This window comes from Saimiri boliviensis, chromosome 5, assembly GCF_048565385.1.
Source record: "Saimiri boliviensis isolate mSaiBol1 chromosome 5, mSaiBol1.pri, whole genome shotgun sequence".
In the NCBI taxonomy this organism is placed as follows: domain Eukaryota; kingdom Metazoa; phylum Chordata; class Mammalia; order Primates; family Cebidae; genus Saimiri; species Saimiri boliviensis.
Genome location: NC_133453.1, coordinates 49846360 through 49968255, shown reverse-complemented (window position 1 = coordinate 49968255; position 121896 = coordinate 49846360). Strand labels below are relative to the sequence as shown.

The 121896-nt window shown below is 39.4% G+C and overlaps 1 protein-coding gene and 1 pseudogene across 4 annotated transcripts; one reads left to right on the top strand and one right to left on the bottom strand.

Moving 5' to 3' along the window:
• The first annotated feature begins 12455 nt into the window (after window positions 1-12455).
• On the top strand, window positions 12456-58363 carry NAB1 (NGFI-A binding protein 1). 4 transcript variants are annotated; one of them, XM_074399351.1, is made up of 8 exons: window positions 12456-12544; window positions 24735-25572; window positions 36608-36741; window positions 39066-39117; window positions 51311-51400; window positions 53059-53215; window positions 55460-55576; window positions 57886-58363. In XM_074399351.1, the coding sequence occupies exons 1-8, from the start codon at window positions 12471-12473 to the stop codon at window positions 57972-57974; spliced, it is 1551 nt and encodes a 516-aa protein (XP_074255452.1). In that variant the 5' UTR covers window positions 12456-12470; the 3' UTR covers window positions 57975-58363. The 4 variants fall into 4 exon arrangements, with proteins under 4 accessions (XP_074255452.1, XP_074255451.1, XP_003940864.1 ...); XM_074399350.1 differs by having other exon boundaries at window positions 12457-12544; window positions 53056-53215; XM_003940815.4 differs by lacking the exon at window positions 12456-12544 and adding an exon at window positions 14831-14989 and having other exon boundaries at window positions 53056-53215.
• Window positions 58364-77702: 19339 nt separating this feature from the next.
• Window positions 77703-79153, bottom strand: LOC101044472 (keratin, type II cytoskeletal 8 pseudogene; annotated as a pseudogene).
• Between the last annotated feature and the right edge of the window lie 42743 nt (window positions 79154-121896).

The following is a 121896-nucleotide window of genomic DNA, read 5'->3' as shown; positions in this document are numbered from 1 at the left end:
AAATGAACATAATTAGAAAGAGATTCAAAGAACAATAAACACCTAATAGTCATGATACATGAGGCCCTGAATCACCCAATTTTCATGAAGCACTGAAGCTACTTAAGGCAGATGAGGCATTCGGTATTCAAAAGGTTTTAATTTGGTCAACCATTGGCTCCTCACACCCTCTGCAAAAGAAATATGAATAAAAATCCGTAGCTGTTCATCAGGCTCATTGACGAGCTATTGCTGTCAGCCAGACCCACTTTGCCCCCAAGACTGTAGAGCAAGTGTGTGTTTTGATCCCAAGCACCCTCTGTCTGTTGGGCTGCTTTGCTTAAATCTCAACTCTGGTCTTTGCAAGCAAACCCTTCGTTAGGAAGGCTGACGTGGCAGAGAGAGACAGAACTGAGCATTCAGGTGTTATCATCCTTCCACCCTGCCTCCTATAACACATCTTAAATGTGTTAGCCTACTCCATCTCTTTCGCCTAGCTTCTTATGGTGTGTTTTAAATGGATTTAATAAGCCACATGATTTGCAGATTTTGTTTTGGTCCACGAGCCTTTCTTGTTCTGCAATCCCTTGAATAGCTTGCCTGTTAGTGTACTTACAGGCTACCATTGCAGCAAGGTAATTTCCCACACAGCAATAGCATTTGCAAGTTTTTAACCTGGATAGAAATATATTCTTCATATTCATCTGCAGTTTTTTTTAAGAGACAGGATCTTGCTCTGTCACCAAGAATGGAGTGCATTGGTGCAATCATAGCTCACTACAGCCTACAACTCTTGGGCTCAAGGAATCCTCCCACCTCAGCCTCCTGAGTAGCCAGGACCACGGGCATGTGCCACCAACTCTGGCTAATTTTATTTTTTGTAGAGCAGGGCCTTGCTACGTTGCCCAGGCTGTTCCCAAACTCCTAGCCTCAATAAGTCTTCCTGCCTCGGCCTCCCAAACTGCTCCCAATTTACAGGGATGAGCCACTGTATCTTGTCTTGCAAACTGATTTTTGATCAGCTTGATCAACATCTTGTTTGTGAGAGTCTTCCATGGGAGATTCGCATATCTATCTCATTGATTTTCACAGCTATATCCGTTGACTATTTCACAATTTACCCATAAATTCTTCTGTTGATCTAATGTACGTCATTTCCATTTTTTTCTATGCTACTGTGAATATTCTTGTATGTATCTCCTTGGGCACAGTTAAGACAGTGTCTCACAGAATATACCTAGGAGTGCAATTTCTGGGTCACAGGGTATGCACACCTTTAACTTGACTAAATATTGCCAAATCGTTCTCCAAAGTGTTTGTACCAATTTCTACTCTTACCAGTTCCTATGTTGTTTGTTTTTAGAGACAGGCTCTTGCTCTGTTGCCCAGCCTGGAGTGCACTGGCATGATTATAGCTCATGGCAGCCTTGGACTCCAGGCTTAAGCAATCTTCCCACTCCAGCCTCCCGAGGAGGTGGAATCACAGATGTGTGCCATCATGCCACTAAGTTTTTAGTTTTTAGTTTTTGTGGAGATGGGGTCTCACTATGTTGCTTAGGCTAGTCACGAACTCCTGGACTCACATGATCCTCCTGCCTTAGCCTCCCAAAGTGCTGGGATTAGGGGCCGTTCTTATGTTCTTAATCCTAGCCAACACTTTGTGTTGTAAGGCTTTAACATTTTTACTGATCTGATGAATGGATGAGCTCTGCCACAAAGAATCATCTTATGGCATTTCCTCAGTACTTTAATTATGAGGAAAAAAAAGTCTGCAAATTTTGTGTCAGATTTTTGGATTTTCTCATTCTCTGTTTAAGGCCAAATAAGGTTTCCTCTTTCTATTTCCATCACTGTCAGCACCAAAGGAAAAACTTTGCAACAAAACTTGTTATTTTTTTTTCAGAAGGATTAAAGTTTGGAAGAATACCATATTGGAGGCTTTAAGTCTCAAAAATATCCCTCTGATTATACAGGGGCATAAGAAAATGAATTTAACTGCATCCATGCAAATTAATCATCACTAAGTGTATGTCGTAATGATGGTAGGTCAGTAGTGGAACAACTATGACTCATAGGCTGAGAATGCCCTCATTTAAGAAATCCTACAAAGTTGCTCCCTACCCCAGAATATCTACCCCAGGGGCTTGTTCCATGCCTCAAATTCAACTACTAAAGTACTGAAGTCCAAAATTTTCATATTTAAAAAAACTCCAAAAGAAAACACATCTAAAAAAACATGTATTTAGTACTTTAGCCGGGATTGGTGGCTCACGCCTGTAATCCCAGCACTTTGGGAGGCCAAGGTGGGCAGATCACGAGGTCAGGAGTTTGAGACCAGCCTGACCAACATGGTGAAACCCTGTCTCTACTAAAAATACAAAAAATTAGCCCGGTGTGGTGGCATGTGCTTGTAATCCCAGCTACTCAGGAGGCTGAGACAGAAGAATCGCTTGAACCCAGGAGACGGAGGTTGCAGTGAGCCGAGATTGCGCCATTGCATTCCAGCCTTGGTGACAGAGCAACACTCCGTCTAAAAATAAAATGTATTTAGTACTTATAAGTCATTAGCACCTTATTTGTCACATCACTTTTAAAAACACAAAAGGTATGGGACACAGCACCCACAAGTGCTAATAGGGCATAAGATGGAGGCCACCCTCACCTTCTTCCTCTCCCTTTATCCACAACATTCAGATAGACAAATCTCTGTTCTTAGCATTCTGCTTACATCTTTTGAGTGGCTCCCCAAGAGGGCTGGCAGTGTTCTCAGGGCTAGCAGTGTTCTCAAAGTGTGGTCTAGTGGTCCCTTATAACTTCAGTTCCAGTAAGGTAATCATTTAAAATACACAGATTTCCCGAGCGCCGGCCCAGGCCTACTCAATCAGTATATCTGACAGGGAAATCCCAGAATCTGTGTTTTCAATAAATAACCCAGCTGGATTTTCTTAAAAAAATTTTTTTTCACAATTGAGAAGTAGAGTGTACAAGTACAGAAAGCATAATGTACAGTTCAATGATTACAAAGTGAACATCCACGTGGTCCAGAACAAGAAAGAGCCTTGCTGCACAGCACTTCAGAAGACCCCTTGTTCCCCGTTCAATCATTTCTCTCTTCCCTTCGTTGTATCTGTTAACCTCATGCCTGACATTTGCAGCTTGATTCTTGCACTCACTGATGGTGAGAACTACAGTTACGAGATGAAGTCCAAGAGGAGGCTCCTGCATAATTTGGTCTCTACAACTTCATCTTCTGGCTCTGGCCTCTTCACATCTAATTCTCAAGTCATTTGGACTCCGTTATGTTTCATTTGACAGTAACTTCCCTAAGTTATTGCTCACGCTGCTTCACTGCTTCTGTGCTTCTGTACTTGCTGGGGATGCCTGAACTTCCGGAGTCTTTCTATTAATTGCATCCTTCCAGACCTGTCCAATTGTTGCTTGCTTACAAGGCCTACTTACTTTCACCCCCCTGCCCTACCCAATAGAGAACCATCACTTTTTCTTTGTATGACTAAAAACATAATGTGTGTACGTGCTCATTTACATGTGTATTCACCTTTCTAGACTAGGAATTAGGGCAGAGATTTTTTAATTTTCTTGTGCATATAGGCTTAGTGTGAATCCCTCAGTCAGTGTTTAATTGTTGAACAAGCAAATAGTCTCTAGGTATAAACATCTTTGGAAAAGTAGCACACTGCAACCTTAATACCTCTAGGTATATTTGGATCAGATCATGTTCTTCCTTGTCAGGAAACAAATTCAGACATCAGTAGCACACTGAATGCCTGAGAGGGAGGTGAAAACAAGTGAAGAAAGAGCGATGAAACACTGCAGGAGCAGAAGCTGGGGACTCAGTGTGTTGCCTGAAGAGCTGCCAGAGCCTGCAGTGCCAGGAGCAATCAGGGTGCTCCTGGCAGCACTGAGCTTTCCGTCCTTTCTCAGGGAGCACTACCGGTTGTCAGACCACTGTCCTGCATGGGGAGCCTGGAGGGTTCCAAATTCTTTACATCTTCTCCTGCCTCTGATTGTCCTCACACTGTCCATTTTCTTTTCTTAGTATCCATTCTTGCTTATAAAATGCCACCTTCTAAGTAAGTAACCTGCCTATTTTTTGACCTTAGCATCAAAACTCCTACCCATCCATAGTATGTGAGTGGGAGTAGAAGGCGACAATAAGCCATACAGAGGGGCCTTGTGTAACTGCCTGGTGCTCAGAGGATCTGGACAGAAGCATCTGGGCAGCCTGCCATGGAAAACTTCACAGCAATGTCAATAGTCCTGATGAAAACGAACCTTGATGTTGGGCAAACTGAGAGGTTGGAAGGACAGGAATGAGCATGGCTTGAAATCTACTGATGCTGGAAAAGGTACTGTAAAGCAAAATTTAAAATCAAAAAGTAGTTAACAAATTTAGGCCTCTTCTACTACATGGGTCTGAAAGAGCGCCATCATTGGTGGCTTGATACCTGGGAGAGGGGGAAAGGAAGGGGTGAAAAAGCAGCTTTGAGTCGAGATGATCAAGGTGGGTCTGGCGCCCACAATTGGGAGATGGTTGCCTCTGCAAAATGAAGAAAGAACTGCAGTGTTGGAGAAAGTGGACTCTGCTGCCCTCCCCTAAGGAACCACAGCAGCAGATGGATCTCAAGCAGCACAGGACCAGTTCTGCACCTGGTGGGCCAGTTTTCTGCAGCTAAACAGGGAGGGCATTAGAGGTGGCCCAGATGCCAGTTCTGTCATTGGGTGTGGAAGCCCACCGAACATCACATTTTGAACTGCAAAAGCTCTGGGACTGCATAGGTCCCTGGAACAGGAGGATCCTCAAGAAGATACATGCTTGAAGGATTAATCAGAAAAAAAGAGACTATTTGTGACATCAGATTAAAGCAGTTCAAGCCAGTGCTATATATAAAAATAAATACTTATTATATATATTATATATGTTACATGTATAATATATATAATCAGTATTAATACTTTCCATTTTTTTGTAGCTAGTTGGATGATAAGGCAACTCAGGATGATATCTGAATCAACATGGTGAAAGTATTTGGTGTGGTGGGGTATCTATGCCTTGAGGGTCTATCATGTGTCAGATGTATTATCTGTAGTTATACAGGACAGATGACATACTAAGTACCCAACACATATTTCTTAGCTCCAGGTTTTTGTTGACCTCCTGGTTTTTGTTGCTCTCTGCAAACAAGTGGATAAACACGTACAATTTTATTTTCATTTTTATGTGTAAACTGCTTTTGAAGCAGGATCCTAGTCAAATAACATTTAATTTTTTCCTGATTTTCAAAGTTAAGCATGTTTATTGTTGAAATTTTTAAAAATTGAAAAAAGCATAAAGAAGAAAATAAAAATTATCTATAATACCATCACCCAGAGATAATTACTGCTAACATTTAGTAAATTTCCTTCCATGCGTATTCTGTTAGAGAGGTTACAGACTGTTTTTCTCTGCTCTATTTTTACCCATAACATTATGAGTATTTCCCAATATTATTAAATACTAATTGAATATATTCCATCATATAGATGTGATATAACTTATTTAACCAATACATTATTTTGGATGTTTTTTTCAATTTTATAAATAATGCTGTAATAAAAATATATAAACTTAAATGTGTATATACTTAGTATAATTATCTTAGAAGTGAATTTGTTGGCTGAAATCATATGGACATGTTGAAACTCTTGGTTCAACTTGACAAACTGCTGTTCTAAAGGCTGTTTTTTTTTTTTTTTTTTTTTTTTAACCAGCAATGATGAGCCCCTAACCTCTGCAACACTGCGATGATTTGGAACAGTTTATTTAAAGAATATATTTTATAGTTGGAAAAAAACCCTTCCTCTGCCACTGTGAGAAACTGTTCAGTAAGAAATGAAAAAATACAGTAATTGATAGAAAAGTCTTTAAAGTTTTTGACTGCCACATGTTATTGCCAGTCCTAGGTAAGCTGAGTCATGATGTAGAAGTCTGGGTACATAACAATATAATTCCAACTGTAAAGATGTAGCTTTGCAATTATATGCAAACAGAATTATGTTTATCTTTATCTCAGTAGTTAAAAAGTCTCTCATTGTAGGATACCTGCATTGTGCATTGTCCTTTCAAAGTACCTGCTCCTAGAAGGCAGTGTTGAGTAATCTGTTGTGACAAGTAGCCAACTCATCAATATTAACACGTTCAATATTTTTTTTGTAGCTAGTTGAGTGATAAGGCAACTCAGGATATCTGAATCAGCATGGCAAAGTACTTGGTATGGTGGGATAGTTTTTGAACCCATTCTGCTTTTCTTTCCTTTTCCTGACAATTACCTTTTCCAATCCAAGCAAAGAGAGAAGACGGGCTGCTGCTTCTCTGCCCCTCTCCCTGCAGATTTGCCCCAGGTACTCCATCCCATCACTCCCATCAGTCCTGGGTCAAGAACACAAATCTGTGGCTGGTGTAGAGGAGTTTATGTGAGGATGATCTCTTCTTTGCCCCGTCTGCCTTTTCTTTCCATTTTTTTTCAGGGGAGCCCTGTACTTCGTACTTTTTCATTGGCTTTTCACTTCTCTCAAAACAGTTAGTTCTGCTTTAGTCACTTCTCATAAGTGCAAACATATCTTTCATCTCCATCCTCTTCCACTACTTTCTTCCAATTCTTGCCCATTCACTTCGAGAAGGGCTCTCTCCCTTGACATGCTCTCTTCCTATTTCTTGGCTCCTTTCATGAAAAAGCCCACAACTTGGCTGACAAATCACACACCTTTGTCAAGGAAAGAAATAAAATCCTCCATCTACCCTCCTGTGGAGTGCTTCGCAGGGGTACTTCAGCTGCTGGGTCCTTTGCCTGCAGTGTAGACCTAGAGGAAGAGAGAAGCCCAGAGACTGAGCTGGGAGAGTCAGCACAGCTCGACATTCATCTCGGTAAATTAGGTGGAGAAGGGCAAAGCCAGACATGGGACTGTGAGGAACGAGGCGGCAAAGAATGCAGATTGCAAATGGAAGACGGTTTGAACACATTCCAGAGATGGTGAGCAGAGCACTTTTTCTGAGATGGAGCTTCCCTCTTGTCATCCAGGCTGGAGTGCAGTGGCGTGATCTTGATTCACTGTGACCTCCGCCTCCCAGATTCAAGCGATTCCCCTGCCTCACTCAGCCTTCTGGTAGCTGGGACTACTGGCGTGCATCACCACGCTCAGCTAATTTTTTGTATTTTAGTAGAGAGGATTTCACCACGTTGGCCAGGATGGTCTCGATCTCCTGACCTAGTGATCTACCCACCTCAGCCTCCCAAAGTGTTGGGATTACAAACATGAGCCACCATGCCTGGCCTAAGCAGAGCACTCTTTCAACCTACTCTTTACCCTGGCTTGTGTTGTTAACAATTATGAATGGCCAGGAATGAGAGGACAGCAGCCAGTGTGGCTGACACCTAAGACAGTGTTACAGATGAGTTAACCACAGAAGTCCTTCGCAGTGGATGCTGGGAGAAGAGGGAAGGAGTGGGAAGAGAAGAGGGAAGGAGTGGGAAGAGTGAGGAGTTTTAACCACGATTGCCAAAGATAGGGGATAGAGGAGAAAGAAAAACAAGGGTCTAATCCTTAAAAATTTTCCCAAAATTCTCTTAAGAAAGTCTTTTCAAAAGTTTCCATTTACATTCTCTTCTGTCTTAAACACAAAATTTAACCATAATTACTATTCAGTCAATTAAATGTTTGGTTGTACTTACTACCTAATATTATATTTTTCTGCTTTTTATATAAGCAATGTGAAGTATAAATTTCCTTATCTGTAGAAGTCAATTGGATTAGGTGATTTCTAAGAACCCACCTAATCCCCCCAAAGTTTAAAATACAGTATTTTCATCTACTTTATAAGCGCTGGTAGCCCATCCTGGGAATCTGACCATCTCATTTTTTTTGTTTTTTGTTTTCTTACAACAGAGATTGCATTATAAGTTCAAAACAACCAACTTAAAAAGAAATAAACAATTGGAAACTAAACTAGTTGTATCTTGAATTTCTGCAAGGTATTTGAATATATTTTGAATATGCAGAAGAGGATGAACTAGGTGAACTTTATAATGTTTTTTATCTTAAAATTCTACAGTATCTTGCTATAAAATACAGTGCATGAAGATTTGCTTATTTTTTAGCAAATCTTTTTAGCAGCTATTTTTTAAGTCGTGGCTTTTGAAATTATGAGTTATGATATATTCCTATTAACTTGTCTTTTAAAAACTTGTTTATAATCTCCATATATTTAAAAATATTCAAATTTCCATGCATTTAAAAGTTCACTTAGTCTATAATACACTTCCAAAGCTTTGAATTTCATATTGCAAAATAAGAAAAATTTTAATTCTATTTCTGGTAATATGAATATTGTACGTGACTCAGTTAATTGTAGGGCTACCACCACACAGGATGGAAAATTTGTTAAGTATAGAATTGTTCTGAGGCAATAATAAGGGAGAATTATATTGTATCTTAGATCTTGTAGGTCATAAGCCATAATGTTATTCTTCCTCTCCGCTAAGAACATTTTAAATCTATTCTTTTGTTTGGAATTACTGGAGCACTCTAAAGTACAAAATCTTTCTGAAAGTAATAAATTAATGCTCTTTCAGTGAAATTTTCACTCAGTTGTCAAAATCACTACAAACTTTCTACAGTTTTTTTTCGCTGAAAACTTTTTTTTGTTTCACAACATGGAAATGGTTTGGGTTTTATTTTTTGTCCAAAGAATCCCCTATTTTTTCAAATGCTAAAATAATGTTAAAGCAGTTTTAATAATAATTTCTTTAAAACCCTTTTAAACATATATTTACTGAATTCCAGAGAAGTATGAGACATAGTTGCTGTTTCCAAGGGGGCTTACTGTACACTTACAATGAACATAAATTAAGTCACTAAAGATGCATATATAACTATAAGCCTTCCATGTAGTATCAAAGATAAGTGGAATGGGAACTAAGGAAAGCAGAGGCTACTGAGGGATGTGGAGGTCACGGTGATCTTCAAGGAAGTTAAGCTGGGCCTTTAAAGATGGGAGAAACACTTGAGTGTTTCTGAAACCTTGGGCACTGACTTCGCTACTTAGGGCTATTTGTTTAATGGTCCAGACATGGGCTCTGGGACAGAGTTCTTGGCCTCAAAGCCTGGGTCTCCCATGTTACCTTAAATAGGTTATTTTAGTACCCCACATTTCAGTTTCCTCAGTTCTACAAGAGAATGAAGTGAATAATACTGCATATTTTCTAGTGCTGTTGCAAGCATACTGATAAAATCCTACAGCACTTATTAGATACTCAATAAATGTTAGCTATTATTTTCTTGCAGCCATAAAATAGTATTTACCTTGAGAGATGGGCTTGAGCCGGGAGCTCAAAACCAGTCTGGCCAACACAGTAAAACCCCGTTTCTATAAAAAATACAAAAATTAGCCAGGTGTGGAGGCACGCCTATAGTCTCAGCTACTTAGTAGACAGAGGTAGTAGGATCACCGGAGCCTGGGAGGTCAAGGTTGCAGTGGGAGCCGTGATACTGTACTCCAGCCTGGGGGACAGAGAGAGACCCTGTCTCAAAAAATAAATACATAAATAAATAAATAAATAAAGGAATTAATTTAATATCTTTTTATTTTAAAATTAAGGGGTTTTGCTCAAGGAAATCTATTTAAAAGATATTTTGAGATCATTATTCCAAATGCATAATGAATCTCATTTGCCTCAATAGAAGATCATCATAAAAACAAAAACAAGGAAAACAGTGCTATTAAATTCCAGTTATATACTGAGGCCTGCCAAAGGCTCCGAGCTGAAGCCTATTTCCTCACTGTAAAAAAAAAAAAAAAAAAAAAAAAAAAAAAAAAAACAGAATTCAGCAAGTATTACAGGGATCAGCGACACACTGGCACCAATTTAAATATCCTCTTTCAAAGGACTGAAAGAGAATTGAAAAGGGAATAGCTTGTTCAGTATGTGATTTGCTGCTCTTTAATGCCAACATGCATCTTCCATCTTGAATCATCTCAGCATGCTTCTACACTTTGACAGAGCCATCAGAAGACAAAAGTAAAGGAGCAGTGTTCATTTACCATTGACTGGTCTTGTGTTCAAACGTGTGTCAAATATACTGATTGTATATTTTCAGTTGCATACATTATATTCTATTTTCCATGAAGTTCACCTTCCATTCAGAATCAGAAAAAAAAATATTTTTCTCTAATTTTTAAACTTGAGAGCAGCCATGAAAAAGAACAAGATCATGTCTTTTATGAGAACACGGAGGGAGATGAAGGCTGTTAGCCTTAGCAAACTAACACAAGAACAGAAAACCAAATACCTCATGTTTTCACTTATAAGTGGGAGCTAAATGATAAGAACTTACAAACACAAAGAATGAAACTGTAACAGACACTGGGGTCTACTGTGGAGGGTGGGAGGAGGGATAGGAACAAACACAAAAAGAACTATTGAGTAATGTGCTTAATACCTGGGTGATGAAATAATTTGTACAATAAACCCCCGTGACACAAGTTTACCTATGTAACAAACCACATGGGCCTCTGAATCTAAAATAAAAGTTAAAAAAAAAAACTTGAGAGGCAAAATCTGGTTTTCTGAGAGGGGAAATACATCTGGTGATTTGGCTATACACTGTGACGCACTCCATAGTATGGATTAAAATTATGAATAGGCTTGTAAAGTAAGCTTCTTCCAAATCTACTGCTAACAGGTAAAAACAAAAACTAAGCCAACAATTTGAAAGAAGGCTTTCAAATTTTTTAAAAAGTGTTTTCAAAACTTAAAACTGTACAAGTAATATTTATTTAAGCCATCAGAAGTAGCTCTGTCTTGCCCTTACTTTTATAATACGGAATAAGCCTGGGATGATATTTGCAAGTGATAGAGTTAAGAATAAACATATGAATAATAGATTGAAAAAAACCATAATTTGATATATTTCTCAGGCCACTTTTCAAATAGTGTTAAAATACAGAATTTTGTGTATTTATTAACCTTTTATAATTTATTTAAAAAGAAATTTTGTGCCTGAAAATCTAATATGAATTACTTTAGGAACATTCTAAAATTACTTCACAATTTACACGCTGCTTCAAAACACATTCTTACTCTAAATATTTTATTGAAAATGTTATATACTTAATCAGAAGTAGGTATCATGTATTTTAGATACATTAGGAAATACAATTCATACTAAGAACATCTACAAAACACAAAAACTCTGTTAGTTCATATTTTCCATTTCATTTATTCAACAAATATTTATTAAGTGACTAGTATACATCAGCCAATGTTCTAGCCAGTGAATATACAAAAGTTAATAAAAGACCATAGTTAATAAAACTTTTGCCCTCTTGGAAATTACATTGGTGTCCTTTAGGCTCTAATTGAAAGGTAACAAGAAATGTAATGTTCCCATTTTTAAGAAAATTTTTATTTTACTGTGATTTGCAGTCAAAGGAGTATTACAAAAATAATATAGTCTCATTTCTTAGTAGTTTGTATATTAATCTTTTAGAGTGTATGAAAAGACAATAAAACCTGTAAACAGAGACAAAACATTTTCCTTTGTCTTTTAGACTTCCTTCTGTTCTTATTTTCACTGTTTTATAGCAAAGCCCTAGGGGCAGGGACCCATCCATGACTTACTCGTCTTTGTGTTCCAAGCATCCGGCCCTACACCTGGCACATTCTTGGTGCTCAACAAGCTGTACTGAATAAACCAATAACTTCAGTATATAGGTACTTATAGTAAAATCACACCAGGAGAAACCAAAACTATACACAGACGTTTAACAAAAGGTATCCAAAGTGGTCTGAATGGGAACTATTTGTGTTACCACATTCTTACACCTATCTGGGATGCCTCCAAGAACGCTCTAAAGCCTTGAAACTGTTTGATCTCTTCCAGAGGGCCTTCAGAGGATAATCAGACAACCATAATTGTTACCTTCCAGGACGGAATGTGCATCTCTTTGCTTTCCCCTAACAAATCCTCAGGCATGGAAGTGGGAGAACACTGTGTGTGTATGCTGGAGTCGGGAGGTGGTATTAGGGATGGCATGAGCGACAACAAGTGGTAAGGTGGAAAAACAGAATCCATGCTTCTTCATCCAACTTGTCTCAGATACAGGTGAATCCCTCAGTTCTTTTTGAGCTACCTTGTTGACTACAGTGTTGTCATATAGACATACAGAATTGGATGCTTAAAAGCTTAAAATTTTATCTTTCCTTCATTTTCCTTTCTCCCACCACTTCGCCCAGCACCATAGGGCGTTTAAGGCAAAGTAAACTGGGTCAGAAGTGCCATTCTTAATGTGGGAAGAATACACTATCTAAATGTGCCCAGAAAAAAAACAAGGATAGATTTCACTGTTTAACTGTAGAAATCAGTTACAAATCAGATGAAACAGTATCTGCCCTGACACATTTCCTTTTCAGCGTCATGTTCAGCCAGACACAGACATGCTTGGGAAGAGGATTTCATATTGTTTCTTCGAACTCTGGAAACAATTCCACTTGAAGGCTCAATGGTTCAGGTAAGACTACTAATTTCGTGACTCATGAATCAGTGATTATATATCTTTATGGAAAAAAAGTTCTTTGTCTCTAGCTGTTCAGGACCAAGTGTCTGCAAAACATCAGGATTCCAAAAAGGAATTAGAGGAGAATTTTGCAGATTTCGTTGCCTGAACATTACTTTGCCCACCAGCCAAGAAATTCCCTAGTCTTTAACATAACCATCTAACTTCCTCTCTAGCAGAACAGGATCCACAGCTGCAAAAACCGTGACAATTAGAGGGGCTAAGAGAAGCTTCCAGCAGTGATTTCTGCAGTTGAAGAATTTGAGGAATTATGCAGACTTACTCATTTAAAATATCAACTCAACTACTCCAGACAAAACCTGTCACTAATACTGAAGAAAAAGATTTAACTTTAATTATATGTATTCCATTGTGGCATTACCCATTTCTATAACATGTTTTCACAAAAAGAAAAAAAGGTTCTGTACGTGATTAAAGTATTTTGCTTTCAGTATCATCACCATCCTATCCATTGCTGCAACATAAAGAATTTCCCATCTCAAAGAATGCCTTGTATCCCGATCAGCGAAGTAGGCACACTCTGGGAGGCCAGCCAGGATGTGGGAATGGCCTCCTATAAAACTAGATTTTTGTGTGTATGTTAAAATGGGATTCTACCTGTCTTGTAGTTTTATATTAATAAATGTTCTTTAACGTTCAAGAACACGATGATAAAATTACTTTTTGCAAAGAACGGAAACATAGATTTAAAAAATAGACTTCCAAAATTTACTTGGCAATAGCTTAAGTACTTTTTTTTGTTGTTGTTGAGAGAAGTTTCATTCTTGTTGCCCAAGCTGGAGTGCAATAGCTCGACTCAACTCACTACAACCTCCGCCTCCTGGGTTTAAGTGATTCTCCTGCCTCAGCCTCCCGAGTAGCTGGGATTACAGGCGCACGCCACCACGCCTGGCTGATTTTTTTTTTTTTTTGTATTTTTAGTAGAAAAGAGGTTTCACCATGTTAGCCAGGCTGGTGTCGAACTCCTGACCTCAGGTGATCCGCCCGCCTCAGCCTCCCGAAGTGCTGGAATTACAGGGGTAAGACACCGCACCTGGCCAGCTTGTACATTTTTAAAGATGCTTTAATATGTTGGTTAGCAAAGTTTATGCAAACCAAAAAATTCTGTATTGTGCCTTGGGAATTCTAATTTGACATATACAAGCACTAGACTAACGCCGTCGTTTTTCTACACCATGTACACAGAAAACATTAAACAGTAAAATAAAAGGCAGATTTTCAGGAGATTAAAAAGGTTGGAATTAAGTTACCCGGTCAGCGCGACAGTTGTCAAAACTGCACTTCGGCCTCCGGGGTTCCCATTGTTTTCCTCCTCCTCCTCCAGTCCCTACGCCAGGCGGAGGTGGGGAGGGGGCAAGATGAGCAAGGCAGAGATGATCTCCCAGCCGCCGGTTTTTCCAGCGCCGCGCACCTGCTGCCCCTTCCTCCGTGCGGTCGCTGCCGCCTTCCCGCCGGACGCCTCGGCCCCCGGGCAGGGGCGCACCTGGCCCACCTGCCTCCCCGCCTCCGCCCCGAGCCTGCGGGGGCGAGGGGAGCCAGGCGCGCTACGATTTTTTTTTTTTTTTTTTTAAGTCAGTCTCTCGGGGAATGTTGGATTTGGCGGGTGTGCGCTTTGAAATACTATATCGGGAACCTCACACATAATTCTGTTTTTTTTAAATTGCAAACCTTCCCAGTTCACTCTGCAGCTGGAGAGCAGGCCCGAGGCGGCGTCCCCCGCCCGCCTCCCTCCCGGTCGTCCCCTCCCCGCGCCCGGACTCACGGGAGCCGCCCACTCCCAGCGCCCACTTGGTTCCTCCCAGCTGCCGTGTGAATGGGCCGCCCTCCGGATTCCGCGGAGGGGGTGGCTGGAAGGGGCCGAACCCCGGCCCCGGAGGCCGCCCCCGCCCCCGCCCGGCGGCGGCCCACGCCGGGATCTGCGTCACTCGGCCGCGCGTGGGCGGGAGCCGGAGCCGCGAATGTAGCAAGAGCGGAATCTCCCAATGTGACAGCGCGGGGGGGTGGGGGTGGAGGCGGCGGAGGCGGGAGGGGGAGGGGGAGGAGGGTGCAGCGCGCGCGGGGAAGGCAGGGGAGGGGAGGGCAGGGCGCGGCGGGGGAGGCGCTGCCGCCGCCGCCCGCGCGCCGCAGCCCGGAGGAGCCGCCGCCGCCGCGGCCAAGCGAGCGCCGTCGGGGCGGGCGGGCGGGAAGCAGCGGCGGGCCCGAGCTGGGGGGGGAACAGGGAGTGCGCGCCCACCACCTTCCCTTCCCCGCTCCATGGGAGCGGGGGCGTCCCGGCTCCCGCAGCCGCCAGAGGAGGGAGAGCCGGGGGCCGTCGCTTTGGAGTTGGGGCTGAGCAGTCCTCGGGGAGAGCGCGCCAAGACCGCTGCAGCCGCTGGCTGAGTAGGTACCGGGGCGGACGGCCGCCACTCTCGGTCCGCCAAGTGCGGGACGCTTTCGCGCCGGAGCGGCCGCGGGCGAACTTGGGGCGGCGGAGTCGCGGGGCCGCGCGGGCACTTTGGGGGCGGTGTCCGGGGGAGAGGGCTCCGCGCGGCCGGCGCCGGAAGGAGAGGGCGGCCCTGGGCTCGTGTGGGCGATTCCCGGAGACATTCTGTGTGCCGGGGCCGCGGAGAGCGCGGCCCTGACTCGTGCATTGTGCATTTTCCCTCCGAGAAAGCCTGGGATGCCGAGTCCATTCTGCTAACCCGGCTGGGGGCGTCACGCGGCGCTCGGAGGGACCGCGGGGCGTTGTGGGGGTGTGCGTTGTGCGCGCTGGCCCCAGACTTTTGCAGCCACCTTCGTCAAGGCAGGCTTTTTGTTTGTTTACTTTATAAAAGTGCTGCACTTAACCGTCTCGGTTTTCTTCTTGGGTGCCCTCCCCTTGCGAATGTAGTTTTCTTTTTAAAAGCGGAAGGAGAGTTTTGCATGGAAGTGGCTTACAGAAACTTGGCACTGAGGTGCAGGGAAGCGAGAGACTCTTTGTGCTTCTAAGGCCGACGAGGAATTTGCAAACACATGTGGGACATGTAAGCCTTGGATGCAGAGGTGTGTGACCTTATCATGGAGAAACATTGAAAAATACTATCAAATCTTTGTGGTCTGCAAGCTTAAGAGTTTCCAAAGCTTGAGATAGGAAACGACCCTTCTGATAAGCCTGAATGTTGCAGGATCTTGGGGAAAGGGATGGTTGAAATTGAATATCCATTCGTAGATTCTGCAGACCAAGTTTTGCAGCAAGTGATCGGGAGGACTTGCGTGTACTTACCCCTCGCTCCCTGAGATTCGGGAGGCACGGAAAATTTGGGGATGGATGTTAATTTAAAATTTCATCTGAAAGAGTCGATTTGGAGTAACTTGTCACTACCAGTTGGTTTGCCAGTGACGTGTCTGCCAACTCAAGGAGTGCAAAGATCAGAAACTGAGAGAGGAATTCTCAGATCTTGTTTAAAAATATTTTGGCAGTTTTAATAGATAATATGAGATTGCATAGGAACAGAGGAGCCGAATTTAAAATAGACTAGTCACGTAGGAAATGCTTAGCTGTTGTTAGAGTGTGCACGCAATGACTTACCTTCCTAGGTTTTTACTCTTTTGAAAATTTTTTCCCTGAACAACATACTCAATTACGCTATTTTGTAATTTGTGTGTGGGTTATAAGAAGTATGAGAAGAGAGAATGCATAGGATTTGCTGTTTTGGATGGAGATTGAGCTTTTTCTGAAAGAGCTGCTTCTGATCTAATCTGTATGCCAGTAAAAGTGGCTCTTAGATGCAAGGCTGTCTTTTTCTCCTCCATATTTGTGTCATTGAAGACATTTAATATTGTCATTTCATTCAATTTAAAAGATTATATTTTGTCCTTATGGGTATTAACATGCAAGTAAGGATTTTCTTGAGACTTTGTAAGTGGCTGGCTAGGTCAGCCTTTTTTATCCCTGTTTGGGGTATTGAGTATTGGAACATTAGATCTTGAAAGAAAATTATGTAAAGGAACTTCTGGAAGAAACTTTTTGTTTCAATTTTTTTACCATTTTGCAATAAAGTTAATATGCCATTCCCATATTAGAAATGTTTTCTTTCTCTGGCTCTGATGGTCTCTTGTTAATCGTGAAGTTATCAGTAATAATAGTAATAAAAACATTGAGGCACGGTGGATTTTTATTTTATTCTACCTTCTAATTATGGATGTAATTCAAATTACAGAAATTCTTAGGATTACTGTGCTGTTACAAGGACATTGAGTAAGCTTATACGTCTAGTAAATAACTTGATCTAATAAATTATCTCATCTTATTTCAAAATTATTAATTCAGTTGAGTAATCAGTTTTTTGTAACTGGAAAATAATACCCACTGTCATATGGGAAAGTTAATAGATTTTTATTCTCCTATTAGAGAATCAGTTAAAGCATTAGGTATTTTCTTTTCATCACAATACAGCTAATGGTTTATTATTGAAGATTTTGAGGGTTGCTCTGTGGATGCTTCTTTGAAAGAACAAATTATAAAGTGGGAGATATCTTTGAAGAATTTGTTAATGAACTTTAAATATTTAAAGTAACAGCTGGGTGAAAACAGAAGTATGCCAGTTCCTAAAAAAATATAAACATGGGGTGTCCCTGTGTTGCCCAGGTTGACCTCAAACTCCTGGGGTCAAGGGATTATCCCACCTTAGTCCCCCAGGTTATGTCAAGTTTTTGTATCTGTTGGCCTAAGACTTAGGACTCATTTATTCCATTTTAACAAGCCTGGAGCTGTTTTTTATGTGCGTTTTTGGAAATGAAATCTCCGTAAAATTTACCTTTAAATGCAAAGCTGTATTTTAGATGGAAGTAACCATTTTATAATATGATTTGAACAGTTAAGATCATGTTAATGTGTAATTACCCCATTTATGCATATTTCATTGTGGAATTTGCCAAACATTTTATACAATAAATAATACCCACTTGAGCATAATAGAAGGTTGCTAGCCCCTTTGCTTTGGATTTATTTTTATCTTACCTGCTGCTTTTATCCTTTTGAACAGTAGTTTGAAGAATAGCACAATAATTATATTAAATGCAAATTCCCTTTCTGATCTGACATGTTCAATAACTCATACAATAGTAGAATATACTCCTTAAACTTAATAATGGAACAAGTGGGAAATTTGAGAAGTTGACGCTTGAGAAAAATAGTAATCCTCATCTTGGGAGAATTCACACAGCTAGAACATACCGTTAAGCTTTCAAAGAGTTTGTCATTTCTCCTTACATTGTATTTAGGGGTGTCCCATTCGTTTGCATATTAATTTATTAATTTAATGATTTTTACAGAGAAACTTCTGAAAAGGTGAAAAAAACTTATAAATATTGCCTGCATAGTCAGTACTCAGAGGCTACTTAATGTTTGGTGAATGAGTTGATGGTTGGTTGATTGGTTGGTTGGTTGAATTTCCAGCCATTAAATGAAATGCTTGTATTTGCCTATTGTAATTATAACAAAATTAACGCATAGTTATTTAGCAAAATGTGATTTAGTTTTTTATAATTTTGGCAAGTAAATTTAACCTTACACTGAATATTTTTATTAAAATTTTAAGATGTCTCTAAAATTTTTTTTACAGCTTCATTCAGAATTTAGAAACAACAAGAGAAGGCAGTTTAAATTTACCAAATTACCCTCAACTCATTGGAAGGGATATATTTAATTCACAGCTCAGATCCAAAAGTATTTTGACTTATATAATCCACCACTGAATGCTTAGTAATATGCATGCCTAGGTAAATCATTTGGAATTTGAAACACCTGCATGGGAGTTAGTACCTAGGGCAGCTCTGCAATCTTAAGTAACCCATAAAGTTTAATCATTTTAGCTTGAGTTCTGGGTTCTAGAATGAGGATAAAAGCAAAAATAATTAATTGCATCGAGCAAGCTTTTCCATCCCAAGGCCTGTGGTTGCATGCAGCCCAAGATGGCTTTGAATGCAGCCCAACACAAATGTGTAAACTTTCTTAAAACGTTATGAGATTTTTGTGTGTGTGTAATTTTTTTTTTTAAGCTCATCAGCTCTTGTTAGTGAATTTTTTGTGTGGTGTAAGACAATTCTTCTGGTGTGGCTCAGGAAAGCCAAAAGATTGGACATACCTGACATAGAAGCTCATCCTTCCCTAAGTCAAATTCCTGCTTTTTATAAACCTTTTCAGTTTCAGCCTGTCACGTACCCATTTCACCCTTCTCCCAGGCCCCTGTACCTTCAAGCTATATTCTCCTAAAGTTGCAATACTTCAGAGGCTTTAAGTGTAGTCTGTCCTCAGATCTCCTATTTTCATCATTTCCATTTCTCATCTCAATCTTTCATTAATGTGCATCAGGTCTTGTCTAGATGTTAAGAGGAAAACAATCTGGTGAAACTAATTTACCTTAATCTGTAAATGACTCATGAGCTCTTAGCTCTTTCCAAGGTTTTTCACATTTTTTGTAAGTCTGTAAGAGGTTGCTATTAACTCAGATAATTTTAAAGTAAAACTTGCAGGCTGTGTTGGGGGAAGGAATTTCTAGTCTTCTGCATAAATAAGTCAGGCCTTACTAGGATTTTCCCTTGGTTTCTTCCCACTCCTGGAAGTGTGTGAATATGTGTATTGCTGTATATGTTTGTGTTATGTGTATATAACAATGATTCCCATAGCACAAGGGAAGAAGATGCCAGAATAGTGATTATAAATCCCTTTGAGTATGTGGATCATTTAGGAGATAGATAATTTGGCGATAAGTTACACCATGTTTATAGGAACAGAGAAGAAAAAGAACTAGGATCTCATGACTGAACTTGAATTCTTAAAAGGCAGGTTTTGGGGCCAGACTCGATGTGTAATGGGTAACACTAACCACTTGTAGTTCCTGTATGGGGAGAGCATCTTTCGCTTTCTTGGGAGAATAGCCATGTTATAGGAGTGCACCGTATAGCCTTTTAAGAAAGAGAAAGTAATGAGGATGAGAGAATGAAAAGGACTGTAGGTAAAGTAACAGGACGCCCTGTTATTGGATTGAAAGTTCATTGAGATACTGGTTTACACGGAAGGCCTCCCTTTTGGAATATGAAAGGTTGCTGATCAGATTCCAACTCAAGACATTGGGTTTCATTGCACAGCGACCTTTCCAGAGATGTTATTTAACATAGAACACCTTGCTGAGAATAACAGGGGATAAAAGATTAATAAAACCTATTTTCTACCCTTGGGGTGCATGTAACCTAACAGTGGTTTGTTCTGCAGAGCCAGGCAGGTGCCTGCCTTGTGCCATGACTCCTTCACAGCTGCACAGCGTTTACCACAGTGTTTAAGTCTCTGCTGCTTGTCTTTCTCTTGATTTCTCCATGAAGGATTGTCTTACCTATGTTTCCCAGAAAACCGGCTTAGTGCTTGATGTATTTGAATAAGTTCAAAATATGAGAGCAAGAGAGTGTTTCAGGGTTCAGAGAAGGGAGAGGACAGCTGCAGCCAGGGGTAGTGGAAAAGACATTTTGGGAAAGGCTGTGGAGTTTGGAGGGAGAGAGGATGCCTGGCACAGGGGCAGAGAATTGAAAGGCATATTTGAGGAATGTCCAGTGTATCTGCTTGTCACAAGTATGTGGGCATGCTAAGAAACAGAGAGAAGGGTGGAAAGATAGGCTTGGGTCCGGGCTGCCCATATGAGTCGTTTGGATTTCTTTCTCTACGAGGTGGTGGTGAAGTTTGCCAGTTTGTAAACTTGGCATTGCAGTGCAGGATCTATTGAAGGTGAAGGAGCGTTTTTCAAAGTTGAGGCAAGAAGCAATGAGCACTAGAATTTGGTGCTTTTGAGGCAGAGAAAGACGTGGTGGTGTAGCCTAAGGATATGTAGACTGGAAGAAAAAAGAGCAAAAAGCAAAAATGGAATCCAAACTTACTTAAATCCAGGAAACTGAAAGACTAGTGTGGTGCAACTGAAACAGCTAAGAGAGTTGGAATGAGTAGAACTAGGAATCTGGAAGAAGAGAAGAAAATGAGATAATGTATTTGCTTTTAGGCTCATCAAATTTGAGGTTTTGACAATGCCCAGGTGGAATGCCAAATTACAGTTCAGAAGAACAATTTGGGCTGATACATAGTTCTGAACTTTTCAGGTGTGAGGATAGCGTTTCAAATAAAAAAATTGCAAATATTCATGACTACTTTTAGTATTTGTTTTTTGAGAATACATATAAAGACAAAAACAAAAATCCAATTATGCTTTTAAGTGAGTTCGTATGTTACTAAATAACAGAAGTGTCTACCTTCATTTCCAAAGTAGATGTGTGTGAGAGGCATCTTTTTCACTCATTGGTCAGTATTTTGTGTGCATTTGGATTTGAGAACGCTTGGAGTAACGCCATGACCCTGGTCCAAGCTACAAATACAGATTTGAAGGGCATCTGCCTATAGTGATCGTTAAAGCCTGGGAATAGGTGAGATTGTCAAAAGAAAGTTATGGACACATAATAGAAAAGAAGACGTAATATAAAAATTTGGAGAATTCTTGCACTTAGAATCAAATAAGGAAAGGTAGGGAAAACAAGTGATACAACATTACCAAAGTTAAGTGAAGAGCATCTCAAGGAGTGATAGATACCATGTAGCAAAGAGATTAATGAGAGAGAGGCCCAGAGTTTTGATAGAATGGTGAGGCCAGAAAACAAGCTGGCCTGAGGCAGGTTTGAAGGAGTGGTGCTGCTTTTTGCTAGTGACAATTAAAGCCCTCTGTGCTATCAAAATATCCTCACATCCCAGCTTGGAGACTGGCAGGAAAACTGTTTTCCATAGGGAAACAGGAGTTGACCAGTAGTTTTGTTGACCAAACTAGCTCCTTACTTCACTTAGCACAGTTGGAATCTGGCAGGTGACTGCTGCTACCCTGTAAGAAGACAAAGTGAGTTTTTAAAAAATTAGTTTTGGAACAAATCATTACCGTTTAAAAGATCAGTGAATAACAAACAACAACAAATGATCTTAAATTAATGCTTTTTTTGTGTAATCCCGCTTCCCCTAACATCATTGGGATTCTTTTTATTGGACTGAGCAGGGTGAGGAACAATTAAGGTAGTGGAAGTGAAAGTTGGCTGTACATTGGCAGCCAGGTCTCAGGGTTAGCTTTTAAATGCAATTAACTAGTTTCTCTTAACTGTGGAGTTCATTGAAACGTCAGACTCGGTGTGGTCGTTCCAGGATATCTTGAAAAGGCCAGGTAACAGTAGTTTTCAGCTGAGTGGATTTGCAATACTATAAGCTACCTGTAATATAACATGTTAAGGACCCATTTTATATTTACTTCATCTTGAAGAGATGGAGGTAGAAGCTTTCTTTTGACTTATTTGACCTTCATGTTGAATCATTAATGGTTATAGATTTTATGAAAACAGAAAATCTCAAAAAAGTTTTCTTTCAAATCACATCAAGTTAATATATGAAGGGGTGGGTGTTTAAATGATCACAGCAGGCTTTGGAGAGAAACTGACACATTCTCTTAAAGCGAAAGCTTAGGAGGAAAACTCCTTTCCAGTAGTAAGTGTGGGCCTCTAGAAAGCCTCCAGGGACCCAATCAGTTAGTTCTCTTCCATCTTTTATCTTGGCTTTGGAGAGGTACACCTGGTCCTATCAGTCTTTATGGAGATACCATATTCATAACTACTTTCTTACTCATACAGAGGACTTTCCCTTAAGAACTAGAGGGTTTCATTTTTTTTAAATAGGTAAGAGAGTATAAAACTTGAAAATTATTTTCTAAAATCATTGCCTTATCTCAGAAGAATAAAATAGAAGCTTGGTTCTTTTAGTTCTTTTTCTTAAGTTTCTCTTTTGTATTTGTCTAACCTATGTATATATTTTTTTATTGCTCATAAAAAGATTAAAAACTATTTTTCCAGATTTCCTCATTTAATCTCGCCTCTATCTCATATTGTGAGGAGTACATATGATGAGTTAATCGATCGCTCCATGACCCTTGCAGAGTTCCAGTTCTCTTAGTGTATGTACTACTGGGAAACCCCATGTCCTGTTTTGATCATGTGTACATATATACACATGTATACATGTACTTTTTTTGGTATTGTATTGAAAGCCTATGGAGGAGTTGTGTGACGTGTATGATGGGAAAGTAAATTTCCTTTCTTCCACCTCTGACGCTTTCTAGGCCTTCTATTTGCATGGTGTACTATAATATAGCCGTAAACTTGGGTTTGTAACTCCTGACAGCTGTTTTTGTGAGTTGGTGTCCAGGCGGATGATAGACTCTCACTGGAGTGGGAGGACATGCAGAGCCTCCTTCAGGTGATATAGAAGATGCAAGAACGTTTTCATCCAGAGGACTGAGGTGGCATGAATGTGAAGGTTGACCTAAAGAATTACCTGGATCATCACAGGACCTGTAGCAGTTTGTGGTGCCCAGAGGATTTATTAAGTAGGAATCTTGTGTAGTCTGTCAGATTTGCCTAATCATGGGAGTCTCCTGAGATGCATCTCAGGCTCCTGGGAAGCTATTTTTCAAAAGCACCCCAGGCGATTTCCTGGGTGTTAGCAGAAGCTACTGGGCCCTAATTCAGTCTCTGTTGTCCCTTGGGAAGTCATCAGGTCACCTGGTTATGCCCATACTAGCCCTTGCAAATAAAGAGGCATAAAATTTGAGGAAGTCGCTAGTTGATCAAAACAGATTGTGGATGACACACAAGTTCCAGGAGGTGGGAAGTAGTCAGTGCTTAGAGTGGTAGGGACACCCATTCTCCTGGCTTCAAGTGACGGAGACTAGAATTTTGTGTAGCCTTCTGATAGATGGCATAAAACAAGTCCCAAGTTCTGTGACTTCTTGGCTTTCTGGGAAAAGCCTAGTTAACTATTACCAGTTAACTATTGTCCCAGTTAACTATTACTATATATTGTTAGAGTTGAGAGTGGGTCTTCCATTTTTCCCTGATGCACATTTTTTTTTTTTTTTTGTTATTTTCTCCGTAGAGGGCTCCGGGGTACTTTTAATCCTAGGAGTGCATTTGATTACAAGAAGTTTGTTTGTTTCTCTTAAATGGAAGTACTTGGCCAACTCTTCTTTGTATGTGGGAGGTCTCCCAGCAACTGTGAACAACTTTTAAAGGCTGCTAAGAGGTCAAGAAGTACTTTGCTGAGTCTTGTTCTGTCTCTTTAAAAACAGACTTCTTTGTCTTGCTTGGCCTTAAAAATTATGTTTCTTCCTTGGCTCTGTCTTAGGCCTTCTCTCGCTGCTTTGGAGGGATCACCCCCCCCCCCCTTATCCTACAGCTCTCTCCCTGATACACGCAGGGCAGTTCTCCGTAAGCATTCTACCCTGTGCCATGTGCAAGTGCTGTGTGTTTGAAAGGGATCCCATCGTCCTTATTTTTCTGTGTCCCCAATCCTGAACTCTCAGATGTAATCTCATTGTCACTTGTAACTCTTTTCTTAAACCACTGAGTGTCAGTAAACAGTAACTATTTCCTTCATCAATAAATGTCAGTAAACAGTAACTTTGTTCATCACTTAGATCTAAGCGATCACCAAATCTTGCCACTTACTTGTGGACTTTTCTCTACCTCTTCTTTCCTGATTCCTAAACAAACCACCTTCTATTTTCTCACCTCCAATTCATACTGAAATCTATCTTCCTTTGCCTGCCAGACTCATCTTGCTCATTTTTTTCTCTGTAAAATGGTAATAACTGTACCTGTGTCACAAGGCTGTTGTGAGAATCAGACATACGTAAAGTGTTTATTGTATTGCCTGGCACACAAGAAGTATTCAGCAAATGGTAGCATACTCTGCTTCTTACCTCCTGCTAAATTTGGTAATTTTTAACTCCAGCTGCGTCCATTCCTGTATATAGTCAAAAATGTGGGATGTGGAACCCTTGGTTTGAGCCTTGGTTGGAACCTCTAGATTCCTGCTTAACAGTTATTCTCTTTTGGGAGAATAGTTCAGTTTAGTTACTGACCTATAAGGTTGTTAGGAGTGCAGAATGAGATAAAGTGGGTAGAGAGAATGCTTCCTTCACAGACAGTCACTGTGCAGATGCTGCTTGTTTTTGTTTTTAAAACCTGTAGTCTAACCTATTTGATGTAAGAGGTTTGAAACAAGTATGATGAATTTTTACTTTTTTTTTTTTTTTGGCAGGTTGAACCCATCTACAGTAATGGCTACGGCCTTACCCAGGACCCTGGGCGAGTTGCAGCTGTACAGAATATTACAAAAAGCCAACCTACTTTCTTATTTTGATGCCTTTATCCAACAAGGTGGTGATGATGTCCAGCAGCTCTGTGAAGCAGGAGAAGAGGAGTTTTTGGAAATCATGGCACTTGTGGGCATGGCTAGTAAACCCCTTCATGTTAGAAGGCTGCAGAAGGCTTTGAGAGACTGGGTCACAAACCCTGGGCTTTTCAATCAGCCGCTGACTTCCCTTCCTGTCAGTAGCATACCCATCTATAAATTACCAGAGGGATCACCGACATGGCTGGGAATATCCTGCAGTAGTTATGAAAGGAGTAGCAATGCCCGGGAACCTCATCTAAAAATCCCCAAATGTGCTGCCACCACCTGTGTGCAGAGCTTGGGACAGGGGAAGTCAGATGTGGTCGGGAGTCTAGCGCTGCAGAGTGTTGGTGATTCCAGACTCTGGCAAGGCCACCACGCCACTGAGAGCGAGCACAGCCTCTCCCCAGCAGACCTGGGCTCCCCTGCGTCCCCAAAGGAGAGCAGCGAGGCGCTGGATGCCGCTGCTGCGCTCTCTGTGGCCGAGTGTGTGGAGCGGATGGCCCCTACGCTGCCGAAAAGTGACTTGAACGAAGTAAAAGAGCTGCTAAAAACCAACAAGAAGTTGGCCAAAATGATTGGTCACATCTTTGAGATGAACGATGATGATCCACACAAAGAGGAGGAAATTCGGAAATACAGTGCAATATATGGCAGATTTGATTCAAAGAGGAAGGATGGGAAACATCTCACACTTCATGAGGTACAAAGCCTGCGTTATTCTTTGTGTGTATGCAGCATGTTGCTAGTCGTTAGAGATAAGTTTGGTAATAGTTTGCAGCCAATGTGATACAATCCCTGAAAGCAGTATTAAAAACATCAAGGTGTTAGCAACATGTAGCTCTTTTGTGAAAATAGACCATTTTTTTGTGTTGGGGGGTGTGTGTGTGTGTAATTTTTTTTTTTTTTTTTTTTTTTTTTTTGAGACGGAGTCTCACACTGTCACCCAGGCTGTAGTGCAGTGGTGCGATCTCAGCTCACTGCAATCTCTGCCTCCTGGGTTCAAGCAATTCTGCTGCCTCAGCCTCCTGAATAGCTGGGGCTATAGGTGTGCACCACCACACCTAGCTAATTTTTTTGTATTTTTAGTAGAGACGGGTTTCACCATGTTGGCCAGAATGGTCTCAATCTCCTGACCTCGTGATCCACCTGCCTCAGTCTCCCAAAGTGCTGGGATTAAACAGGCGTGAGCCACCATGCGCAGCTGTGTTGGGGTATATTTTTATTGAACTTGAACATGTTTGAGCTTTGGAACTACGGTATGTGGTGACTTTTAGAAAAATGTCAGAATTTAAGCAGTGAAAGCATAAGGTCTTTGCATTTGTAAGGCAGTTTCTTTTTTAATTGAGAAATAAAACTAGGTTTTAAATATAACTTTTCATTCAAAAAACATTTTTGTAGTAATTATAGCTTTGAACATTGTTTTGGTTTGATGTTTGGCATTAACCATTTTTATTTTATCTTTATAGCACTCTAGACATAGTCTGCCTAAGTTTGTATGTGTGTATGTGCGTGTGTATAGATACAAAATTTTGTATGTATAACATATTACACTTTATGTGTGTATATCAACTTAGATATTTATTTCTTGTCTTCTCATCTATCTGGTCAACACATCATCTTTAAAATTCAGCCCAGAATAAGCTTAAGTGTTTTCTGTTATCTTTTCCTTCAAGTAGAATGACCTTTCCTTTTCATTTTTATCCCTGCATATACTTCTGTCACAATAACTTCAACTGCTTATTGTACTTATTTTTGTATACTGGTCTGTGCTTCACAGTATGCTCTAGGTTTCTTCAAGGCAGAGATAATGTTTCATTCATTGTTACATCCCTAGAGTCTAATGTACTCAGTAAGTGCTTGGAAAGTAAATGCGTTTACAAGAGTTAAAAAGACTGCTTCAAAGCTTTGCTTTATTATTATTATTATTATTTTTTTTTTGAGACAAGGCTGGAGGGGTCTCGCTTTATCACCCAGGCTGGAGTGCAGTGGGTGCAGCCTCGACCTCCTGGTCTTAAGCAATCCTCCCCACTCAGCCTCTCCAGTGGCTTGGACAACAGGTGTGTGCCACGACAGCCAGTTAATTTATTTTTTTTAAGTTTTTTATAGAGATGGGAGTCTCTCCATGTTGCCCAGGCTGGTCTCAAACTCCTGGGCTCAAGTGATATGTCTGCCTTGGCCTCCCAGTGTTGGAATTACAGGTATGAGCCATTGTACCCAGCCAGGTCTTTTTAAATAAATGACTTTAGACATGAATGTTGGAGCTTGAGATCAGATAAGTGGTTGGCAGAATGACTTAAGTCATGGCCAGTCTGTAACTTGATCTATCTTTGAACCAGTGGGAGGGATCCACTTAAAAGGCTATGTGGCTGTCATTAGTAGAAAAACAAAAGGCAAAATGTGTTGGCAATTTTAGCTTCATACTTTAATCTAGTTTTCTTATAATTTTTAAAACATAGCAGATGAAACAAAGTTGAGTCAAAATACCTATATTTTTATCAAAGAAAAATTATTTCTAAAAGATTAATAAACCTAGTTAACCTGACTTTAAAAAAAATCATACCCTACTTTAAAAAAAATCCAAAAAGAATTATTTTACACTTCGCTTTTGCTAAGGAGCTCTTTGCCTCTTTAGATAAGTAGGTACAGATGGTATTTAAGTAATGAGACTGTGGGTTTCCCAAAATAAGGAAATACTCAAAATGAATGCCAGTAGGCTGAAATGTGGGGGTGGGGGCTTTGGAAGTTGTGGCTTGTGTTTTAGAAGCTTCACTTAGGCCTGCTTGTTACTTGTAATTCCAATATGTGAATCTGATTTAATAATATAGTTTAGGATAAATGTTTGTGAATCAGGAAGCTTTCTTAAAACTAGTAACTATCTAAGATCTTGGAAGAAATTATAAAATCTGGAGGGAATTGAAAGAAAGTAATATTAGGTATACCTTTTAGGTATTATGAGAATTTTGCAGTTTTTTTCTCCTGATTATTTAAAATCAGGGGTTTTTTTAGTTATTCTATGTTCCTGAGATTAAAGAATGTTGCTAGTTTCTACTCAATTTCCACATAAGGAATATATATCTTATTCTTAATTCATCGTTGGCTTAATCTCAGTGTTCTGAGGGTTTTCTTCATATAATTGTGTGGATACTGTTCTTAATCTTTCAAGACATAGAGCTGTATGTAGGTCACTAGTGGATGAAGTTCAAGCTATCTATACCTGTTTTTTCAACTGTTCAAGTACATAAAATTCTTTTTCTTGTAAGAAGAAAATATTTGTTTATGTGTTTATAATAACATATTTGTTTCCAAGTGTAGACTGTGAAGAACTATGGAATGACTTATTGTTAAGCCTGTCTTTTTTTTTTTTTTTTTAATGCTAAAGAATCAGTGATAATCCTACAACCTGGCTAAGTATGGTCTGTTTTATAGGCATCAGATTGTGGAGAGAGTGAGCGCTGAGGCTTAGAACCACACATTGCTGGTGTCAGGCACGTGCTAAGGGACAAACTCAGAGCAATATCAGATAAAAGCCAGCAGGCAGACAGTGTTGCATCTATTATAAGGGGCATTAACAGACAGTAGATGATAAACTAGGCAAGCAGTGTGCCCCCAATCTTAAATCAGTGAATGGATGAGGAGAGAGCAACTAAAATTTGGGAACAGCAAGGCAGTCGAGTATTACAAGTAGAGTATTACAAGTTTCTACTTCTAATACTCATAAATGTAAATAGGTAGACAATTTGGCATTACAGAATATTTGTCAGCAGATAGCAGTTTCCAGCCAAAGAGCTCTAGAAAGATAGAAAGGAGAAGAGGAAAATGTAGTCAACAGGTCACTGTATACTGAGCAGAAGAAATTCTGGAGGAATTGAGGTGTTAAGCAGGTTACCAAGATAAGGACCCAGGCCTATAGAATAAACAGTGATGCCACGCTTAGCTTAGTTCAGTTTTCATTGTCGTGCTGAGAAGTCAAGGCTGAGGGTTTCAGAGAATGCCAGGAATTTCACCTTTCAGAGAGGAGGAATGCTGAACCTGGGAATTCACAAACCTGGACACATTATTAAGTTAGCTTGTTTTATTCTGAACTCCCAATCTCAGAATTGATAGATTTCAGCATCTAACACTTGAAAGAAAATGTTGAACTTTTCCTTCTGATGATTTTAAAAAATGAATTACGGTAGTCTATTTCTTGAGTCAATTTTGGTAAGCTACATTTTTCTACAGATACGTCCATTTTGTCTAAGTTTTCAAACTTACTGCTGTAAAGTTATTTATAGTTTTTTAAGACCTAATATTGACCTAAGTCCAGGAATGGTGGCTCATGCCTGTAATCCAAGCATTTTGGGAGGCTGAGGCAGGCGGATCATGAGGTGAAGAGATCAAGACCATCCTGGCCAACACGGTGAAACCTTGTCTTTTCTAAAAATACAAAAATTAGCTGGGCATGCTGGTGCACACCTCCTCACTTGAACCAAGGAGGCGGAGGTTGCAGTGAGCTGAGATTACACCATTGCACTTCAGCCTGGCAACAGAGCGAAACTTAGTCTCAAAAGAAAAAAATACACACACACACACACACACACACACACACCCCTAATATTGATTGTACACTTAATCTCCTTTGCCAGGATCAACCTTGCCAAAGATTTGCCAGTTTTATTCTTTTTCAGAGATCTGCAAGCGAGGGTCTGTGGGCCCAGTCTCACTTATCTCCTGTTTTTTAAATAAACTTTTATTGGCACACAGCTGGGCCTATTTGTTTATGTACTGTTGGTGGCTGATTTTGAACGACAGTGGTGAGTCGAGTAGTTGTGCCACAGGCTGTTTGGCCCATAAAGCCTAAAATATTTACTCTCTGGCCTTTTACAGAAAAAGCTTGCCAACCCCTGATCTTTTTGAAGAAGGCACTTGGTCTTAGTTGATATTCTTGCTTGTGCTGTGTATATATTTGTCTCCTTTCTTACAGTTATTTTATTGTTGTCCTCTAACTTTATTTGGGTGCTTAGTTCATTAATTTTTAGTCATTCTTTTTCTAATATGAGCAATTGAAGTATAAGTTCTCACTAAGTATTGATTCATTGTTACTCCCAAAGTTTTGATATGAGGTTATTATTTTTCAACTTTGATTATGTTTATGATTTATTTTCTGACCATGAGTTATTTAAAAGTGTTTCTTCATTTCCAAATATGAGTGACTTTTTTTCCCTTAGTTATGTTTTCTATGATTTCTGACTGAATTACATTGAGGGCAAGAGAACATGGTTTGTGTAATGCCAACCCTTTAAAATTTGTTGGGAGTTTAGTTATGGTTTAGTTTGTGGTCACTGTTTTTTTATGTTTGGAAATGATATCTTAAGCAGTTGTTGGTAGAGTGTTTGTTCTGTATGTGTCTGTTCTAACAAGGTTATGAACTGTTACTCAAATCTTTTATATTCTTAACTATTTTGTCTACTTGCTCTATCCGTAAAAAGAGTTGTGTGCTAAAATTTTACTGTGATTGTAGTATCATCTGTTTCTCTTTGTATTGTGTAGTAATCTTATTAACCTTTAATAATGCATTTTACTTTAAAAAGCTATTTTTTAAATATTCGTGTAAATACATGCGCTCTCTTTTTACTAGTAATTGCCTTTTACATCTTTATATCATTTTTTGAGACAGGGTTTATTCTGTCACCCAAGCTGGAGTGCAGTGGTGAGATCACGACTCACTGTAGCCTGACCTTCCAGGCTTAGGTGGTTTTCCCACTCAGCCTCCTGGGCAGCTGAGACCACAGGCTTGTGGTCCAAAGAAAGAAAACTAATTTTTTTCTTTTTTTTCCTTTTTTGTAGGGACAGTATTTTCATGTTGCTCAGGCTCATCTCTAACTCCTGGGCTCAAGTGATTTATCTGCTTCAGCCTTTCAAAGTGTTGGGATTACAGGAATGAGCCACCGCACATGGCCTATAGCTTGTTATGTCTTTATATCATCCTTTTATTTTCAGTCTTTTGGAATCCATGTTATATATATATATATCTTTTACATAAAATTAAATATAAAATTTATATAAGATTTTAAAGAACCCGGTCAGACATTCTTTGTTTTTCAACTGGAACATTTGGTCCATTTACATTTATTATAGTTACTAATATTTTGGATTTTTTCCATTATTTTATTTGTATCTCCCCTCTAGCCCTAATACACTTTATTTCTGCATTTATCATCTGGGATTAATTTCCTTTTAGGATTTTCTTAATGAAGGCCTGGTGGCAAACTTCATCCTTCACCACCTACTAGGAAATAACTTTATTTTCCTCTCATTTTTAATTACTATTTATTTGGGGTGTTCAATTCTGTAATGTTAGTGGTTTTCCCTTAGTAATTAAAGATACCATTTTGTTGGCTTTTGGCTTTCATTGTTCTGTTTAGAAGTTAGTGCTTATTCTGTTACTTACTGTTTGCTTTTTAAATCTTGTTTGTTTCTGCCGCAGTTTCTTCCTCCTCTCCTGATTCTCACCTTTTCTTGGTTATTTTTACTATGTTGCTTTTCATTCATATTTTCAAATCCCTTTATTTCTTCAAATGAAGTCTTTAAAGGTCTGATTTTGCTGTCTGTTTCTATGAGTTTTCACTTTTGTTCTCTTGTTTCTTTGGATGTTTTATGATTTCTGTGAATTTATATTTCTTGGAACTTTAACTGCGAGAATGTTTTAGAGGCCTGGGAAGAAAGTGAATTCCCTAGAGGTTATTTGCTTTTTCTTTTTACCGGGCATCTGAGGACATTGCAAATCTGAGACCCTGTGAAAATAAATTCTCAGTCCATTTAGTGTGAATTATGGCTGATTTGGGAGTCATGAAATCTCAAAAGAGTGCCTTTTGTTCTCTCCCAGTCATTACCAGCATTCAAGACAGATAAATTTCTTTGCATTCTCCTGGGGGTACAGATGTATTTCTAATTCAGCCTTACATTGGGCATGTGTGTTGAGATTTCAGCTTTATGGAGGCAGTGTCTTAGACTCCTCACTTTCGGTCGGCTGTGGGCTTTGCCTCTTGTTTCCTTCCCATTCTCTCCAATCCCATGAGGCCATGAAGATCGAATCTCAAACTTACCAAGTATAGCAACTGTGCTTAACTTAAACTCCCTCGAGGTACTGTATTTATTAATTTTGGCCTCAGTATCTTTATTCTCATCAGCTCATTGAGTATTTAGATGATCCCTTCCCCATTTTACTTAATAGTTTTGGTTGTTTTTTTCTGAGAGGGGCCAATAATGGTACCTAGCCCTCCCAGTGCTGGAGATGAAAGTCCTGAGCCTCCCTATCACACTGTGGTCACAGTGTTTTTATGCCAACAGTGCTTAAAGTCACAATCATTTGATTGTTGGAGATTACAATTTCAACAACCCATAAAGAAAGATTTGTTTAGAAATCAATAAACCACTCTTTTTGAGGATAAAGATAACTGTAATGAGTTTAATTTTTAAGTCCAGTTATAAGAGATAGAAAGCTAATTTCAGGAGGCCGGGTGTGGTGGCTCACAGTTGTAATCCCAGCACTTTGGGTGGTCAGGGCGGGCAGATCACTTGAGGTCAGGAGTCCGAGACCAGCCTGGTCAACATGATGAAACCCTGTCTGTACTAAAAATACAAAAAAATTTAGCCGGGTGTGGTGGCACACACCTGTAGTCCCAGCAACTTGGGAGGCTGAGACAAGAGAACCACTTGAACCTGGGAGGCAGAGGTCATGCCACCATATTCCAGCCTGGGTGACCAAATGAGACTCATGTCTCAAAAACAAAACAAAACAAAAAAAAAGGAAGCCAACTTGAAGAAATCTTTCACATAAAGATATAAGTGGAATTTTGGTATTTTGGGCTACAAAAAAAGGAAATGGAGGAACTAAGTGAACCAGTAAGGTTTACTTATTTGTTACTTTATCCTTTTAACAAAATTAGAATATTGACATTCAGAAAAAGCTAACAGTGCTACAGCAAGTGATGAACCGTTTGGGAATATTTTCATTTTTCTTTTGTAAGTATATCATAATAGTTATTGATTTGTTAATTATTAGCAACTGGGGGCATGAAATCTAGGTAACTCTGACAAAATACATGTTTTTAAGGGAGAGGCTTCATGAGTCAGCTTTTTATTACAATAACGGGGTGAGCAGAGTTACTTCTCCAGCCTCAGTTTTCTCCCAGGTTCCCTGAGGGACTGCGGAGTTTAGTCTACTACTTTAGTTTGTCGGAGCTCAGTGACAGTGAGTGACAAACTCAGTGACAGTGAATGCATTATGTTTGTTTTCCTTGGTTTCTGGTAAGGTGATGGAAGGAATATTAGAATATTGTTTTCAGTTTATGTTGAAAAGTGATTTTCTGTGGTTGTACATAAGCTAGTACCTCTGAAATGTTGTCAATTTAAACATCTTACTGAAAATCAGAGGTTTTTATAGTAATTTAAATTTATGAGTATGAAAACAAAATCACTACATAAAAAGCTACTTGAGAATGCTCTTCAAGGTCATGTAGCTACTGTCGTTCCAAAACTGAAGTTGATTTATTTTGGAAATCATTATTTAAAGTGCACATTTCACTTTTAACTCCAATAACATTCAAAGGCACTTAGGGAAGGAATTAATCTATTGATGACTCTTTAGGAGGAGGGGAGAAAGCTGAAAATAAATTTTTCCTTCAGTTATGCTTTCATATTCAGCTATGGATTTAAAATAGGAGACTTGGGTTTATTATTATAACCTTTTGCTGTCAGTAGCCAAATTAATTTTCTCAGAACAAATCAATATAAATCACAGTTGTAAATTTGGGGAGGAGGATATCAGATACCTGTATCATACCAGTGTACCGTAACACACCCCAGGTGGTTTAAATACTTAGATGGGAAAAGTAAAAGGATTAGACTAAATTATGGTACATTTATATATTGTTAGGGTGGGAAGAGTGTTTCTGTGCCTGGCACCCAACGCAAAGAAACTGTGTGGCTAATGACAAACTTAAAAAAGAAAAATCCCATTATATGTGATGAAGAGTTAATACTGTTAATAAAGAATTCCTGAAGTTCTAAGAAACATTGTAATGAGTCAAAAACATAAGAAACATTGTAATGAGTCAAAAACATAAGAAAAAACTAGTTTCATAGTCAAAGAGATGCAAATTATAACCAAATGCTTTTAGAAATAGAAAACAAGTAAAGTTTTAAAAAGGTAATAACGAGTTTTGGTCAAGATGGTAGGAAATGGACTCCTCATATAATCATTGACAGCATTACGATTTAGAACAACGTTTCTGAGGGTAGTTTGGTGGAATGTATAAATTTGTTAAAATTTAGTATACCCTGTGACGTGACAGATGTATTTGTAGGAATTTATTCCAAAGAAATAATTGGATTTGTTTGCAAAGTTGCACATTTAAGAATTTCTTATGCAGCTTTTTTTAAACAATACATGGAAAACTGGAGATATGTTCAGAGTGAAGGTGGTTTAAATAATATATTGTTCTTTTCTACAATGGAATATTGTATGTGTAGGTAGTAAAAGTGATATTATAAAGGATTTTTCAGTTCATTCATCAGTCAACAGATATATATTGAACTTCCAACCCATGCCAGATGCTAATGTAAACAAGTCTCTTACTTAATACATTGGTGGAAATAAAAAACACATCATACATAACTAAAAAAAGTAGATTACAAATCTGTATGTATGTTTGTACTTACATTTTATATATACACTGAAATATTGGAATAATGTATATTAGAATATTGTCATTCTGGATGGAATGGTTGTGTGCTATTTATTTAGTTTTTAAAAATTGTAAGAAAAATTATTCTAAATAAAGATGAAATGTCTGGGTAGGGAGAAAGGGTGGCTACAGTAGTCCCCTCTTATCTGTGAGGGACACATTCCAAGATCCCCAGTTGGATGCCTGAAACTGCAAATGGTACCAAACCTTATATACATTGTTTGTCCATATACATGCATACCTACAATAAAGTTTAACTTATAAATTAGACACAGCAAGAGATGAGCAACAGTAACTATTAATAATAATAAAATAGGACAATTAGAACAGTATGCCAGCATTATCACTCTTGCTCTTTGGGGCCATTGTCGAGTCAAACAAGGGTAACTGGAACATGAGCACTGTGATACCAGAAGACTCCATCTGATGGCTTAGATGGCCACCAAGTGACTGACGGGCAGGAATGTAGACAGTATAGGTACATTGGACCAAGGAATGATTCATCACTCGGACAGGGCAGAGTGAGATGGCACATAGTTTAGAACTTATGAATTGTTTATTTTTAGAATTTTTCATTTAATATTTTTGGACCACAGTTGACCACAGTTAACTGAAACCTCAGAAAACAAAACTGTGGGTAAGAAGGTACTGCTGTACCTGATTTCTTATGAAAAGAAAACAAGAACTAACACTAACAACAACCTTGTGCGAGGTGTGTCTCCTCATCTGCTTCTTGTTAGAGCCTTTTCGGGTAGTGATATTATGCCATTTTGCCTCTCAGAATATTAAATACCAAGTCTCAAAAGTTGTGCATGTCCAGAGTCACAGCTGATAAATGATGGAGCAGGAGAGATATCAGGTCTGTCTGCCATCATGTCCCATTTTCTTTTTGCTAATCATCATGCCTTGGTTAAGTAAATCTTTTACATATTAAAAAAGCTTGATATAACTCTTGACAATTTCCTGTATCTATTTATATTGACAAAATTATGTGAAAATTTTTCTAGTTAAACAATTACAGGTTTTGAGTTTAGGGTAACAAAATTTTAGTACAAAGTGTTTGGTCAACTAGCAACTCTATATTGGCAGTATTTAGTAATTATTGAATTACGAACGGGCAGTAGAATTAGATGGATCATAGAGATTAGTCCAAGACCTTGATATTCCAATATAGCCCTAGTATGTGATCACTTTTTTATTTTTTTATCTTTTTTTTTTTTTTTGAGACAGAGTCTCACTTTGGTGCCCAGGCTGGAGTGCAGTGGCTTGATCTCTGCTCACTGCAACCTCCAGCTCCCAGGTTCAAGCAGTTCTCTGCCTCAGCCTCCTGAGTAGCTCGGATTACAGGCACCTGCCACCACACCCAGCTAATTTTTGTGTTTTTAGCAGAGATGGGGTGTCACCATCTTGGCCAGGCTAGTCTTGAACTCCTCACCTCATGATCTGCCCGCCTCCAACTCCCAAAGTGCTGGGATTATAGGCATGACCCACCATGCCCAGCCACTCTTATTTTTTATTAAGCGACTTGATAAATGTTTAAAATCATTTGGTCTTGATTCCTTTTTAAGAATTTTCATGTCAGCCCACATTTTAAAAAATCCGTCAGACCATGTACATTCATTTTTGGTTAGAGATAGTATCAGCAAATCCTGTATCCTAATATGTTGGGTTTTTTTTTTATAAGCAAGATGCAGAATATGTTTTACTCTTTATTTTCCTTGTTGTCTATAAACTCTCCTACCTAACCAAAAATAAGCAAGCATATGAATAAATGAAATCAAGATGACTATTATGATTCATTTGGGCTCTGTGAAATGGGAGATGAGTTGATTTTCTTCAGAAATTTGGTATTAGAAATAATTCGGAATAAATACCATTCTGATTTTTATGAATTATGATGATTTCATTATATAATGCTATGACATTCCTATATATTAAATGAAACCTTTTGCATTTTGATGAAATCAAAATGTTCATAATTTTTAAAACTCTGTTTTGAATATCCAGCTCACTGTTAATGAAGCAGCTGCTCAACTCTGTGTGAAGGATAATGCCCTGCTGACAAGAAGAGATGAGCTCTTTGCCTTGGCTAGGCAGATTTCTCGAGAAGTCACCTATAAATATACGTACAGAACCACCAAGTAAGTGTTTAACAATTGACAGTATTTCCGCATTGCTTGATAGAAGTAGAGTTTGAAGCATCATTTGTTGATAGAATATAAGCGTAAACATTTCTGAAAAAGCAGTATGATTATTGTTCTATGAAACTAAACAATGCAGTGACTTTTGAAAACATTGCTCAGTTGATTTTTGTTGTTTAATTATCCTCTTTCTTTTCTGAAAGGCATCATTCACTAATTACTGTAGCATTGGTCTGGTAGTGGTTAGTTTAGATACTCTTCTCTCACACGCACTCTTTGGTTTTGAGTGTGATGAGGGGATTTAGACAGCATTTATAGATATATTTGTACACCCCCTAACCACATGAACTTGTTGAACTCTGATGAAACAGAGTGGTTCTTTTTGCAAAGTGTTTGCAATCTGATGAGATTAGCTGAGTATGTAAAACGTCTCTCTTGAACAGTATCTGCGGGAAAATTGAAAGACAATTCTATTACTAGCAAATGGGTTATGGAACAAGAGTTTGAAATAAAAAATATGATGTTAAAAAGCAATGGTGGTTTCAAAATTTAATGTAAACACAGCATATTCTTCTTCACCTTATCCTTACTTGAGCCGTAAGCATTGTCTGCAGGATAGGACCATTTGATTTTGTTCACTTGATTCCACACAGACCCTGATTTCCAGCCCACATAGTGTTGTGCCTGCCACTGCTTCTCTGAGTGGATGCAGATGACCACTGCATTCAAGTAACTAAGTTTTTGTTGGTAATTTCACATTCTCAGCACCCTCTCCAGCCCTAATAAATCACATTCTTTTGGGATGGAACCCTGGAATATGAACTTTCACAAGCATCCCAGAGCATTCTTGTACATCCTCAAGTTTGAAAACCAGCAATAGGCATTTGCCCTCATTACCATTATTTTTCCTAACTCACAACAGTTTCATTTCCTGCCCTATGTCAGTACCTACATATTTACAACTGACAATTAAAATCATGACTAAATGAATAGGGTAAGAATATGCAGCGACCTTCTCTGGGATTATTTATAAGGGTTTTTTTTTTTTTTTTTTTTTGGAGTTAGATAATCAAGAGCTGATTCGCTGGTTTTTTATTTTCTTTGTTACCTTATACACCATTTTCTTTCTGAGTACTTTATTTAAATAATTCTATTTAATCAAAGTGATGCATGTCCACGATTTAAGAAGTCATGCAATACATAAGGCTTATAATGAAATTCAGTGGTTCCCGTGCTCTGCCTTCCCACTTCTCAGTTTCATGTTCCAGAGTCAACTGCCTTAAATGATTTTTAGCTGTTTCCTCTAGTCTTTACCTTCACCTTTCCTTTTAAAGTTAAATGTACTTTAAAATATATTAACACTTTTATATGACTTAGAAGCCACCTCAGACTCCTAAGGCGCCCTCATTATTTTTTATGGCTGCATGGTATTGAATTGTGTAGATGTGCTGTAATTCATTTAGTCCCATTCCCTACTGATGGCTACTGGGGTTGTTTCTAGTCTTTTCTTACTATAAATAATACTACAGTAAATAACATCATACATATTTTGTTGATTCTGAGATGTATGTTTTCACATTTTAACAACTTTTATATTGAAGTATAACTTGTATTTGATGGCTTTTCATAGTTTAATTAATTTCATAGTGGTACATGAAATAATTATGTATTGGCGGAGCACCATTTTATATATGTGTAGATACCTCTGGGATTGCTTTTCCCAGCAGAAAAATTGTTGGGTCGGGGTAAATAATCTGTAATTTCTATAGATAGACAAAATGCATTTTAATCTCACATAGCCAAAAATGTCCATCTTAAATGGTCATTTTAGTCATTTTATCCTAAATTATTCCTATTGAACCATAAAGGAATATCCTCCTTCTTGCTTTTTTCTTTTTTATTATGTGATGATTATTAAATATTTATTGAGTGCTAGGCAGGGCACAGTGGCTCACGCCTGTAATCCCAGCACTTTGAGAGGCTGAGATGGGAGGATCCCTTTGAGCCCAGGAGTTTGTGACTAGCCTGGGTAACATAGCAAGACCCTGTCTTAAAAAAAAAAAATTCTTGAGTGCTTTTTCTGTAGGGAGTTCTTAGGTAGTGGGCTTTTAAAATTTGTAATTGTATCTATATGTTCCCTAATGTTACTTGGAAATGAGGAAAGAGCTTTTCTTCATTATTTTAATGTTCGTTATGAGTATGTCATTTCTGGTGTTGGAGTTTCAGGGTATATATTTTGGCAGAAGGTTGTAGGCTGAGATGCCTTTGGAATAAAATCAGTTATTTTCTCAAGTTTTTTTTTTTTCCTCTCCCGTTTCCTTTAGGTCAAAATGTGGAGAAAGAGATGAATTATCCCCGAAGAGAATTAAAGTGGAGGTATGGCCATATGTTACATTTTCTTATTCTGATAATGTTTGCTTTTGTTTTAAGATCAAGCAAAATCTTAACTAGTTCAGACAAAAAAAAAAAAAAAAGATGGTCCCATAAGCTAGTGAAAATTGACTTTCAATAAATCTTTAAAAATTACAGAATTTTGTTACTTTCTAATACAATAGTTATGGTAATTTGAATTAGCAGACCAAGGAAAAATTTTAAAGACTTTTTTCTTGTAGAGACATGGTCTCGCTATGCTGGCCAGGCTGGTCTTGGACTCAAACTCTTGTGCTCAACTGGTCCTCCCTCCTTGGCTTCCCAAAGTTCTGGGACTACAGGTGTGAACTACCATGCCTGGTCCAAGGAAATTCTTAGAAAACCATGGTGACTAGTTCAGTGAGTTTATCAAACACCAGTTTGCAATTGGTGTTTCTTATAGATTTAGGAGACTTTACTGGTTAAACCAGGCGTCCCCAGACTTTTTACACAGGGGGCCAGTTCACTGTCCCTCAGACTGTTGGAGGGCCGCCACATACTGTACTCCTCTCACTGACCACCAATGAAAGAGGTGCCCCTTCCTGAAGTGCGACGGGGGGCCGGATAAATGGCGTCAGGGGGCCGCATGCGGCCCGCGGGCCGTAGTTTGGGGATGCCTGGGTTAAACCATTCTTTTTATAGTCTTATTTGCATCATTAGTCATCAAATACATTGAGAGGAGCTAACTTTGCTTTCTTTATATTAACTAAGGGAAATGATAATTTAGTAGCTGTAAATTACAGAGACTTTACTGTAACTAAAGCCTCTTGTAGAGGTCACTGTTGAGGCTGCTCTTTTTATTTAAATTTGCAAGTGGTAAGTGGGAATTAAGAAAAAGATACTTTTCTTAGGACTCTCGGAACTGTAGGATGGTTTCACAACTATTTTTTCTTACGAATATTTTTTAAAAAGTCTAGTTTGCAGCAGAGTGGAAATCTGATCAGGCAGTTCCATCATTTCTTTTTTTTTCTTTTAGGCAGGGGATGGAGGTCGATGTACTCTTAGCCATCCTATTATTTTATTTCAAGTTAAAGCAAATAAGCTATGCTTGACTGCCCTAAATTAATACGTCATCAAATTATATTTATAGAGTATCTATTTGTATGGCAGTAATCCTTTATTCATACCAAGGCCAAGGCCAGAGTTATTTTATAAAAACATAAATCCCTTTCTTTCTTAAATCTTTTCAGTGGCTTTCCACTGTACCTGGAATAAAATCTAAGCTTTTTTTTTTTTAAAGCATCTTTAAGACTTCACATGATCTGATTGTAGCTTGTATCTCCTGCCTTGTCTGCTGCTACCTCTTTATTCTCACTGTATTCCAGCCACACCGGCTGACTTTCTGTTCTTGGAACATGCCAAACTCATTTATGCCTCAGCACTCACTGTTTTCCCTCTACCTAGAGTTATATTTCTTTAGATGGCTTCAAGTCACAGCCGAGTGTCCCCTGACTTCCCTGCCTCCCTTTCTACAGGGGCACCCTTGCCCCAGAATCACACTCAGGTTATTCTCCTAGTTTGTTTTGTTTTCATAGCATTTGCCAGTATTTAAAACTATTAGCTATTTGTTTTAAATCTATTATCAGTCTACCCCACTAGATGAGAACAGGTCTCTTATCTGTGTATCTGCTGCTGTATAATTAAGAGTTTATAATTGCCTTGCACCTAATAGACACTTAATAAAATCTGTAGGATGAAATAATGAATGGCTTCAGGTAAGCATCTTTGCCTTACAAACACTTTATTCTAAAGCAGTGCTTCTCAAGGAAGAGAAGTGTTTTGTCAAAAACAAAAAACCACATTAAAAAAAAAATTGTGAACTGAGTGTGGTGGCTCATGTCTATAATCCCAACACTTTAGGAGGCCAAGACAACAGGATTGCTTGAGCTCAGGAGGTTGAGACCAGGGAACATGGGGAGACTCTGTCTCTACGAAAAAAAAAAAAGTGCTTCTATTTGTAACCTACCTCACTGTTAGCTCTGGAATAATGTTTAACATGGTTGACTCAGAAAATCTGTTGAAATTATCCGAAAGGCTACATTGAAAGATGGTCTAACCAGTGAGATGTTTTACCTGTTACTCCCCCAGATAACAGGTAACAGAGGGTCCTTGTGGATTTAGCTGTTAGTGACTCACTTCCGCTGAAAAGAAAGGCAAGGTGAACATAGAAACTGCTAAGAAGGCATGTGCCACCGGAGGGTTGGAAGGAAAGAAAGCACAGAACCTACAGGGGGGCTGGGAAAATAGTCAACTGCTAGGCTGGAAGTACATCCATATCTGTTTTTCACCATTGACACTAAGTGTGGTCATGATTCAAGCTGCTTCCATTTAAGCCAAACTTGTCTGTCTTCAGAGGTCACTGTTGCATATTGAAATTTGTGATCATGAATCTCATGGTCTGTTTGAGCTGCAGTTGTTTCTTGATAGGCTTTGTTGGTAATTCTTTCTGACCCTCTCAGAGGCCTTGTATTTCATTACTGTGCTTTCAGATTCTTATTAGAAGCCCAGATGTTGGGCTGTAACATTAGATGTGACTCTTCTGTTCCTTTAAATATATTCCACTAGAGATACTTGAATTATTGTTCTATATGATTAGTTTATTGGTTTGCTCTAGTTCACAAAGCCCCTTAAACAGCTCTGGATTCAGAATTAAGATAATTAGTGTTTCTTTTTCCTGTGAATAACTGTTCTAACCTTTCCTAAATAAGACAAGTGACAAGTGGCCCCAAGCTGCTTTAAATACTTTTATAGACACTAGACTCTTGATTTTGTTACTCAGAAATAAATAGTAACTATAGCTTTGAATTTAGGACAATGGCTCACTTTTTTGTTGTTGGTTTGTTTTTAATTTTGTTTCTCTCTAGTGTTTTGTTTTTATACTTAAAGTTCTGGGATACATATGCAGAACATGCAGGTTTGTTACATAGGTATGCATGTGCCATGGTGGTTTGCTGCACCCATCAACCTATCATCTACATTAGGTATTTCTTCTAATGCTATCCCTCTCCTAGCCCCCCACCTCCGACAGGCCCTGGTGTGTGATGTGTTCATGTGTTCTCATTGTTCAGCTCCGGCTTATGAGTGAGAACATGCAGTGTTTGGTTTTCTGTTCTTGTGTTAGTTTGCTGAGAGTGATGGTTTCCAGCTTCATCCATGTCCCTGCAAAGGACATGAACTCATGCTTTTTTATGGCTGCATAGTATTTCGTGATGTATATGTGCCACATTTTCTTTATCCGGTCTGTCATTGATGGGCATTTCGGTTGATTCCAAGTCTTTGCTATTGTGAACAGTGCTGCAATAAACATGTATGTGCATGTATCTTTACAGTAGAATGATTTATAATCCTTTGGGTATATATCCAGTAATGGGATTGCTGGGTCAAATGGTATTTTGTGTTCTAGATCCTTGAGGAATCACCACAGTGACTTCCACAATGATTGAACTAATTTACACTCCCACCAAGAGTGTAAAAGTGTTCCTCTTTCTCCACATTCTCTACAGCATCTGTTGTTTCATGATTTTTTTAAGATTGCCATTCTAATTGGCATGAGATGGTATCTCATTGTGGTTTTGATTTGCATTTTTCTAATGACCAGTGATGATGAGCTTTTTTTTTTTTCATGTGTGTTGACTGTGTAAGTGTCGTCTTTTGAGACGTGTGTATTCATATTGTTCACCCACTTTTTGATTTTTTTTTTCCCTCTTCACCCTCATGTGGAAAGAGCAGCGGGGACTGTGGCAAGCACCACAGAGTGGAAGGGAGAGCAGGGGGAGAGAGAAGGCCTCATCCCTCTATTTATACAGAACCCTGGGGAAGACACAGAGACTCGCACTCGTGCTGCTCATGCTGCTGCTGCCTCTGGACCTTCCCAGTACACACGTGGTCTCTTTACCACTGCCCTCGAGTTCTGTGTCTCTTTCCCCTGCCTCCAATTGCTGTCTTGGCTGCTCTCCCATAGTTGGTTATTTTTTATTTGGGACAGTGGGCATGTATGGGGAGGGAAGGGGGTTCTTCCCAGCCTCAGGTCCCAGCTTTTAGCATTGTTTATTCTGCATCCCCTTCGATAAAACAAGCCAGTTGGGCGTGGTTTAAAAAAAAACCCTCTCTAGTTTATTAAAAAGCACTTGTGTATTGCAGATCATCAGTATCTCTCAACGTGTGTGTCTTGTGTGTATGGATACCTACACGTGTAGATTGTGTAATTCTTTGCCAAATATATAGTATTGGTATGAATCCTTGTCTGTGCTGTACTATAAGTCAAATTTGAGATACCGGAACTATTTATGGAAGCTGTTACGAGGTAGATAGTACTGACTGTATAAAGTTACTACTCCCTTAAAACTTTTCACCAAGTACTAGTGCTTTATGTCTACCTTCTTTGTGGCTACTGGGGAGGGAGAACTTCTGGTATAAGAAGAGATTAGTGGAAACTATTGGGAAGGTGTAATTTGAGCTGGGTTTTTAAAAGGGGTAGAATTTTAGAAGATAGGGATATGGGGAGGGTATTGAGATAGCATTATAAAGATAGACTAACATGGGCAAAGACAGATAAGAAAATACTAAGCATACTGAGAGAACAATAGGTTTGTTTAGGAAATGTTATTGACACAGAGGACCTCATGAATAAAACTACAAAGAACGTAGAATGATTTTAACATACTTTTTATTTCATTTGAGCATTTCTCTTGTGAGTCTCAGCTTATTAATTTCTATGTAAAGAAAGTAATATATAAGGCTGGGCATGGTGGCTCATGGCTATAATCCCAGCACTTTGGGAGGCCAAGGCAGGTGGATTGCTTGAGTCCAGGAGTTCAAGACCAGCTTGGGCAACATGGCAAAACCCCGTCTTCACAAAAAATACAAAAATTAGCCAAGCATGGTGCTGCGCGCCTATGGTCCCAGCTACTCAGGTGGTTGAGGTGGATCACTTGAGCTAGGGAGGTTGAGCCTTTATTGTGCCGCTGCACTCCAGCCCTAGCAACAGAGCCCAACCCTGTCTTAAGCAAAGAAACTAAAGTTTTAAGTGATTTACAAATAAACTTAAGCTTAGCCCATTTTAAAGTGTGAGTGGTTTTTAATTACAAGGCCCAAACTAATGAGACAAGTTTTTATCTTCTTTTAAAATCTTTAAGTGTTCTAAAATCTGTTGTTGCTGGCTTTTTCCGTCTTAGAAATATAATTTTTACAGTGAACAAAAATGTAATGTTGAGCAGATAAAATAAAAATGACTTCAAAATAATTTGACATGTAAAGGAAAGAGAAACATTTTCTTGCTTGTCGTTATCAATGCATTAGGGTATACTAATAAAAGTAGTGCTTTGTTCAAGCTCAGTTAAGAGCTTTTGTTGCTAAATACTATATTTTCCTGATCTAAACATGAAGGCTTGGGTAGAGTGAAGTTCTAACTCATTCACTTGTCTGATTTTTGTATCTGGGAAGCTCTTATTTATGTAGTAGGTTGTTCCCGCTTAAAGGATAGTTACTTATTTGATTTTTTTTTTTAAATAGCAGTATATGCATTGCATAGAAGTACGCAAGATAATCTGCTTTCCTTAAATAGTGTTCCTTCTTACAGGGTATGTTAAACATTAAAAAACACCTTGAACTCTAATTCCTAGAATATATGAGATAGACATGGAGAAAGATTGCCCGCTAGCTTAGGTATGCCTTAGGGAACCCACCATTTGGAATGAAATATCTAGGTAAACACGCCTTCATGCTAGTTAGTAAGTGAGGTTGGGAGTCCTTCTGCTTGACCTGTATGAATAACTTGTCCACTGGAACGCAGCCCTCTGTGATCCACTTTTAGCTGAAATGAAAATAGATTTTGTTTATTCTTTCTTATCTTTTTAATTAGATCTTCTAATTAAATCTTCTAGTTCTGGGGCAGTTGTAAAAATAGCTACTTTGCGGTGCTTTTATTATGTGTCAGTCCCTACTAGGCATTTGGAATTCATTACCACAAACATTCTTGTCTAACCTATGTGGAGGCTTTATGATTTCCATTTTGCAGCCAAGTAGAGACCCAGATCATCTCCGTATCTTGCCCATGTTGCCAAATTGCTATCCAGCAGCAAAGCCAGGGCTTCCAATCCATGTCTGATTCCCGAATGTGAAAGCAATAGCACCTTCCTAGGTGCTAATGATCATTCACAAAGCATCTTCCCCGCGGAAAAACGCTATTGGGATTGTACCTTTCCTCCTACTGGTACCGTGTGAAGGGTGAAATGTGTGCAGGACTGGTAGTCTTCGAAAAGGGTGGACAGTGGCAATTACTATTTTCTAATCCATGAAATTTTATTTAGTAAACAATCACAAGTTTTGAATAGAAAATTTAATGATGTAAATTATAAAATACTTAAGTATAAGAAGTTATCATTCGATGCTGATTGTTTACAATGAGTAAAAACCTTGTGTTGGGAGGATAAACAGAGTAAATCAGAAAAATTAGTTTGATTTCCTATGTCCTACCTATGACGGAATGTATTTAAGGTGGCTTGACAGCTCATTCAAGGAGATGGAAAATCAAGAGCCAAAGTCCCTGGCTCTCTTGTCTTCTCTTAAATTTCTTTAAATTTTAGTTAAAAGTGGATTAAATTGGTAACTTTTCTTTTTCCTTAAGAACACATTGAGTTCCATGAACAAACTTGTCATTAACTCCAGGGTTACAAGTAACATCTTAGAAGGGAGGAAAGATATATAAAGCTACAGTCTCAGGGCTGGTGGGGGCAGCTGACTAACTGGACGAAGTGCTATATCTCATCTGAGTGTTCTTCATTCGCTTAAATTGCAAGAGACTGGGCAGAGATGAGAAATGACAGCATTCTTGACCCTGTGGGAGTCAGAGGTGCAAAGCATTCAGAGATGAGTGGATGAAAGAAATGAGGTTTGTTAAGAGAGCCCAGGAAGTCAGAGAATTGGGGCTTGAAGAAGAAAGACCTAAAGGAAACATCTGCTAGCAGGTCCAGCAGGGTGGGGGTGGGAAAGTGAGGAAGGTGGAGGAAAGAGGGTCAGAACATCCACCTACGCTGCTACTAAGCTTGTTGAAAAGAAAGCTGGTCTAATTTGCCATAGACTCTTCCCCCTCTGGATCAGAAAAACAGAAGCATTACAATATGCTATTCATACAGAAAGTGTGATTAGAAAAAAGGAAAATGCACGTGTGGGGTTGAGAACATCTGCTGTAACAAGTCATCTAGAGACAGCTAAGCAGTGGCTTTAAAGCGGCTTGCTAGTGTTCAGCAGGAAGGATGAGGAGGAATGAGGACGGAGACCAATGGGATGAGAGTACTTAGGTCGTGCCCCAGCCTCCGTCCTATTTCTTTTATTTTCTCAGTGCTCAGACCCAGAGTCTTGTCAGCAAGGGAACGCTGTGATTAATGGCATCAGCCAAAAATATGGCATGGAGATAGATCACTCATAGCATGCTGCAGCTGGTGCCTGGGAAGCAAGCTTACTAGACACGTAGCAAAAGTGATGCACCAAACATAATGTGAAAGGGAACAGTTTCTTGGGAATATTCTCACTTTTATTTCTAAGTCATATATTTTGGGACCTTAAATGCACTTTATATGACATGCAGTGATAGCTGCTCGATTTTGTAGTTTTTCCATCCACAGTGAACTGTCAAGACAGTGGGAGAAAATGATGACTCATGTACCCAGTTGCAGAGAGATCACTGATTACTTTGTATATTGTTATTTGTTACTTGTTTTAGGCTTTTATTTATCTTTATTAATGATGGAATAGTGTCCATTTTCCAGCAACTTTCTCATGCAGAGTTTGAGGCTCCCCATCCAGCTTTTTCAGTATTCTCATGGTGGAATAATCCTGACAATGGGACCACCATATATTTGTATGGCAATGTATACTTTTCCAAGGCTCACTTATTTGTGTTACTTTATTTAATCCCCACAAACTTCCAGTGGGCAGATACACAGGTGGCGTAATCCTAATTTAAAAATTTGGATCACTCGGAATAATGAGGTTTACTTTTTTGCTTGAGATCATGCAGCTAGTTCCTAACGTGAAATGACTAGATCATACCTTTCTCCTTAAAGCTCTTCCAGAAACAGTATTGAGGCATTGGGGCTCATGGGGATTCTGGTTGATACACCCCACCCAGAGTCTGCTGATGAACTGATAACCCTCTAAACTGGGTCTCCAGCCGTGATTTTACAACAAGCTCCAAACTCACTGCTCCTGTTTACCTGGCTTATCTACACACAGAGGTCTGACCAGCAGATGAGCTCAACTGAATTCATCAGTTTTCTGGCCCCTCCCAGATCTTGTGGTCTTGAATTCCTTATTCTAGTGAATGTCACAACCAAACTCTCAGTTGCCTTATTTCTGCAGCACCTGCCGCTGTCCAGGGCTGCGCCCTATCTTCACCAACAACCCTCTAACCCGTGTCCCTGTCACTACTCTGAACTCCCCTCCTCCGCACACGTTCTCCATCACATTCACATGCGATGGGCTTTCGGAAATGCAAATCCAATCTGTCTCTTCCCTGAGACTTTCAATGGCTTCTCTTTGTATTTAAGATAAAATCTAAAATTCTTAACATAGCTTACAAGGCCTTACAGAATCTGGCCCTATGTTTCCAACTTCCCTCACCGCTCCCTCTTTCTCAGTGTATATGGAATATTTTCCGGCTTCCCAGAGTATGCCCTGCTCTTTTTGCCTCCAGACCTCTGTACCAGCTGTTTTCTTTTGGAACTCAGCCTAGACGCCCTGGCCTCTGGGACGCTGCTCTGCCACAGCGCCCTCTGCTGTGCTCTGGGTCTCCATCCATTTCCCTCCCTGGACTGTTGTCTGGAGCGCCGAGGCAGGCCATCTCGTTTGCCATTGTATCTTGTGCTGTCCCTATATTGAGTACAGTGTATGAATCAGCTGGGTGAACACGACATTTTTGTTAAACACATAAACACATGTTTCTAGGTTTCCAGTGTTCTTTTCACTGAGATCGTTCCCCAACAATGTACTCAATAGTCTCTGGTTGATTTTAGTATTAAATGTTTAGTTCTTCCTTCTCTAAGACGTCTATACTCTGTAATTGTCCGTAAAATTTCTCTTTTTCTCCTGGATCATGCTTTACTGATTAAATCTGGTGGCTTTTTAGATGAACTTAACAGATATCCATAATAAACATTTATCAAGTAATTACTATGTGTCAGACACTGTATTAAGTATTTTTCATGAATTTTCTGCTTCCTTAAAATGATTCTGTAAGGTAAGTACTATTGTTGTCCCCATTTTATAGATGAGGAAACAGACAAAGACAGATGAAATAATCTACCCAGTGTCACAGCAAATAAGTAGAAGAGTTGGGTTTTGAACTCGGTGCAAGTCATACAGTCCATTCAGCTTATGAAAAACTGAGCTATAATTTCTGTTTATAGAAATGCCTGTGTTCTTAGGAGTTTCATATAGGTAGTAACTCTATGAATTTATGGATTGAAAATAGGCTTTGAAGCTAGTGTTGTAGCTGTAAAAAAAGGAAACCCAATCTTGTCTGTGAGGAAGATTAGATGACATAATGAATGTAAAATATAGAACATAGGGACTGGTACATTGTTGACTCCGAGAAAATGATAACTGCTCATTTAGAAGTTGTTCTAACTCTTCTACTAGCTTGCCTCACTGAACTTGAGAACTGAAGTAGTTCCAGTGGGGTGGGAGTTTGCTAAAGAGAAAGTTGGATTTTTCGGTCTAAATAAATTCTTATAAGAAAACTGGAATGGCTAAGAAAAAGTGAACTTTGGATTTAGCTTGGACTGTGTAGACTTGTATGAAGTTCATTCTAGCTTACTTTATGATTATGTTCCATACATATCTGTAAGCCAACACAGAGACCTAGAGGAGTGGCTATTTTCAACACTTCAAAAGTGCTGATTACATACTGGCCCACGATAAAGCTACATAAGACCATCTTAAGATGTTAAGTTCATTAGCTCTTGGCCCTATGTTATTTCATGTCTTTGAATTTTAAAAATAGCAAATTAGTTACTACTTAGGGAATGAATTTTGGTAGATAAAATATTAGAAAATGTGGACTCTGCAGTGGAGAAATAGTTTATTGAAAAGACCCTGATGGGGGAAAATTTTTGAACCACTATCCCAAATAAGGTAAAATATTTTGTTATTATTACATCTTTTCCTGCTGTATATTGTAAGAACTTTGGTTTTTATGGATTTGCCTTCTGCTGCAAATATGTAACTTATCAAAGAAGGGGAGAAATAATGTTTTGGAGTTTAATTGTTAATGCTAATTTCTATGAGGAATCCCTTAGGAGGTTTCACCAAAGTTACTAAAACCATGCTGTCATGATATTTTTTAGTTACAAAGTTCATGAGCAATAAACAGGCAAAAAAAAAAAACCTTGAGAAAAGTAGTATGTGGAATACAGTGTATAAAATGGAAGTAATTTAAGTTGAAGTATTGTCCAGTGTCTCCAGAGAGGCCCTATTTACTATGGAATTTAGTATGTATTGATACACCTATTTAGTAGTTATTAGAACTGAAGGCATTATTTCACTTTATCTCATTTGGTCCTCACAACAATCCTGATAGGTACATTCTCCTATCCTCATTTTTTCTATGAGGAAACTGAAGTTCAGGAAGGTTAAGTTACTCACCCGGGGTCACACAGCTAGTAAGTGGTGGAATTGGAACACGAATACAGGCCTTTCGATTTCCAAAGCCCCGTTTCCTGTCAAAGGATATGATAAAGGAGAAATCACAAGCCTACATGAAGGAATCTTTGAGCTATTCAGGGTGGGATTATTGGTTAACACTTTAAAGAAAATTTAGTTTGGATCATTAACCACATTTTATGTAACAAAATTAAAATTTCAGATGGGTAAGAGGGTTAAATTTAAAAAACAAAACAAAGTTGTAGAAAAATTAGACGGTGGATCTGAATACATACCAAATTTCTGAGGCAGAATTTCCGGAAGCAGAATTTCTCTAAAATTTACAGTAGTAGATGAAATCACAAAATGAAAGTATATACAACTATAGCATAGAAAAATTAGAGGGTAGATCTGAATACTTACCAACTTTCTGGAGCAGAATTTCCTGAGGCAGAATTTCTCTGAATTTTATAGCAGCAGATGAAATCACAAAATGAAAGTATGTACAACTATAGCATATAAGAATTTAAAAACTTTTGCATGTCGAAAGTATAGATAAATTGGCAGAAATTAAGAAACTGGAATACTTAGTGCTGGCAAGGAAATTGTCATATATTGCTTGTGGTATGATAAACTAGTGAAGACCCTCTGTGGGTTTAGCAAAAGTATATTAGGCATCAAAATATCATTTCCGCAGTAATTCTGCATCTGGGAATCTTTTGTAATGGATAATCTAAGCTGTCAAAAATGCTGTCTCCATGAAAATATTTTTGCAGTGTTTTTCATAAAACCAAAAATTAGGAAAAGAATAAAAAATGTCTAATGAGAGGATATGGCTAGTCAAACCCCTCACTAGATTAAATGCTTTTTGTTCTGTGTTTTTCTGTTCTTGTTGTTTTGTTGCTGTTTTGTTGTTGTTGTTGTTGTTGTTGTTTGAGACAGTCTCCCTTTGTCACCCAGGCTGGAGTGCAGTGGTGCAGTCTCGGCTCACTTCAGCCTCCACCTCGGGTTCAAGCGATTCTTGTGCCTCGGCCTCCCAAGTAGCTGCACAGCCTTCTGAATAGCTAGCATTTCTGTCACGTTCTACCACTCCCAGCTAATTTTTGTGTTTTTTATTTTAGTAAAGACAGGGTTTCACCATGTTGAACAGGCTAGTCTCGAACTCCTGACCTAAGGAGATCTGCCTACCTTGGCCTCCAAAAGTGCTGGGATTACATGTGTGAGTCACCTTTCCTGGCCTAGGTGAAATGTTATATAACCATTATAATCAATGATCATAAAGTCTGCTTTCTAATGTAAAACAATGGGGATGGTGATATTTTTCATCTTATTTATGTTTCTACTGAGGTTACAGTTGTAGAAAATAAGGTGTGTTTCATAAAAGACTGAAATGAAATATTGTACGTTAAAATCTTAATCATGATTAAGAGTTTTCTTTGCTTTATTTTCCAAGTTTTTGATAATATTGTTATTTTATTATTTACAAACTCCAAATATAAAGGACTTCTTATTTGACCCACAGGATGGGTTTCCAGATTTCCAGGATTCTGTGCAAACGCTCTTCCAGCAGGCTAGAGCTAAGAGTGAAGAACTCACAGCTCTTACTTCACAGGTAACATAAACTACCAGTTACTATTTCATAATAGTAGTATCTGTAGGTTAAAAAATAAATAACTACTTCAACTAGCTTTGCTTTAAGTGTCTGAAGACTGACTTTTTATTTCTGGTTGTTTTTTAAAACGTCATCTGAGCCACAGCTGTATCAACATGAGAGCAATAACAACTTGGTTTGATTCAGTTTGTGAAAGGAATCTGATATGGTGCTACTTACTTATTCTTGTAGTTTTGTAGGCAGTGAGACAGATTCTCTACTCAAGAAAACTTAAAAGAAACAGTTTGATGACTGGGAAAACCAGCCATGTTGACCATGGCTGTATGTAATACAACTCTGAGATAAAATAGCACTAGTTCTCAATAAAATATTAATAGTCAACATTGTAATTGTTAACTCTTTTAAATTCATATTTATTGAAAAATTGTTAAATGAATATGGGGCTTCAAGTGCTTTTGCCATTAAATTATTTGTGTCTGTATACTGAAATTAATTTTAAAATTCTTTCTACTAACATCATCTTTTAGAAAGCACTGTAAGCTTTTATTCCTGTTGAACAGCTTCTTTGTAATAACTTGCTTTTGGTCAAATTTAATACTGTTAAGTTTTGTTTTTTCATGTTAAGATGAAAAATACATTTTTTTTTTAACCTCAGGTATGCTTATTGAAATTTTATCAACTAATTAGTAACAAGTTCAAATAAAATGCAGTGGTTACTCTTGATTTGATTTATGTGCATTCAGAAAAATAGTGTAAATGTTTATCGTGTTTATTCTGTGAATTAGTATGTTTTATCTATTGATTTTTACATTGTGAATCAGAGCTTTTTGAAACCAATTTTATATAGCAGCTTTCTTGTCCTACTCTTTTATATAGCATGTAGTGATTCATATCTGTGCATTTTGACTATTACCTCCTTGGCAAAATAAAACAAATACACTGCTCTGAATATCACATGTAAGTAATCTAGAGCAGTGCATTGAAAAGGAACTTATAAAACACAGGCAGAGATAAATTTATATGTCAGTTGATTAATTGCATATTTAGAATATGCCTTTTTGTGATTGGTTGGGAAATTCTGCAGTTTCATTTCCTGATGAAGGTGAAGATGCTTATTGGCACTGGGGGTTTTTTTTTGCATAATTTACATTGTTTAATTTTAGTGGGAGGTCTGTTTGTCTTGTTCTTCTAGACAGCTGTTTTACACCTTCTCTCCCCTAAACATATTGTCATCATATCAGAGTCTGTGTATTGCCAGATCCGAAAATAAAAATGCCAAGATTTCGCCCTAAGTGTTAGAAGTAGTTTATAGCAGATGTTGCTGTTGCTTTTAGGTTTCTTTTTTAAAAAATCCTTTAAAGGACTTTTAGTACCTTGGAAAACAAAGCTAAGGTTATGTTGCTATTGAGCTGACATGGAGTTATCTTGAAAGGATTGAGAAGAAAGCTTTAATCTTTTGTGCAACATCCAGCGTTTTATATTTTAACAGGATATAGACATCTATGCATACTTACGGAATTTGTATACCACATGAAGTATGAACTCATTTTAATGAATACTAAATATATTTGCTGGAGTCCGAAATTGATATCTTTAAACCATTAAAAAATCTAGAATGTTTCAATTACTGGTTTTATTTTTGCTTTACTTACTAGCAGCCTGAGAAGGTAATGGCAAAGCAGATGGAGTTCCTTTGCAACCAAGCTGGCTATGAAAGACTGCATGTCGAGAGGAGGTTGTCTACAGGGCTTTACAGGCAGAACTCAGAAGAGCACAGTCCTAACGGCTTGACTTCTGATAACTCAGATGGACAAGGTACATATGTTAGAATATTCTACACCTTTAGGGCCGCTCCATGCATTTCGAAGAGAAACAGAAGAAAACAGCTGATTTTTAAATGATGGTATTTTACAGAGATTGTTTTATAGGTCCTCTTTTCAAAATTAAATTCTCCATGTTCTAAATAGGAAATAATTTATTTTGCAAATTTTAATTTGTAAATTTTTAAAACTTTATTATTTCTAAACATTAGTTGGCACATGAGATCCACATGTATTCTTTTGTAAGGGGTTGGTGGAAATGTGAGAATGACCACAGCACAGACTATTTTCCCCAAAGCAGCAGATTCTAGGAGAGATGTTTATCCTTTTTAAGTGACCAAAACCTCCTATTTTTTAGACATTGAAAACAAGTTTGTGAAATTGTCACCATTGGGTTTTTAAGAGAATATGGTAACTACTTTTAAAGTGTTACGACAGAGTACAGCTCAGGTTTAGAAAGCCATGGGATTCGTGAGTATTTTTACCATTCTAAAAAGTACTTCATTCTTTTCACATCCTCACATAAAGAAAATCCCAAGTCATTGTTATTTCAGTCATTCAATGGCATTTTATTTTTTAGTATTTTCTATGTGCCAGGCACGCTTGTAGGCACTGAAGATGTGGCAGGGAACAAGTCCCTGCTTACTGCCTCCACTTACACTCTAGTGGAGGGAGATGTACAGGTTATAAGTATATAAGTGTATCCTCTAGTTTCAAATAGTAATAAGCGTTTGAAGAAAAACAATAATTTTGTAGTGCCTACTTTTTATATGTTATTATTATACTTTCCTAGAGAGTAGTTATTATTGTCAAAAAAAATTGCATTTGTAAGTAAGAATACCATCTTAAGCATTCTCCAGCCATGGAGTAAAATATTACGTGTCTCAACAGATCAGAGTACTGGAAGAGAAGAAAGCTCTTCCTTTTGTTTGTTATTTATTTATTTATTTGTTTTTTGAGATGGAGTTTCGCTCTTGTAACCCAGGCTGGAGTGCAATGGCGCGATCTCGGCTCACCGCAACCTCCGCCTCCTGGGTTCAGGCAATTCTCCTGCCTCAGCCTCCTGAGTAGCTGGGATTACAGGCACGCTCCACCATGCCCAACTGATTTTTTGTATTTTTAGTAGAGACGGGGTTTCACCATGTTGGCCAGGATGGTCTCAATCTCCTGACCTCGTGATCCACCCGCCTCAGCCTCCCAAAGTGCTGGGATTACAGGCATGAGCCACCGCGCCCACATGGTAAATTATTTTTTATGTTGTGTTTATTTTATTTTATTTTTTTGAAACAAGAGTCTTGCTCTGTCACCAGGCGCCAGACTGGAGTGCAGTGGTGTCATCTCAGCTCACTGCAACCTCCGCCTCCCAGGTTCAAGCAATTCTTCTGCTTCAGCCTCCCAAGTAGCTGGGACTACAGGTGCGCGCCACCGCGCCCAGCTAACTTTTGTATTTTTTAGTAGAGACGGGTTTCACCATGGTCTCGATCTCTTGACCTCGTGATCTGCCCGCCTACGCCTCCCAAAGTGCTGGGATTACAGGCATGAGCCACCATGCCCGGCCTCCTTTTAAAAATATTATAGGAACCTTTGAGTTGAGGTCTTGTTTAACTGCTCCAGTTATCCTTAACCGTTAAGAAGCAAAGGCAATTATTAAAGATTTTATGACTCTAATTTGTGACACCAGGATAATTGAGTATGGGGAGACAATTTGCTAAGGTGATGCATTTCAGTACATGACAACATGATTGGGTATCTAATTTTTCCCCATATTTGTGCTAAATCTGTTTTCTCAATGGATTTTGCTGTATTTTTTTTTAAATAATCTGTAATTGGCTTGAAGCCTTCTCTGTCTAGTACTTGTTATTACGTGATTAATGACATGCCATGGCAGAATGGTGGCACTAGTAAGAAAACGCCTCATGGAGGAGATGTATTATATGCCAAAACTGGAATGCTTACTGGAATTCTCAGTCTTTTGTTTAGCTCTTAAAACTATCCTGGCAGAATTGTAAACTTTGGGACTAGCATGAAATGACTTGCCATTTTCTTCTTAAATTATCATTTAAAATGTTTTTTCCAACTGTTACTTAAATTCTTCAGTGTCCACTGACTTTCCTCACTTTTTTCCTAAGGAGTGTTTAGGCAATTTTTGAAAACTTATTTTTAAGAAAATCCATGATGTGTTTTTAATATTTTGCATATTTCTTTTTTGTTTTTTTTGTTTTTTTGTTTTTTTCATTAGGAGAAAGACCTTTGAATCTCCGCATGCCTAATTTACAGAACAGACAACCCCATCATTTTGTGGTGGATGGGGAGCTGAGCAGACTTTACCCCAGTGAGGCAAAGTCCCACTCATCAGGTGAGAATGAGCTATATGATGAGAGGGTAACACTTGAATAAAAGCATCTTCAAATTCTGTTCTCCTGTTCCCAATGTCCCTCCCCCACCAAAAAATGTTATTACTGACAGTGTTCCTACAGATTGAGTATCCCTAGTTGGAAAATTTGGAATGGTCCCAGGCATTTTGGATAAGGGATGCTCACTTGTCAGTTTTTCTCCCCTTGGAAGTAATAATTGCCGTAACACTGGCTGCTCTTGCTAGTCATTTTGCAAACTTAGTATTCTGAACAATGAAGAGAAAACTCATGAAAGTTGAGTTTACTTTCACTAGCCATTATATGAATGGTGATGTTTATATGAAAGTTTTATAATAAATAGCTGGTTTAAGTTGTGTTACTAATATGAAATTGATGGACTACATGTTTGCTTTGACAAAGAGAAAACCTTGTGTATCAAAATCTAAACTTCTCATGCAGATGCATTTTAGAGGTGATACTCATATTTCAGAAGTAAACTGAATTCCATAAAAGGATGAGTAGTTCCTTATCATAGTTAGATATTCACATATTTTTACCCAAGTGAAGTGAGTTAGACCTAGTTAAAGCTTTATAGACCAGCACCATTTGAAAGAATCTGGTATCATTCAGTCTTCGAAATAAAGTAACTTTAGGAGTCACTGATGAAAGTCACTGATTTTATAGATGAAGTAACTGAAGCCAAATAAATAGCTCCAAATTTGCATTGTAAGTCAGTGAGAAGTGTATTTCTACAAGCATTAGGATTAAACCTGACTTTACATCTGTTACCTAGATAGAATGAATTACATATTTACTAGAAAAAAATGTTATCAAGAGCCTTTATGTCTCTCAGTTTCAGATCATGCTCTTAGTAGCAGATGCTAAAAAGGAAAGTCCTAAATAATGTTCTGGTGCTGTGACTTTAGCATGCGATTGCATACTTGATTGTAGCCAGCTTAATAATGTCAAAGGGAGGTTGAGAAATTGAAACTATCCTAAAAAGATGACATCCTGGTCTGTTTTCCACAACACAAAAAGTGATCTATAAAGTTTTTTTAAAAAATGAACAAAATCCCACTTTTGACTAATTTGTATTTCTTTGAAGACTCTATACAACAGGAATACTCCAGTCACATTGATCATGTGTCTCATCATGGGGCACATTTATATTTTACATAGAGATATAATTGAGCTAGGGTTTTATGTAGAACCAAATGAAGAAATGCCTGAAAAAGCCTTTTTTAAAATTTTTAAATGAATAGAAATAACACAGGTTTCATATAGTGCAAGCCTGGGTCTAGATCTTAGCACCAATGCTTGACTGAGTGACCCTAACTGAGTTACTTAAGTACCCTGTCCTTCAGTTGCTTCACCTGTAAAAGAGAAATAATTTCTACCTTGTAGGATGGTTAGGAGGATTAAACAAGATAGTATACCTGCGTCCTACACTGTCTATTTCAGCCAGCAGGAATTCAGTGAATAGTAGCTACTATTTTTATTACTCTTATGAAGAATTTAAAATCCCCTTCTGTTTAGATAGAGAGGATTGATAAATTGAGCTATTTAATTTTGGATAAGCTATTAGTATCGATTACTTTGTAGAATCCTCTGAAGGCGTAAGTATATGTGTATGGACATTTGCCATGTATATGTGTGTGTACATATCTCCCAGTGTTTGTACTTTATATAAAGGTTACATTTGATTATTATTCTGTAGTGTTTGTGGTTGAAATAACTATATACATAGAACTCCATGGAATGATTTCTCATGAAAATACAGTTCATTATTTTATCCCTAGTTCTGCCACCTTAATATGTCATTGTCAGGAGAACTTTAAAAAATAATTCCAAGGTTATGAAGATATTTTTCAGTCTGATTACTTCATTGGTGATAAATATTTTAACCAATAACAGTTATATATTAATCAGTTTTATATATTTATCATGTTGGATCAAGCATTAAAAATTAATATGTTCTATATGCTAAATGAAATAATGTGTATTTCATTATTTAACTTTCATGCCACTTTATGTAAATACTATTCCCATTGTATAGATAAGGACACTAAGGCTTAGGGAGGTGTATAACTTGCCCAGACATATATACAGCTAGTAATTGGCAGAGTTGAAATTTAAATCCAGAATCCAAGTTCTTAACAGTTCTATGAACAAAAATTTTATATAGAATTGCAGAATCATGAATAGTTGATACTGTTTGGTATGGAGTGTGGAGGTTTGTTTTATAGCTTTGTTTCATTTTTGTAGTCCATTGATTTAAAATATTAACTCACTTTGTTTCCATTTTATGTAGAGAGCCTTGGGATTTTAAAAGACTACCCTCACTCAGCTTTTACCTTAGAAAAAAAAGTCATCAAAACAGAGCCTGAAGATTCAAGATAGCTGTGATTCTCTCACTGTTCTCTGGAAATGGCATCAGATTTAAGGATAATACTCCATCATAGAAATAAGCCTTAATAACCAGTGTTGCCTCATTCAGCTCAAACAGATTTCATAGCCAAAGCAAAAGGACTGGTACGGTAGTCTGCAGAAACCAGGAAGATAAAACAACAGCCACAAAAGAGAAAAGAGTGTTACAATCTATACCAGTAATATTGATTCATTCACATTCCTATGTTAAGTCATTTTATATGGAAAAGCTTGCAAATCAATATTGTAAGCATTCATTATTTAAGAGTGTACAATGTATTTGTGTAATTTATAGAAGTAAACTCTGGATGTTGAGACCTGTTTGGTCCAATAGATGTGGATACAATTTATTTTACTTGAAATTTTGTTGTCTGCTTTGTGTGTTTTAACGTAAATAAATGTCAGCGTTTAGAATCTTTACCTGCAATCATGAAAAAGAAAGCTTAAGTGATGTAGTTATTGGCAAGATTGTAATGATTGTGGAAAAATAGAAAGCAAATACTCGATTTAAGCCAAGGAAAAGATTGTGGATTTAATATTTGATAAAACTGATTTTGTTTGACAGGAAATGTGTAGCATTCACTCATAAAATATCTGGTTATCAGTGCACATTTACACAATAAGTACTTGAGTGGAGGAAAGTTAAAAAGATGAGCAATAGAGTAGAAAATATCTCTTAAACTAGTTGACCTAGATTGTATTAATAGCTACTTAAGATGTGTCAATGATAGGACGCTATTACTTGGACAGAGAACTTGAAATTTCAGAATGTGTTAAATAGATTAAGACATAGTAAGTTAACCCTACATGTTATAAAGATGGTGACTGTTAACAAAAGCTATAATAGATTAAGTACTGTTTTCTATACAGAAAGTCTCTATGTAGAGAAGTTAGACTAGATGCTTTCACTAGCAAATGTCTTCCCACCCAGCTGTCACAAGTGTGGACAATCACTGCATCCACATTTGTAGGCATACTTCTATAAAAGTTTAGTTGACACCTATATTCATTATTTATTTTACGATTTCATTTTTCTACATTTTTGAAATTTGTGAATGCAGTTTTTTCTTAAAATTCATTTTAAATTGACAGTACATTTTTAATTCTCCTAATTAAATTCATAGACTGTGTGCATATATATGGGAGTGTGCTTACATGTTAATAATGTACTTGCATACTTACGAGAATTTCACATTGGAATTCATAATGGTAAAAAACCAAATACATCTGACAATATATATTTTTTTCTGTTGGTTTAAGAGAAGGTATCTGGCAGCTTTACCTACTTCCTATAGATTCATCAAACCCAGATATTGCTGAGAAGAGTATATTGACTTAGAGTATGTGTTTTTTTGTTTTTAGTTCTGCTCTAGATCATAACTGTAAAACATATTAAGTCATAATCTGTTACACTAAAATTCGTCAGCCAAATGTTAAATGAAGTGTCTGCACTGTAGTCTCAGATCACTGTCACATATATAAATTGCTTCTTCATTTTAATTTGTAGAAGAACTTTACAGTAAGAAACACCAGTAAACAACTTTTATACTGTTAAAAGGCTTTTTTCCCTTCCTAAATGTTTTAATTGTACCATAGTGTTTTGCTCACTGAAGAAGCTTCTTATGGACCTTGCAACTTTGTTGCTAGCTTGAGGTTGATTATTGTGGTTGTATTGTTCACTGTGTGTAGAAATAGTATGAGTACAACTTAAATAGACTGGTCAGTTTTTAATATTAGCCATAGCACTGGTTAGTATCTCAGTAGTTTCATGAAACGTTTCCTGTATTCTAATCTATTTTGAAACATTTTGTTTGTTTTTTTTTAATCGTGTCTTACAGTCAAGTTTGTAGGTTTTAATAAGCCACAATTTTAAAAGATGCAGTAATCTTCCAACTTCCAATATTTATCCATCCATTGTGGACCCACAAATTGCATCTTTAAATTCATAAGTTTCCTTAAGTATCATCTGTTTCCAGTCTTTCAAGCTTAGTGATAAGGTGGAAGCACAAGAAAAATTTCAGTAGAATACAATTTTTATTTTGTAAACACTAATGTATTAAACTTGCTATACATTAAAGCAAATAATATATTTTTATTTGAATTGTATATATGAATTGGATGTTATAACTAGTTGATTTTTTTTTTTTCATTTTGTTAGAGGTATTTTCACTGAACAAGGTCAATTGGTTACCTCAGTATTACAGCCAATATAGTCCAAGGGACCATTTCTCCCTGAGTCTCTTACACTTTATTGTGCGATGTCCACGTTTCTGTGACTCTTCAAGCTGTTGGTGAGGTGGGATGAGTGCACTTGCTTCCTGTGGCAATAAAGCTTTTCTGTGCCTCACACATTTATGTTTATAGCATTTTCTACATTGCAGTTTTCCACAGTGAGTAATATTAAGCCTCCCCTGTCTGCTAATTTAAGCTAGGTTTCAGCATTAGAGCACAAGAACTTACATCTTAAGTTGGGAGTAAATATTGTCAGCTACTGTCATTTCTAAAAGGTCGTTTGGTGAACAGGTTCTCAGTAGACTCTGGTCTGGGAGATAGAGGTCAATTTATATTCTCATTTATGAGACATTTTTAAAACCACCATTTTGAGCTATATTAAAAGGAGAAATGTTAGGATTTAACATCTATAATACATTACATATTTGTAAAATATTAATGTGATTTGGCTTCAGTATTATGGGCTAATTATATGAAATTGAGCTAACCTGTAGTAAAGAACCAGGACGAGCCTATCAAAAGGTATTAATTGATGAGTTCTATAGATTAATGAAGATCATCAGTGCGCCAAGCACTGTGCTAGGTGCTAGGGAAGAGGTAAAGGCCACAGACGAAATATATGATCCTTGTCCAAAATCTAGTTGGATGGGAACTAATACCACTCACATAAAAATAAAAATTTCAGTGCCTTACCTATTGGGATGAAGAGCTGACATTTAAGTGCGTTCTGTGTTACGTAGCCATTATGGCAGCAGGCACTTTACAGGTGAGAGAAGGCACTTGAGATTTCAAAAGAGAATCGGCCAGGACTGAAATCAACTTGCAGCGGTGAAATTTGATAAGCCATAGTGGTAGTACATTTCACTTTGCGGCTTTTTATTATTATTATTGCAATTTTACTGTGATACTGAATGGCAGATCTGTGCCTGGGTAATAATTCTTTTAACAATCCATTGAATCTGTCCAAAGGCAGCAGGGAAAGGTGCTTTCATCTGCCCTTAATAAGTGAAACCACTTGGGTAAAAGCTTTAGGATTTGGTAATTATGAGACTACTAGCACCTAGTGTACCTTTACAACTATAGTTGACACTATTTAAGACTTAAAGGCTAAATAAGTATGCAGGGAATTTCCTAACGTATGGTCTACTCACTTGGCTACTCAAATGGTTATTATTGACACAATGCCCATTTTGCTTGTGACTTCACTTAATATACCACGTTGAGTCTTCAAAAGAAAACCAAGGTATTAACCAACCTCATGAAGCCAGAAGGTCTGCCTCTTTTAGGAAATGAATTCAATTAGTAAGTAGCTGAAGTTAGAATTGAACAAACATTGTATGTTTGCAACAGCTTGAATGACCAAATATGGTAGTTGCTCTTTTACTAAAAGCCACCGTATGGTCCAGCTGTGCATGGGTGGTGTTTCAGGGAATGTAAGCTTATATCTGTGGGTGTCCTCATAAATGAATTTTTTAAGTAGGCCTCCCAAGTTAATTTTAAAAAAGAGATCCAATGTCCTGACATTTATTTTTATTGTAAATACAATTTAACATCAGAAACCTTACTGTTAAATTATGTGCATAGTGATCCTGTAAGATTTTTATTTCACATAGAAGTGATCGAAAGCAAAACGCTTTTTCTTACCTTCTGAGTATGCAACAGTTAAACCTTGAAAACATCTTTGGCATCTGTTTCTACTTATGACATTTTTTATCACCTCAAAGATGTTTATTTTTTGTGCAGAAAAGCCTAATCAGAAAAGTTTTTCAAGTTCATAATCAGCTTATTAAAGTTAGAATGCAAAAATGCATTGTGCTGAAGGTTAAGCTCAACTTAAAAATCTTTACTTTCCAAGTTTAGCAAATCGTAATCACTGTTAAGGGAACTGTGAACTGGTCCTGTTTACAAAGTGGGTTAATTAAGCCTTATTCTTTTATAGTCTTCCCATCTGTTAGGTCACACAATTTCTTAAGTGTTAAAATGATGTCCTGTGGAATTCTAGGTCTCCCAGCTGTGTTTGACTATTTGGCCACAATTTCCAAATTGTTATTCTGACTGGTAAGTGATTTACTTTTCAAAGTATTGCTCCAATAATGTTAAAGGTCTAGCTTCTACCACTTCATCTCAAAGGAATTTTTAATGAGGTTTGTTTTTGTTTTTGTTTTTGTTTTTTTGTTTGCAATGGGGATAAAACCATCAAGCAACATCAGAATCACATAAAATAGTAACCTTAGTTTTTATTTCAACATCCATATGAAATGCTTAGTTACCATTATTTCTCCATTTTATTCTTTTAAAAATATTTGACAAAAAGCTTAAAGTATACAGTGTGATGGTTTTTTATACATTGTATACTGATTACCACTTCAGTGGGAAATTGTTTCTCCTAATTTTTGTTGACTTAACATTTAGTGCACTTTAGTCAATTAGTTATTAAATGTCTATATATCTGTTAGTAAAATGTTCAAAAATATTTCCTCTACACAGAGCGTTATTCTACATTTATGTAAATTAGAAACCTACCTAAACAATTTTAAGTTTCAGAAATTTCTATTGAAATTTTTGCTCTGTTACACAGTCCTGTTTGTTTTCCATTCTGATTAAAAGAATCAGCTCACTTCTTAACAATGTCTGAGAAGTAGTGATAGTTGAATGTTGCCATCCAAGCATAATGTTGCAAAATGTAGATTAAGTATGTCACATTCATTCGAGGTGGTCGTGCTACACATGTTAAAATCATGAACCCATGATTTTTCTCATTAAGAGTGACAATTTTTCTCATTTATTAAGAGTGACAAATTTCATGCGAATTTCCTGTGAGTCCAAACAATTTGGCAATCAGCCTAGCCTAGTTTTGCTGTGGGTGAGCACCAGTGACAGTATAAATTAGAATGTGCTTCATATGTACACATTCTGAAACCTTATGAGTCATCTTTGCATTAAAAGTTTGCACCTCATAAATTTATGTTTAAAGTGCCATGTTCAACACCCACACATAATCCAAGCAAGCACGGCCATTCTCTTGTAACTGTCACAGACACCCTATATTGGCAGTCACTTAGGCTGCAGTATGTAGGAAGATAAGTAGTGCACACGTAGGTGGAATCTTACTGGTAACTGTCTCAGCAGAGACATTTTATAATTTTCTGAGACTACCTACCATCTTCAACTGTGAACTGTTAAACTAAACATCTGTGGTCTAGCACGCACCATACCCTGCTATTATCCTTTTCAGAAGACGAAAGTTATTTTTTTGGTAGCATGTTCTTATACTGTAGGCTCTCCAGAGTCTCATCGTTTTAGTTACGTTTCCCCCAAATATATGTACCTTCCATCCCCAGGTCCCTGACAACATAATGTAAGCATGTTTTTCATCAGCAGTTAAAATGGACTACATCATTCATTTTCTTTCTGAATTCAACCAATGTTTCCATCATCAGAAAATGCTCATACATTGACTGTGTGATTTTCTTTTGCAATTGGCTAACTCTCAAATTGGACCACATCTTTCTGATTTTTATTGTTGAGAAGACTCAACAAAAATATTTGTATAGTGAGATATGGACATAACAGATACAGCCACAGCCACAGGTATATTCCAATTCTCAGAATAATAAAAGGCATTTCCACTTAAAAAATTAACATTAAAGGGGAAATTAAAGGTTATATAATTTATTCAAAGAAAAATTTTAATATATTTTAATATTTAAAAGTGAGAAGAGAAGATTCCATTCCTCAAGACTTTATGCAGGTATGTGACAGCTGGCTTACGAGTAAAGTCACTTTTTCTATGATTCCTTATTTAAAGGACAGGATCTAGTTCTGCCTTTCAAAGCAAAAGATTTAAAACTTTGGGCCCCTCACTTGTCCGTGAGCACCCTAACCTGTCAAATATCCTTTGAACTGACTGGTCTGCACTATGTGTAAGCATTTTACACAGCAAACACTTTTACAAAAGGCTTGAATACACACATGTAGAAAGAACTAGGCCATATGTGAGTACTGATCAGCTGGTGATTATTGTCTAGATTGCAGCAGAGGCTCATCAAGCCATTCTGGAGGCAGTTACTGAAGTGGAGAAGTGAAAGGGCATTGCTCGGCTTTGGGATTAGCATGTCTGAAAGGCCCAAGTTGGGAAGCAGAAGAGACACATCCAGATACCACTGGCAAATGCAATGGGCTAAAGCAGAAAATTCAAATAAAAGTTTAATTAGAGCTAAAACATCTAGAAAAGAGTGCCTACTAAATGAAATCCTTTGAAACTCATACAAAGTTCTCATTCAATTTGGGAAGCAATTAGAAGTTGTTTGTTTTTGTTTTTTGAGACAGGGTCTTGCTCTCTTGCCCAGACTCGAGTGCAGTGGTGCAATCTTGGCTCACTGTAACCTCTGCCTCCTGGGCCTAAGCAGTCCTCTCACCTCAGCCTCCTGAATAGCTGGGACTACAGATGTGTACTACCATTCTCAGCTAATTTTTTTTTACGGTTTATTAATTGTTCCAAGATACCCCCAAAGGACTTAATTCTGGCTGTGTTATGTGGAGCCAGTGACCAGAAAGCTGCTGTAGTTTTTCACCCTTCAGGTGGTCAAACTTGAACAGTGGCAATAAGGGCCAAGGGGAACAAGTGAAGGATATGCATTTATTCAATCATTCATTCATTAAGCAAGCATTTGTTAAGCCCCCTGCTTAAAAATGCCCAGGCATAGTGTTAGGAACTGGCCTTGAGGGACACTCAACGTCTAATAAAGGAAGAGAGAAATTGTTGATGATAAAGTGGCAGAACTTGATAACAGATTTATTGTCCAGCTCATGAGAAAGGATCATATTAACCAATTGGAGAAAAAAAATTAGTGGTTGTGACCCTAAAAAAAAAAAAAGGAATAGTAGCATCACTTTCCAAAAAAGAATTTAGGAAAGAGTCTGGGCGCAGTGGCTCATGCCTGTAATCCCAGCACTTTGGGAGGCCGAGGTGGGCGGATCACGAGGTCAAGAGTTCAAGACCATCCTGGCCAACATGGTGAAACCCCATCTCTACTAAAAATACAAAAATTAGCTGGGCATGGTGGCGCGTGCCTGTAATCCTAACTACTTGTAGGCTGAGGTGGGAGAATAGCTTGAACCAGGGAGTTGGAGCTTGCAGTGACCTGAGATTGCACCACTGCACTACAGCCTGGCCACAGAGTGAGAAGTCTCAAAAAAAAAAAAAAAAAAAAAAAAAGAATTCAGGAAAGAAAGGGAGTTTCGTGTTCAATAATACTTTGTGTCAGACAGTTGAGTTCTGGGGTCGTTGTTACATGTGAGCAGAGCTGTCCTACAGGCAGCAAGAACAATAGACCAAAGAGAGTGTACAGGATCAAAGCTGGAGTGGAGGAATTTTGAGAATTCAAAATCATTTTCCTAAAGAGCTCCACCAAGAGCAAAGTTAATTATAGATATACTGATATATCTTGGGTAGCTGGGATTACAGGCACCACACCTGGCTAATTTTTGTATTTTTAGTAGAGACAAGGTTTCACCATGTTGGCCAGGCTGGTCTCAAACTCCTGACCTCAGCTGATCCACCTGCCTCGGCCTCCCGAAGTGCTGGGATTACAGGCATGAGCCACTGTGCCTGGCCCAAAGAAACCTTAAAGAACCCCATGATTAAGGATTGAGGTGTGTTTTGTATGTGTTATTTAAAGGACAAGGAGAAAGAAGGGATTAAATAAAGGAAACAAACAATTAGCTGGGTTTCTTTCATACCGTAGTTTAAGTTAATTTGCATCTCCAAATGTCACTCACAAATTATTTATTAATTGCAAAGGAGACAAGTCAATTTTACAGCTGTGAGCTCTAGACTATTCTCCTTTCTTGTACTAAGTGGAAAATTCTAGAAATAACACCTTTATTTAAACATTGCAAGTCTATCTTTATCATTAGTTGTGACCTAATGAATCCTTTTCACAAACCAACACATTTGGCACTATTATCCTCTTTTTATGAAAGGAAAAACAGCACCAAGAGATTTAGGAACTCATTGATACCTAGAGAAGAAATCAGTTTGCAGGTGATAAGTATTATTTCTGCTCTGGTTTCTGTCGGTAATGAGAAGGGAAAATCAGATTGTGCATTTAAAAAATATAGGTTTCCTCCATCTCCTTGATGTGGGCCAATGTGAGGGCCCTAATGATACAGCTGTGCAAAGATTGAGGAAGCAGTAGCACAGCAGCATAGAAACTGATGTCTTGAGAGAAATTCAAAATTAAATATAAATATCATATTGTACCTGTTTCTTAAATTGAGGGTCTTTTTTTTTAGACAGGGTTTCACTGTCACCCGGGGTGAAAGGTGGAGCGGTGCAACTGTGGCTCATTGCAACCCCAGCCTCAACAGCTGGAACTGCAGATGCTCATGCCACCACACCTGGCTAATTTTTTGAATGTTTTTTAGAGATGGAGTCTCACTATGTTGCTCAGACTGGTCTTGAACTCCCGAGCTCAAGCAGTCCTCCCGCCTTGGCCTCCCAAAGTGCTGGGATTAGTGTTGTGAGCCATTGTGCCTGGCCATTAGAGGTCTTTTTTTTTAAGATGGAGAATATGTTTTTAAAAACTCAAGAGTGTCCTCAACACAACAAAAAAGTATCCACATTAACATTTTTAAGGCACATCTAAGGACGAGGTAACCATAAGAACAAATTAAGATATGATTTTTGAGCTTGAAACAGTTGTAATCTAAAACAGACAGCATTATTCTGAACAAATGCAAAGAACATAATAAAGCATTGTAAACTGCCCACTACCCAGACTCATTCTCTGCTTCCACTCCAGGACATGAATGCATACCAGGAAACTGGTGTCATTGGGGGCCACCTGGGAGACGGCCTTCCACAGGGAGGGAGACAATGAGTTCTATGTGGGACTTGGGGGGTTTGAGAGGCCTTCAGTTTATTTTAGTGGAGCCATCTAGGATTTACTTGGAGACAAAAGTCTGGAGATCAGGAAAGCTGGGAATTCAGGTCAAGACTGGGATCTTAGATTTGATAGTCACTGGAGTCTCATAATTGGCAGCTGAAGCCATGGGAGTGAATGAGAGAGCAGGAAAATGAAAGAGAAGATGGGTAAGGATAGGACTCTGGGAAATATTAACTATATGGGGCAGGTGGGACGACAACAAAAACCACCAAGGATACCAAGAAAGAGCAGTCAGAGAAATGGGAGGACACCGAGAGACAGAAACATCCTGAGAGCAGTCAGGAAGCCACACGATAGAGGGCATGGGAATGCCAAACTAGGGAGGAGTCAAGCAGGGTGAGAACAGGCTGTGGAAGTGGATTGTTAAAGAGGCTACAGGTAACTTCAGGAACATTAAAAGAGTGCTTCCAAGCAAGGTAATTGGGAAGAATAATTGATGCAATAGTTTAATTTACTAAAGCAAAACACAGCATACTGACAGAAGTAAACAGGAAGAATATGAAAATGAGTAGCGGACTCACTATATGGCATCTTTTATTCAAATGAAAGGGTTTTCTATTCCTCAATAAACACCACATTCCTCCTTTATTCACAGAAGGTTGGAGAGATTTTTTTGACACATCCAAGCTTACTAGTCACGCCACATTTGCACTGTCTGTACTTAAAAAGTTCAAAGAAGAATCCCATAGAACAATTGATCAGGCAACACCTAAACTTTACAGCAGAGCAAATCAGTGTAAAAGAAAACATTTGTTTTTCATTTTCTTTGTTTTCCATAAATTTCAGTAAAATTAGTATACTGTCAGTAAACCACAGTATTCTAATGACTCTTGACCCATGATACCAGGACACCCTCATTGATATCTGGCTGTTTCTAATAACCTGTGTTTCTTTGGTTTAAAACACTTGGTTTATCTTACCACTGCTTATCTGAAGTTATTATGGCTTCAAAAATATGTAATAAAAATCAAAGCATGAAGTGAATTTTTATAAGGCAACAGTAACAATTCACCAATGATTTAAAAAAAAAAAAAAAAAAAAAAGACTTGAAGGAGCTTCCAGATAGCTGAACACATGGAGGTTCCTGGACAATGGTGTGCCCAGAGAGGGATGGAAGCTCTGCTCCTCCTACTGCTAGCCTTGCCTTATGCTTCTCTTCATCTGTGGTTTCAGGTCTTGCCTGTAATCCCAGCGATTCAGGAGGCTGAGGCAGGAGGATGATGTGAGGCCAGGAGTTGAAGGCTGCAATGAGCTATGATGGCACCACTGCACTCCAGTCTGGGTGACAGCAAGACCTCATCCCTAAAAGTAAAAATAATTTTTTTAAAAAAAAAGACTTGAAGTATGTGTAAGTCTCTAAAATATACTTGCTTTTCTCCTGTTAAGAGCAGCTTTGACTTATGATCAGAACACTTTAATAGCTGTAGTTCAACTTAAACATGTTCTTCCTGATCTCACAGAAATGATGACCGTTGATGACTTTATTTCCATGGAAGTAAACTACATCTGTTTCTAGCTTCTGCCATCAGAGAGCGAATATATACATGACAAAGCCTAGAAAACAATATGTGCCCAACCACATATTTGGGGAAGAAAAGACCTGCTCAAACAGAAAGGATGTTGGAATTTGAAGTAAAGAGCTATCAAATTTTAAAATTTTAGTAGCCTACGATACACTATTCTTGAACTAAGGTACAATGTAATTAACTCATAAAGACTTCTGAGTTAAAGAAATTAGACTAATTCTTCTCATTCTTTGTAGTTTGCTACCTTTAACTTAATAAAAATGGCTTTCAAAATTCACTTAATTCTCTCAAAAATATCTCACAACATGTCCATTTTGTTTGTTTGATTGCAGACAGGGCACCAGAATGCCAATTCTGCCACAATATCATGTGGGCTATGATACACACACAGAAGAATCGAAAAAGCTCATCCTATTGAAAGAGTAGAATATTGAGGTCACCTGCCCCATTTCCCAAAGCTAATCCAGGCCCAGCTGTTAAGTGACTTGTCAAAGGTCTCACACAGCCAGCAAGTGACACAGCCAGAGACCCCAGGTCCCTGTATCCCTAGTCCAGGGTTTATTTTCCTGCAGCACCCTTCTCTGCTAGGTGAGATTTTTATTGTTTAACAAACAACAACAATAAAAACACAAACTTTTCACTATTAGAGGTTACAGACAATTTAGGAAACAGGAGTTTGAGTCTTGGCTTATCCACTACTTATTTGACTACCATCAAATCATTTTATATCCCCATATCTATAGCTGCATTTTTCTTATCCAGAGAAGTACGCTTTGGAAGTTCAAAGCCATGTGCTACAGACCAAAGAATTTGAGGTGGGGCCAAAAAAACCTTCATTTTACAACTAGTTTCATCTTCAGGTGATGAAACCTGTCAGCAAGTCATTAGAGCTTTTTGAACGTCAGTTTTTTCATTTGTAAGATGTGAATCATGAAAGACGCCCTCCAAATCCTGAGATTGTGGTGAGATCGTGGCATACACAAGACAGAAAGTTGCTGTAAAATTGTCACAGCCTTCTTAGGGGGTGCAGATAGTTTCTTACCTGATTGCACGCATATCTCCAAGAATTCATGAGATGAATCTTATAAATGTTTAAGTTGTTGCTAATATTTACTGAGGAAAACAAATTCTTGGAGTCAGCAACCTTCGTCTTGCCATTGAAGAGCGTGCTTTGCCTACTCGTTACAATCCCACTTTAAAGAGGCTTTTCTTTGAGCACCAAGAGGCACTGCACTGTCATGCAGCGGAAGAACCCTGGGTAGTGTTCCAGACATGTGGGTTTTGGTCTATGGCTCGGCCACTGTATTTATGCGTGACTTATCAAGTTGCATTTTTGCTGTGTCTCAGTTTTCTGTTAAAGGGGGGTTGGGCTTTCACTGGTTGTTAACTCTTGTGTCATGTGCCCTGTTGGCTATCTGATGAAGCATATTACTCCTTTCTTTATAACAGTGCACTTAAGCCTCAGCTTTTGCATAAACTTCAGTGGGTCCACAGCCTCACCCAAAACATAATAAAATCTAGGTTAAGAAGCTCTATTTGATCTCTTCTAGCTTTAATTGCCTAGGAAAGCTACAGCCAAACTCTCTATATGTACTTTGGGCAAAGATGACATTCCATTTTCAGTTAGTTTTTTTTTTTTTTTTTTCTTCATTAAAGTTCAACCCAGCTCCTACAGATGTCAGGAACTTGCTGACAGTAGTAAGCACAGGGTCACTCCACAAATAGCTGATATTTGTGAGGGAAAGAATGTGATGGCCTCAATATTATTTAAAATCAGAAGTGCTGAATGTCATCCCATATTTTAACCACTGATAACTTTTTAGTTCTTATATCTATACCTACAACTAATATATAATGCTACTTTTTCCCCCTACTCTGTTGCCCAGGCTGGAGTGCAGTGGCGTGATCTCAGCTCACGGCAACCTCCACCTCCTAGGCTCAAGCGATTCTCCTGCCTCAGCCTCCCAAGTAGCTGGGATTACAGATGTATACCACTATCACCTGGCTAATTTTTGTATTTTTATTAGTGATGAGGTTTCACCATGTTGACCAAGCTGATCTTGAACTCCTGACCTCAAATGATCCACCTGCCTTGGCCTCCCTAAGTGCTGGGATTACAGGCATGAGACACTGCATTGGGCCATATAAATACTACTTTGTAAAATGAATTTGAAAGTCTCTGTTCATATTAAAAAGGCAAGTCAATGCATCCAAATACCCTTTTCTACTCTGAAGAGATACATGGAAAGGGAAGAAATGAACTTAAATTATGTTCCTTTTTTTTTCCTTAATGCTACCTGTTTTGAGAATCACACAAATAAGTGACAGTCACATACTCTATCAATTGTATGACAGACCCTTATAGTGAGCTACTGGCAAGACTCTGTGATTGACTGGCAGAGAGCCCATTCAAATGAACTTAAGCACAGGGAAGTTTTTGAGAAGAATATAAGGAAATCTTAAGGAATCCCAGGGCAGGAAGTGCAGCCCAGCCTCAGGAGGAACTGGAGGCCAGGAAGCTGGGGAATTCAGAAGCAAAGGTCGTCCTCTGCATACCTCTCTAAGAGGCAGAGTGGTTCCTCATTCTCCCTTCCCTTTGCACACCTGCTTTGTCTCTCTAGACCAGCAATGTCTGCTGCAAGATGCTTATGGCTGCCCAGCTCAGCCTGAAAATGACTTTCTATCCAGATGCCAACCAAGACTGATCAGAGTTTCTAAAGCCCAATTCCAAATTCTCTGCAGGGAGAATATGACTGCTCCATTTAGGGTAGGAATATGTTTCAGTGAGCTGGGAAATTTGGCTGCATCACTGCCCACTAGTGATTAGTAGGAGCCTTGGGAGCAAAATTCCCAAGAAGGAGGCTTGCACTGGTTCCCCAAAAAGAAAGTGTTGGGCAGAGTGAAAATAATAGAGAAGGAAATTACTTTCCTCTGTAGCATATGGCAGACCTCGAATCAAAGAGAGTCAATGGCATCAGGAGGATTGTGGCACCCAGTTAAGTACTGACCTCTGATGCTTGCTCCTGTGGTCCCAACACACAAAGAGAGAAGCCTTTACCTGCAGAAGATGTCCATAGCCTAGCAACTACCATTTAACATGAGAGGCAGAGAGAGTCTATTTTGGTCATATCTCTTCCCAAATGGATACCAATATTTAAGACTAAGTTGCAACCGCATTCTGAAATCTTCATCAGGGAAATGTTAACTAAAGGGGCAATAAATAATACCAACTTTTATAAAAAAAGTTATAGGACCATTTAACTATTAGTGTTAATCTCTACAGGATTTTAAAAGATAGTTGGGGAAATGTAGCTTGGCTTTGCAACCATGAAACTGTATTAATTAGCACTGTTTCGATTGCTAAAAGTATAAACTTGAGCTAGCTTAAGAAAAATTACAAATTTATTTTAAGAATAGAAGGATCTTTAAGGATATGGGGATAAAGGACAGCTCTACTTAGACTAAAACTGGGAATTTTAAAAGTGTCAGGAACCCAGACTGTCCTCTTCCCACTGTTTCCTCTGTTTCGTTTGTTTTAGTTTTGTTTTGTGAGAGGGTCTCACTCTGTCGCCCAGGCTGCAGGGTCATGGCGTGATCTCTGCTCACTGCAACCTCGACCTCCCCGGCTCAGGGGTTTCTCCCACCTCATCCTCCCAAGTAGCTAGGAATACAGGTACACGCCACCATGCCAGGCTGATTTTTATATTTTTTTGTAGAGACGGGGTCTCACCATGTTGCCAAGGCGGGTCTCAAACTCCTGAGCTCAAGCAATCTGCCCACCTTAGCCTTCCGAAGTTCTAGGATTACAGGCATGAGCCACTATTCCTGGCCTTGCTGGCTCCTCTGTTTGTCTTTGTGAGTCAGCTTCATGATCATCTCTGCAAACTGGCTTATACTCCTTCCCTAATTTACAAGGTGGAATATGACTGCCCACAATAGTGAGTTTACTCACACAGTGGAGTAATTTCTTAAAATAGTAATGTGTGTCCGTGTCTGTGTGTGTCTGTGTTTCTGTTTTGCACTTCCTTTTGCTCACCCAGAGTCATCTACATTGCCTTAAGGAGAATTAGAGTGGTTCTGGCAGGTATGCAAAAATAAAGAAATAGTCAATGCTTTTTTGTTGTTGACGGGATGGGGGTGGGGTGTTATGAAATAGGCTTTGCTTTCTTTTTTTTTTTTTTTTTTTTTTTTTTCTGAAACAAAGTCTCCCTCTGTCACCCAGGCTAGAGTGCAGTGGTGTGATCTTGCCTCACTGCAACCTCTGGCTCCTGGGTTCAAGTGATTCTCCTGCCTTGGCCTCCCTAGTAGCAGGAACTACAGGTGTGGGTCACCAGGCCCTGCTAATTTTTGTATTTTTAGTAGAGATGGGGTTTCACTGTGTTGCCCAGGCTGGTCTCAAACTCCTGACCTCAAGGGATCCACCCACCTTGGCCTCCCAAAGTGCTGGGTTTACAGGCATTGAGCCACTGCACATGGCCAAAACATGCTCTTTTCTAAGAACCTATCAGAAACACTCTTTCTGAAAGGAAAAGATTTTGATTTAAAGAATGAAGCGGGTTTTGTTGAAAGAAAGAAAGGATTGTGAATCAGAAGGAAAAACCTTGAAGGAAACAAGGTATACAATTTCTGTCCTAACAGTAATACATTGGAAAGAGGCTGCAAGAGGACCCTGACTGTGACCCTCTCCCCGGGGGGTAGGAGAGGTGAGGTCAGTGGAACCCTGGGGATAAAGGAACAGTATTTTGGGGAAGCCGTATGGATAGAGGCAGCGTTGGCACCCAGAGACTGTGCGTACCTCACTCCCCAGGGCTGGGAGCCACATGGGGGAGCCTAGCCAGATGTGCAGATGAAGGAGCAGCCATGGAGTGAGGCCACACCGCACCTGCTCCTTTTTGCCAAGGTGCCACAGTTAGCTGGGTTTTGTTGCTCTGTGACCTGTAGAAGTTCTTCCACAAGCGGCAGCCAGCACATCCCCTTGGCCCATCCAGCAAAAAAGGGCTTCCCGGATTCAGGACTTAGTGTCTCTCCGTCTGTTCAGGCCATTGTGGACAAGCAGCCTTTTGAAAAGAGCAAAACGTTCCTAAGCCTTCCCCAACAGAGGGTGGGCCTCATCCCAGAGCAGGGTTAGTGCTATGGGGAAAGAGTGCCACTGCCCCATGCTTGGGTACCACTGGGCAGTGGGGAATCTGACCTTGTCACTGGGTCTAGCTACATCAATTGCCACTGTCTATCTCCAAGTCTAATTCCAAATTCCCTGAGAATGGACTCTGATTGACTTACCCTGGGTAAGGTGTCCAGTCCAGTTCAGCCAACTGTGGAAAGTGGAATCGAGATTCAGCCACTTTGGGCATGGAAAGAGGGAACTTTAAGGAAGATGCTATGAACTGGACAGATACTCCAATGCACACGTTCTTTCCTTTTCTTGAGAAAGGGTCTCACTCTGTCACCCAGGCTGGAGTTCAGTGGTGCAATCATGGCTCCCTGCTGCCTCAACTTCCCAGGCTCAAGTGATCCTCCCACCTCAGCATCCTGAGTAGCTGGGACTACAGGCGTGTACCACCACACCCAGCTAATTTTTTATATTTTTTGTAGAGAGTGGGTTTTGCCATGTTGCCCAGGTTGGTCTCAAATTCCTGGGCTCAAGCGATCTGCCCACCTTGGCCTCCCAAAGTGCTGGGATTACAGGCATGAGCCTCTGTGCCCGGCCCCAATGCAATGCATATGGAAATCTTTCCACAGTTTTAATTTGTAGTATCAGATACCCATTACACTCCTTAGCTTTTAGACTTAGAGTATTTAATCTTTTATAAACTATGTTGTAAACTTAGACACAATATTTCTGTGTCCCAGTTTCTTTACTTAAATTATAAAGATACTGGTAAAAGTATCCCTAGGATTTCCTATAACTCTATTTCGGATTCTGTGATTCTCTTTATTTCACATCTATAGATGGTGAAGGAGTTAAAAATATGCCACTCTCACATGTTGACTATTTTGAACTAAAGGCACTTGAAAATCAGCAGGTGCAAGTAGATCATTCTGACTTCTTTTCTGTTTTTGAAAAGCAGGAGATGAAACTCCCATGTGAAAGAAACCCTTCCCGTATGAGAAGAAAAGGCAACATTCTTATCATCAAGGGTGAAGAGTTGAGATCAACAGAATTCTGTACAGACCTTGTTAAAATAATTCTTATTTTCTAAGTCTTCCCAGAAATCTAGTTGCTTCTTCACTGCTTGCTTTGTCTGATCCTTTGTCCAATTCAGTATATAAGTAACTGACTCTCATTTCTTCTTTGGGTCTTCATTTCATTACAGAGCTTCCGTGCCATGTAAAACGTGTATTACATTCATTTGTATGCTTTTCTCCAGTTGACCTGTCTTGTGTGAATTTAATTCTCAGGCACAGACAAAAAGGAACCTTAAAGGGGAGCCTCCCTTCCCTACACAGCTACAGGCTGATCATTCAGAGTTCGTGCTGAAAACTCAAATTCTGTTGTAGAATGACCTTTTATACCTGCAAACATGCTACACACTCCTCACCACACAGCATGGCCCTGCCCACCCGTACTGTCCGCCACCCCCACCGTGACATACCTTCACATACCGAAGGTTGCTTGTCTCCTCTGCTCAGGATTAAAATCTCTGTCTTGCACTTGAGAGGAAAGAGGGTGTTGCATAGGATGGACAGGCTGTGATAGAGGGAGGAGAGGCTTGACAGGGCAGAATGGAGTCTTTTCACCAAGTCTAGGCAGGTTTGGGGTCCTCTGTGCAGTAAGGGGTTGGAGTCTGGAGCTGGATGGGTTATTCAGAGAACTCTGTGAGGCTTGAGGACAGGCCAAGCTGATTCAGGAACTCAGGTGACAGATGTGGTTGAAAGCACTCCCAGGAATAGCAGCCATGGGCACAGGCCCTGCACCCTGGACCAGAACTCTGGAGGTCTTGGAGGCTGGCGTTCCCAGCAAGCCTTCTCTTCCCAGCAGCCTTGTGAGGAGCTGATGAGATCAAGTGGAGCTAAAGTACAAGGTAGAAGAAAGGCTAGGGTGCATGTCTGGCAGTGCCGTTGTGGTGTGGGGACACATTTAGGACTCATTTTGCCCTACAGAACAAGATGCTGCACTAACTCAAACAGGGACTGAACGTGAGTAGATATTTAAAATCCACAAACCTTGTGTCCTGATGTTATGGGCTGAATTGTGTCCCTCTCCAAATTTGTATATTAAAGTCCTAACTCTAAGGACCTCAGAATATGATTGTATTTGGAGATACGGTCTTTAAGGAGGTGATCAATTCAAAATGAGGTCATTAGGATGGGCCCTAATCCAATACAACTGATATCCTTAGAAAATGAGACAATTTGGACATAGATACGTACAGAGAGAAGGCAATGTAAAGACACAAGGAGAAGACCATCTACAAGTCAAGGAAAGAGGCCTGGAACAGACCTTTCCTTCACCCCTTTCTTCAGAAGGAACCAACACTGCTGACACCTTGATCTCAGACTTCTAGTCTCTAGAACTGACGGAAAATTAAGTCACCCAGTCTGTGGTACTTAGTTTCCGTAGCCTTGGCAAACTAATTCACTAGAATACTGTTTTCTGAAGGAACTTTCTTGATCTCTGCATTTTATGGATTTCCTAATATCAGGGACTAAAAGATTCACTAAGTTACAACTGTAGTTTCTTAGAGACAGAGAGAAGACACTGACTGGTTTTAGCCATGTAAAGCTACAGAACAGAAGAGAAATCTCCTTCAACTTAGCTGATGACCAATGGCCTCCCTGGTAGTGGATTGACCACATTTTCATGTGATTTCCTAACAAAGTTCTCTGAAACAAACCAACTAACTCTTTAATTTTTGAGGATTTCCCACAAAAGAAATTATTTTAAACTCGGAGATGGTTTAAAAGGTAAATCGCCTCCAGTCTATAAGAATTCATACGGACACACCATAACAAATTGCGAATATTGTGCTAGTTAATGAATTTCTTGCAGAATGGGAAAAACATTAGCTGTCCTGCTCCTTTGCGTTCTTGAGAAGAAATACCAAACAAAAATCTCTGAGGAGTATCTTTCAACATACACATGCATGTTGCACACTGCAACTCTAAGTTGGGTGTCAATCATGATATATTAGCCCATGTTCACACTGCTAATAAAGACATATCCAAGAGTAGGCAATTTACAAAAGAAATGTTTAATGGACTTACAGTTCCACATGGCTGGGGAGTACTCACAATCACAGCAGAAGGCAAGGAGGAGCAAGTCACGTCTTACATGGATGGCAGCAGGCAAGGAGAGAGAGCTTGTGCAGGGAAACTCCCATTTTTAAAGCCATCAGATCTTATGAGACTTATTCTCTGTCAGAGAACAGCATGGGAAAGACTCACCCCCATGATTTAATTATCTCCCACTAAATCCCTTCCACAACGCCTGGGAATTATGGGAGCTACATGATGATATTTGGGTGGGGACACAGAGCCTAACCATATCATGTGAGCTCAGCTGATAGTCTTCTGAAATCTCAATCAGCTACAATTATGACACTATGCCATTTACACAAAATAGGTAATTTGCTTTAGTCTAAAATTTAAACCTATAATAGAACTCCCAAGAAGTTTCCTACTCCAAAACAAAAACAAAACAAACAAAGAAAAAACTGCAAAAGAAGACTAAAGGAGAGAGGGAAAAAAATCTATAGAAAAATGAAATAATTTTTGCCACTTTTTTTTTTTCCGAGCTAGCTGAGATTTTATTTTGGACCAAAAAAAAAAAAAAAAAAAAAAAAAAAAAGCCAATTGAATTGTTTTGCAGCTGGAGGCATGGGCAAGGGGGGGTCCCCAGGCAGTAAACTCCCCTCGGGTGGGCTGAGGGATAGGGCTAGGGCTGAGCCGTTGAGTGGGTCTCCTGTTCCCTGTGCTCCCCTGCACAGCGGTCTCCCTCCCAGGCCCTGGGGCAGCCTCAGGAGGGGCAGGCTGGGAGGGGCTGTTGCAGCTGTTCACTTGGGCAGGACGTCAGAGGACTCTGACACCAGCCTCCCATCGCGGGTCTCAATCTTCTTCACAACCACAGCCTTGGTGGAGCTGGTGCGGCTGAAGGTGGAGCCCCCGCCAGAGCCAAAGCTGGAGCCCAGGCTGTAGCTGAGGCCGGGGCTTGTGAGGCCCCCATAGGCAGAGCGCAGAGCATCTGCATAGCCGCTGGTGGTCTTCGTGTGGATACTCATGTTCTGCATCCCGGACTCCAGCCGGCTCTCCTCGCTCTCCAGTAGCTTGCGGTAGGTGGCGATCTCTATGTCCAGGGCCAGTTTGATGTTCATCAGCTCCTGGTAGTCACGCAGCTGCCGTGCCATGTCCTGCTTGGCCTGCTGCAGGGCTTCCTCCAGCTCCTCCTGCTTGGCACGAGCATCCCTGAGTGCCAGCTCCCGGCGCTGCTCAGCATCTGCAATAGCGGCCTCCAGGGAAGCCCTCTGGCCTTTGAGGCCCTCGATCTCAGCCTGGAGCCGGCTGATGTTCCGGCTCAGCTCGGAGATCTCAGTCTTCGTACGCCGCAGGTCATCCCCGTGCTTCCCAGCCTGCGTCTGCAGCTCCTCATACTTGCTCTGGTATACGCTCTCCGCCTCAGCCCGGCTGCGATTGGCGATCTCCTCGTACTGCGCCTTGACCTCAGCGGTGATGCTGTCCACGTCCAGGGAGTGGCTGTCGTCCACGGACAGCACCGCAGACGTGTCGGAGATCTGGGACTGCGGCTCCCGGATCTCCTCTTCATACACTGCCTGAGGAAGCTGATCTCGTCAGTCAGTCCTTCCAGGCGAGACTCCAGCTCTACCTTGTTCATGTCAGCTTCATCCACATCCTTCTTGATGAGGACAAATTCATTCTCCATCTCTGTACGCTTATTGATCTCTTCCTCATACTTGTTCTTGAAGTCCTCCACCAGCCCCTGCATGTTGCCAAGCTCCGCCTCCAGCTTCAGCTTCCCCTGGCCCAGAGTCTCCAGCTGCCTCCTCAGGTTGTTGATGTAGCTCTCAAACATGTTGTCCATGTTGCTCCTAGCCGTTTTCTGCTGCTGCAGGAGACTCCACTTGGTCTCTAGCATCTTGTTCTGCTGCTCCAGGAACCGCACCTTGTCGATGAAGGAAGCAAACTTGTTGTTGAGGGTCTTGATCTGCTCCTTCTCCTGGGTACGCACGGCCTGGATGTTGGGGTCCATGTCCAGCTGAATGGGGTTCAGCAGGCTCTGGTTGATGGTGACGGCGGTGATGCCTCCCATGCCTATGCCGCTGGCCCCAGCATAGCCTGCACCCAGGCCACGGCGGAAGCCAGTGCTGCTCACTCGGGAGAAGCTCGAGCTCGAGCGGGCACTGGGCCCACTCGTGAAGGAGCGACTGCTGAAGGCCCTGGGGCCAGAGGTGGACACCCTGTAGGATTTCTGGGTCATCCTGATGGACATGGTGGAGGCTGGAGTGGAGGCAGGCAGGCTGAACCAGGGAGAGATTCCAGAAGGAGCGGAGAAGCTGCTTCTTCTTTTGCCACTTTTTTTTAGTTTTGACTTTGGGCTACAGGAGTAAAGCACTAAATGAATGAATTCTTTTCCTGTTTCTCCAAAAATTTCCTTTACAGGCCAGGCATGGTGGCTCATACCTGCAATCCCAGTGCTTTGGGAGGCTGAGGTGGAAACACTGATTAAGTCCAATAGTTCAAGATCAGCCTTGGCAACATGACAAACTCCTGTCTCTACAAAATAAAAATCAGATTAGTGTGGTGGCAGGTGCCTGTAGTCTGAGTTATTCGGGAGGTTGAGGTGGGAGGATCACTTGAGCCCAGGAGTTAAATGCTGCAGTGAGCCACAATTGAGCCACTGTACTCCAGCCTGGGTGACAGAACAAAACTCTCTCTAAAAAACAAGTTTCCTATACAAAATATGTTTTATTTCCTGATTATGATATGGAAAAATCAAATAAAGCAGTGTTGGATATCTGTTGGGTCAAATAATTATTTATACAACTCTGTAACTGAAAGTTGATTGAAATCAGAACAGATTGCAAAATGTTCTTTGAAAAAGAACAGTTCTTTTCTAAATGAAGTAAATGCCAATCAATTCAGGCAAGCAAAGTTTGGTTGATATTGACATGAGTGATGAAAAAACTAAAATGTGAAGATCTTATGCTACGGTTCAAATAACAAATGAATTCTTTTGAACATAAAAAGTATACGACTATTGTTAATAAAAATTCATTTTTCCCTCTTAGCATATGAAACGGCATTTAAGTAATATTGGCTTGAATGAATGATATATCTTGGTTGGGCTCTACTTATATAATCTTCCTTACCTAGTTGGAAGAATTTTGTAATTAAGAAAAGGTTTCATTCTTTTTTCCTGCTTAAATGATCTGATTCAAAAATTTTAAGCTTATCAACTTTCATAAAATGAGCTGTTCCCACCAACATATGCTTAGGGTAAACTTGAAGGAGGAGATGATAGAAACACCAACTACTCTTACTCCTAACTGGTGCCAAGATTTTTGTCTTCACTCAGACTTGAACCCTGAGTCATATTTGAAACTTATCTTTCTCTTCATGTTTAGTCAGATACGAAAACCTGCTGATTCTTCATTTGTATTTTCACACACACACACACACACACACACACACACACGGCCATCTCTGTGGCTCTTCATGTTCCCTGCGTCTGTGGGCGGTGAGTCTCCTCATTACTGCCATTACCAGATAGGATCCTTCTAGTCACCCACTTGGGGGCAAAGTCCCCTCCAACTCTATCTCTGCCTGACCTATTGGCCCGCCAGTCTCCACTTGGCCAAAGTGAAGCCTCAGTGACTATGGGAACGCTTGTGTTTTTGTTGCTTTTTCCCAAGGGAGGGTCAGATCTCAGGATCTATCCACAAAGCAGTGTGAGAAGTGCTGGCTATGCCTCTATCCACATTCTTTTGTTTCATCTGAGGAGAGGTCCGTCGTGACCTGGGCTTTAAAGGAAAGATGTCTTCTGGAGATCCATCCTTCCATCCTTTCTTTTCTCCACTGTCTGCACTGCCATTCAAGGCCCCATCCTGTTGCTGGGGAAATTCCTTCCATGTAAGGAAGAGGAAGCGTTACCCACAGAAATGTTTTTTTGAGGCTTGAAAGCTTGAGGTCCTCAGGCTTTGACAAATTGTTCTCTGGGCCCTGCTATGTATTCAGCCAGCTCTGGAGGGGAGGGATGGGCTCCAGACCCCTGGATGGGTAAAGTGGCTGTTCAGTCTCCCCACCGGGAGAACTACAGTCAATTTCCTCACTGGTTACCTAACAAGCACTCACCTTTTTTAAGAGAACACAATCTAAACTCACATCTTAAAAAGCCTATTTCTTCTGTTAGCTTGGCTTTTCTCTTACCCTTTTGAGAAAAATGGAACTCACTGTTTGCTGTGTTAAAAAACACTTGTTTCCTTGATTTTTTATTTTTATTTCTTTTTAGAGAAAGGATCTTTCTCTATTGCCTAGGCTGGAATGCAGTATCATGATGATAGCTCACTGCAGCCTCAAACTCCTGGTCTCAAACTATCCTCCTGCCTTGGCCTCCTAACTAGCTGCGACTACAAGTGTGCACTACCAAAAACAGCTACTTATTTAAAAAAATTTTTTTTTTTTTGTAGAGACAATGTTTCTCCATGTTGCCTAGGCTGGTCTTGAACTCCTAGGTTCAAGCGATCGTCCTGCATTAGCCTCGCAATGTTCTGGGATTATAGGCACGAGCCACTGCACCCAACTAAACTTGTTTCTTTAATATGTTACCACACCAGCTGTCCAAGAGGGGTGGCTCAGGCTTCCATCAGCTTTAAATTTCAAATTTCCCTTTCACAGGGTTAGAACAAGATGAATATTCTAGTTCATCCCGCCTCTCAGTATTGTGCTCAGATAGCAATTACTTAACTCTTCCTTCACAACTTCTATGCAGAAGATACCTTTGTGTATTGTGGTACGTACACAAAGAAATAAGACAATTGGAATTTCAGAAATATACAAGCTAACGAGCAATGTAAGTATTTCAGCAACTAGTCATGATATACAAAATGAAATAACTACTTTAAGAGGTTGCAAGTGAGGATAGAGGAGGGTTGATCTTGATTGGAGATAGCTGACTTTGATCAGGAAAGATTTCTTGAATGTGGTGTCATTTAATATCCTTCAGTGTGAGTAGGGATTTGATTAGAGACAATGACACTAGGGGCAGATGAAATTATGTAAGAAAGGCCTGGAGTGCTGGAGAATATGGCATGTTGGGGAAAGAGTATGGGTTAGGAATTTAAGAACAAAAATGCATTCCAGTTTTTGAGCAGAATAATATTCTCACTTAAATTTTGGTTGAGAAATACAACTCTAATATCAGCGGGAAGACCAGATTGGAAAGGTGTACATATCAAATGCTTCTTGACAGGGCTGGTGAGCTTTGTTTGGACATATCAAATTTCTATAAGGCCACCTGCAGCAAGTAGAAATTGAGCCCTACCTTTCTTTCTTTCTTTTTTTTTTTTTTTTTGAGACGGAGTTTCGCTCGTTACCTGGTCTGGAGTGCAATGGCGCGATCTCGGCATTGAGCCCTACCTTTCTTATGCCTTAGAGGGTCTTCTTTATTGCCTGAGGCCTTGTGTCTTCACATCAGTGCCATCAGCTGGTCTCAACTACTCCCAGCAATCCACAGAGAGAGGCAAAAATCTCTTTGTTTTATATTACACTAGAAATACCCTTGGAAGTACATAGGAGAAACGTAGGTAGCTGTTTACGACCAAAAGAAAAAAAAATCAGCAAAGCAAATGTATAATGTGCTAATACTGCTTTAATATTTAACTTTTCTATGTATGATGGTTATTATGTATGTTTGAAGATCCATAAAATTGATTTTCTACCCACTAGGGAATAAATGGGCGATTTAAAACCATAGGCCCACAAACAAATCCCCTGAGGTGCATGAGAGCACATTTCCCTTTTGATAATCACCCGCAATTAGAGCAGATTCTTTTAGATACATAAATTAAAGCAATAAAATGAGAGCTAAAAATAACATTGCTGTTCACACTAAAGGAATAGAGCTGTAAACCACAAATCCTCACCCAAAATAACTTGGTTCTCTAGTTGCAAGCACTGATAAGAATAGGTTATGGAATCACCAGATGGGAAGAAATTCTAGTCTAGTGCAAATCTTTTCTTCTAAACGAGATTGGATCAAACCCCCTAGACGGACAAGAATCTGTCTTGTTCTAATAGGATTCGCAGATTAGGCTGAAAAGAATTGAGAACGTTTGTGGATGCTCTTTACAGGTCACACCTGTACAATATCCCTGCCTGAAAGGTGAGAATGGGGCAAAGGCTGACAGATTTCAGGTGCTGTGGTAAGTGCTCAGGGACAGATCTCTTCTCATCCCTGGTTAGGATGCTTGAGGCTAGGTGAAGTACCTGAAACTTCTTTCTGGAGATGCTTCTGAGGTGCTAAGTCTGAAATCAGGATGCCTAACCAAGGGCCTGAGGCCCAGGGGAAGGAACCAAAATAGGGTGAATAGTCAAAATCAGGGGTTCTGAAGGGTTTGAGTGGATGGGCTGCATCCCTTTAAAAGATTTGGAACGAGGTGAACCACACTTCTACAGACAGTTCTTCCTCAAAACAAGTTTTCTTAACATGAATTGCTTGAAAGACAATTGGCTAATTAGGGAGCATGTTTTGCATAACACAGATATCTTTGATCATAACAATTACAATCAAGAACTAGCACCAAAACAAGAAAAATGAAAAAGCTGTGGCTAGCACAGTCTGGGACTACATCACTGCTTTGCTGTGTGGCTGGCTGCTTGCTCATTTAACTCTGATTTCTTTTGTGTATCTCTCCCCTCATGCCAATTTTGTGTTTTGTCTGTAATGAAAATGAAGGTGATAAGAATTGCGTTAGAGACCCTCCAGATCCTAACTCGATCACCGATGGAAACAATTATGTTTATAATAAAGTTTTCAATAATGTGAGCTGTCCAGAGAGTATACTTATTGCACCATGGCAGAATAGGCATTTTCATGTACATTTCTTGGCTTTAAATTTAGTACTACTCATTTCAAAAATATAGAAAATGACAAAAAGTGTGCTTGGAAAGACACACCCTCAAGGAATTTATAATCCAGTTTAGATGAGACCTGCTCATTTCTCTAGCCATTCAATCAACCACACTTTTCTCAAGAAGCTAAAAATTTTAATCAAGCAATATGTAGGGAGGGCAGTTGTGAGTTTAGTGAATGAACTGAGTGAACCCAAACTAGAAGACAGGAAATAGTCACCCGTCATATCACATTCAAACATGAGTTCTCATGGATAATGCTGTCCCTACCTCTCCCTGTTTTGAGGACCCCTTTATAAAAGAAGGGTGTAAAAATAGGATCTGAGTTACTAAGGAGGTCACTTTTCATATTCCCTTCTTGGATATTATTACAGCCATTTTTCCTGAGTGTTTAAAGTTTCATTTTTAATGCCTCTTCTAATTGGCTAATCTCGTCTGCCTGGAGCACTGAGTTGAGGAGGGTGCCAAAGCCATGACTTGGCTCAGAAAAATCCAGTGCCTGATTGATTAGTACTGTCTAGAATGATTGTGGGAAGTATGTAGGTGTGGACACTGAGAATTGGCCTTCTTGGGTTTTAGACTTTTTTTTTTTTTTTTTTTTTTTTGAGACGGAGTCTCGCTCTGTTGCCCAGGCTGGCACAATCTTGGCTCACTACAACCTCCGTCTCCCAGGTTCAAACAGTTCTTCTGCCTCAGCCTCCTGAGTAGCTGGGATTACAGGCGCCTGCCACCACACCCAGCTAATTTTTATATTTTTAGTACAGACGGTTTTCACCATGTTGGCCAGGCTGGTCTCAAACTCCTGACATCAGGTGATTCTCCCGCCTCCGCCTCCCAAAGTGCTGGGATTACAGGTGTGAGCCACCGTGCCCGGCCAACATGTTTGTTTTATAACTAGTGAGGACATTCAGGGAGACCTGTCCAGAAAGGCAGAGGCCAGGAGGAAGCTTGCCTGAAAGGATGGCCAAAGAGAGTCTGGGAGAGTGAGCAAACTTGGTGGCTAGAGTCAGGAAGAACTTGTTTATTCTGTGGTCTCGGAGTTAGCCATGCACTACTGCCCTGCAAAGCAATGGAGAAGTAGGCTCTCTCTCCACCCAGAGATTAGGAGGCATTTCAAGAGGGGGCTGAAATAGAATATGCTTGAGGTCCGCTGTGGAAATTAGGTGAGACTATACAAGGTTTCAGAATAGACACAGCTGTGGGGACATGAGATCCACACAGCTGTGGGGACATGAGATAAAGTAGCTGAATTTCATTTAAAGCTGTATCTCATATATACTGGCTCCATTTTAGATTCGCTTGGGGAGCTTCACAACCCCGTATCTGCCTGGAGGCTATCCCAGACAAATTCAATTATTATCTTTTGGGGGCGAGCCCAGGCATTTTATTTAAAAATCTTTCCAGGAGATTCTTGGCCACTGGCCTAGAGGAGGAGAGCCAGTATGGTGGTATTCCTAGTTAATGAGTAGGCTCAGCAAACTCATTCTGGAAGAGAAGGATCAGAAAGGGATCATGGTGAAAACATTTGAGAAGCCCCCCACCCCCTAATGCTCACCTCCAAATAGTAGAGTCCACGGACCTCCATCTTGGGCTACATCTGAAAGCTTGGAGGCCTGAAAGGAGGATTTCATCCAAGATCTTTGACACCAATTCTGAATGAGAGAGGGTAGGAAGAAAATAGGAGCTGAAGGTAGGGGAGGGAGAAGGGTAAAAGAGACATGAGGAAACAGCAGGAGCTATGGAAAGGCAAGCGCGCCCTCCGTCTTTAAACGTGTTTGTAAAACATTGCTTAGGCTCTGGAAGCGTGAGAGAATCAGGTGAAGGAGCTGGGGATGCTTAATTGGAGAAAAGAAACCACAGTCATTGTCTTCCAACATTTGCATGGAAAGCCACAATGACCTAATCTCCTATTCATGCCAGCCACATGCGAAATCCTAGAGCGAACAATATCCAAAACTCTTGCCAGGTGGAAGGCGTTAGACTTCTTTAGTGTGCCCTTAGAGACGGAATTAGGACCGGGATGTTTAAAGTTCCAAGGGTGCAGAATTCAACTCAGCCACGGGAAGAAATCTCTATGAGAAACAGTTTACAGAGATGGAAGGTCTTTACAGTCCAACCCACTGGGTCTAAGTCCTGGGCCTACCACTATTAACTGTGGGACTAAGAAAGGTACTTGAATTCTCTGAGTTACTTCTTCCTAACCAACAAAATTAAGGTAATAATAGAAGGTTTTGAGGCTCACATGAGATTCTCTATTTAAAGGCCCTACAACAATGTCCAGGTTTGGTAGGGACTACATAACACTAGCAGGCATTTTTCTTGTTGCTGTGCAAGTTGCAACTGGAATCCAAAGGTGAGGCAAAGAAGTGTCAAGGGGCAAAGAATAAAAAAATAAAAAAAATAAATGAATGGGGATCAGGAATCCCTTTCTGGGCTTGTTAAGTGGCTGACCTTTCTCTGCTTCCCTAACCTTCGTCTCTACCACCTGTTTCCAGTCTGTATAAACAGATCGGGGGTGAGAGGAGAGAATCCTGGGAAGTTATCTGCTTCTTTGCGGGGCTGCAGAGTGAGGGGGTGTTTTTCCTGCTTTCTCCTCACTCACCGGTTTGATGGAGGATTTTATGCATACGGCCTGGCTCACCTCTGTCCAATGTGACAAGTGGAGAAGAAAGTTGAGAGGAGGAGGAGTGACAGGGTGCAGTGCTGCAGCTCCCATGCCTACCGTTTAGCGTTTGGTGATGGACATGTGATTTCACAGTGGGTCAAAGGGACGCATGGAAGGCAGCCAGGCTTGAGCCTGTCTCACCCGTGTCCTACCCAAGAGAACTGGCTGCCAGGAAAGTGGACCCTGGTGACAACAACAACAAAAAACCAGTGGGGTGAATCACCAAGGGTAGGAGCAAATGGTGGAGATTGTGAAGTGGAAGGCATCTGTGGGGCTTCTGGGAAATTCACGTAAGCATCAATGAGGAAGCCAGTATTTGGATTTCTGCCACCAGCTGCCAACCCTGGCGAGAGACGCTGTCAGCACCTCAGGCTGGTAAGAAACACTTGTCTGTCTCTCTTGTTCCCCCCACCCCCACCTCACCTGGGTCCGCACAGAGGGGAGGACCGCACAGAATAGAGGAGGTTGCTGCGGGAGCGGATGTGCTCCTCCACCCACTGAGTCCCTCTGGTCGGGGCCAGCCAGGGCTGGCAGAGTGGACATTGGTCATTGCATTGAACCCAGATGGAGGTTTTAAATTGGGCTTCCAAAAGGAAAATATCTTGGGCCCCCAAAATTGTCAGGATAACTCAAGCTGGAAATTGCTTAGGGCAAACGTTGTCTCACATTCTATTTACAATCTCCTCTCTGCTCACTGAGATGGACGCATATCTGATTTGCCTCCTTCGGAAAGGCTAATCCGAAATTCAAAAGAATGTAACCACTCGCGTATCACCTATCTGTGACCTGGAAGCTCCCTCCCCACTTCGAAAGGGCAGAATAGAGCAGTGGTCAGAGAGTTATTTCAGGTCGTCCTGCCTTTCCAGGTGGAACTAATGTACTTACATACATTGATTGATGTCTCCTGTCTCCCTAAAATGTATACAACGAAGCTGTGCCCCCACCACCTTGGGCACCTGTGATCCACACACCCCTGAGGCTGTGTCACAGGCACATCCTCAACCTTGGCAAAATAAGTTTTATAAATTGAGACCTGTCTCAGATTTTCGGGGTTTGCAGACTATACTGAGTCAGGCTTTTAATCTTTGAAAGTGACTGGAACCCTAGAGACTGACCCAAGATATTGTCAGGGAACTCAGTGGAGAGATCATGAACCTGGCAGAATTGAAGGCAAGTCATTGTAGAAAAATACATTATTTCATGATTGTATTTCCTATGAACAAGGATTGTTAAGTAAACTCGATGTGGTAGCCATGATTTTATGATCAGCAGAATGGCAGCAGGCAAGACAGAACCATGGGGCTTTGGGGAAATGCACTGGCGATGAGTCACCCTGAGATTATGCAGGTGGGGTTTCCCCTGAAGGACTGGAACTGCTCATTGCCAGCTGTCCTCGGAAGAGGTCAGTCCTGGGGCAGGAAATCAGAATGCTGGGACCAGAGTTTGTCTGACAGGATTTCCCAGGAAGGGTGACTCCCAAGGCCCTGAGACACTTCCTGCTGGAGGGGGAAGGACCCGGGCCCGGCACTGACTTATTCTCTGATTTCTGTTTTCTTTCCATTGTCCCTGAACCTTTGTTGTGATCTGATCTGCGTCGCAAATATTTTGACTTCTGATGTCCTGAGAGGAATTAAGAGGAAAGGTTCACAACCACACCTGGGGCAAAGCAGAGGAGGGTTGTGACTTCGGTCCTTAGGCCACAGGCACCAGCTGAGAATAGCCTTGCCCCAGAGGGACAGTTTCTGAATACATATGACAGAGCACCGTGAGAGAGTCTCAAGATTCTTTAGCAGAACAGGGGATGCTGGGAGTAGGGGGCAGATGGTGCTCATTTACGTCAATAAAACTAGTGTGAGAAAAACCACTATGGCTCTAGTTACACTATAATTAGGGTTTACAACAAGGGAACAAGCTTCTTGTCACTACAAGTGCTTAAAAGAGAAATATTTTTCATTTAAGGAGTATTCTAATGGTGATGCTATGACATTTATTTATTAAACGTTTAATTATTTTGCACTTACTGTATATCAAGCATTGTGCTAGGTTCCTTACATACAATTTCTATTAATAACCTGGTTTTATAGTTGAGGAAACAGAAGCTTAAAAATGAAAGTAAGTTGCCTTAGGTCTTGCAAATGATCAGTAGTAGAGACCTCCCAAAGGTGAGCACACTAGAATACGCCAGCCTACTCAAGCAGGATGACCATTACGGAAAATGACTCACTGATGCAGATGTGCACAAGTTGTTTTGGGGGCATATGACTTAGTGTGACTGGAAAGGGCAGAATAGAGGCAGTGGTCAGAAAGTCCATCTTTTTCTTTTTTCCCCTTGAGAAACAGTCTTGCTCTGTTGTCCAGGCTGGAATGCAGTGGTGCGTAATCTTGGCTCACTGCAGCCTACCCAGGTTCAAGCGATTCTCATGCCTCAGCCTCCCAAGTAGCTGGGATTACAGGTGTGTGCCACCATGCCCCGCTAACTTTTGTGTTTTTAGTACAGATGAGGTTTTATCATGTTGGCCAGGCTAGTCTTAGAGATCCTCCCACTTCAGCCTCTCAAAGTGTTGGGATTACAGGCATGAGCTGCCACCCCGGCCCACACAAGGCTTTAAAAAATATGTGCTTCCAAGATGTGCAGGAGTTAAAAGAAGGAGAAAACCCCCTGGGGTGGGTGAGAGGAGGCTGACACTCCAGACGAAAGGGCCAGCCAGTGATTCTCACACAGATAGTTCAATAAAAATATTAAGTTGAATGACAACATGGGCAAAGTCACCTAGTCAAGACATCACATAGCTTTGGGGTGATAGGGGGTGCAGAGGGCAAGGCCAGGGAGTGCTGGCGAGGCTGCAGATAGCGTAGATGGCCATGTGCCAGAGGGAGAAGCAGCAGCTGTGTGGACAGTGGAAATGTCTGGAGGTTGTTTTCTGAGAGTGGATATTGGAATCTAAGATTTCTGAAGTGGAGCACTTCCAGATGAGAAGATCCATGGGGTGATGGCCGCCAGTGTTGGCTGAAGTGAACAAGTACTAAGGGGTCATTGGAATTAGAGGAATGTCCCAACATTGTGAAGCTATGTAGTTTCCTTTCAACCCTAAGAATCTGTAATTCTATTAATTACCTGGCTTTTCCTGAAATGAATGGGTTTGTAAAATGCTTTGGTATCATACAAAAACTGGTTGCCTAATTAAAAGTTGCTATTTTACTCAGCTTTTCACAAATACACTGTCAGGGTGTTACAATCAAAGCCTGTGATTTTTATAATAGCGCCAATTAAGCTTTTCAGCTTTGTGATGTGTGGACAGAGTATTTATTTGTGATTCTAATACCCAGAAACCTGGTGGACCAGTTCACTGGTTTGCATGCAACTGATCAAGCTCAGAGATGCATTACTTGTAAGAAACAAAGGTCTACTTAGCTTCGAGGATATAGGTGAGCTGCTTAGCCCAAAGCCTCTGAGAGCGTTATCAGCAGCCACCAAAGACATCTTCAGTGTTTGTAGAAATCTTGACATACTTCCACCAGTCCCATGCATCCTCTCTTTCGACATCTTCCTGGTGCTTGAGTGTGACATTATTAAATATGTGTGTGTTATTATCCATATATATTCATTTTCCTCCACAGTTCCTGGCTTCTCACTACCATGGTTCTTGTTACAATGCTGGGCACTTCTGGCCTTAGAATCGGGCTCCAGAAAACAGAACCTCTCTCTCTGACATCCTCCTGCCCTCCTTTCACCTGCTTTTTTCTCTCCCCAAGGCAGGAATCTTTTCCCTCCTTCCTGTCTTGGAACTGGCCATAAAGAAATTCTGTGACCTACTTTGTCTGATTGTGGGTCACAAGATCCCCATTTTGGATGGGGTCAGCCCCATACCCTGGAGGAAGAAATGCTACACAGAGAGGCCAAGAAGAATCTGAAGAGATAGGTGTTGCTGAGTTTCCCCTCTCAGCCTATTAGTATTGGATCATACCCCTTTTGTCCAATTATATTTCCACACGGTTGTCAATCATGCCTATCCAAATGAAGTCTCCATGAAAGGTTCATGGGGACAAAGTTCAGGGAGTTTGCTGAGAGGTGAAAACATGGAGGTTCCCCAAGGGTGGCACATCCAGGGAGAGCATGGGAGCCCCATACCCCTTCCCCCCTGCCTCGCCCTATGCATCCCTTCATTTTTATTATTTGTAGTATCCTTTATAATAAACCAGTAAACATCAGTGTTTCCCTGAGTTCTGTGAGCAGCTCTATCAAATTAATCAAACCCAACGAGGTGGTGGGAACCCCACCTAGAAGTTGGTCATCAGAAGTTTCAGAGGCCCAGACTTGTGACCCATGTCTGAGTAGGGGGCAGTCTTGGGGACTGAACTCTCTACCTGTGAGATCTGACCTAATCTCCAGATAGAGTCAGAATTGAATTGGAGGATAGTGACTGCTGTGGGATTGACTGCTTACTTGGTGTATGGGGAAAAAAGCATCCCACTCATTTGGTCATAGAAGTCTTCTGTGTTGATGGTTGCTGCTGATGGGGAGAATTTTTTTAAAAAACCAGCTTGAGGTTTTTTCCCCACTCAGAGTGAGATGCAGATGAATATCAATATAAGAAGACACATCTGAACAGAGTCATGTTAGAGCACATCTGAGCACTGAGGTTCTACCTTGGAACAACTGCCACTGTGGAGGTCATGACCTGTTGCCACATTAACCCTATGATTCAGCCTGTTGTTCTTTTGTTAAACAAGAAATAAAGATCCCATGTTGTCTAAGATACTTGCTTAAAAAGGGCCACCGCCAAATGTAATCAGTACAGCTCAACCTTCTGCCTTTTCCCCCAGTAAGAAGCTAGCATAGACATACCAAACAGATAATTTGAGTCAAACTGAAAAGGCAAATTTTCATCATCAGCAAAGGCAACATGACAGACTGGAGGTTGACAACTAACTTCAGGACTGTCTGTCAGTTGTTACCTGCTTCTATGCAGCTCCATAACTTCCGGGAAAAAAAATTTTCTGGGTTCTACAGAATCTCCATCATTTTTTTTAATCTTCTGGGTAAGACTCAGGAAGACAGTTCTAAGAGGCACAATTGCAACCTAGTTTCAGTCTTGGAGCTAGAATGCTGTATGTGCCCTATGTCTCGCCGCCACTCTTCCCTCCTGCTGCCTGAGGAAGGTTTGCTGCTCTCAACGCTGTCATTTGAGAAAAATGTTCCCAGCCTTAGAAAAAAAAATATTGGCCTCTAGTTTCAACTTGTGGTGAATTTTTATGGTTGAATTACAAAAGGCTAACAGACTGAGGGGAACATGAGAGGGTTAGGATGGAAATACTGACTGCTTTCTGCCTTTACCAGTGCTGACAATTATCTACCAATCTTGCAGATGCAAACATGAATCTTGCCTTTTTGAGTTTCTTGTGTGCTTCTCAATGTGAGAGACAGCCCAAGTGCTGACTTCACTGGAAATTCCCTGATGGAAAGACCCTTACTACAGTTTTGAAAATTGGGTCTCACGGCTGGGCACGGTGGCTCATGCCTGTAATCCAAGCACTTTGGGAGGCTGAGACAGGTGGATCACAAGGTCAGGAGATCGAGATCATTCTGCCCAACATGGTTAACACCCTGTCTCTATTAAAAATACAAAAGTTAGCCAGGCATGGTGGTGGGTGCCTGTAGTCCCAGCTACTCAGGAGGCTGAGGCAGGAGAATTGTTTAAACTCAGGAGACGGAGGTTGGGGTGAGCCGAGTTCTTGCCACTGCACTCCAGCCTGGGCGACAGCTCAAAACCAACCAACCAGCCAAACAAATAATTGGCTTTCCAGGCTCTGATATCTCTCATTAATCATCAAAGTAATGCATTCTCAACTAATGTAACCTACTGAAATGCACAAAGAGAAATGAGCCTTCTCCCTTAATTGCACGATCTCTCAGGAGGCAGATAGCACCTGCCAGGGCATAAATGCTTCTCCAGTAGTTGTCCAGTGCTTAAGAGGAAAGGTCCAGTCCTGACCAGGGCACAACGGCCTGTACACGTAGCCTGATATTCCCAAGTGTCTTCTGCTTTTAGACAACATTTCTTGGAAACTTGGAATAAAAAGCCTCCATTATTTTGCTCTTTCAGGAAATGATTCATGGTATTTCCAAAATCAACAGAATCTCTCTCATACAGCAGAATACTTGAACTCCCAAAGCAGGAATTGCTCTTTGCAGACCTTCATAAACTTCTTGTTCATTAAGTTTATGTCTGTTAGTCTCTCATTTGCTAGTGATTCTGGCACTTTAGCCACAACTAGAACAACATAAAATTTTTAAAATTTCTTAAATTAAAAAAAAAATAGAATTTTCGGTTTTCCTGAAGCACACCTGGGACCCTGGGTCTGTTTTCTAGGAGAGGGATTTGACAGTGACTCAGAGATGTTTATAGGGGAATGAAAAGAACTCTGGAGATTAGACTCCAGAACTCAGCCCCGGATCTGCTGCTTACTGGCAGAGTCCCTGTGTTCATCCTACAATCCCTAAATCTAAATTTTCTCAATTATAAGAGTTCTAGGCCAGGTGAAGTGACTCATGCCTATAATCTCAGCACTTTGGGAGGCCAAGGCAGGAGGGTCATGTGAGGCCAGGAATTTGAGGACCAGCCTGGGTGGGCAACATAGCGAGACTCCATCTCTAGAAAAAAAATGTAGAAACTTAGCTGGGTGTGATGGTGCATGTTGGTAGTCTTAGTTCTGTGGGAGGCTGAGGCAGGAGGATGCCTTGAATGCAAGAGCTTGAGGCTGCAGTGAGCTATGATTGTGCCACTTCTGCCCGGGTGACAGAGCGAGATCATGTCTCTAAAAATAAACAATTTAAATTAAAAAAAAGAATCTGAAAGGTTTCTAAATTCCTTCTTCCTTCCCCAAGAAATGCTCAAGGAATTGCTTCTCTTAGTTTCAGAGATCTATAAATATCTGGTCAATGTGAGGGTAGGAAGGCCTAACCCGCGGCCTCAATTTAGGACACCTTTGAAGAGCCATTTGGCTCCAGAGCTGTCTGCGCAATTGGCTGAGGCCTTTGTTGCAACTGCTTTTTGGTTCAGTTGAATCACATTCCCTTGGCCCTCTCGTGTCGCCCTTTCTTCTACATGGGTACTGTTCCTACGAGCACGCCCCTGCTAAGAGTTAGCACGGCAGCCTAGGGCTGCCATTCTTTGAAACAGAAGCTTACAAGTTTGGCCCTTGGCTGGCATCTAGGAACCTGGATCTCATTTCTAGAATTGATAAAAGCAGCTCACCATGCCTAAACTGTTTGTTAAAACAATGTGGTTTATGCTGAATACCTGCTTTTCTTATAGGAGCCTGGAATTTTGTTACATGCTAGGCTAAGAATACCTATAGGACCAGTCCTGAATAAAAACCCTGGGCACGGAGTCTCGGCTGAGCTTCCCTGGTAGACACCGTTTCTTACGTGTTGCCACACATGTCCTGTGTGACTCCATTGAGAAAGAACTCTTGGAAGCTTGTGCTTGATTTCCTCCAGACTTCATCTCATGCACCTTTTCCCTTTGCTGTTATTCTCAAAATCCTTTTGCTATAATAAATTACAGCTGTGAGTACAACTATATGCTGAGTCCTCTGAGTGCTCCTACAGAATCATCAAACTCCTCGACAAACTTTCTGCATGCAAATCTCCATCTTCTCAGACAACCTGACCTAAGTCACTCCCCTCCTTACCTCTTACCCAACGCTTTGTCTCTCTAACAACTCAATTTTAATTAATAGTACCACCATTCTTCCAGTCCCCCATCCAATTGAGAAGTCCTTCCAAATGTGTTTCTGTGATGTCTTCTGAATGCATGTTCTCCATTCTCACCATTTCATTGTCGTAATTGAGGCGATTGCATTTGCCATCTGGACAATTGCATCAGTGCCCCAGTTGTTCTTCTCCTAGTTACACTGATACACAATGCTGACAAATTACTCTTTCTAGTGTAAACCTTGGAAAAAGTGAGTTCCTAGCTTTAAAAGCAAAATAAACCCCCAAACTTCAGGTTTTTTTCCATTGCTTTCTAAAAATGTTAAAGTTAGCAAGGCATTCAAGGCCTCCCTGAAATGGCCTCAGCCATTCTGACAGTCTTTCCCCTTCTACCTATTGTACTTTACCTTCTAGTCACATGGAACCTCACGCTAGTTGCCAAACAAGCCCTGTATTTTTGCCTCCTTTTTCCTTTATTTATGCTATTTCTTTCTTTTCAAAATGGCCCTTATCTACCTTCTCTTATCAAGAGTTTATCAGTGCTTTCCATGCCACACTTCTTTTGAGAAATCTTGTTTATAGAACCTTCTCCTTAGGAAGAATTAGTCTTGTCCTCCACTCTTCTACAGTAAAAATAGGTTACTGTGTCTCTTATACCCTTTGAAAGTGTGTCTCTGAAAATAATAACAAAGTTTCCCTTCCTTTCTCCTTTCATCTGGATTGATAGATTTGGCTAAACAAGAGCTAGAGGAAATTCTTAGGCAAGAGGTTTTCTTCCTGTGGGATAGAGAATCAGCTGTAGTTTATAAGCTGTGTATTCTGGATCAGTGGTCTTCAAACATTCTAGGTTATGTTTCCCTAAAAAAAAATTGAACATGAGTTTCTGACTTTGTATGTACTTATTTATATATTATACACATGTAAATTATACTGGCATTTTAGGTACATTATAGAACACATACATACATGGTAATTTTCAAAGGATGAGATAAATAGATATGGCAAATTATAATAGTTTCATCACAAACCTCAGTGAATTCCTTACACTGAGGTGTGTGCACTCTTTCATGGAAAACTCTGTTTCTAACTTTGAAGACTCTGTATCCAGCTTTTCCCCTTTGTGACCTTCCTGTCCCAAAAAAAGAAGAAAGACTCTTCTTAGTTGTACTATGAGCAAAACTAGGAAATATTAAATTCTTTGTGGCCAGAGTGCAAAAAAAAGGTCATCCTTTTCAAGGGAAAGGTGAATTTCACAAACAGAGCAAGGTCCTTGTGGTTCAACTGCCCTATTCATAGCCAGAGATTGTCCAAAAGGAAACTGAGTCTTATTTTTATTAAAGAAGTTGGGATATTGAGACAGTCCCTAAAGACTTTGATTGCTGTTGTTGGAGTGGTTGTGTGTTTAAATCACACTCTGATATGCTCCATAATTAGGAAGACTTTTCAAAGACTGGGCTGGGCTGTAGGCAGGTTGAGGCAAAATATTTCTTCCCTAGTAATGACAGATCCAGCTTGATAATACAGAACTTTAAGTGGCAATGACCTTTAAAAATGTGAAGCTCTCAGCTCACTTCTGCTATCACAACAGACTTTTGAGCAAATCAAGCAGGAAAACAAGGGTACGAAAAATATATAAAGGAGGGTGGTATAAAAATAACTGTAGAAAGATTTTTGGGAAATATGGTCAAATGCTTATTAGTGTCAAGCATAAACTTGAAAAGATGACACAGGATGAGGCACAGAAAGAAAGCATATTGCAAAAGAACAAAAGAACATACAGCTTTGGATTTAATGAGATCTTTGAGTTGAAGTATTAAGGAAAGACAGCCCAGAAAGAGGGAAAATTGCTGTTGTACAATAAATTGTTGGGTAGTACTCTGGAACCCTTCCCCCACTGACTTTCATGTAATTATATTTATGATTAATTTCTACTTCTACAGCACAGCTTATCAAACAAGTATTACTGGAATCCACCATATTGAAAGTCATTAAAAACAGATAGATAGCATAGTGATCCCCAAAAGCAAGCTGGGCATCAGTTACCATTTTACACATCCCATGCAAATGGAGGTTAAGATGGGCTGCAATTTACGTTTTGGCTCTGAGTAGCATGTTTCAAACCCACCCCGTATCCCACTGTTAAGAATGGACAGTTTGAAGGTTAAAGTAAAATACACCCTTTTCAGGGGGAAATTTTACTTATTTCAATAAAAGTCAAAACAAATGGGAGAAAAAGGGCATAAAACTGCTATGTTCTCTCCAGCGGTGCTGGTATTATCTACACCTACCTGGGTTCTGCAGGCATAAACATTTGCCTTGCATACTGCTCCATTTTCATATGGCTCCTGGGGAGGTAAAGACAGAGAAGAAGCAGAGAAAGGCATGTCAAATTCTTAACAATCACTCCAGTTGATTATGTAGCAGATGCAATCCATGAGGGTTCAAGGAAGGCTGCTGGTTTGCAGTGCTTTTATACAGCAAAATTTGGTGCACATAAACAAATGTACATCAAGCTGTATAGGTAATTAAGTTAGGTGTAGTTGCTTTTTCTGCCACTGTTTGAGTAATTTAATATAAATTGTAGAATATTTTATCCAATGGTAGACTTTCCTGGAAATAGTTCAGGTATCTTGGAGTATAATTAGTCAGTTAATACAGAAAGAGTGTCTAAAAAAGAAGCTATTTTTATATCTCTCTAGAGTAAATGTATAGTGAGCATTTTAATCTTTTTTTTTTTCTGTTGATCTTAGGTCAAATATGGGATGCAGAAAGCACCTCTCTTATTCAGTAGTCAGTGAGCTAAAAAAAAGGGGGCACACCAGGATTTATGAGTTTTTCTCTAGTTCAAAGGAAATAATAATATTTGATATTTGTAATTTAGGCTAGATGTCTGGATAAATGGATTAAGTATGCTGTTCAGATATAATGATTTTCCAATGGGATGCAAAGCTGCTAATAATACCAAGGAAATACTTAAGGGAAGTATAGATGATAACTAAAAGATAAAAGTGCAACTAAAAGAGATTGACAATAAAGGAATATTTTTTTTTCCTGACACTAAGGTAAATTTTGAAGCAGGAGTCCTCATTCAGTCAATCAAGACTTGCCAATGGCTTTTAAAGGCCCACTCAGTAGATCTGTAAGCCATTTGCTGCTACTGTGCTTTTTTTTTTTTTTTTTTTTCATCCACTCCATCTTCAATGCCCTCTCTTTATAATTGACTGGGTTTCTTCTTAGGAAAGAGAGAACCACTTGGAAGTGGCCCCTCATCACATGCTCCCTGATGTGATTTGGGTGTGTGTCCCTGCCCAAATCTTATGTCAAATTGTAATTCCCATGACTGAATCATGGGGTCAAATTCCCCCTTTTGTGCTGTTCTTCTGATAGTGAGTGAGTTGTTGCAAGATTTGGTTCTTTAAAAGTATGTAGCACATCCCCCTTCTCTCTTTTCCTCCTGCTCTGGCCATGTGAAGACATATGTGCTTCCTGTTTGCCTTCTGCCATGATTGTAAGTTTCCTGAGGCCTCACCAGCCATGCTTCCTGTACATCCTGAGGAATTGTGAGCCAATGAAACCTCTTTTCTTTATGAAGTAGCCAGTCTCAGGTATTTATTTATAGCAGTGCAAGAATGGACTGATACACTACCCATGGACCTCAACTGGTTGAACACATTTCTTTACCTAGGGAATGTTAGGATATCTAGAAAGAGAAAAATAATTCCTCCTCACATAAGTCAATATACTATTCTGTATTGAGTCAGGAAACCTGAAACCATGGTAGGTATTTCAAACACAAGGGATTTAATACAGGGAATTGTTTACAAAGATGTAGGAAGAGCTGAAAGAGCAAAAGGAAGAAAGGGTAACATACATAGAAAGCTCTTGAAGCGGCCGGGTGTGGTGGCTCAAGCCTGTAATCCCAGCACTTTGGGAGGCAGAGGCGGGTGAATCACGAGGTCAAGAGATCGAGACCATCCTGGTCAACATGGTGAAACCCCGTCTCTCCTAAAAATACAAAACATGAGCTGGGCATGGTGGTGCATGCCTGTAATCCCAGCTACTCAGGAGGCTGAGGCAGGAGAATTGCTTGAACCCAGGAGGCGGAGGTTGCGGTGAGCTGAGATCGTGCCGTTGTACTCCAGCCTGGGTAACAAGAGCGAAACTCCGTCTCAAAAAAAAAAGAAAGCTCTTGAAGCTCCTAGGCTGGCATGCATGAGCCTGTACTTGGTGCTGGGAAGTTATGGATGCTGCCACTTCAGGGACTGGAACTGTCAAAATTGTCCTTCCATGGCTCATGCTGTAATCAAGAAAGAGACTGTGCTGCTGCCTGGGCTGCCAGAGTCTGCAGTTACACTGGCCCCTCTACTGCTACAGTAGCTCTGCTTGAATTTAGAAATAAAAAGTTTTTCCAACTTTCTGATCTTTCCCAATGCCTGCCTGCCACTGACAGATTTGACAGATATGAACATGAAGCCACTGTCAAGGAGTCTAAGAAAGGGAATCTGCAGACTTCTAGTCCTAATATAGAGAAAATTATAAATGGTTAAGTATAAAGCCGAGGAACAACAGATATGTAATCCACAGTCAGACAATTTGTTCTAAAGCATAGCTTCCTAAACTTATTTTTAGGTAATAACGTGTATTTTAATTGGGATAACCTGGGAGGAATGTGGGGCTTGGAAAAACCACATGTCTCAGTCTATTTGTGCTGCTATAACAAAATAACAGAGACTGGGTAATTTATAAAGAACAGAAATTTATTTCTTACAGTTTTGGAGATCAATGTGTCAGCAGGTTCAGTCTCTGGCGAGGGCCTTGTCTGTGCTTCTAAGGGGGCATCTTCTTGCTGCATCCTTCAGAGACGAGGAACACTATGTTCTCTCATGGTAGAAGGAACCTTAAGGGTAAGAGGGTGCTCCTTTTGACCTCAAGCCCTCTTCAAAAAGTGCTAATCCCATTAATGAGGATGGAGCCCTCATGACTTAATCCCATCCTGAAGGCCCCACTTTTTAATACTGTTGCATCAAGGATTAAGTTTCAACATGAAATTTGGAGGGGATATCATCATTTAAACTACAGCACCATTGACTACATTTTGTTTATGATTATGATGAATATAATACAGAATATAAGGGAAGACATTTGATATTAAATTTGTCTAAAATTTCTAAATAAAATATTTTGAAATTTTAATAATAAATTTCAGCTTGCTTCCATAGACCTAAGTTTTTATTTTGTGATTTGTGCTTGAAATGGTTATGTATCATTCTTATCAATGTTCTTCAATGAAGAGCTCTTCAAATTCTTGATAGTCACTATTGAGGAGGAATGGTTTATAAGTGGTGATAGAAAAAGTAAAAAATAACACTTTAAAAATTTACTGCCATTTAAATTGTATTTAAAGATGAACAGCCCTTTTCTTCTTTGACATATTTACATTTCTTGTGATGAATATGAATGTTTTTTTTAAATTCTGTTTAAATTTTCAAGTCCAGTTAATGTGTTTGTATCATACACAGATTGTTAGCACAGTTACCCTGCAACTAGCTTAGGTGTTCCTAAAAGGACCCATTGGCTGCAAATAGATGGAAGAATTGAATAAATGTGAAAGTAGAGGTTAAGGGCTAATGCTGGGTCAGCAGTTACAGCAGTCAGCAGTCCTTGCTCAGATGCCCCAGTCCTACTCTCTCTACTCTTTGGGCACCCAGAGCACAAACTTCCCCAGCAGACACAGACTTCCTCTTCATGTTGAGTCCCTGTTGGCATGCTCTAAGTGGCCTGCTGATGGAGGTGCCAGGTAGTAAAGCACCTTCTTGACTGCAATCCTTGCAGCATGGCATCGTAGGGATAAAGGATCTTGCTCTGCTTGCCATCCGCAAGTATCTTGGGGGACACTATCACACCTCATTCGACTAAGGCATCCATGTCTCACAATATAATAACCTCCATTTGTGGCACACTGATTGAGGAGGTCTACCTCAAAGCCAGCAAGAACTATATAATTTTGCTACATGTGAGTGTCAGAAGTTTATTTGAGTCTAGTTCTGCTTAAAACTCCATTCACAGGCCAGGCACACCGGCCCATGCCTGTAATCCTAGCACTTTGGGAGGCTGGGGCAGGAGAATCACCTGAGACCAGGAGTTCAAAACCAACCTGAGCAACATAGCAAGATCCTATTTCTACAAAAAAAAGAAAAAAAATGCCAGGTGTGGTGATGTGTGCCTATAGTCCTAGCTACTCAGAAGGCTGAGGCAGGAGGATCACTTGGGCCCAGGAGTTTGAGGCTGTAGTTCAAGGCAAATTAATAATAATAATAAGAAGAAGAAACAGCAAACAAGAAACAAACAAAAAATTCTCCCCAAAACTTCCTTACACTGATTGGTAAAAGCCTATATTCATTCTCATCATACAGAGATGTGCCTTGACAGAAATTCTGAACAAATTTCTGTATCTCTCTAGCAGAACTTTGTATTGCAACTTTGGTAGAAATGCTGAAAAACGATCCTTTGATCAGTGTGGTTGGCAGCTCTAAGGTGGCTTCCAGTGATTTTTGTCTCCTTGTATCTGTGCTCCTAAGTGTGGGTTGATCCCAGTGGGTTGGTTCTAATGAATAGAATATGGCACACAGTGATGGGAAGTCACAGCCAAGATTAGGCAACAAAAGGACTCTAGTTTCCATCTTGCTTACTCTCTCCTGATCTCTCGCTGGCTCACTGACCGAACCCAGTTGTCATGTTATGAACTACCCTATGGAGAGGCCTTCATGGTAAGACACTGAGAGAGGTTTCCAGCCAACAGACAGAGAAGAATTGCAGTCATTAGGCCAACAGCTTTGGAGGAACTGAATCCTATCAACAATCGCATGAGGGGGGTTTGGAGATCTTCTCCAGTGGAACCTGAAATGACTGCAGCCCAGTTGATACCTTGATTACAACCTTGTAGGAAACCCTAATCAAAGAATCTTAGCACGGCCGGGCGCGGTGGCTCAAGCCTGTAATCCCAGCACTTTGGGAGGCCGAGGCGGGTGGATCACGAGAGATCGAGACCATCCTGGTCAACATGGTGAAACCCCGTCTCTACTAAAAATACAAAAAACTAGCTGGGCGTGGTGGCGCGTGCCTGTAATCCCAGCTACTCAGGAGGCTGAGGCAGGAGAATTGCCTGAACCCAGGAGGCGGAGGTTGCGGTGAGCTGAGATCGCGCCGTTGTACTCCAGCCTGGGTAACAAGAGCGAAACTCCGTCTCAAAAAAAAAAAAAAAAAAAAAAAAAAAAGAATCTTAGCAAAGGTGTATACCCAGATTCCTGACACAGAAGTTGTGAGATAAAGCTTGCTGGTTTTTTTTTTTGGTGTTTTTTTTTTTTTTTTTTGATTTTTTTTTTTTGAGACGGAGTTTCGTTCTTGTTACCCAGGCTGGAGTGCAATGGCACGATCTCGGCTCACCGCAACCTCCGCCTCCTGGGCTCAGGCAATTCTCCTGCCTCAGCCTCCTGAGTAGCTGGGATTACAGGCACGCGCCACCACGCCCAGCTAATTTTTGTATTTTTAGTAGAGACGGGGTTTCACCATGTTGACCAGGATGGTCTCAATCTCTCGACCTCGTGATCCACCCACCTCGGCCTCCCAAAGTGCTGGGATTACAGGCTTGAGCCACCGCGCCCGGCCAAAGCTTGCTGTTTTAAGTTGCCAAGTTTTAGGCTAGTTTATTATTCCACAATAGAAAATGAATATACTCAATTGTCTTCAAGGGGCAGAGCTAAATTCATAAAGCATTTGATAGCCATTTACAGCAGGAGCTCATTAACTGCACAAATTTTGAGATCACTTGAAGAATGACAAGTTTGAAAGTCAGGAGAGCAACCAGTAGTGACTATCATAATGTGACTCTTCTATTTTTTTTTTTTTTATAGATTTAGAACCATGTTTGACAATTCATAAATCTAAATGATTTGCAATAGATTTGGTGACAAATAATCAAACAAATGCAGTCTTAGGAAAAATACTCAGACACTTCCTGTTGGTTTGCTGCAAAAAAGATAACTGGGTTTTGTCTTAGCATAATCGCTTATTCAAACAGAACTAGCAACTTTTAAATAAAATTCAAGGCATTTAGGCCGGGTGCAATAGCTCACACATGTAATCACAACACTTTGGGAGGCCGAGGTGGGTGGATCACCTGAGCTCAGGAGTTCGAGGCCACCCTGGCCAACATGGTGAAACCCAATCTGTCCTTAAAAAAAATAAATAAATAAAAATAAAAAATAAAAAATTAGCCAGGCATGGTGGTGCACACTTGTAATCTCAGCTACTCAGGAAGCTGAGACAGGAGAATCACTTGAACCCAGGAGGTGGGGAGGTTGCAGTGAGTCAAGATCGCGCCACTGCACTCCAGACTGGGTGATAGAGTGAGACTCCATTTCAAAAAAAAAAAAAAAAAAAAAAAAAAAAAAAAAAAAAAAATTACTCAAGACAAAAGTAATATTTACCATTCAAACACTGGAAAATATGGGACATCCCCAGAAAGAAAATTAAAATTTCCTATTATCCTACCTCTTAAAGACAATCACTACCAACATTTTGGTGTATAGCTGGTAGGTACAATTTTGCTCTTTATCCTTCCTCCTGTGCCTGAAATATGGGCAAACTGGATGGCTAGAGCTTTGGGAATCATCTCAAGGTGTAAAAATGGGGGTTTCATTGTAAGGATGGTGTGAAAGCTGGGCAAAAATTAGAATGACTGTGGGTCTCAGGCAGCATATTAAATCCCCTCGCCTGAACTACCTTCCTACATACTCTTATGTGTCAGAAAAACTCCTACTTTGTTTAAGTCTTTGTTTCAGGTTTCTGTTATTTGCAGTCAAACATAATTCCTAACTGACACAATGTCTGAGATAACAATATGGTGATTCTTTATTTATGAGATAGCTGCTCTGATGAGATTGTGTCAGGTTCACATTGATAGCCATTGCCACCATTTTTATACCAAACAATGAACAAACATATGCTGTGTAACTGTTACCTTGTTGGGTCTATTTTGGGCACACAAGATGAATCAGGTACAGATCACACCTTCAAAGGTCTTATATGCTACCTGTTAAAGTGAGGTTTTGGACTAACTGGGAAGAATGGCAATCTCAAGAAACATTAATAGAGAGGAAAGAAATCATTCTCTGAGGAACAGCTCAAACATGATTCAAGGAGCAGTGGAAAAAAGACATGAAAAAAGTCTAACCTTAAAAATGAATTAAGCATATTTAGAAATGTCAGATGGTATTTTCCTGCCTAAATTAGACACCAAATTATATTTTCATTTGGATCATTGTTTGTGTTGTAAATGTTATCTGTGTCATTTACCCATATATTGGGGGTAATTTCTAATAGTAATAGATTAAGTGGAAACTTGCAGAATAGACTGAATAATCTTTGAAATTCCCTAAAATAACCATAATGTATAGTCTATGGTCTGTTTATCATCCAGGTTTGGAATATATCATTGATTATTGTCAACTGGGGACCTTATGAAGTTGTTATGTATTGGAGCTATATTAAACAAGAAAGATGTATCTTTAAATACTAGGATCACACTTAGTTTAGCTTACACTTGAGCTTTGCCCACACTACAACAACTTGTGAAAACAGAGACAATCTGAAGCATAGCTCAAATCGTTTCTTACATCACGGTCACTCCAGTGCCTAAGCATATGGAGAAGAGTGGAGGGAAGAATTGTTCTCACTATGCAAATTGTTCTCTCTCTCTCTGTTCCTCTCTCATGTGTTGCTAAATTTAGTGTGCATATGATATAACTCATCTGTATTTATATAAGTCCTAATCTATCTGAAACCACTTCTGAAAGCCAATACTTTTTTTAATCAGAGAAAAGGCAAACAAATTTATCTAACATGTATACATGGGGAGAATCACAAAGTGATTACCTCAGAAAGCCAACAATTTTTATTGTATACCTATATGACCAAAGTCTTCTTTAAAGGTATTACATACCACCAAAGGCCAATGGTAACTTGGTAATTTACATGATGGACTGATGAGTTAAGGATATTCTTTTTCTGTGGTATTTTTTGGTGAAAGGGTATTTTTTGTGAAAGGAAGAGGAGTGAGGGCTCTCTTTATTGCCAGTGGACCTACTCATCCTTGAAATCAACTATTGGCTTAGGTTCATTGCTGGGTTAATTCAGCTGTGATAATGTGACGCAGCTACTGTGTAAGCCAGATTGCCCAGGTGTATTCTGACACCTTGAGTAAACCGAAGAGGTGCAGAAAGGTATTTAAGCATAAAAGGACTATTTAGGTGGGGCAAGAAATAACTCCTGAAGCATGAGATCATAAGGAAAGATGACCCAGTTTCAAGTCAAATTTGGGGATAGAGCCATACAATGTTAGAACACAAAGGCATCATTGAGAGAGAGCATCTAGTGCAGAGGTGAGAAAACCTTAAGTGCCAATTAAAGGAATATAAATGTGTTAACAGGTTTCAGTTTTACCCCTTCCAACTAGAAAATAATTACTTAGGTCTTACGGAGAAATATAAAGTCTTAGGACTTATGTTACCCAATTCATTGAATTGAAAAACATCAATATGACAGGTGACTTGACTTTTTAGCCACTAAAATGTTAATACAGTTATGCATTGCTTAACAATGGGAATGCATTCTCAGAAATGCATCTTTAGGCAATTTTGTTGTTGTGCAAGCATGAGAGTGCACTTACACAAACCTAGATGAAATAGTCCATTACACACCTAGGCTGTCTGGTATGGGCTAATGCTCCTACCCTATAAAACTGTACAGCATGTTACTGTAGTGAATACTGTAGGCAGTTGTAACACAATGATAAATATTTGTGTATCTAAACATATATAAATATAGAGAAGGTACAGTAAAAAATACAGTATAAATACTGAATAGGGCAGCTCCATCATAATCAATCTTATATGTGATCTGTCATTGACTGAAATGTCATGCAGGGCATGACTGTGTATGGGTATGTTTATAAAGCAGATTACAAAAGGCAGCATTATAATTTTTTATTCTGAAATTACACTTTAAACTATATTGCAAAGTCAGGCGATGGATCCTGGGCTGGAGCTAATGATCACTGGTCATCATTATTTTACAGGTGGGAAAACTGGCAATGAGAAAAGGGTGGAAATTTACCCAGAGTTACAGTGTTGATCTGTCTCTAGGCCTGCAATCCAAGTTTCTTAACTCTTAGCTCAGGCCCTCCCTGAACTCATTAAGGACATTCAGGATGGGAGTCCGGGTAGATTGGTTTGGGACTTCAGTGAATACTATTTGCATATAAAATGTTCTATAAGGGACAAGTGTTTTTATTTAATTGTTATAGCAACTACTGTTAATTCCCTTTTTTATAAATTAAGTTAAAATAAATAAAGCAGGTTTGGTTTGTTAGATTTTGATTTTCATAGTAAGTTATTTTTTAAATAACTGTTAGTACTGGGTATTTTTGAAGACATCATCTAATACTGTACTATCAAAATAATGTCATGTCTGTTATTAGGAAACCGAAGTAGGAAATATGTATAATTAGGTGCAGGCATTAAATGAATACTAAATATCAATTTCAATGCCTGCAAACATGGAGACAAGAATCACTGCAAAAGCAAATTTGTGGGCTGGTCCCATACAGATAATGACACATGAAAAAAACACAGAAGGGGGATAGCGAACACCGAGTGTTAGATGACATATCTAGCAATGAAATTATTATAAAATGGACCAGTCCATTTAACATAGACAAATGGAAAAAAACTATTAATACATATGCCAATTAAGAGATTATAAAAATAGATTAAAAACAAAACAAAAACATGACCTAACTATATGCTATCTATAGTATACTCAATTGAAATATGATATAAATCAGTTAAAGCCAAAAGGATGGAAAAACTATGCCATAAAAACATAAATCAAAATAGAGCTTGAATGGCTGTATTAATACCAAAATAGACTTCAGTGCAAAGAAAATGAATAGGCTAAAGGAGGACATGTCATAACGATAATTGGGTCAATTCACCGAGAAGTCATAACGATTCTAAATGTGTATGAACCTAACAATTGAGAGTCAAAGTACAGTTATGCACTGCATAACAATGTCTCTGTCAATAATCAACCCCATATAAAACAGTGGTCCCATAAGATTATAATACCATATTTTAATGTACCTTTTCTATGTTTAGATTTGTTTAGATACACAAACACCTTTGTGTTACAATTGCCTACGGTATTCAACATAGTAACATAATGTACGTGTTTGTAGCCTAGGAGCAATAGGCTATACCATATAGCCTAGTTGTGTGGTAGGCTATACCATCTAGGTTTGTGTAAGCACACTCTATGATGTTCACATGATGACAAAATTGCCTTAAGGACACAGTTCTCAGAACATATTCCTGTTGTTAAGCAGTGCATGACTGTACATGAAGCAAACACTAACGGAACTGAAAGGAGAAATGGCCAAATTCACAATTATAGTAGAAGATGTTAACACATCACTTTCAGTAATCTATAGGACTAACAGAAAATCAGCAAGTATATATAGCAGGATTGGGAAGTATTTTTCTGTAAAGGATCAGATAGTGAACACATTAGCTTCCCAGGCACATACATTTTGTCACAAATTCTACATTTTTTACAACATTTTCTTAGCTCAAGGACAGTACAAAAACAGGCCATAAGCCAGATTTTGCTAAGCTTTAGTCTGCTGACTCTGAATATAGAAGAATTGAACCACATCATCAACCCTCTGGATCAAATTAATATTTATAGAACAACAGCCCATGCCAAAACAGAAGAGCACACATTCTTTTTAAGGGCATAAAAAACAACACCAAGACAGACTATATCCTACGTCACAAAATAAACCTCAACAAATTTCAAATAATTGAAATCATACAAAGTTTGTCTTCTGACTATAATAGTATGAAATCATTAGTAGGAAAATATCCAAACACTTAGAAATTAAGCAACACAGTTCTTCTTCTTCTTTTTTTTTTTAATATATATTTTTGAGACAGAGTCTCACTCTGTCACACAGGCTGGTGTGCAGTGGTGTGATCTCACTCACTGCAACCACCACCTCCTGAGTTCAAGCAATCCTCCTGCCTCAGTCTCCTGAGTAGCAAAAACTACAGGCACATGCCACCACACCTGGCTAATTTTTTGCATTTTTAGTGGAGACGGGGTTTCATCGTGTTAGCCGGGATGGTCTCAATCTCCTGATCTAGTGATCTGCCCGCCTCAGCCTCCCAAAGTGCTAGCATTACAGGTGTGAGCCACCATACTCAGCCCTAAACAACATGCTTCTAAATAACCCAAGGATCAACAAGGCAGTTTCAAGAAAAATGAGAAAATATTTCAAACTGATCAGAAATGAAAACATAACATGCCAAAAATTTGTGAGATACAACTAAAGCAGTGATTAGAAGGAAATTTATAGCATTAAATGTTTATTTTAAAATGAAACAGAGTCCCAAATCAGTAACCAAAGTTTCTACTTTTTAAAAGGAAGAGTAAAACAATCCAATGCAAGGGTAAAGAAGGAAATAGTAAAAATAACAGCAGAAATCAATGAAATATAGTAGAAAATAGAAAAACAAAAGGGAAATTCAATGAAACTAAAAGCTAGTTCTTTGGAAAAGTCAATAAAATTAATAAGCTTCAAGTCAGGTTGACAAAAAGAAAAAGAGAGAAATTACAAAAATTACTAATATCAGGAATAAAGAAGGAAATATCACTAGAGACCCCATAGACATTAAAAGGATAGTAAGGAAATGCTCTGAACAACTCTATACACATAAATTTGACAACTGTGAGAAAAGGAATCAATTCCTCAAAAATCCCAAGCTATCAAAACTCACCCAAGATGTAATAGACAATATGAATAGTCCTATAATTATTAAAGCAATTAAACGTGTAGTTTAAAATCTTTTTGAAAATAGGTATCTCCAGGTCGAAGTGGTTTCTTGACAGATTCAACCATACATTTAAAGAAATAAGAACAATTCTATACAATTTCTTCCGGAGCATAGACAAGGAGAGAACAGCTTCCAACTCATTTTACTAGCCCATCATTACTCTGAGAGCAAGCCGTTATATCAATATGCCTCATAAACATAGATGCAAAATCTCTGAACAAAATATTGAGAAATTTAATTGAACAGTACATAAAAAGATGAATGCATCACAACCAAGTGCAAAGTATCCTAAATGCAAGGCTGGCTTAATATTTGAAAATCTATCAATGTAATCCACCATTGTAACAGTCCAAAGAAGTTCAAGTGATCATATGATCATATCAATTTAAGCAGATAAAGCATTTGAATAAATTTAACATCCATTCCTGATTAAAAAAAAAAACTCAGAAAACTAGAAATAGCGAGAAACTTTCTCAACCTAACAAAGGACATCTACAAAACTATCTAACATCATGTTGAATGATGAAAGACGAATGCTTACCTGTTAAGATCAGCAATAGGTGAGAATGCTTCTCTTCCAATATTCTTCTACAGTCCTTTATTGAGCATCTTAGGAAATAAAGCAAGTACAATAAGGAAACAAACAAATAAATGGCATATTGAGTGGACAAAAGGAAATGAAACTGTTCCTGTTCACATATAACATGATTGTCTATGTAAAAAATTCCAAGGAATTTACAGGAAAAGTTTTTAAAGCTAATAAATTGATCAAGGTTGCAGAATACAAGGTCAATACACAAAAACCAATCGCACTTCTATATGCCAGTAGTGGACAATTCACAACCATAATTTAAGAAAATAAATCACCCAAAAAGGCTCCAAAATGAATTAGGTCTAAATCTAGCAAAACCTGTATAGGAACTGTATGCTGGAAACACAAAAACTCAAGGGTAAGAAAATAACCCAATTAAAATTATTTATCAAAGAGGATATATGGATGGCAACTAATTAGGTTAAAAGATCTTCACATCATTAGTCATTAGGGGAATGCAAATTCAAACCATGATAAGATACCACTGTACACTTAGGAGAATTGCTAAAATATAAAAGATTGGCGTTACCTACCACTAGTGAAAATGTAGAGAAATTGGAATTCTCATAGATTGCTGCTGGGAATGCAAAATGGTAGTCATGATGGAAGACAGTTTAGCAGTTTCTTGCATAGCTAAACATAAACTTACCATACAATCCAGCAATCGTGCTCTTAGGTATTTTACTTAAATGAGTTGAAAATATATGACCTCACAAAAACTTGCACACAAATGTTTATGGCAGCTTAATTCATTATTGCCAAAAACTAGCAGCAAACAGGATGTCTTTCAATGGATGAGTGGATAAACAAACTGGTTATTCATAAAATGGAACATTTAAAATTGTACATAATTAGAGATGCTGTGCTTTTTTCCATTTTACTTCTAGTAGGAAGTGTTTTATAATTGAAATAAATTTTCAACCAGTGACTTAATTAATTCAGGCTTTTCATGAAAAATCTCTTTCTCATCTGTGTTTCTCTATGTATATCTCTATCAGTTAGTATCAGCCTAAAATGAAGGGAAACACAAAATAACAATGGTTTAAACAGGATAGAGATATATTTCCCTTTCATGTAAATAAAGCCCAATAGTAAGCAGTCTAGGCCTGGTGTGATAACTCCATGGTCCCCACATTGTTTATATCTTGTCACTCTGCCATCCTCAATTTGTTACTTGAATTAATGATCTAAGGTGGCTGCTCAAACCACGTTATTTGTTATCTATTGAAGTGGAACAAAAACTGAGCTGCTTAAGATAGCATCCATTTATTATCTCACAGTTTCAGTAGGTCAGGAGTCCTGGAATGATTTAGCTGAATGTTTTTGCCTAAAAGTCTCACATAGGGCTATAATCAAAGAATCTTCCAGTGCTGCATTCTCATCTGAAGCCTCAATTAGGAAGGGATCTATTTCCAAGAACGACCATTCTCTAATCCCTCATTTATCATGAAAGGTAGAATGTGTTTGCAACTGAGTGGTCTTTCAGCATGCTCCAGGCCAGTAGAATACAGGGGTCCAATGGCCTCATCATTTTGTACTGTTTTTGTTTCTTTCATTCCAAACTGACAGTGTCTTAGTGGATATAAATCTCTTGAAAACTCTGTAGACTTTTTGTGAATCTCTGGAGTTCACGCCATTACACAAAAGCCACACTTGCAAAATTTCTTCTCTACCTTGTTCTCCTGCAGAGACTGTTGAGGGACAAATTCTTCAATTTCTCTGAGGCCCTAGTGTTTGATCAAAAGGATCCATGAGACCCACTCTTAATCCTTTAAAAGGGCCAATTATGTGACTGAATAGTATTCCAGAGAGGCACTTTTTGTCTTTGAAGATTTTAACAAAAGAGTTTATCATTATACCCTGGGCTTCATCTTTAGAAATTTTTTTTTCTCTTGGCAGTGTCCTGGATTTAAACATTGCTCAAAATCATTTCTTAATTTTATCATCTTTTGCTGTCTGAAGAGGCTGTGAGTTTTCAAAATCGTTAACTTTTTTCCTCTCAATTTCTCTTTTTTCTTTCAAATCTTACTATATGCAGCAAGACAGAACTAGGTTGCACCTTCAACACGTTGCTTGGAAATCTCTTTCGCTAGATTATCAAGTTCATTAAGCATATTCTCTGCTTTTCACATAACTGCAAAAAATAGTGTTGCTAAGATTTCTGCCACTGCATGACAAAGATCTCCATTCTTCCAGAGTTCCTCACTTCCTTTTGAGTCTTTACCAATAGCATCCTCAAAGTCCAGATTTCTACTAACAGTCTATTCAGGGAAATCTAGGTTTTTCTGTAACATTTCTTCTCAAAATCCTTCTAGCTTCCACCCACTGCTTGGTTCTAAAATCACTTTTACATTTTTAGGCGTTTGTTATGGCAGCACTCCATCTCAGCACAGGGTTCAGTCAGAGAAGAAGAAATACTACACACACACACACACACACACACACACACACACACACACGGTGGGGGGGGGGGGGGCGGGGGGAGGGAGTGATTGTCCTTAATTGCAAGAGCTAGTTAAACAGTATCTATGAGTCTCCTGTCTTCACGTCTGATGTTGGAGCTTGAAGTCCACAAGGCAGGAAGAATCAGGAAAGGATGATGAAGATCAAGAACAAGTAAGAACTTATACGCATGAGGCTGAAGCCTGCTATGATTTGAATGTTTGTTCTCTCCACAACTCATGGTGAAATTTGGTGGCCATTGTGACAATATCATGAGGTGGGGCTTTTAAGAGATGTTTAGATCATAGTAGCTCATTGGTCTAGGGGTATGATTCTCAGGGTGAGAGATGTTTAGATCATAAAAGGCTCGACTCTCATTAATAGACTAATGCTGTTATTGCAGGAGTTGGTTCGTTATCAGAGGAGTGGGTTTGCCTCGCTGCTTTGCTCTTCTGCCATGGGAGGATGCAGCCACAAGGTATTCACAAGATGCCAGCCCCTTGATCTTGGACTTGCCAGGCTCCATAATTATGAGCTAATAACTTTGCATTCATTATAAATTTTTCAGTCTGTAGCATTCTATCACAGCAGAAAAAAAAATGAACTAAGAGCCCCATGAGAACAGACTGAAACCTGTGCCAGTTATTATTGCCTCTAACCATGGTAGCACGAGTATCTTGCAGAAGCCAAGTCTCGCTGTTGCACACAAACACAATACACATGACCCAGGAGTCAGAAGCTGAAGGAAAATCCGGGGGAAGATGGAGCAGTTGCTGCTTCACAGCATCGAGGTGTGTCGGCAGATCAGTGACAAGGTATGAGAGCTACAAAATGGCTGAAGCCCTCTACGCCTCCTACAAGAATCTCCCTGCAGCCTTCTCTCAATGGAAACAAACAGGAAGGGAATTCTAGAAAAGGTGGCTCAGCCTGGCTAAATGGACATGTAACCAAGTCACCACACACCATCGTATTTGTAGTCCAGCCAGTGGAAAAGAAGAAGGAAATGAAGATCTCACCCTCTTCTAATTAAGGACACTTTATCAAAGGGATACCTTACCCTTCTACTTTAACCCCACCGGCTGAAACCTAGTCAGTTGACTACACTTAGCTACAAAGGAGGTAGAAAATATAACCTTCATTCATGGGCCAGGAATTGCCTTCCTAGGGAAGGAAGAAGGATGGCTATTGGGAGATGACTTGCAGTTTCTGCCACAGTATATTGGCTCTGCTCACAATGTCTTTTCCTCCTCCTCTGCTTGGCAAACTCTAGTTCACCCCTATAAATCCAGCTCAATTATCATCCCTCTTGCAAAGCCCTCACTCTTTGTTTTCCCACTGGGTTTTACAAATCCCTGTACCTTGGCACTTTCTTGTTTATTCATTTACCAAGTTTTAAGCCCCTCTATATGCCCAGCACTGCTCTGGGAACTAGGGATTTAGCAGTGACATAGGCAAAGTTCTTTCCTGTACAAAGCTTATTGCTTCATAGTTATTTACAATCCTTGGTATTCTAAGGCTGTCCCAAATTCAGACAAAAGAAGGACAAGATTGTTAGGTAATTTCAAGCAATTTTATTCCTGACTAAATATGTAAATCTGTTATCTAGAATTATGATTAAATAACTGAGTAAGTCTTCAAAAGTACATCATATTCCTTCCTACTGATCACAACAGTAATATTTGTGATTTATAAAGCATGTCTATTTTAGGGAATCATGGACTTTGAAAAGATCCTGGAGATTATCTGATAAAACCACCTCGGTTTACATGAGAAGTCTGAGTCTTGGATCACTGAGATTACATGCCCAGAATTTTGTGCCAGGTTAATGTCAGGGTGAGAAATAGAACCCTGAATATTAATTCTTACACAGGTGCCCTCGATATTTTGTATTTTTTGTGAAACAAAACAGAGTTTTAAAAAATTCAGTTGCGTTTATAAAATTAGTCTTTCCAAAAATTATAGCTTCAAAATTCAGATGTAAAAAAACTTGTTATAAGAATAGGGGTATGTTGGCGCACATGTGTATGTGATAGTTTTAAGGACAGTTTCTAGTTCCAATGTGTGAAAAATATAAATCATTTTAACATAAACATATTAAAGAGTGGTAATATGAATGTAAAATGTTACAAGTTACATTTTAAAAGTATGATGGATGAAACCTTACATCAAAGTCTATGTAGCCCTTTTCTAAAATTTCATGAATTCTATTAGAGTTCTGCTTTATGTTAATTTGATATCTGTAATAGTACTCTCTCTCTCTCAAAAACTGAAAAATCAGAGCTTTAACTGAAAATTGACATTAAGAAAGCAAGCCATTTGAGCAGCAGTTTTGAGCAGCCTCTCAATTCTAACACACATCCTTGCTCTTTGAACCTTTGCTCCCACACACCAACAGATGCTGTCTTAAACACACCTCCCCACATTCACACCTCCACGCTCAGCCTCTCACACCCCCTCACAGAGCTCTGACACATTTGTTCTACCTCTTTCATCTTGGAGAGACAGCGTGAAGGATAAATGAAAGTCAGGAGCACAGATGCATAATGTATAAATGTGTGTACTATACAAAACCTATGGAAAAAAGCCTCTTGTGAAATAAATAATTTCATAAGTAAATAATTTATGAAATTAATTTATTTCATAAAAATCTAGTTTGAGTAGGATCAATGAAAATATAGCCACTTCTTCCAGTCCAGATACATGAGATTAGAAGTAAAGACTGTGATGCAGCATAATCCATTTTTAATCACAATGTTTCTGAGCAAATACAATAAATCAATGATTTTTTTTAAAAGGATGTAAGATCGTGCTGTTGAATTAGCTCTAATAGTCCTACAAAGAAGAAATAACAGTTTAATTTCTTTGATGTCGCAGGAAGACTAAATTTAACTCACTAAGAGTTTTGCCTTGGAGCTTAAAGTCTTTCTGATTCTACACTATATTTAGATTTAGGAGGATACAATTAGATCAAAAGTTATATTTTTAATGTACATGAATATGAAAAATCATCAATGCTACTGCTAAAAATATACCAGCCAGGAACTGTGGGAAATCCAAAATTACTGAGTAAGATAGGTGTTATAAAGTCTCTCTGAAGCAGCAGTCATTGAGTATATATTACTGTTGCTGACAAAGCATCTCATATTTTATATGGTAAATCAAGAATCTTGGAGGTTCTGAAAAGCAATAAACTTATGAAAAACAGGGTAGCCATCTGTGAATCAGAAAGTGGATCCTCACCAGAAACACCAAATTTGCCAGCACCTTGATCTTGGACTTTCCTTTCTGTAGAATTATGAGAAACATGTATCTGTTGTTTATAAGCCACCCAGTCTATGATATTTTGTTAGAGCATTCCAATCAGACTAAGACAGTGTATGAACACATAGGTCATAGGTGTTTAATAAATGTCAATTATCTCCCCATTTCTCTTCCAGTCAAATTTTTCTTCCTTTCTTTCTTTTCTTTTTTCTGTCTTTTTTTTTTTTTTTTAATGAAGTCTTACTCTATTGCCAGGCTGGACTGCAGTGGTGTGATCTCGGGTCACTGCAACCTCCGCCTCCCAGGTGCAAGTGACTCTTTTGCCTCAGCCTCCTGAGTAGCTGGGATTACAGGCATGCACCACCATGCCAGCTAATTTTTGTATTTTTAGTAGAGACGGGGTTTCACCATGTTGGCCAGGATGGTCTCAATCTTTTGACCTCATGATCTGCCCGCCTTGGCTGCCCAAAGTGCTGGGATTACCAGCATGAGCCACCCCGCCTGGCCCCAGTCAAATTTTTTTTCTTAGGTTGGGAGTTCTTCAGAATAGGAAATACATCTATGCCTAATTTTTTTTAATATCTAAAATTTAGAACAGTATCTGAACAATATTTATCACACAGTAGGTATTTAATGCATGATAAACAAACAGGTGTTAGATACATGCCAGTTAGGTTATAGGTAAGCTGTTGTAACAAAGAGATTGCAAAATATAATAATAGCTTAAACAAGGCAAGCCTTTTTTTCTCTTTCATGAAGCACTCTGGAGCTTCTCGGCAGTGATGTTAGGAAGGCACTCTGCTTCTGTAGGTCACGAAGCTTCCTTTGGTCTTTTTATTCCAGCTTCTTGTTTTCCTCATGGGCATGATTGAAGCTTGCTGACCACCGTCACAACTGCATTCCAGCCCAAAGGAAGCAGGAAGATATACGGGGCAAGCAGCTTCCTCTTAAGAATGTGATGCAGATGTTACACACTGTCTTCTATTCACAGCCCATTGGGGAGAACTTGGTCAACTGGCTCCAAAAAGCTGCAAGGAATGCCTCTGACAAAGTAGTCACATGCCAGATAAAACTCCACTAACAAAAAGAAAGATTAGGAGATTGGAAAGGTCCACTAAAAAAAGAAAGATTAGGAGACAGGAGGTAGGGTATCAATTAGTGGTCTCTGTCACATGCAGTCATGTGAAGGTCAGAGACATTGGAACCATGAAGAAAACTTTGCCCCATTTTCTCTGCATCATTGTCAGTAAGAAACCATCATAGAAGTAACCCTGAATTATGGTTTCAGAGCGTTGCATGTAAATGAGCCTCTCCATGTTAAGGCTAAAGACAGAAGAAGATTAATGAGACTGGATGACCAGTGGATTGATTCAGAGTGATCTTACATGCATCTAGAAGCACCTATTTTCTTAATCTCAGTCCACTTAATTTTATTATGTCAGAAGCATGAACTTACATTTTATTTATTTGATTTCATTCTCAGTGTTACTTCTCTAGGAATGATTCACCCTCATTCAATCATTTCTTCATACAAAAGTGTTAAAGAATATAGGAAGCTTTATTTGAGCTAAGTATTATATTTTCAACCAAAGACATATAAAAGGATCTTAATTGATAAATATACTTACAATCTGTTCTATGTTGAAGGGAGTTGTCCCAATTCAGATATGACACATTTAAGGCAGTTAGATTCCCAGAAAATCTGGGACAGTTCAGTTTTAGATATCTGACATTGTCACTAATTCTTGAACATTTTTGAACATGCATCACCAATATATGTATATTTATTTATCTCTATATATAGCACTAACATATATAAGCTATTGTTTGTATTATAAAATATATTCTATTACATATTTTGTAATATGTATAAAACATACACTAAAACTAAAATTTTAAAATGTATGCATTATCAAACATACACCAAAACTGAAATTTTAAAAGGATAAACCAAAGTAATTACAAATAGAAGTTCTAATATTTACCACCCACATGCTTTTGGGGCTCATGCATACAAATGTGAAAACCACTGTACTAGTTAATTATAGAATCTGAACCAGAAACTAGGTCTCCTGACTTCTAGTTCACTGGTATTTCCTCTTAACCTTAATCTTTCCATTCATCTTTCTAATATCTCATTTTAAAGTATAGGCACATTCCAGTTCCAAATAAGATGGAGTAAATGCATCTCATTTAAATTTTCATGTTAACATCAACAACTGCCCTTGACCAAATACATAACTCACTTACCAGAAGATTCTGAAAGATGGGTAAAATAAAATGCATTGAGTACAAACTGTTTTTCTCTATACTGTTAACACTTCTGGTTATCAAAATGCATAGTGGATTTTTTTCTCACACCAACCAATTCTCTGACATTTCTGGATATCTTATAATTCAGTTCAATCTGACGCTATTACCTGGAGTTAGTACAGAACCCAGGGTAAGGGCTCAGTTCCCACAAGACTGCCTGCCCCCACTTCAGACACCAGTTACAAGTCCAGGTTGTGACCTGTACTGACCAACCAGCTATAAATCAGGCTCTCACAAAAGCCTGCTTGAGTTCAATCATTTGGTAAAATGGATCACGGAACTCAGCAAAATACTAGTTTATTAAAAGGGACATTACAAAGGACACAGATGACAGATGAACAGCCAGATGAAGAGATACATAAGGTAAGGACAGAAGAGCAGGAGCTTCTGTCCCTGTAGAATTAGACTGTGTCATCCTCCCCTCATGTGGATGTGCTCACCAACCCAGAGTCTCCCCAAACCCTATAGTTCAGGGATTGTTATGGTAGCTTCATGAAATAGGGCATGGTGGATTAACTTAATTTTCAGTTCCTCCCATCCTGGAGGATGGATAATGAGGCTGGGAAGTTTCAAGCCACGACTTGGCTTTTCTGGTGACCAGACCCCATGGAGTTGCCTCATTAGAACAAAAGATGTTCCTATCACCCAGGAAATTCCAAGGGATTTAGAAGCTCTGTATCAGGAAGCAGGGTTGAAGACCAAACAATAAAACAAAAGATGCTTTTAGCACCCCTGTTGCTTAGGGATTTATAAGAGTTTTTAAGAATTCAGTGTCAGGCAACAAAAAAAGAAAATTTCAGGCCAATATCCCTGATGAACATCGATGTGAAAATCCTCAATAAAATACTGGCAAACCAAATCCAGCAGCACACCAAAAAAGTTTATCCACCATGATCAAGTCAGCTTCTTCCCTGGGATGCAAGGCTGGTTCAACATACACAAATCAATAAATGTAATCCATCACATAAACAGAACCAATGACAAAAACCACATGATTATCTCAATAGATGCAGAAAAGGCCTTCTATAGAATGCAACACCCCTTAATGCTAAAAACTCTCAATAAACTGGATATTGATGGAACATATCTCAAAATAATAAGAGCTGTTTATGACAGACTCACAGCCAATATCCTACTGAATGGGCATGTGTTGGAATCATTCCCTTTGAAAACCAGCACAAGACAAGGATGCCCTGTCTCACCACTCCTATTCAACATAGTATTGGAAGTTCTGGACAGGGCAATCAGGCAAGAAAAATAAATAAAGTGTATTTGAAGAGGAAGATAAGTCAAATTGTCTCCATTTGCAGATGGCATGATTGTATATTTAGAAAACCCCATCATCTCAGCCCAAAATCTCCTTAAGCTGATAAGCAACTTCAGCAAAGTCTCAGGATGCAAAATCAATGTGCAGGAATCACAAGCATTCCTATATTGGGCCCGCCTGGATACTCTTCCCATATGAAGATCCATATCTTAATCACATGTGCAAAGTCCCTTTTACCAGTAAGGTAACAGATTCTTAGGTTCTGTGGATTAAGATGTATACAACTCTAGGCTGAGGAGAATTATTTTGTCTCTTATAAACCCCTACAGAACCCCTGTAGAAGAGGTTTTATAAACCAAATTAACATTTGAGTCACAGTCCATATAAGTCAGCTAGGATATGCATTCTGAACAGAGTTAACTACTTTATAAAATATTAGATCAAAATAGGAGCTAGAGTCTGATAATATCCAGAAGTCCAGGAGACAGTAAAAAATTATTCGCCGTATCAGGAAAACCTCAACTCAAATTAAAAATGATCAATAGATGCCAACACCAAGATTTGACACAGATAAACTTTATCATTTAGATAATAATCTTCTAAACTTACAAGCATTTTTGTTTATACATGGTAACAACTATGCATTTTTTTGATTCAGAGCTGTTTTTTGTATATATTTAAGGTGTACAACATGATATGTTGACACACTTATTTGTAGTGAAATGGTTACTACAGTCACTATTTAATATATATGTCATCTCACGTAGCTGCTCTCAGACAAGGATTGTAAACCAACTGTCATAAAAATGCTCTAATAAGCACTTATAAACACTCTAACATCAAAATGAGAAAATAGAAAAATTTGGTCAAGAAATTAAAGATACCTTTATTCTTAGCTTTCCTTCATATTCATTCTTGAAGGATATTTTTACTGGTTGTAGAATTCTGGGTTGACAGTTCTTTCCTTTTAGGACTTACAAAATATTTTGCCTCTTCCTCTTTCCTTCAAGTTTCTGATAATAAATCTACTGTCACTTGAATCATTTTTCATCAATTGGTAATGTGTGGTTTATCTCTGGCTGATTTTAAAAGTTTGCCATTGGTTTTCAGATGTTTGATTATGATGTGTTTGAGTGTGGATTCTTTAAAGTTTATTCTGTTTGGGAAACACTCAGTGTCTTGAATCTGTAAGTTTATGTCTCTCACCAAATTTGAGAAATTTAGGCCATTATTTCTTCTTCCCGGTATTCTTTTTACTCTTTTTCTGAAGACAATAATCTGTGAGACAATAACTGTGGTTACTGTAGTAATCATTTCACTACATTTAAGTATGTTGAAACATCATGCTGTATACCTTAAATATATACAAAAAATAACTCTGACACAAAAACTGCATAGTTGTTACCATAAACAAATATAAATACGTATAAGTTTGGAAAACTTAACACAGTTATTGTCTCACAGGTCCCTAGGGATTTGTTCATTTTTTAAAATAACTCTTTTCTCTCTGTTGTTCATATTGGTAATTTCTAACGCTCTGTCTTTGAAGTCATGGACTCTTCTGTCATCTTTATTTTGTTCTTGATCCCATTCTCACAGCCAAAGACTCTGTTCCCATCCTGTCCTGAAACTAGAAAAAAAAGGAAGGATGAAGGCTGGTAAATCTAGTTCTCAGACTGCTGGGAGAAAGAATAGAGATTCATTTGGTGTGGGTGACTTTGAGGATCCAGTTTGTGTAATGGGAGATCTTGGTGTTGTAGCTAATATCAGTGCTCAGAGTACAGCCCTCTGACTAGGATAGGATCCCTTGGAGCAGATTTTGGCACAGGAGTGGGGCAGCAGAAATTTTCTGTTAGAAAGAGGAGAGGTGGGTCAGGCAGGGCAGCCAAAACAAAGGTGATGTAGTACCCAGTCTCTATCTGAGGGTCCAGAATAGAAAGACTTGGGTGATAAGGGCTGGGATAAATGCCTCCTCACCTACCTTAGGCCACATCAGTGGAAGCCATGGAGAAATAAAACTCAGAAATTTGTCCACCCTGATATCTAAGTTCATTCATGACTGGAAGAAGGATACATATTCTTTCCTGATCTCCATTTACCCTGGTCTCTTCTTGGATATGGAGACAGGAGAATGTGTTGGGTTAAAGGATATGTGTGAACCCCAAAACAGTGTCCCAGACCAAATTTAGGGAAGGCAGAGGGAAAAAGAGTTACCCAACATGTATGCTCTCCAGAGATGATCTTGTACAGGGCATGTTCTGAGACTTTAATAGGAATCTGTCTTATAGAGAACTCTTGGGAGTCTTTGTTAGAGAACCAAATGACACCTTGGTTTATCTGGATGTCAGGTTTTGTGTCGAAGCACACCTGAGAAAGAGTAAGGTAATATTCTTTTTGGTTTTTCGTATATTCAACTTCCTTTCTTCTCTTCTTCCATCCCTCTTTTCCACTGTTAACTTCACCATCATTCAATGATGGAAAAGGCCAAAATGAAAAGAAACCAAAGAAGAGGAGAACAGATAATAAAATGAAAAACTGAGGTCTGGTTCCAGTGTTGTTAGCTGTATATCTTGGCCTTATACATGCATGCTTTAATTTATGACTGTTCATTAGTGTCTCATGAATAAGCCAGCTCTATTGCTCTGTAAACATAGTTGTGTGATAACCCTCATTTACTGGGTACTGAAGGAGCACTAAGGGTTTGTCTTGAAGGTCACTCACTGTAATTCCTCCCTGTCCAGCCAGAGATGGTGACATGACTCCCACTGTGTCACCTTTCAGCCGAGAACAGTAAACATTTATTATCTCACAGTATAGGACAGGAATTTAAGAATGGCTTAGTTGGGTGATTTTGGCTCAGGGTCTCTCATGAGTTTGCAGTTAAGATGCTGCCTAGAGCTGCAGTCATCTGAAGGCTTTATTAGGGCTAAAGGGTCTACTTCCAAGAGTGCTGAGTAGGGGCCGGGCACGGTGGCTCAAGCCTGTAATCCCAGCACTTTGGGAGGCCGAGGCGGGTGGATCACGAGGTCGAGAGTTCGAGACCATCCTGGTCGACATGGTGAAACCCCATCTCTACTAAAAATACAAAAAATCAGCTGGGCATGGTGGCGTGTGCCTGTAATCCCAGCTGCTCGGGAGGCTGAGGCAGGAGAATTGCCTGAACCCAGGAGGCGGAGGTTGCGGTGAGCCGAGATGGTGCCATTGCACTCCAGCCTGGGTAACAAGAGCGAAACTCCGTCTCAAAAAAAAAAAAAAAAGAGGGCTGACTCAAATGGCTGTTGGCAGGAGGCCTTAGTTCTTTTCTACATGAATCTCTAGGGTTGCTTGAATGTCCTCATCACATAATACATGATTTCCTTCAGAGCATGTGATTTGAGAGAGAGCAAGGAAAGGAAGTTGCAATGTCTTAGAAAAAGCATATCATCACTTCGACAATATTTTATTAATTAGAAGCAAGTCACTATGCCCAACCTACTCTCAATTGGAGGGGAATTAAGCTCCACCTCTTGAGGAAAGAAAAATCAGAAATTTGTGTGCATATTTGAAAACCATCACACATGATATCATCAGTATAGTCGATTATGGTGCTGATATGCAGAGTAGCCAGACAGTCCAAGTCCCTTTGGATTATATTATGACAGAGGGCACAAGAATTAGCCCTGCTTAACGCTGTAAAGGTCTATGTCATTCCCATGCTTCTGTTTCTCTCTCTTTACAGGAAGAGAAATGAACGCATTTGCCAATCAATGCAAGGTACCTGAGGCCAGGTTAATCTTGTTCTAGCAAAGACATATCTGACATAGCAAAAGCAATTGGGGCAACTATTTAGTTGAGTTTATTATCCCCCAGGATCAGATCAATTTTTGAAAGAGCAAGACAGGTGAATTAAAGGAG

Bases quoted from the DNA above. Each gene is read 5' to 3' on its own strand.
- NAB1 (XM_074399350.1), top strand. From the start codon at position 12,471: ATGCTTGGGAAGAGGATTTCATATTGTTTCTTCGAACTCTGGAAACAA. The intron at 36,742-39,065 runs GTAAGTGTTTAA...CGTTTCCTTTAG, and splicing joins TATACGTACAGAACCACCAA to GTCAAAATGTGGAGAAAGAG. The intron at 39,118-51,310 runs GTATGGCCATAT...TTTGACCCACAG, and splicing joins CGAAGAGAATTAAAGTGGAG to GATGGGTTTCCAGATTTCCA.